Source organism: Uloborus diversus, chromosome 6 (assembly GCF_026930045.1).
Source record: "Uloborus diversus isolate 005 chromosome 6, Udiv.v.3.1, whole genome shotgun sequence".
NCBI lineage: Eukaryota > Metazoa > Arthropoda > Arachnida > Araneae > Uloboridae > Uloborus > Uloborus diversus.
This window is the reverse complement of record NC_072736.1, coordinates 88284545-88392617: the sequence shown is the minus strand read 5'-3', so window position 1 is coordinate 88392617 and position 108073 is coordinate 88284545. Positions and strand designations below refer to the sequence as shown.

Genomic DNA, 108073 nt, shown 5'->3' with positions numbered 1-108073 from the left:
TAACGTCGCCCAGTCCCCTTTAATGACGACGGTGGGTCTTCGACCAGCGGGGATCGAACCCGAGCCCCTCCGGCCCCGAGTCCAATGCCCTACCGATCAGGCTACCACGGCCCTATTTTTCTACTTTACTTCAAAATTTATTTCTGTATGTTTCCATTTATATTTTTTTAATTTTTTATTTTAAAGTTTGTGAGCAAAATAAGACAACGTGTATATAACAGTACACATAAAAGCAATTAAAAGTAGTTAAAAACTCAGCAAACAGCTGAGTTTTGCCGCATTTTATTTGTTTCTTGGTCCGCACTTTTTCCAACTGCTTTTTTACATAGATATCTAAGTGCTTTAAGAGAATTTTGAATTTTTTCAATTCAGCTTTTTTAAATTCGCTTCATTTTTCATTTTACGTAAAAGTTTACTTATTTTACCTAAAAAACAGTTTTATTTCTCATCTTACTGAAATCTAAGTGTGTGCACAAAAACAGCGAGTATTCAAGTCTCACATAGCATAGATTAAAAATAATTTCCTAACTACAGTAGACCCTCGTTTTACGCGGGTTTATTTTACTCGGTTTCGCTTATACGCGGTTTAAGATTTGACACCTTTATTACTGGACTGCGCGTGCGCGACGCAAAGGAGGGTAATGTGTTTATGAGTCTATGTATGTATATTTGTTCCTATGTGGCGTTGTACGGGCTCAACTCCTTGGCTGATTTCGATGAATCTTACGTCAATCGATTTATCTTAACCTTGGGAGTGTCACTAAACACATGACAGTAACCAAAATTCACCATATCAACAACCAGTCACCATATTGTCAGTTCGAAATCGTGTCGCACGCTACCTGCGTGATGCGATAAATTCAGGTAGCGTTTTCACCACCTGAATTTTTTGTTTACTAAATCTAATAATTCGATTTTCATCTCTTACATGTTGCATTTGTTTTTGTCGTGATTCAGGGGACTGAGTTTCGCGACGTGTACTCTCTTGACAGGCTTTTTTAGTTTTGGGAGAAAGATTTGACGACGACTTTTCCGCGCTGTTAATATAGCTGTAATTGACTTAAATTCCCCCATTTTTGCTAAAGGTCAAGCATATGTAGCTTTAAGCCAAGTAAGGTGCCTAGATTGACTAATAATCAGTAGTTTGGACCACCGCAAGTTACTTAATAATTCTCACGATATAAATTTTCTCAATAAAATGACAAGATTGCGAAATTTACCGTCTTATGATCATAATAACTAAGTCAATGAAAATTAACTAAAAAAGGTAAAATAAAAAAAAATTATTAAATAAAAACAAAACCCCCGATTGCGTAAAAACCAAAAAAACTAAAAAGAAAAAAATATAGGTCCAGTAGTTTAGAATTTTAATAAGTATTACTGAATAACTACTCCTTTCTAAATAGTTTTATAATCGATACAAACATAAGACAAATCATAAATTCAAAAGCAGAATAGAAGGATCAACAGTCGGCCTATTCAAATTTTCCAGGTTCCTTGACTGGTCAAAAAGGAATGGGCCCCTATTGTTGAACCTTCTATTCTATATTTGAATTTATGATTTGTCTTAAGTGTGTATCGATTATAAAACTGTTTCAATGAAGTAATAATTCAGTAATCTTACTACTATTATATATGCGAAAGTTTGTCTGTATGGATGTATGGATGTTTGTTACTCTTTTACGCAAAAACTACTGAATGGATTTTGATGAAACTTTACAATAATATAGCTTATGCATCAGAATAACACATAGGGTAGTTTTCGTCCCATTATGGGGGGCAAAACCCCCTTAGGTGGGCAATAAAACACAATTTTCGTATAAATTCTCTAATATGGGTATGAAAAAATACTTGCACATCTTAATATTATATGTCCATCAAAAGCTCTGATTTTTCTGCTGAAGATGGCACCTGTTCGAAATTTCTAAGTAGAATAAAAAACGAGTTATGAGCTTTTTAGTTCCATGTTCGAAGGCTTTCCTTAACTCAATACAATATTTAGTGTATCATCTCAACTCCCTGTCGATAGCGACTATTGTATTGTTGACTATCTTTGCTTTTCGTGACTGTTCAAGGCTTTTCTCAAGTCAAATCTTGAAGTAAGATTTTTGCCCAAGATTGGCAAATAATACAAGGATTTGGCTGATTTTTTTTCCATTTTAATGCAACTTTGAGGCAATTAATGTTTTTTTTTTTTTTTTAATTTTTTATTTGTATTGACTGGGTATTTAATCAATCAGCTGGAATCTAGTCAAACTTTTTTTGTGGAATCATTTCAATAGCTAAGGCGTTTGGCATTTTTTTCAACTGTCGCTGTTTTTGAAGCTAAAGACTACGTAGTACTGTGTTTCTCGGTTTTCACCATGTAACCAACTATCGCCATTTCTTTAGTATTTCTTTTTTTAAATTTGTTAACACGTAAAATAATTCGCCAACTAATTCGCAAATTCATAAACAGCGCAAAAACTTCCATTACTTTGTCTTTGCACACAATTTCAAACAATTGCCAAATTTTTACTGTTTATTGGAAACATTTCGGGTAGCATCATTGTTGACCCTATTTTGGGACGATTTCTACGGTAAGAAGTTATATACATTATACAATAATTTAGATTGCCGGTGTAGCGCTGGATATTATGCATTTGATGTAAAATCGGGATATTATAAGGGAACTGTTTCACTTTATTTAAGAGTAGTTGACCTCACTCGAATTGGATTTTTTGGGAATTGCCCAAACTGACTTCTTTACAACTCCTGAACGTTTTCGTGATTTATTTTTTTTTTATTTTTGGGTGTCTTCTCAGTTTTGCCGACATTTCATTTACTCCCCTTCCCCCCAATTTTCAGTTTTAATCATACCTTTTGATACATTTAAGGGGGTAGACAATTTGAAATGTTGGCGAAACTAGAGACAAACAATTGTTTGGTAACTATTTGACCTCTGCCTGTAATGACCATTAACTTAAATCAATTGAAAAAAAACTACATCAACGTGAGCTAAGCCGCGGGCAAAAGCTAGTACTTAATAAAATTCTAAACTACTGGGCTTATTATTTTTTTCTTTTTAGTTTTTTTTTTTTTTGGTTTTTATGCAGGTTTTTTGTTTTTATTTAATAATTATATTTTATTTTATTTTGCGCGGATTAGTTTCGGTTTTACACCGATGCGACAATGCAAACTTTCCATTCTTTCAAAATCCAAACTCCTAAAGATTGCAGATTACGCGTAATAAACTACATTTTGACGAGCTAATAACCGAACTTGGGCTCCTGGAGACATTTTATGCGATTGGTTCCGGAGCTCTTTCCAGAAGTAAAGTTACTAAACTCACACAATTCAGAATTCAACCAACGAGGATACCGACGTCGGTGACGCACAATCAAAAACGTTCACATTGAAAATTTTGAGTCATTCCTAGGCAATAGAAATGATTTTTCTGATTTGTTAGTGAAGGAAGATTCTATCATGGAAATGACGCAAGTGATCATGGATGCGTTAATGCTCTGCAGAGAAAAATTCTTGATGACTGCCAAAAGACTATCATAGCCAGCTCCTATTTATAAACAGAACAGGAAATTAGTTTTATGTTTTCTTTATGCATGTTGGGCATAACAATCGATACAAGCAGTACACGTTAAACTTATTATGCAATTAGTCATCATTAGAATGAAGTATTTTTTTAACTGCGGAACCAAATCCCTATTTTAGCACTGGTATTGTGTCTCAATTTACGCGACATTTCCGTGGAAATAACACCAGCGTAAAACGAGGGTCTACTGTAGTTCTAATCTTCAGATCTCGATTTTCTGGAAGTCTTCCACATTCTATGAAATCTGTTTAACTTTCTTTCCGTATTTTTTGCAAATTTGACATTGTTGCAATTTGCTGTTTTATTTTTGAACTTTTGTATATTCATTTTTACATTTTAAATATTTTCTTAATTTCAGTTGTTTTTATGTTTTATTTAATTTGGATTTTTGCTCGACTTAAAGATGTTTTCACCAGCTTTCTAGAAATTTCTGGGAAAGTTTTAGTTTTTTTAAATCCTGTTTATTGACTTTCATATTATTTCTGAAATAACCTTCGTTTTATCAGGAATAGTTTTGATGATTATTAGATTATGTTTTGGTTATTCAAATACTTTCATCCTTATCATATTGTCAAAAGGTAAGAAAATCCCCGCCCCCCGACCTGGATGATAAAATTGAAACTCTTCACTGGCTAACCTTACAAGATTTACCTTACAAGTATTTACAAAAAAATTTTACATAATTTTAATTTACATTTTATCTTCCCCTTACACTTTTTTTTTTTTGTAACTTTTCCTGCACAAAGTTGGTTTTATCACGAACTGTTGACACAGTAAAATATGAACATTTACTTCTCAATTTGAATTATAGTACATATTACTGGAAAATCGTCCGTCATGGTATGACGGATGAAAATTTTTTCTACATTTGAACGAAGCAATTGCCTGTTTGGTGATAGCTTGATAGTTCAAACTTTAACCCTAACACCAGTGGCTTAACCCTAAACTCCAGTAGTAGACCGGGATCCCTCACCCTTTTTCGTTATTCTAGGTGCTGCTGTACAGCATGATTTAGAAAACAACCTCAATGAAAGCCTACCTAGGATCTGATCTTTAAACGCGTTTTATTCGAAACTTAAAATAGTCCACTTGCAACCCTTTGCTTCTCACTGCCTATGAGCACGAAAAATCTAAAAAGCTGGTCTATAAAACACAATTTTAGTTTCAGAATTAGACTTTCAAGGCGTTTGAATATTTATCCGAAATACACATTTTGGTGTCTCCTGGTGAGATTTTAATATTTAACTAATATACGCTGATGTTCCCAAATCATATTTTTGAGTTTCTGATTTTGCTTAAATATTACTAAAGCCTTACAAATGCACTTTTCACAAAAAAAAAGTTGAAATACCTTAGCAGCGCAGGATCTAGAATTTTTCTGAAGTGGATAAAAATCTTGAAATTGCCGCCCCATCCATCTTCCTTCAAGATTTTATGTCTAGTTTTAACAGGGAAAAAACACAGAAATAAGGGGAATTTTGCACTCTCCGGAAGTTGCCCCCCCCCCCCAGATCAAGCACTGTATATTAGAGATGAGACGGGCTCAGCTCGGGCCCGAAGCGGACTCGGGGCTCTAGAACCGAAAATAGGTTTCGGGCTCGGACTCAAGCAAAGATATTCAATCGTCAATCTCCAAACTAATTCACAGAAAATAAACATTTTCTTACAGTGAGAAAATTAAAGAAACATTTAAATCAGTTCAATCATTGAAAATTCCCCCCCCCCCAAAAAAAAAATAAATAAATAAAAAAGTAACGCTTATTTATAGTGTTTTTTACTTTCTTCTATATCTAATATATAGAAGAAAGTATTGGATTCGTGCAAATTTTCGAATTTCGAATTTTGACGGATTCGAACGTTTTGAGGTGTGCTGAGTTCATTTCGACTATTTTTGGAAAATGTCTGTCTGTCTGTGTGTATGTGTGTATGTATGTGTGTGTGTATGTGTGTGTGTGTCACGTCTGTGTGTGACCAGTTTTTTGTGGCCGCTCTACAGCAAAAACTACCGCATGAAATCGAACGAAACTTGGTACACATATGTGCCCCTATGTGAACTTGTGCCCATTGGTTTTTGGCGCGAATTCCTCCAAGGGGGGTGGAGCAATGGGACGTTTTTTGAGTTACGCGTGATTGCTATTCCTCAGGAAGTAACTGGCGGAATCAAAAAAAAATTTGGTCATTATGTTGCCATTAACAGGAACAGGTGCTGATTCAATTTTGGTGTCAATAACTCAAACGGGGGTTGAGCTATAGAACGTTTTTTGTCGTCAATTGTGACTGCTGTATCTCAAGAAATAATGAACGGAATGAAAGAAAAATTTATCGGCAAGTAGCCCTTAGTAGGTATAAGAGCTGATTTTGTTTTGGTGTCAACAGCTAAAAAGGGGGTAGCGCAATCGCCCGTTCTTTCTTTCCATTGTGAGTGCCCTATCTCAAGAAGTAATGCTACGTTCTGGTTGAAATTTGGAATATATGTGAATCCATATGTAAACAGGCTTTGGTTCAATTTTGGCGCCAATCGCGCCAAGAGGTGCTGATTTATTTTTATTATCATTATTTTTTAGCGAATAAAAATAGTTTTATTAATGCAACAATAAGAAAGATAAATCGTAATAGATTGTTGTCTGCGTATTTCTCGTGATTTTAATTGTATGGAAATGATCGGAAATATTATCTCAGTGATTTAAAATTTATAACTGTTGCCATCTTATGTTTGTTAACAAATAAAATATTTGTAATTAATTAAAGCGAGGCTTTTAAAATAACTTTCAATTTTCGCTCTTTGCTTTGCTTTTGCAATAATTCAGACATTGGGATGTTGGTCAAGTTTTTGCATGTGTAATTTCGTTTTTGTTGGGAATATTGCTTTCTCGTCAACAGTGGCGGATCCACGGGGGTGGGGGGAGGGGCTATAGCACCCCCCCCCCATGAGGTCTGAACTTACACTAGATAAAATCGAAATTTCAGAGATTTTTAATACTGCGATATTGTAACATGTTTAAGTTTGTATTATATTTAAATAAATATAGAAGCACTATATAGAGCGGTGTATACATGGGGGAGGGGAGAGGGCATAAGGGACTGTAGCTTCTTCTCTCATTTCGTCAAAACTTACGACAGATTAAATTGTGATCTGCAATGGCACGGAACGGCTCAGTGGGAATAATTTCATTCTGCGATCGAGGTATTTTTTAATCTGAAAGTTAGCCGTAATATATTTTACATCATTCCAAGGCTAAGGGAGCTATAGCCCCCCCCCCTCCTCTCCCATAAGGTCAAAATTTACACTAGATAAAACCGAAATTTCGAAGATTTTAAATACGTCAATACTTCTGCGAATTACAAACATGCATTATATTTTATTAAATATGTACACTATATACGGTGGTTTATTAATGGCGAGTTTGGGGTGGGAGGGGGGGTAGTAAGGGGACTGTGACCCCTTCTCCCATTTGGCTAAAACTTACAACAGATTACAATGCGATTTGTAATTTCATGGAAAGTCTTCGAGACAATAACTTTGTTCTGCTATCGAGGTTTTTAATCTGAAGTTATTACTTTCCAATTAACGCCGTCAGTGGCGAATCTATGGGGGGGGGCAAGGGAGTATAGCCCCCCCCCCCTACCTCCATGAGGTCAAAACTTATACTAGATAAAACTGAAATTTTATATTTTTTAATACTGCACTACTTATGGATATTTTATGTTTGTATTATATTAAATTAAATTTATACATTTCACTGGCGGATCTATGCGGGGGGGGGGCTAAGGGGGTCTATAGTATCCCCTTGAGGTCAGAACTTACACTCGATAAAATTTCAGTTTTAGATATTTTTAATACTGCAATATTTTTACTAAGTTTGTAATATTTCATAAAATTTATACAGCTTCAATGGTGGATCTGTAGAGCAGTGGGGAGGAGGGGGAAATGCTAAGGATACTATAGCAACCCTTACCATTTGGTTAAAAATTACATTCATAGAAAATGAAATTTCAGCGATTTTCATTACTGCACCACTTTTGTAAACTTAAGCTAGGATTATGTTTACTAAATTCTCTTCCTGTCAACGGACACCACTGTTCTTTCTTTGAAGCCCGCGACATCCAGAATGAAAACCTGTCGTTCACTAATCCTTTTCAAAACGTTTAGGCAGTAAATTAAGCAAGTGTACTAAGCAAGCCGGAGAGGACGATACATAATGGCTACTGACAGGTATCATCAGGAGCAGGTATGGTGCACCCCTATTTCCGCGGAAACCGATAATAGAATCCCTCCCACTGAATTAGGAATATGCAGTCGGACTAGAAAAAAAGCAATAGTTCCTTTCTGTAATGTTGAATTGCTGACCATGTGTCTCGTTAGGACTTATGTTTATTGTAAATGAACTCTTAATAGGCTGTTTTTGCCCAGAGAGAACATTGAGTACTCCTCTTTTGAACAACCAGCAATAGCACAACGAAGTAGTAATGCTCATAATATGCTAAGGTTACTGATAAGGAAACACCAAGAGCGAAAATTTAGTTAAAATAATAAAAGGTGGAAAATTGTGGAAAAGTTTTTCTGGGACGCGGCATCGGTTGTCGCAGTATTGAACTGTTGTTTTAACGAATTGCTTGTATTAAAATTCATACTTGGATTCTTGGTTTTTTCACACTTGGAAGTTTTGTTAAGAAACAAATGTGGCGATTTTGTTGGACTGGCGCTTTAAAGGGCGGGCGCTAAATTGGAGTTTCACTTGATTTATTTCGCAATTGTTTTGATATTTTAAATATAAGTGAATATGAAGCGTCGACTTACAGATTATTTTAGTAAAAGCAATACGCATATAACTGATGATTTCCAAGGACACGATGGAGTTAGTATCGATAAAATACCATCAGATTCCAAACAGCCGTATTCTAATAATGGACTACTACAACGCATGCCGACTACATCTAACGTTGAGAATGTGAACAACTGTACAGCTGGATGTGAGACTTCTAAAGAACAAGTAAATATATTTTCTTTAAAATTCAGCTATATTTTAAATATGTTATAACATACCAACTGTATATTGATATACAAAAATAAAATTAAAATTATCGTTTAAAGCATAAATAAGTAAAATAGTAATCATGATTGCTGGTACATGGGGGGGGGGGGGGGGGGGGGGGGGTCATGTTAGCAGGAACCCCCTTTTTCAATGTAAAAAAAGGTGTGAGATTATGGAGTCTAAGACGTTTAACGAATTTCTGCATTCATAAGCTTGCACTTTTTTTTTTTTTTTTTTTTTGCATTGAAAAATCTTTTTTTTTTTTACCCCAAAACATGGGCAAAAGATGAGGTGATTTCAAAGCAATCTGATAAAAATCAGGTGCCTTTGTTCAATTTTTAATTCATTTATTTATTTTTCACATGTTAAGTTTCAACATTTTATACTGAGGGTTTTTTTTTTTTTTTTTTTTTTTTTTTTTTTTTTTTTTGCAATACTACTATAGTTTTTTCTCTCTTCTACATTGGTACTCTCATAAGTTGAAAAAATAAAGGTGTGAATTTAGAATGTTTGCTAATGAATTAGACAATTTTTTTGAAATTTACTAAAACTTTGAAAAGGAATCTTATTTGTTCATATATTATTAAATAACTATCTTTTTGCATGAGAAAGATAGTTTCGTTTTCAGAAAATTGGTTTAACCATAAAAAATAATGAAAAATTATAGTGCTTAAATTTAAGATTTTTAAATTTTTTTTCTAGAGAATAATTCTTAAAATCGTGAGTGTTCGTAAATAGAGTTTCGTAAAATTGAGTGTCAACTGCATTTTAAATGCATTTAAACCGTTTTGCACATTCAAGATTTTTTGTATCAGGTAAATTATTTCTATTTGAATGTATTTTTAAGATAGGAATATGTATTATAATTTGTAGGGAATATATTAAATTACTTAACTTATAAAGGTATTTTTTTTTAGAATCCTACTGATATAACATCTTTAACAAATTATCAATTATATGATATTGGATTAGCTGTTGGAAAGATTTTAGATGACGATAAAAAGCTGAAATATTTAAATGAAACATGGAAGCCTCCGGTGAGTTATAGCTTTCCAACAAGAGCTGAAGGAAAGCAGAACCGTAAATTTAGACGAGAATGGTTGGAGCAGTACAATTGGCTTGCTTACAGTGAGCTTTCGTCTGGTGGATTTTGTAAAATGTGCGTTCTGTTTGCACCAACTGGAGCTGGAATTGGAAATCAGGTGAGAAATTCCATCAGTTCAAAAGTGGCATTTTTCAGAATTGAATTGAATTTTTTTTTTTTTTTTAATAGTGTCAATATTCTTTATAGGCAAAATAATTGTTTAAGCGCTCTTCTCGATATTTTTTTTCTGTTTTTTTTTTTTTTGGTTTATTTCTTAGATTCTTCCATAAAGTGGTGGTCAAAAGTTCTTTTCGGCTATTTCATTTATACTGACTGTCGTTATTAAATACATTTGAAAAATAGAAAAATTCAAGATAAAAAAGACCGCGATCTTTTAAAAAACGGGAATCGCTCAACCCCGCGCCTTAGTGCGAACTCAGCTTTAGGTTTTACGCAAATCTCATGACCCACTGAATACATTTCACGATGTCAATATCGATCAAGCTTCCATCATTCACAAGCCAAAGGAAGAAATAGACCAAAACAACCTCGTAGATAGAAAAATTATTATTAAAACAGTTCATTTAAATTAATTTTTAATTATTTTTGAAACATCAATGACAAAATATCTATGTTAACAGTTTTAACGTCGATGGCATCGATACATCATATTTTTTACATATGTTTAAGGCTTGTAAACTAAAAGTTATCATATTAGACAAGTAAATTCATGAGCTGTATTTATTTATAACAATTTTTTTTAATTGTCTAAGCAAAGTCCATAAAAATAGGAAGAATGGTAATTTTAATGAATTATTGAAATTACCTCAATTCGAAATCAAGTAATACAAAGGAATAAGCAACTCATGCATACTGTTAAAAGATAAAACCTCGAATATCAACATAAATTAGTTTGAATAATTTCGAAAGACTTTTGCTTCTAATGTTCCACCCGGTTCTTAACACCTAAATTGGGATATTAATTGTGCGTCAAATTTTTTTTTTATATTGCAGTTTAATAAGATGTTTATTTATTTTCAGGTGCTTAAAACATTCGTTAAGGAGCCGTTGATTAAGTTTAAGAAAGCTACAGAAGAACTAAAATATCACCAAACTACCCAATACCATCAATTTTCTGTGGAAAAAGCCCTGCATTTTAAACAATCCATGGAGCCTATTCCTGGAAGTTCAGTAAGTCATGTTGGCCTCCTGATAGACGCTAGAAAAGCCTCTATAATAGGGCAAAATTTAAAACGCTTGAAGCCTATAGTAAAAACCGTACTGTTTTGTGCCCATAACAATCTGCCTTTGAGAGGTCATAGGGATGATGGCAATTTGAACAGCAGGGAAGAGCAAGAAAATGCATTAAGAGGAAACCAGGGTGTTTTCAAAAGTCTATTGGCTTTTAGAATTGATGCTGGTGATGAAGATTTGAAAACGCACCTTACCACTTGCAGAAAAAACAGTACACATATCAGCAAAACAATCCAAAACGACATAATCGAATGCATTGGCGATTATATCCGTTCGGAGATTACGAGTAGTATACAAAAAGCCAAATACTTCTCAATAATATGTGATGAAACCACAGATGAAAGTAAGAAGGAGCAGCTTACGTTTTGTGTGCGATATGTCGACATAGACAGTTTCACAACCAGGGAAGATTTCCTTGGATTCGTGGAACTCAAAGCGACAACTGGTTTATCGATTAAATCCGCAATAGACGAAGAACTGACAAAACTGAATTTGTCTTACAAATACCTCTGTGGACAAGGCTACGATGGAGCAAGCAACATGTCTGGGCCATTTAAGGGCGTTCAAGCTCTAATTTCCGAGCAGCAACCCCTCGCCATTTATACTCATTGTTTCAGCCATTCCCTGAATTTGTGCATCACAAAAAGCTGCCAAATTCCTGTTATAAGAAATGTAATGGGAACAGTTGAGACTGTCTTTGTGTTTCTCTCGGCTTCTGCGCACAGAACAAATGCATTAATCGATGTTGTAGAAAAGCAAGACTTTTCGGAAACTAAAAAAAAGAGATTGAAAGCACTTTGCCCTACACGGTGGGTAGAAAGGCATAACAGCCTAATAACATTTAAGGAACTACTTGTTCCTGTTGTGACTGTGCTGGAAAGTTTACATACAACTGCCTCTTCCGAAGCGTCAACAAAAGCATATATGTTAAATGCTTCAATAAAAAGGAGTGAATTTATTGTTGGCGTCGAAATATCAGTGTACTGTTTCAGTTTGACACTGAGGCTAAGTCAGCAGTTGCAAAGCCCGAAGCAGGATTTGTCTTCTGCATTAGCTAATGTGTCTCAAGTTTTGGACACTTTTCGGAGTGTAAGACAAAACGCAGAACTCGAATTTCAAACTATTTACAAAAACTGCCTTGAAATTGCTGAAGAATTGGATCTGGAGTTAGAAATACCCAGATCAGGAAAGCGTAAAAGTGCTCGAGACTGTACACCTCCAGAAAATCCAGAAGTTTATTTCAGACGAACAGTCTTTCTTCCTCTGATAGATCACTTCATTTCCGAGATTGATTGCAGATTTAGCAGAGATTTTCTTGGAGTGCTTCCCCTCGAAGGTCTAATTCCATCGAACTTGTCGAGGTATACTGACAAAAATATTATAACTGCTGCAGACAAATACAGGAATTTTACAGATGAACTAGGAAGTTTGAGCTTGCTATTAGCAGAAATCAAGATGTGGAGGAATAAATGGCTGCCGATATGCGGTCCTCCTACAACAGCTATCGGGGCACTGAAAGAGCTAGACCCTTCGTTTTTCCCATCTATTGCTGTTCTTCTCCAAATTTTCGCAACAATCCCAGTAACGACTTCAACAGCTGAACGTAGTTTTTCTACCTTAAAAAGGATAAAAACCTATTTAAGAAGTACACAATGGGAGAAGTACGGTTAAATGGACTTGCTCTAGCAAATGTGGCAAGAGATAGAGATGTATCTGTCGACAAAATAATTGAACTCTTCTGCAAAAGTAAGAAGAGGAGAATGTGCTTGGAAAATTGGGAACATGTCAAATAATGTTTAAAGTATTTTTTTTTTTTTTTAAACTAGAGTAACAAATTAAATCATTTTATTTTCTTACAACTAATGTGCCGACTGTGTTTTTGAAAAATTGTTTCATAATCATTTTAAAAAATAGACTCTTTTGACAATTTTTTAGTGTATTTCATGTTTTACAAGTTAAAAATAAACATATGCTTATTTTAAATAACAAATGTCGTAACATTCTCGTGAAAAGGATGCTGAACGATATTATACTGGATTTTTTTTTTTAACCTAAGTTAGCCCCCCCCCCCTTGTCCAAGTTCTAGATCCGCCACTGCTCGTCAAGCATGGGGAGGGATCAGAAAAAAAAAGAAAAATATAGAAGAAAGTTTCGTGATGGCCACAACATACTAGTTTGTTATTACTATTGCAGTATGTCACAGAGTAATGCATTTGAAGTGAAGTATTTTGAGAACATTTAGAAACTTCTGCTAATGAAGAACATTTGACTTAACATTTTTCATTAACATGTTAAGTCAAATGTTCTTCATGTCAGACTGTAGAAGGCTCGGATTTCGATAAAAGAAAGTTTTTTCGGGCTCGGGCGAGCTCGGATTTTGGTCCGAAACAATCGAATTATTTGGTCGTCGGGCCTTTTAAGGGTCTGGGTCCACAGATCCGGGTCTACGCAAACGGTGATGACAGTAATGGCTAAGTAGACGTTATGTTGTACTGCAGCGTATCGTATATCTGTTACTTTTTACACAATTTGTATGAAGTGGAAACAGATCTATGCAGGGCCGACGAGAGGCCATGTAAGCCTAGTTGGAAACTAGGGGTCCGGGGTTGGGAATCGGAGTTTTCCTAGGAAGAGAACCGCTTTTACCTGCCATAAGTAAAGATTTAGAAAATTCTGTTTTTAGGACCCAAATTTAGGAAAAAAAAAGAGGTTAGACCCCCGAATTTTTTTCTGACGTCAGGAAATTAGTAAGTCAGTGCTCGGTGATATCGATGCCTAGCGCTGAAAATGAAAACGAAATAAATGAATAAAATAAAACAAAAGTCTAGATTTTCAGTAAGTTACCGCCCTGTAGCCAGGGTTAAGGCAGAAATACATAAAATACACTGCCAGTTCAGTCATTCCGTCCGAGGACTGCAGTTTGGAAACAGCAGGCCTCCAATGGAATGACTGAGCTGGCGGAGTGTTTTATGTAAATTCTAGATTGTTTGAAAAAAATCTTGATTTTTCCCGCGAGACTATATGGGGCGCCTAACAGTTATTCTTATAGTTGGTAAGCAAAATGTAATCAGGCCCGGATCTGCGTACCCGCAGACCCTGCAGTGCGCGGGGGGGGGGGGGGGGGGGTCACATCTTTAAGGAGCCCAAAGGCACCAGAAATGGGGGGGGGGTGAAAAAATAGCAATAAGACTTTTTAACGTTGTAAATTTACACTGCTATACCCTTTAGGGGGGGCCCTACAGATTTTTTTTTTTTTTTGCAGGGAGGCCCAAAGTTTATAGAATCGGGCCTGAATGTAATGATTTCTTTTTCTAACCACTGCACACATGATCGAAGTTGCGTTAGTTTAAATTCGCAAATTCCAAGAATCATTTAGAAAATTCAAAGATTTCCAAATACCTTGGAAACGAATTTTTTCCCCCAAGAATTTTCTCAAGATCCCAGGAGTCCATAAGCAACCTTGATTATCGATGATCTCCAATATGCATGACAATATTGTGTTTTACATTATTTCCATCTAAATTAAAAATTTTAAACTGTGTGAAAGCAAAGTACAGAAGCCGTACTTAAAGTACTTAATCGATTGAAAAACTGCGCCATTGTAAAGAATTTAAATTTAAGAGCTTTACAGAGTTCGGAGGTTTTTTTTTTTTTTTTTTTGAGCAATCACAATTGCTAATTGTTTTCACTTGACCGTTCTTGGCATTGTGGTTTCCTTTTCAATCCCACCGTCCTCTGCAGGCGCGACTCTTCCTGGTAGCCACTTCTCCTGGTCGGTGGCGTCAATGTCCTAGACACACACACGCTCATAAACATCTTTACACACTCACACACATGCCAAGGTGCATACACACAGGTGTACGCACACACACCAAGCCTACACTTACACATACACAACTGTACACGCGTAAACCGTCCAAGAGGAGGGGCAGGAGCCGTTTCTGGTAGTAACCAATAAGTAGGTCGTGTCGCAACTCGTGATTGCGAAAATTATAATTTGAATTCAAAATTTCAGAATTCAAATAAACTTATATATATATATATATATATATATATATATATATATATATATATATATATATATATAGATGTGAAGAGTTATAAAAAATTCAAGCAACACCTGGTTTAACTCTGAAAAATGTTTCTAATTTTTCTCACGATGGCTCACATTTTCATTCATGCAGCCAAAAACCTTCTTGAACTTCCCTTTTAAAAGGAATAATTTACCCTTTACAAGTGTTCTTGATATATGTCAGCAAAAAATAATAATGCTGTTACATGCTAGCAGTAACCGCACGGCGATGCCCGTTTTAAGAATTTAAGGTAAGTCCGTTGAATAAAAAAAATCCACGCCCCCCCCCCCGTTTTTATGCCAAGTTCGCCGCTTACGGCGGCTGTTTGAATAAATTTGGCATCGGTGTTAATTAATCTGTATCTATCTTTTTCGTATTTTCTATACCTATAGTGGGGGACATAATTATAAGACACCTAATTGATCTAATTATAAGACACCTAATATCTAATTTGATAAATAGGGAAAGAAAAGAGTCAGAGCCTAAAAATGTTTTATCAAATATGTCAAAAACATGAAGTTATTCTTTCATCACGCGTAATTGTTTCACAGAAATGATACTTTGATACATTTTAATTTAAAAAAAAAATATACCATGGCAAAATTATAAGGCATCCTAATATTTTAATTAAAATACCTGTTTTTTTTTCCTTTTTTTTTTTTTGAATTGTTTGCCTATTTTGACGCTACAGTTTGATAACGAAAAAAGCTTTTTTTTCCCGTGGGCCAATGCTAGAAATACAACGTGTTTTAAAAAATTGTAAAAAAGTTATTGCATATTTTTGGAAAAAAAAAAAAAAAAAACTGAAAAGGTGAAATGTTTTGACTACTACATACTAAATTTTCAGAAAGAAATCTCTCATACTTTTTGTGGGATGAGTTTAGAAAGAATTAAACCCAGGAAAAAGCGAAAAATAGAGTTTTTTTTTCTTTAAAATTTTATTAAAAAATTGTGAAAAAAAAGTTATTGTGTATTTTTGAAAACTTTTTTTTTCTGAAGAGGGAGAAATGTTTTGACTAGTACATACTAAATTTTCAGAAAGAAATCTCTCATATTTTTTGTGGGACGGGTTTAGAAAAAAGTTAACCAGGGAAAAAACGCAAAATAAAGGTTTTTTCAAAAATACATAAATTCAAAAATTGGTCCATACTCAAAATTTTTTTGGTCATCATATTTGAAATTAAATTCCCTACACTATAGTACAAAATTTTTTTCCTGGCGCGATTAGTTGGGGGTCTATGACGAAATAAACACACACAAAAAAAAAAAAAGAGCTAAAAATCACATAAAACATTTAATTAAGAAAAAACTAATTAGAAATTTAGAATTTGGGCTTCGAGGTGCACACCCCCAGGGTATGTTCGAATTTTGCGCCAAGTTTCAGAGCTGTAGGTGCTATGGGGACTTTTGGCTATCGAGTACAATTACTGCTGATTAATTGGTGCATCCCCATTAATTGTGACTAGGAGACTCAGCCCCTTGTTCATTTCCGTCACCAACCCCCCCCCCCCCCCAACCCCTGTTTGAAGCCTACGGCGGCTGGGCGGAAACTACGCATTCGGCGGTGTACCTCGGCAGCTCCCATCTTGCTGTCAGTCACTTGGTGGTATTTCGCCAAATTCGGAAAGTGCTGGTAATTTCTCGCAAAACTTAGTGACTAAATTACAGAAATGTAGCCAAATTCGACACCACTGGCATAATATTTAAGGATTTTAATAGCATAGCTTTCCATTTATATCTCCGGCTTGTTAGGGTTTAGAGGAGTGAGATAGGGCGGAATGGCTACCTCCGGATATCCCGTATCCAACAGTCAGTTACCAGTTTTGCTTGGGCAACATTGACACAGTCTGGATGAGATAGGTTTAAAAGCACACACTCACGCACACACATATTTGAATTATATAAATAACTTCTTTATCACTGGAAATGCTGAAAATTAACTTACTGTTTATACTCATGTGTAAGTCGACTCCTATACTTATAAAAGGAAAAATCGAAACCCAATTAATCAAGTTCCTAAAAAAAAAAATGGGGGACGGGGGGGGGGGGGACGTTTTGCCACGATTTTTGGAAAAAAGAAAAAAAGGTTTTAAAAAGAAGGAAAATTTAATGTATTCAATAACCTTTCTTTAGAAAAGGAGCGATTTTTATACTCTTGGACGAAAATATTTAATTTCCGTGATCACCCAATTTTAGTAAATTGTTCGCTTTTGCAGTTACTATTTTTTTTTACTTATTGCTTTTATTTCAAATCAATATCATTTTATGCTGCAGTAATTTTTTCTCTGTGGGGCATAAAGGCATCCATGATCACTTGCATCATTTCCGTGATGGAGTCTTCCATGACGGGCACACAACCACAACACAGATAAAGTTGTGAATAATCTGACTTGTGATCAAATGTAATACTTGTAACTTGTAAAGTCTTCATCAGTTTTGCATTTGATTTCAATTCATAACAAAATTGGATTGCAAAATGTTTCTGAATTTGTATTACATAAATTCATTAGTATTTTTAGTTTATTTATCATTTCCCTATCAACCAAAAATTTTCCCCAAAACACAAAATTAAAAAATAAATAAATAAAATTTTGTATTTTATTTATTACTAGCAGTACCTGCACAGCGATGCCCGTGCTATAAATTTAATGGAAGTCCGTTGAATTAAAAAAATTGACACCCCCTCCTCTTCTGATGTGACATAATCATTTTTCTTTGTATAAAATGTGTACACACTTTTTCAAAAAAAAAAAAAAAAAAGTTAAAGTTTCTTTGGAATTTAAAACTTTTTGTCAAAGCATTAAGTTAAATTTAAAGTTGCTTTAAAACTCTATTTAGCGAGAGAACAGTTTTTACTGCAATTTAAAATATTTCGCCAAATAAACAAAAAAAAGGAAATCAAATAATATCTTTCAAATGTAAAAATAGTTCCGCTAATCTATTGCTTATCGCCAAACTCACCCATCAACCACACTATCATAATCCCTCCATCTAACGAAAAAAACAAACAAACATTCAGTGGAACATTCAAAAATCATCGTCAGAAAAAAAGAAGAAAATGTCGTATATTTCACTCAGATAAAAACAAATCAAAAGTTTCTTTTCTTTCAAAACAAATCACCAAAAGAATGAATTATGTATTTACGGTTGCTTTGAAACAATAATCCAAGACTGAACTGCTCATCGCCTAACGTGCCAAGCGACCACACTACAGGAACCGAGCCCTTTTACGAGTAAAGCAGATGTTTTTTCTTTGGCAATAATAAATGTTTCGCCAAACAAACAAAAAAGTATAAAATCACATTAACAGTAGCTTTCAAATTTTTATATATTCAGAGCTGCGTTGCCTAGCTTTGGCTGGTCTACCTTGAGAATAAAAATTGTGTCAAGTGACATATATTGAACAATCAGGCTTAAATAAAAGAAAAAAAAAAAAAAAAATGCAAAATTACCCTTCCAAACAATGACGACAAATATTAAAATACATTTAAGAAATTAAGATGCGATAGATTGAATTTTAAAAGCGTAACCATAGAAAAACGAAATGAAATAAGTTTAAGAAATTAAATGCAAAATAAGGAAAGAAACAATGGATTCAAAAAGGGTAACATTGGAAACACAAAAATAAAATGTTTGACAACCTGAATCAAAATGACATTTTTCGAATTTGATTTAAAAACGCTTTTAACTTTTTTTCCTTTGAAGATAGAAGCTAAGTTTTTCGACCGTAGGTCGAGAGAGATCTGGAATAAAAAATGTCGATTTTCCTCAATGGTGTCAAAAAGAAAACTGTGGGACAATTCATTCACTTTTTATTGATAGATTTAATGAAGAAAGTAGTGCCTAAATTTCAGCTTACCCTAAAAATGTTCGAGCTAAAAACGCAAATTACTCTCGCCGTAATTAGTGAGTTAGAGCAATGAAAAATATTTGTTTAGAACGCGGAAAATTCTACCCTTTTCAACAATATATAATATTAATATGTGCAAGTAATCTTTCACTCTCATATTCTGGAATTTATGTGAAATTTGGGTCTGAATTGGAATAAAAAAAAAGAACTATTTATCGGATATTTTCAAATTATAGCCTACATCACTCTCACTCAATAAGATAAGAAAGCACCTTTTATATAGTGAAGGAATTTTTCAAATAGGTGCAGTGGTTACGGAGATTACCTCGAACATATAAACACAAAAATCCGCCCTCTCTTTATAATATTAGTATAGATTTACTAAAACTATGAAATATTCTAACCAAATAAATAAGGTGTCTGAATTAGCCTTTAATATCCTAATTTTTGATGAAAATTGAAGAGAAAAATATCTAACTTTTTTACTGCATTTTTGAGTGAATTTGATTAATTTTTATGAAGTAATACTGTTACAGGGTGGCGACAGATCAGGGAGATCAGGGAAAAGTCAGGGAACTTTATCACTCAGGGGAAAAATCAGGTAAATATCAAGGAATTTTGAAAAAATAACAAAATTTCAGGGAAAATTTATCAAATGAAGGAAAAAAAAAAATCCTTGCAAAATTAAGTACTCTGACTCCCTACGAATTTTCCGCCAATTATTTGTTTTAAAAAAGTAAAATGAATGAGATGTGATTATACAGTGCCACATATTTGTGCACATTTCTTCCTCAAGGTCAAAGTATTCAATCTTAGGTTGAGCTTCTCAAGATTGCTTCTGTGTCTGTAAAGTTGTTTATTTTACATAGCTTGAATTTTCCTTCCACGCATCCCATGCTATGTAAAATAAACAACCCTACAGGCAAAAAGGAAGCCGTCATTAATGACTTTGCTCCCTTGCCTTTACTCATTGTCTTGAAGTAATTAGCATACTGTTATCACGATTTCAAGAAAGAATCTTTGTTTTTTAAATTAATGCTGAAAAAAATCTTACAAGTTTCACTTGGTTTTTTTAATTTAATTGCTAAAATTGAATTTTGACTTAAAATTAATTTTTATTTATTTATTTATTTTTTTTGCTATGGTATTATTTATTGTCACTTCAGATTACATGATGGGGTTTTATTTCAGACTTTAAAACTTTTATTTTAAAACCATATGCATATACATTTGGAATTTAATAATTGTTTTTGCATTTTAATGTTGTTTGTTACTAAAGTAATCTAAGAATTTTTTTTTTTTTTGATAACTAATGACATCATTTGAAATTGAGTTGTGTACATCTTACTACTATTATATATGCGAAAGTTTGTCTGTATGGATGTATAGATGTATGGATGTTTGTTACTCTTTCACGCAAAAACTACTGAACGGATTTTGATGAAACTTTACAATAATATAGCTTATGCATCAGAATAACACATAGGGTAGTTTTCGTCCCGTTATGGGGGGCAAAACCCTCTTAGGGGGGCAATAAAAAAAAATTTCGTATAAATTCTCTAATATAGGGATGAAAAAATAATTGCACATATTTACATTATATGTCCATCGAAAGCTCTGATTTTTCTGCTGAAGATGGCACCTATTCGAAATTTCGAAGTAGAATAAAAAACGAGTTATGAGCTTTTTAGTTCCATGTTCGAAGGCTTTACTCAATTCAATACAGTATTTAGTGTATCCTCTCAACTCCCTGTCAATAGCGACAATTGTTGTATTGTTGACTATATTTGCTTTTCGTGACTGTTCAAGGCTTTTCTCAAGTCAAATCTTGAAGTAAGATTTTTGCACAAGATTGGCAAATAATACATGATTTGGCTGATCATTTTCCATTTAAACGGAACTTTAATGTACTGGTTTTTATTATTATTTATGCTGATTGAACACTTACTCATTATCCAATCATCCAGCAGATCGCCAAACTTTTTGCAGAAAGATTTCCGTAGATGATGCATTTGGCAGTTTTTTTTCAACGTCGCTGTTTTTGAAGCCGAAGACTACGTCATAATGTTTCTCAGCTTTCACCATGTAAACAAAACATCGCCAATCAAAGAATCTTAAAAAAACTTTTTCTTTTGTGTTAAATAATCCAGCAACTAAATTAGGCAAATCCATAAACAGCACAAAAACTTCCATTAATTTTTCTTTTTGCACAATTTCAAACAATCGCCAAATTTTACTGCTTATTTTGGAAACATTTCGGATGAAACTCTTTAGCGCCATTTTATGGTGACCAAAAGTATCTCTGCACCTGGCGATAATATCTCTGTAACCAAAATTAATATCATATCGTTTTACAAAGTAAGGAAAGAAGGGGCGAGCATCATCGAAGGATTCCCAAAACGATTCCCGCAAATTCGGTAAAATCGCACCAAGAGCCCACAATGATTAAAATTTCCCAAAATAACTAAAGCAAGTATAAGGGGATTACGAGCACGGCAATATATTTTTTAAAAACTTCGTACTTCAATAGCCATACAGAGAAGGTTTTAGACTCTAAAAAAAAAGTATCAACAGATTAATCTTTTTAAACATGAGAAGATTAAATTCATGTTTTGGAAATTTGTATATGCTTTAATATAGTACTTTCGTTTCTAAATCAATACTATTTTGTTTTTTATACTTATTGCTATTTTAGTTTTATGGGAAAGGAAGAAACTTGATTTTTAATCACGTCAAAAAGATGTGTTTTAAATTCTTTCACTTAAAACAGAAAACAAAAGCAAGTAACGATTTTTTCTCATAATTATTACTGTCCCAGGCAACGCCGGGTATTTTTGCTAGTAAGTAAATATTTTCATTATTTTTAATAGTTAAAAAGCTGTATTCATTCATTAAAACTTAAGTTCTTGATTAGAGAATAGCTGCATATGACTGGTTGTTGAAAGATTTCAATTTGTTTTACATAAATATGTCTATTCTGCCGTGTGCAGGTAAAAAGCAGTAACTGCATATTTTTTTTTCTTTGCATTTTTGTCACCTATTATACGTTATCTTTATTTTACATACCCGCTTATTTGGTTTCTGCTGAAAAAGACACACGAAAAAAGTCAAACTCCAACATTTTCCTACAAATCCACCACACATTTCTTCAAATATCTCGAAAACTAATTTCAGCAGCTACTGCCGTTTACCTGCAAACGGCAGTATTATTTACGAAAGTAAAACCACATTAAGTCCATACTTTAACTATCATTTGTTTGTTATGCTTGCAGCAACAATTATACTGCTTGAAAATTCAGTTCAAGATTATTTCCATTTAATTTTTTTAGTTTTATCATGATTAGATATGTCTTTAAGAGTGATTTCAATAATTTCTTAGAATTCTTATGCTAACTGGTTCCTGGAAGTAAAGTATTTGTTTTAGATTTCCTACAATATTTCTCTGTCAATAATTTAATATACTATTTTTACCAAAATTTTCAAAATATATTTTTGATTAACAGCGTAAACCGTTTTAAACACTGCATTTAATTTAATATGCAATGCTTTTTAGGTAGGACAAAGAAAGGAAACCATTATCATTGGTAGCGTAAATCAGGGAAATTTGGTAAACTTAATCAGGGAAAAGTCAGGGAACTTTTTTTTCCAGTTTCTGTCACCACCCTGAGTAAGCCATGTCCTCACAAACCAGTCCGTTTTACTCAACCCAGATTAAAGTATGCAAAATATTTAGTTTCATTATTTATGGGTCAAAGCTTTTTTTGCATGACTCAAGCTCTGTTTTGTGTGGTTCCTTTTTTTCATTGTTACATGGTGCTTTCACTTAAATTTTAAATTGAAATCCAATCATTTCAAAGACAAAATGTAGCTTTTAAGCAAAAGAAAAAAGTTTGTTCTTTTCTGCAAAATTATATATATATATATATATATACAAATATGTATGCACAAATATACACTATACATTCACCATTTTGGTCATGAAAAAGACGAAACTTTTGCCACACACCAAGGAAACGTACAGAAATTATTGCGGCAAAACAAGAGAACAATGTCTCTATCTAGATACTACTATGTGGTAAAAACTTGGCCTATATTTGTACCTTAGAGCCAGAACAACTTAAGTTACATAATTGCAACTTTAGAGAGGAGAGAGGAAAAAAACGTCGCTTGGTGCATACAAATAATTGGACTCGCGCTCTTTTAACATTGTTAAATTATTACATATGATTTTTTTTAAATTTTAGGATTACGTTCACATGGCTCAATGCAAAATAGCATTCTGCTCTACATGCAATGCACTAAAAAACAAAAAACCACAATTTTTGGAGTTACGTTAGTCAGACTCTGAGGTACAGATATAGTGAAAAATAATATTTTGTCTTACATAGGAAATGTTTCCCTTATCAAAATCTCATATCAAAATATAGTATAACCTTGATTTAATGATTTTCAAGGGACTGGAAAAAATTATCGTTAAATCGAGGAGCGTAGACACTTAATACAGTCAAATCCGGACCAGTGAACTGTATCATTAAATTGACCAAATCGTTATATCGGGTATTGTTAAATTGAAGTTATACTGTATATCAACAACATTAATATATTAGTTTCATGTGTTTTTCTCAGCAACTTGAAAGCTCAAATGATTTTCATAATTATCTACAGAGCAATGATTGATCGAGATAATGATTAAGAGTTAAAATATTTACATACAATTCAAGCAAAAATTATCAATATATTCATTCTATGAAATATTCTATAACTTTTGCAAGAATATTTCCTACAACGTATTTCACGAACTTTAATATATTAACGGTACAAAAAGTAATACGTAAAAATTAATTTCATCCCAATAACGTACATATAAATTTTATTCAGGCATAATACATTTGCAAACATCTTATTAAAATAGCTTCTGTATATGTAAATACATACTATATTTTAGTTTGTACAGTAGAATAAAAGTACTCATGTTTTTGCTTCAGGAAACAATATTTGGGAAACAAATATTTAAAAAACGTAACACTAAAATAGAAAAGTTCACAAAGCTGAGGAGCTTCCTTGCCTGTTGATGTGACTTTCTGTGGACGATTCATTTGCATTTGCAGAAGACTCAACAGCGCGACGAGGCTTGTGCTTTTGCATAATATATAATCTAATGAGAGATGCTGTTAAAGTTGATAACAAAAATATTGCACATATAATAGGAATAACCAATAATGTTCGGAATCCTTCATGATCTGTGAAAGTAGTGACAATAGATGGATGAATCCTAAAAAAATAAATAGTGGTTGGTATTAAAAAAAAGAAATAAACAAATAAACTAATGTACAATGAAAATATTTTGTAACACTCATGTACAACTATTCAAATATTCCTTATTTCCAACCATGCTCATAAAAAACATTGAAAATTCAGTAAAATGACCAAGTTTTAAATGAAACAATGCAAACACTATTTCTTGTAGAAAAAAGTTAGAAGCACATACATTGGCAAAACCTGTTACCTAATTTGAAATTTGTAACAAAAGTTACATGTTCTCCCCATAAATTTATAAGCAGCAGAACTACTTAATAGACATCAATGTCATGAAGTCTTTCCAAACAGTTAAAAAACCCAGCTGGTTTTGGCAACATGCCCAAGTCTTATGCTTTGCCCTAATTATCAAGAAAGGATCCTTAATCATATCTGCACAGCTGATTTAGGTTTGCCTTATATGTAATGCATGACTTTTTGTATATTACAGAATTAGAAAAGCATATAGAGAAATTTAAAAAATAATTTTTTTCAGTAAATTCATTCACTATAAAAAACTTTTACAAGCCAGCGTTGAATTTTACAAATTTGGAATAACAAAAGTTCAATGAAAACGCAAACTTTCTAAAATGCCCATTTGGGCAATTGGATTGCTTGATAACAACAATAAGATCTGCCTAAAACATATTTGTTTTGTAAACTTCTAATTCTCAATCTTAGCTTTAAAAATACATAGCAATGGATGCCGTAAAGTAAATATCTCCATCACTCCATAACAATAATAAAATAACATCTCAATAGTCTACTTTTCAATGAAAAAATTCTCAGTTGAATTTTTCTGACAGCATGATGTTTCTCTTTTGAGACATATATTTTAAAAGTAGTAATTTTATTTCTTTAGTTGATGATCAAGAGCTGCTAAGTAAATAGTTGTTTGCTTATCTGAATCATGTAAAATGACAAAATATTTACCAACTGCCACCCTTTCCAGATTAGGTCTAACGAGTTGAAGTTGGTCGCAGAGCATGGATCATAGAGAACAGGAAGTTATAATACACACTGCTTGAAAATTACTGAGAAAGAGAGAGACAAATAGGTGCAACCAACATTTCTGGAGTGAACAACTTTCATTTTCCGTGTTTCCGCCGTCATGTAGAAAAATTTCAGTGTGTTTAAATTTTATATGTGTTTTGATCCTTGAAGTTCATTTTGATATCAGGTTGGTTTGGTTTACTTTTTTAATTTTTAATTTAATATTAATAGTACTTGACTTGAGTACTACTAATGTCGACTACTAATGAGGAGACGACTACGAATGAGTACTACTAATGAGAGGTTGAAGCGTCAATTGTTGCACCCACTAGTGGTTGTTAGAATGGGAATTTCAGAAGAGCTAGAGGAAGGTAATTCAAACAGAGCAATATCTGGGTTTGGCGCAAAAGATTTTTACTTTTGTTCTCACTTTCAGAATAGTTTTATTCTTCTGTTGAAATACTGGTACCTAGAGGTGTGCACAGGAGGGGGAGAAGGGACACCTGTTGGCCTGGACCCGAGCCTGAAGGGAACCCGAGATTTTTAAAATGAGGGGTGAAATATATATAGGGACATGGGGTAAACAATACGGAAGGGAGGGGGGTGTAAAAGTAATTTATGAAGGGCCCCAAAATTTCTGCTGGTATCTGATCAGGAACTGTAGTGTAGTTTTAATGTTTGTGTTACATGTATCTTGCCAAATGACAATACAGCTTACATGAACTAAAAATTTATTCATGTAGTCTGGGCTACTTGCATATATTTACACTATTTACAGTCTCTCATTCACCAAAATGAACATACATGATTTTTTAACGACACTTTAAAATGAACAGAGGACTTTGTAAGAAATCACGTACAGTTTGTACAATGTTAATGATGAAACGGCACAACAACAGTTGTGCCTCTGGAACACAGTTCAGAACGTTGTCTACCTTGCTTCGTACCCCAGGTACGTGCGACCGCAGGTATTTTTCCCCCCTACTCCACAACGCAGAGTCCTGACGTCGTCTAAAAGATCAAAAAAAATTCTTTTCACAAGAATCTACTAAGAAGCGTGTCCGTGCCAACATTAATTTTTTAATTGGTTGACTTTCTTAACACTGCAATTGTAGCCAAATCAGGAATAGATTTGATTTGCTTGACCAAAGGCTCTAAAAAGTCTATACCCTCCCACTACACTCGGCACAGGATCAAACACAACCATGGTAATTGGCCTTCAAAAAGGCAAAACATCATCAAAAGGCCTAATGGTGTCCCAGTCGATTCAGTGCTCAGATTGGACGGCGCTAAACGTCAATCTTAGGTGACCTACCAAGGTCAGCCAGCAGTTAGGGACACGTGGAAAGGAGCATGTGACAGAACAGCTAAACAAGAATTCTTTATCATTGTCTGATTTCAACATTGTAAATATAGCAAGGTTTAAATGAAATTGGGAGGTGAAAAATTACAAAAATCCGACGAATGGCACGATACTGCCGAATTTTTTTAGATTTTTTTGTTAGAAAAACAAGAATCCCCATTTATTTACATATTTATGAACGAACAGAGTTCAGGCTTCACTTGGATTTTTCTCTTGCTTTCTAACTCAGGTTGGGTATTCTCAAAGTTAACACATTTGCATTGCCTGAACAGAGTTTGGCATGACAGGCAAGGGGTTTAAAAGCACCTACTTTGCATTTCAGTTCATAGACCGGATTGCAAACTGGGCTATGTGGCTCAAACATGACTGGCCTACCAGGTAAATACCTGTTGACCGCATCCATTACTGGTTGTACCTGTTGTTTAGATGCTATGATTAAACATCCATAAAAAGGACTAATTCTAATACTATAATAATATTTTCATTCATTAAAACTTAAAAAACAAAATGACATATTTTTTTTCCACAATTACAGCGAAAACAAAATTAATAAGAGGAGCTGAAATCTAAAGGTATTTGTTTTAAATCATTAAATTCCTCCTCCCCCTTCCCTAGTTCAAACAGAATTTTATATAATTGTAGAGTAACCAATATAATATTCAAGTAAAAGTTTAAAGATTTCAGAAAAGAAATAAATTAAAAACTATTTAAGTAAATAGGTGCAACTTACGCCATATCAGTTGAAGAAATGATTAAATCTTCAGATCCTTTTAATACTGCAGAAAATTGTAAACTTTTCAGAAACTTCTGAGTTTTCAAAATGATTCTTCCAAGTTCAGTATTACTTAAGTCTTGTGGCGAACAAATACAAAAATCTAAGAATACTTGTCTAAACACAGATAGTGTAGCATTTACAATGTATGAAACTGGTATTTCAATAGCATTAGCTACAGCATGTATCATTTTGACTTTAAAAAACTTCAAATTTCCTTTTTTGATTAGGTCTGCGTATGTAGGTTCCAAAAAGTACATCCTCAAAGAAATAACTGGAAAAGAAAAAACACATTTTTTTCTTTCTAAAATGAATGCAATTTTGATTACAAAAATTATTTGTATGTTATATTAAAATTTATATTGTTTATATTAAAATGAGTACATTTTAATAAATGAAAATGAATTGAATTGTGATATATTTTCAATAAATTTTATGCTTGCTATTTCATTCAAATTCAGAATTGTTATAACCAATAGAATAGCGCCCAACTTTCCATTAGTTGAGAGCAGTACGTCAGAATACAAGTGAAATCCCAATTTATATATATATTTTTTACATAGCATGTGAACATATGAATCTGGAAGAAAATTACAAACCAATAATTTTTATCATTACTACATTTTTGCTCATTTCATCAACACAAAATTTCCACGTCTTTCTTTGAAACCAATTTTTGAGTAATAAGCAGTAAGTTAACGCCCTTAAACCAGAACGGTAAGCTGAGGCAGAACTACATGTAATGTTACCCAGGTTAAGGCAACTAGACACTGCAGTCCTTGTTCTGGACTCATTGGTCTGAAATAATCAATCACCAAGTCAGAGGCAGATGCTCTCTCATTGAAGCTGAGATTACAAACAAAATGATAAATTCAATTTTAGACACCAGCAAGAATATTCTTATCTCACTGATGTGCAACATGCGGCAAGGAATGGTGCAGATCAACTCATGGATTGAAAGTGAACGTATAGGTAATGAGCAGCAAGCAATGGTGCTCCTTGGGAGCATTTAAAGCAGCAATTTGGCTAATGGCTTTTTAAATATCTCTGAAAGCCATACTTTTCGACGACTTAATGTAAAAGGTTAAAACTTCAGGCTTTTCAAAATCCTTTGAGTTTTAAAGAACAACAATAGCATTTAATGATTCAACAAAATATCAAACATTCATTTAGAAACCTCCAATCATTGACCTCCCTGCATTTTACTCAAAACATGGAATTGTTGCTTAAGTAATCAAAAAAAAAAGGGGGGGGGGGAGAAGGTTGCATAGAAAATAGCAATTAACTACAGTACACTCCCGATTATCCGCGGAATTGAGTGGCACAGGTACCGTGGATAACGAAAATCGCGGATAATCCAAAAAAAAAGTTTAAAACCAGAAGTAAAGAAGATAAAATTATCTTTTGCTTGAAAATGATTGTATTCTACATAAAACGTGATACGTTTAAAATAGATGCGACGTTAAAAATTATTTGTATTTCAAGTTCTACAACACATAAAATCTATAAAGAAAAGTGTACTTACGATAACGCCAGGGCAAGACAATTTATTCGATGAATTACATCACACTCTTCTACAGGAAAATATTATACCAAAACAACTGAGTTACATTTTCTGTTTTATAAAAAAATCAGTCAATTGTGTTTGTTTCTTGCTACGACAACACATTTTTCCGATTCGTGACAGCACTCTTCGCAGCATTAGTTTTTCAGTCAATTGCACGTCCTCATCTTGCTCCTCTAAATATTGAAGTAGTCCTTCAGCGTGTTGTAGTACCGTTTCATATGTCATTCTATGCTGTGTGTTGGGCTCGTCTTCTTCACTTTCACTTTCTTCTTCTTTTTCTCCCATTGCTCTTTTTGCGATAGCTTCATCTGTCAGGTGTTCCAAGCCCGGCTCAGTAGCATCACAGCGGAACCATTCTTGAATGTTGTCTCCATTGACATTCTCACCCCCTTCAACTGACTTTGCCAAGTCAACCAGAGAAAGTGCAGACAGATCTTCGATTTCTTCTTTATTTGAAGTGTTTCTGTCAACCCGTGGCAAGAGTTTCCTCCATGACTTTACAAGAGTTGACGGTTTTATTGTGTCCCATGCAGACGCAATATCATAGATGCAGTCAAGAATTTTATAATTTCTCCAAAATTCCTTGAGATCGCAACCTTCTTCGATTTTTGATACTAGCAGCTTTGTTCTGTACGTTCTCTTCATGGATGCAATTACTCCTTGATCCATTGGTTGAAGAAGCGCAGTAACATTTGGGGGCAGAAATTTTGTAAAAATTTGCCCGTTCGAAGACTTAAGCACACTAGTAGCTGGGTGTGAGGGTGCGCTATCAATTAACAAAACAGCCTTTATGGGCAATTCTTTAGACTCCAGGCATTTGATCACTTGCGGCACAAAAACCTTATCAAACCATTCCTTAAATATTTGTTGATTCATCCATCCTTTCTTTTGGTTGAAATAATCAACTGGTAAATTCTCTCCTCGGGTACCCTTAAATGATTGAGGTTTTTTAGACTTTCCAATAACCAGAAGCCGAAGCTTATGGCTCCCAGCTGCGTTACTGCATGACATAATTGTCAGTCTCTCTTTATTGCTTTTGTGACCCGCAGCTTGGCATTCACTTTCAAATGCCAGCGTGCGAGAAGGAAGACATTTCCAAAAAAGTCCTGATTCGTCTGCATTGTAAATCTGTTCATCAGAAATTTCTTCAGACAGCACAAAGTCTTCAAACTCACTTTTAAACTCATCGGCTGCGTTTTGATCGCCACTTAGCTTTTCCCCGTGAAGTCCGATTTCACGAATTCCATGCCGGTGTTTGAAACGTGTTAGCCAACCGGACGACGCATCAAAATCACCTTGCAGGTTCAAAAGATCAAAAAATACTTTTGCTTTTGCTGCAACAATGGGACCAGACACAGGAGTACCCTCACTTCGTATCTGTGCTAACCATTCTGCCAAAGCCAAGTCCAGGGTATCATAAGTAGAATTTTTCATAGTTTTGCGTTTTTTTCTCCTAGAAGCATTTTCCGACATTGAAGCGAATGTCAGCAGTTTGTCTTTTTGTTTTAAAATGTCTCGCACTGTTGTTTCCCCTATTCCATATTCCAAGCACATTTGCTTTCTTGAAGCACCGTTTCCGATTTTAGAAATCATCTCCAGTTTTTGCGTAATCATCAATATAATCTTCTTTCGTTTTTCAGCCATTATTTATGTAGTAATAGAAGCTCTATAAGTTTAAAAATTAGAACTTAAACCATGAGTAGGAAGTTTCTGTCAACCTTTAAACATTCAACAGCTCGGAAGTGAAACCAATGCCCTCACAACAAAAAAGACCACCCCATCAGAGAATTCCCAGAAGACCTGTAGGGGTTTTCCTAACCTTTCCCCAATCGGAACAGATGATAAAAGGAATGATACCAGAGTTCTCCTTTGAAAACCGTTATGTACTAATGTCTTACGCTCCTTAGGGGATAAACGAGGGGTCTTCAGTAAAAACACGTGTTTTATTACCGAAATTAGCTGAATGGTTTCCCTCGAGGTTCGTGCCCAACAGAAGTAGATGACCATGCATAACGACTTTCACGCTTTTTGAGAAGGAGCACTTGTCGTGGAAAAGTGAAAAAAAAAAAAAAATCTTGGGCGAATTGATTTTAGATCCGTGTTTTTGAAGAACAAAAATTTTCTTTACAAGGATTAAGTTAACTATTTTTTTTTCTTTTCCCGAGACGCTCGCGGATAATCCGCCCCGCGTATAATCCGCTCGCGGATAATCGGGAGTGTACTGTATAATGTTTGTCCTAAGTTCTATTTTATCCTAAAAGAAAAAAATAATACCTAATGACAATTAATTATTTAATTTTCCAGCCAAAATACGCATTTGAAAGGAAAAACCTAGACATTTAGAATTTCATACATAATTTTTTATTTTTAGTCCATATTTTTACCATATGTCATTAATTTTGAATAATAAAGCAACTTATGATCACCAATAGCAACATTGATACATGATATGGATTTAAAAGGACTTGTTCTAGCAATATTTTACTTTAAGCCAAGAATTTTGACCTTTGACTTTTTAACTTTAGTTCAGATTTCACTTAATGATAAGATATTCAAGTTGCCCATGTTTCAAATTACATTTATTGTTTTATCAAAGTGATGAATCATTTCGGATTTTAGGACTATTTTGTCAGTTATTTATCTTTACTTTAACAAAACATTAAACTAGATCATTAAAATATTTTGGGTTTATAGCTTTGTCTAACAGTGTTACTTAAATGTTTGTCATTAATTTTGAAAAATAAAGCAACTAACTATCCCTAATGGAAACATTAGTTCATGCTTTGATTTTAAATCAACTTATTCGAACAAAACTTTACTCTAGCACAGGATTTTTCTTCTTCGAGTTCATAATTTTCTCCAGGTTTCACTTAATGATAAAATATCAAAATTACACCTTTTTTAATAAAATTTTTTCTATTAAATTTAATTGATGAGTTATAGGAAATTCAGAACTATTTTTTCAATAATTCATCTTGATTTTAATGGGAAAAAAAAGTTGACCTGAGTTATGATTAAAAAAAAAAAAAAAAAAAAATTGAAATAATTTTGTCCATTGGAGTATTACTTAATAAATTGTGCTTTGTGAAAACAGTTGTTTATTAATTGTTGAATCAAGTAATTTGATTGATTTAGGTTGATCAAAAAATGCTTTTTATTAAAAATAATAATAATTAAATAAAAAACCCGACTACGTAAAAACCAAAAAAAAAAAAAAAACGAAAAAATTATAAGCCCAGTAGTTTAGAATTTATTAAGTACTAGCCGCCTGCGACGACCAGCTGGTTCCCCTTTTTACGCCATTTGCCTTCATGCAAGCAGAAAAACTATGGCGGCTGTTTGGCTAACTTGTCATTCACCTTTTTATGTCAAGTTTTTCGTCTTCGGAAGCTGCTTAAATAAATTTGGCAGCGGTATTAATCAATCCATCTCTATCTTTTTTCGTGCCATTCACCTTTTTACACCAAGATTGCCGCTTTCGGTGGCTATCTACCTTTATGATCTATCTCTAAATTTTCTTCTCCATCTCTATTTATTTTAACCTTTCCGCCCATTCCCTAATAAAAACAAAGATCACTCAAAAAACTGCTTTTTTAAAATTAAAGTACAGCAAAAAAAAGTTATATACAAAATTTCCCGTAGTATGCAAAAAGTAGCGTTTGCAAAAGAAAAAAAAATCTCGATGTTTCTATTGAATTAAATGCAACAACTATGAAACCTAACGCAATATAGATACAGCAAAACGTCCAACGTGGGGGTGGGGGTAGGGGGAATGGAAAAATAAATAAATGTAATCCCTAAATAAAACAAAAAAAGGAAAGAAAAAAAGCAAGTGCTGCCGGAAAAATACTTGGTCATGACATCATAAAATGTAGAAGTAAGCAATATAGTAAAAAAAAAAAGATAAACATTGTAGCGATTAAGATTCGATCCTTCAATACCGAATCGAAATCCAGGGTGTGACGTCAGCAGATAAGAGAAAAAGGTTTTTTGACAGAGTGACCGATGCGTGAAAATATGATAATGTTCTGCATTTAAAAAATTGTAGAAAAAAACCCATTGTGTACTTTCGAAAACTTTTTTTTTCTGAAGAGGGTGAAATGTTTTCACTATTACATACTTAATTTTTAGAAAAGAATCTTGTATACTTTTTTGAGGATGAGTTCAGAAAAAAATTTAAACACAGGAAAAAATGCAAAATAAAGGTTTTTTAAAAATTCATAAAAAATGAAAAAATTGATCTGTTCTCAAAATGTTTTCAGTCATCACTTTTAAAATTAAATTTCCTACACTATAGTACATGAAATATTTGCGTAGCTCCATTGATTCGGGGTTTGTGAGGTAAAAAGTACTAAAAAGTGCTTAAAATCACATAAAACATTAAATAACTTTTTTCTAATTAAAATATCAAAAATCGAAGCCCGAGGTGCACACTGTTGGTAAAAACTGCACCTATATACCAAATTTCATCTTTCTAGGCTTTACCATTTTCCCAGGATGCGTGCAACACACATACACACACACAAACAAACATCTTCTTTTATTATATGTATAGATTACTGAATAACTGCTCCATTGAAATAGTTTTATAATTGGTACACACATCATAAATTCAAAAGCAGAATAGAAGGATCAACAGCTGGGGCCCATTCCTTTTTGACCAGTCAAGGAACCCCGTAAAATTTGAATGGGCCCCGACTGTTGATCCTTCTATTCTACTTTTGAATTTATGATTTGTTTTACGTGCGTATCGATTATAAAACTATTTCAATGGAGTAGCTATTCAGTAATACTAAATAAAATTCTAAACTTCTGGGCTTATAATTTTCTCATTTTAGTTTTTTTGTTTTTCACGCAGTCAGGTTTTTTTTTTTAATTTAAATATTATTTTTTATTTTACCCTTTTTAGTTAATTTTCATTGACTTAGTCATTATGATTATGAGACGGTAAATTTTGCAATCTTGTCAGTTCATTGAGAGAGTTTATGTTATAGAGAGTTATTAAGTAACTTGTAGTAGTCTGAACCAAGGGTGCCCATATGGGGGGGGGGCAAGTGGCGGCTCAAGCCCCCCCCCACACTTAGAAATGAGAACTTTCATGCGATTAGTGCTTTTTTCTTTCCAAAAATGTATAAAAATTTCTTTTCCGGCCATTAACGTATAAGTTATTAAAAATGTCAAATTTTAATATCTCTAATCTGTATTGAAATTGGTTTCCATGGGGAAAATAATTCTGCAAAACCATGGGGAAAATTTTTGAGCCCCCCCCCTTATTTTTTTTTGCATATGGGCACCTTTGGTCTGAACCACTGATTTATTAGTCCCTCCAGGGACCTTACTGGGGCTTAAAGCTACATATGCTTGACCTTTAGCAAAAATGCACGAACTTAAGTCAACCACAGCTACATTAACAGCATGGAAAAGTCCCCCGTCAGTCAAATCTTTCTCCCAAAACTAACCCGTAGCGAAACTCAGTCCCCCGAATCACAGCAAAAACAAATGCAACATGTTAGAGATGAAAATCGAATTAGTAGACTTGGTAAACAAAAAATTCAGGCAGCGAAAACGCTACCTGCATTTGTCGCATGCTGTATAGCACGAAGGTAGTGTGCGACACAATTCCGAATTGACAATATGGTGACTTTTTTTGATATGATGAATTTTGATTACTTTCATGTCTTTAGTGACACTCCCAAGGTTAAGACAAACCGATTGACGTAAGATTTATCGAAATCCGCCAAGGGGACATACATAAATAGACTCATAAACACATTACCCTCCTTTGCGTTGTGCATGCGCAGTCAGTTAAAAACTACAATGTTAATATAGGAGATAAGAAATAAAGATAATTTTTGGATATAAGTACATAGGTTATATACAAAATAAAATTTAAAAAATTCAAACATGAAAATTCTTAGCTTATGACAGAGAAGTAGTTGAAAGTAGCAGTAAAATGCTTTTGACTTACCATAATTGGTATCAGGATCACAGACAGAAGTTGTTACTTTTTCAATTTGTGACTGACAAATAGGAAGATCAGATATGCAATTTACAACAGTTTGACCATCACTAGCCTAAATATTAAACATAATACCATTTGAATTTCAGTGAAATAGAAAATTACTTTAAATTCAAGAGAGTAGCACTAAATTTTTATTCATTGAAATAAATGATTAAAATAAATCATTGGTCATCTAGAAAATGGTCTTATTTTGTTGGGAAAAACACTTCAGAATTCAAATATTTGTTCTTCATTAAGTCTTAAACAGATTTTGGTAACACTCCTCAGAAGGGTGTAATTCTGTAGTGATACGACTACATTTGACGCATTAATTATATTTAAAATATTCAGGAAACATTTTAGAATTCAAGAATTTATTCTTTAAATCTAAAATTCATTTGTGGGTTGCCCCCAGAGGTAACCCCTGGCACAAACACAATTAATGATGCTACTACATTTTTGGGGTTAAATATAATTTGAAATATTGGTGGGGGGGGGGGGCGATCAGGATTGAAGAACTTGTACATTTTATCAATACATAAATCCGTTTTGAGTGTCGCCTTCCACCAGGGTTGCCAGACTTAAGAACAGTAAATACGGGACAGGCTTCGAGAGTGAAAGGAGGTGGGATATTTTTGAGGTTGAGGGCAATCACTGGTTATGTATTTTTAAGGAGTGATAAACAATCCTGTTATAATAGCTTTCCATAGATTTCTCTTAGTATGTTTATGGGTGAGCACATTTCTCAAGGAACTTTAACTCAAAGAATAAAGCAAGCAATAGAACGAAGCTCAGTAAACATATCGACGTTGATAGAAACAGGTGCTAATTAGTTTTTCACTTGCGTTCGCTATACTTAAACGGTGCAATCGAAAAATTTTCTTGTTAAATGTGACTACTTTATCTGAAATAGTAATGCTATTAATCGTACAGCAAAACTTTTTTTCCAATTCCATACCAGCCATTGGAGAAATCTGAATGAGTAAAATAATTTTAATGCATCATATGCCACTTATCGTCCTCATTCATATCTTTTGGTGCAACTAAGCTATTAAGCACTTCCTTTATTGTTGAAATCTCATCGTATAGATCATCTACTGATACTTTATTTTCAATATATAAGGAACTGTTCTACAATAGCTGACAAGTCAGAAAACTACTTTATTCATTAAAGCCATTGGTCTTTAAACAAAAAGGAGATTTTTATCTGTGAAATTAAACCACTTTCTCATGTAATTCAGAGCTGTTTCAAAAAATTTCTGGAATCCCTCAGTCAGACATCGTATTTTTCAACCAACTAGATGTTTTGTAGGTGTGTTGTAGGTTTTAGTGACGAACAATTCATATAAAACTTATCTTCAAATGATTGCAATAATTTTCTGAGGGGCTGAGGGATGGATTCTCCATCGCTTATAAAATAATTCATGAGAGAAGGCCAAGATTAAATGAGTCGATCTACAGGTGGAGCTAAACTTAGCCATCGTGTCGGATTATGTTTTAGTAGCTCTTTAAACTCTAGCTTAGCAAACTAAAAAAACACCTTTAGGCCATTCTGCTTAGTTGTAGATCTAGAAAAATGTGAATACATTTTTAAAACAATAGTTTTGACATCAATTTCTAAAGCAACAACAGCATTGGCGAAATGCAGTGATAACTATATGAGCTAAACATCTTGACTTTAGTAAATTTTTCTTTTGCTCTCTAAGAAGGGTATATACTGACCGCTTTGTTTCAAAATTAGCGTTGGTACTGTCGGTTGAAAATGATGAAACTAATTGTAAATCCAAGTCTGACTCAATCAATGCTTTAGTAAGAGTCAAACAGTTTACTATAGAGTCAGCCGTCTCGGAACTTTTTGCTCTTTGATTTTTTTATTGCTCTTTATTCAACATTTTTTCCCCCTTAAAATAATGTTTCGTTTTGTACAATATTGTTATTGGCTAGAATACGGGACTTTAGCCGTCCCGTATGGAAGTTCCCCGGGACGCGGGACAATTTTTCAAAACACGGGACTGTCCCTTGAAATCCCGGACGTCTGGCAACCCTGCCTTCCACCCAGAAGGGTGTCATTCAGCCAAAATGTGACAGCTGTCAATAGTGGTGATTCTACTGTGTTTGATAAATTAAAAATTAAAATGTTTGGAAATTTATTTGGAATAAAGTTTTTAAACTTTTGTAAACTCACAAATTCTTTTTGGGTATCACCCCCCAGACGGGGACACCCGGTGAGGTCAAATCACTTCAGCTAGCTTTATATCTAGTGCAAATCGACCTAAATCCAGAATTTGGTCCAGATCCGTCACCCTCAAGATCATGCTGTTAGGTAGTTAGTTGTTTCCATTTATCCCAGGGTACGGTATGTATGGGGTAAATTGAAAGATTTAAATTGCTCATCAAAAATGGCTGGAAGGTTGAACTTCATAAATAAATGTTTTTAGTAACCTTCCATGCAACAAATAAAACTAACTGAAAATAATTGCTTCGCATTTGTAGGCCTGCTGGAGTAGAAAATGTAAAATTACTAAACTTTGAAAAAAAAAAAACTTTTTTCAGAGTCATCTTTAAACAATGATGACGCTTACACAATTGTTTGGAAACACGTGGAACTCTTAGAATATCTTCTAAATGTTACCTAGTCTTCACTCACCAACAGTTTAGTTTGAAAAATTAACAGAAGTGTGGGAATAGTTTGTTTCAATATACCCCATATTCCCTTTTACCCATCTGAGCCTACTAGTGGAAAAATTGTGGAAAGAAAATGATAGAAAGGTCCATACTTTCGTCATACTTTGAAAGAGTAAAAGTGTTCTGATTTCAAAAATATACAATTGTTCCTATAAGCTAAATTCAGTAAATAAAAGCTTAAACAATTGTTTTGAGTAGTTCTTTTCTATTTGTAGTAAAATTTTGTTTTGTTGTTTAAGCAATCCAATGTTGATACTTCTTTGAGCAACCACCTTCATTGCAACTGATTTTTTTCAGAGCTGTGGGCTGTCGATTCTGAGAAGTTTTTCTTGGGCCTATTTCTTTCAGCGCCAATATCCTTTAAAAACGGTACTTTTATGTTTACTATACAAGCCTATTTATTAATTATTAACATATATATATTTAATTTTATGATTAAAAATATTATATCATAAATGTAGATTTGATTCTAACCAAAGCCTTTTTCTTTTTCATCATCAGGTTAAAATCATGCTTCAAATTGTTAATTTTATCCATTTGTCTCAAACCATGTAATCACCTAAGTTTACATTAAAGTTTATGCTGAAATATATGGCAAAGAGAATTATGATGTAAGTTGTAGAAGTAAAAATTCACCAATTTGCAAATAAATTTTCAAACTTGCAGACAAAGTTATAGCAGTGGAACAGCTTACCTTTTTTGCATTGTCACAAGGCATCCATGTTGAGTTATACAGAACTTCATAGGAATTTTCAGATGAGCATTTAATAAATAAACATTTTGGCTCAGGCTAAATTTAAAAAAATGGTTCTATAAATTTTCAATGAGTAAATAATAGTGGATACATAAATGCAAAACAATTAATTGGCCCACAATCTAACTAATAACAATAGAATTGAAACTTGGTTTCAACTTTAGCTATGCTAATACACTTAAACACTTAATTTTTTATTTAAGTACTAGCAGTACCAGCACGGCGACACCCGGGCAAAGAATTCAAAGGAAGTCTGTTGAATAAAAAAATCACTCTCTCCCTCTTATGTAAAATGATCATTTTTCAAAACAACCTTTTAAAGTCTCTTTGGAATTTAAAACTATTCGCCGAAACATTTTAAAAGATTTACAGCAGCTTTAAAACTCAAAATAATTATCCAACTGTATAGTTCATTCCTTAACACGCCAAGCAACCATGCTACAGTAACCCTGCCTTTAGAGAATGAAGCGGTTTTTTATCTGTAATTTGAAATGTTTCAACAAATAACCAAAAAAGACATCAAATAGTATCTTTCAAATGTAAAATAATTCTGCAACTCTATTGTTTGTCGCCAAACTTGCCGAGCGACTACGCTACCGTAACCCAGCTCTTAGCAAGTGAAGCGAACTCCGATTGATTAGCTATCCCATCTGTCTAACAAAAAAAGAAAAAAAATCCGTGGGACATTCGAAAATCGTCCTCAGAAAAAAAAAAGAAGTCGTACATTTCATTCGGTTAAAACAAATCAAAACTTTCTTTGGAATTAAAAACAATTCGCCAAAACATTGAGTTACATTTACAGTTGCTTTAACACTTAAAATAATCTTCCAACTATTGGTATCGCCTAACTAGCCAAGCAACCGCGATACCGGAACCCAGCCTTTTTGTGAGTGAAGCGGACTTCTTTTTTTGCAATTAAAAATGTTTCGCTAAATAAACAAAAAAGGTGTCAAATTACATTAACAGTAGCTATCAAAAGTAAAACTTCCGCAAATCTATAGTTTATCGCCAAACTTGTCAAGTGACTCCGCTGCCATAACCCAGCCAATTAGCGAGTGATGACAACTCTGATTGATTAGCAACATCATCAAAGAAAAAAAAGTTCCTTGATTAAAAGGAATCCTCCCTTCACCCCTCTGATGTAAAATAATCAATTTCTTTTACTAAAATGCGTATACACGTTTTAAATATTTTTAAATACCTAAAAACAATTATTTTCAAATAAAATATTTCGCCAAATAAACAAAAAATACATCAAAATTACATTAACAGTAGCTTTTAAGTTGTAAAAAAATCCCGCAACTCCATTGTTTATCACTAAACTCACCAAGAGATGCGCTACAGTAACTCACCCAATTAGCGAGCAAAGCGAACTCCCACTGATTAGCGATCCGATGTTTTTAACCAAAATGTTTAAACGAAAATTACCCAGCAGAAAAACAAGGTAATTAAAAACACAGTACATCTAGGACGAAAAGGAAATCTTGTATCCTGTAACCCATAAAATGTAAGAAAATTTAAAAAATATGCTTACATCGTCGTCATGTCAGCTCCGTCTTTTCTAATTTCTATTTTAATGGAACGTTCGCATTTATTTATGAACCGATATATTCATTTAGCAAATAATTTTACATGTTAATGGATCATAAGTCTATTTGGTGAATTACTGGGGTTTTTCATTTGGCGGACTTTTTTACTTTAAATGGTTTGGTTTAATTTTTTCGAAAATTACTTTTCATTTTATTAGTTTTGTTCCAAGTCTTGTTTTTTGTTCAAAAAAAAAAAAGCACAGTGATAAAATAATGCATGGTTTCGCAAAATAAATAGTTTCTACGTAGGTTTAATCAAACGTGCTAGCAATAATCTAAACAAAAACAATCGCCAAGATTAATAATGTGCCGTAAAGTACCTATAACGAATAAAAAAATGTGTGTCCAATATAATGAAGGTAATAGTTTTCAAAGAGAGTCAACGGCTCTTAAAAATGGAGGAAGAAATGTCTTTTTGAAATAAATTAATTTTTACTTCAAACGCTTATAACTTTTCTTGTAGTCATTTTTCAATGCCCATGGCTCTAGTCCTTGCGAATATTTTCGAAATGCTTACTTTTTACAGGCTTTCCAAGGGTACAAAAACCCAAAAAAATTGGACCATTTCTTGGCATAGACGTATGTTCAAGTGGACATAAAATTGAGTTTTAAATTAATGTCTCCATTAATTAGCATCCTACGTAAATGAGGCTGGAATATTCGTAACCCTCGTAAATTTTCGAAAAAAACTCTTTAAAAACGAAAAGCAACTCTTTGCAATTGGAAATCATTTGCTAAATAAACAAAATATACAATAAATTGCATTAACAGTAGCTTTAAAATGTAAACAAATGATCACACAACTCTATTGTTTACAGCCAAAGTCGCCAAGTCACCACGTTACTGTAATCCAGCCGATCAGTGAGCGAAGCCAACTCCGACCGATTAGCGCTCCGATCTTTTGAACGAAAACTTTTAACACTTCATATGTTGTCTAATTTGTTCTTTCCACCAAAGATAAAGATGTTACATTGCACTGATCTTTTGTGTGCAGAACTACCCTGTTGTAATTTATCTGGACGAAAATAAAATTTGTTTCGTCTTTAAATTCCATCATCTTTTCCTTTAATAATGTACTGATTAGTTAGATAATCCTTAACGTACTCATGACACTGGTGCCAAAACTCAGATGGATTTGAGCCGAGAAACAAATGTTGCTAGGTACGGTACTTTCTGATCATTTGGTTAGGAAAACCTAAAGCACCAATCCAGTCACATGGTTCAACTACTACGACAGAACACATGTTTTGCGTGAACCTTCTAGTATTTTACTTTGAAATATATTACAGGACCTAAAATCGTTGCTATCAAGAGAGATAAATGAAGGAGTTTCACTCTATCTCTCTCTCTACGTTTTATCTATTCTCAATTGACATTTCACAATAGGAAATTTCACTACAAAAAACAGAGCTGGCTTTATTATTGTCCTTTGGCAATGGGTTAAATATTTATTTCAGTTCTCACTGAACAATAGGTTAAAATAAAGATGACTCATTTGGGAGATATAACCATCCAATGCTTAAAGTAATTAATTAAGAAAAACGTTTCCGATTCGATCCATCGAGCTTCAAAACCATGCTTGCAACAACTTAATTACACACAAAAATTTTGAGCAAAATCGGTCCAGCCGTTTAAAAGCCTTATGGTGACAAACGTCCGCACAGAAGATTTTTATGTATTAAGATGAAAGTGAAACCAAAATCTTACATTGCCTCCTCCAGTTTGAGTAATAAAACATTTTTGCGAATAATCCAATTCATGAGCTTCTATACCATGCTCTAATTCATGTTGTTTATCACAACTTTCCTAAATAAATAATTAAAAAAAAAAGTTTATTACACACATTGAGTTAAAGGCAATTTATACACAACATTCATGCAAACAATTTTTTCTTATAGTTTGCAAATTACAAATATGTATTAACACACTGGAACAAATAAATGATTTTCAACAATATTATTGGCATGCGTCTAACAATATGGCAAAAAAAAAAAAAAAGAAGAAGAAAAAAAAAAAAAAAGAAGAAGAAAAAACACAAGTGTTGTAGAAGAAATTTTTAGTTGGCTGATTGGCATCTTTAGAAGGATTAAAACAACAAGATTATACTGAAAAAGACCTCAAGTACCCTTTAATTTTTACAAAATTTAAAACTGTTTGTAGCTATGCTTGAAATATTAATAATAAACCAATGCTTTCTAAAATGGCACATTTCAACCACTCGAACAAGGTAAACTAATTAATAACATAATTAACAGAATGTATTGACTTTTTGTGAGCAGCTTTACGAGTAAAAAATCTTTGTTATTATTTCCGTTGAAATACTTCTTAATTTGATACTGTTCAGGAACACTATCATAAGACTTTTTAAATATTGTTATAGTTAATATTAATCTTTAGAACAATGAATTTCAAAAAATCAAAAATATGCTACATTTATATTACTGCAAATTATCTGGAAGGTTTGCGCCACAACATTTACTTACTTTCATACTGGGTTTAAAAACACCACATGACTGATCTGAAGCAACACTTTGACAATGGGTTATTCCTAAGTTCATAAGATCACAGCCTGATTTATTAGCACTGCAAAAAAATACAGAAAAACAATGTTCTATTTTGTTTGGATGGAAAAAAAAATGAGATACATCTTTATTTGAACATGTTAACTTAAACTTGAAATACAACTACATTATATCATTTACTACAAACCTTACAGTACAAAATTCATTGTAATTCTCATTTTCACAAGCTTTTGGAGAAATAAAATCACATCCTTTTCCTGAAAAAAATAAAATAAAGAAAAAAAGGGAATAAATTCAAAACTTTCAGAAACAGTATTTTATTTTCAAACTGAAAAATATGACTTTATACCATATGTAAGTCAATATAAAAATTCTGGATTAATTTAAAGTTTACCAAGGAGTAAATTTCAAAATTGTACCCGATTTCAGGAATGCCGATTTTGTAGCAGTTAGGAAGAGTTTGGTGGAGGTTTTTGAAAAACGATGATAATCATCAACAGTGGAGTTTAAACGGGATTTAGGGGGGGCGGGGCGGGGGAGGGGGGAGATTATGGACCCTGTTCCTTTTACGAAAGAGTAAGCTCCTGCGAAAACATAGCTCAAGTGGTTATCAAGGGAGGTAAAAAATGCTTTTAAAACTATAAGCAGGTCACTTTCCATTAGTTTACAGATATTAGTAGTTATTTTAACACAATATTATATTATAATGTTGGGTGCAATTTCAAGTATCTGGTAAGGATTACGAAAAAGAGAGTTGCAGTAGATCATCTTAATAGAAATTCTACAAGAGGCTTTTCCTCAGGTTAATTCTAGGAAAGCTAGCAACAGTTAAGTAGGTTCAATGATTGACCAGAATGGGAACTTAGTTCTAAAGGATGGAATATTGCTAATATTCTTGATTTTTTTTTTCTCTGCTGAAAAGGGGGAAAAAATAACTGCATACAGTGACTACCAACTTAAAATGAATTTTTAATCTACCATTGGCCATTTCACAGGCTCAGATCGTGATAACAAATAAACTGAAGTTACGTCATACCACACGGGGTTTTGATCAACGAAGTATTTCTACCATACACAAGTACGCATTAGGGTGGTTCAAAAATACATGTAAAAAAAAAAAAGGTTTCTCCTAGATAACGGGACAGCCCTCAATATTTTTAGACTTCTGGATAGTTTAGTAATATGCAGCAATAATTTTAGCTTCCCATTTCAACAGAAAGACGGTGCTCAACCCCCTCCCCCAAACTTCATACATATGGTGAGGGGTCAAAAAAATACATTGAACTGAAAAAACAATGCTACATATCATAATATACACTAGTAATATTTATATACATTGCAATAAAATACTTATTTACAAAAAAAAGAAAAAAAAAAAACAAACAGCTGAGGAAATTAAATGTTTCTAAATTTGTATCATTTCTATGCTATGGCTAATGTTAAATTAAGGGGTCATTGAGTACCCTCTTAAAATTTGAGTAAGATACTGAAACTTTTACAGCACAATAATATTATTAAGTCTAAAAAAATTAGGGGGTGTCCTGGACTCTACTGAAAAAAGTTTTTTTGAACCACCCTAGTTCACATGTGTTTCAAACGGAATTGGGAGATTTAAGCAATAAGTGAACAAGACTAGTAGAAAAATTCTGAATCAATTTCAGAGGAACTTGTCATTTTTCTGAAAAAATGAGGGGAAACTTAATGAAAATTTTAAAATAGTTGGGACAAATTTAAAAAAATTAGGACACCTCCGACCAGTGGCGCACTTAGAAATTTCTCGAAAGGGGAGTGGGGGGGGGGGGGGGCAGGATCGAAGGTCCACCATTCTCATACTATAGTACTCCAAAATGCATCCAAACATATTCTTTTGATTTTATCAATTTTCGGGAACACAAAATGTTTTTAAAAAAAATATTGAATAATTACTTAGCATTGATTAATAAAATAAATTTATACATACAATAATTACTGAATTAAAATACTAGAAAGCACAAGAACGAATGTATTTTCTTTTCTCATAGTTAAAAATAAAAACAGCGAAACAAAATCATCATTCTAGAACAATTTAAGTTCTCATATCGTCTCTATCGTAGTTCTATTTTGTAGGAAAAGTAAGAGAGAAAATAAATTTTATTTTTTTTCACTTTTTTAAATCTGAAATTATTGTTACCTTTGCTTGGAATTATTTTATGTACTACTTACATAAGATTATAGTCAATTAAAAAAGCTCAAGGGCCATGGTAGGGGTCCGGACCCCCTGGACCCTCCCCTTGTGTGCAGCACTGACTCCGACCACTGCTGTATCTGAACAGTTGACAAGAGCAAAGTACAAGCTAATTTACATCCTTACAATTTTTTAAACATTTTATTTAATTTGAAAACTCCAGGACCAGACAATATTTTATTTGTTTTTTCCCACATAATGGTCAGCTAGAAGCTTGATAGCCTAGCAGTCACTAATAGAAATTCAAATAAAAAAAATCTTTATTTAAAAATGAGGAATTGGAAGAATCTCCTCCTCTACTAATTGATTTGTTTCTTTTAACCAGGGAGGATGTGCAGGGTTCATTTTATGACTCCAAGCCTTCTGCTAATCGTAATTGCCAAAAAACTATTCACCAGTTCATTCTTTTATTTTCAGTAGCTGAGTTTGCCCCCCCCCCCCCCCCATCTAGCTTTTGGTAGCCGTTTTAATAGATTTGGGGCATCTGTGCTCCTCTAAAACACGTTTAAGTCAGTTACTGGGGTCATAAAATGACCCAGCGTGTCCTGCTGTTTTCTTCATAGACCAACTATTTCGAATAGCCAATACGGTTATTTTGTTTATATCCTTTCAATAGTGAAGTTAGTTTATGTAAATAGTATACCAAAACCATACAGGAAAGAAATAGGTCCTTTTCGAACATTTTTTACTGAAATTGAATCAAATAATAGTTTTATCAATGAAAAATATGGATCAAAAGATTTTTTTAGAAGAGAAATTCTTAGATCATGAAAATTTCAGTGAATATGACACAGGGATGGAAATACTTTAAGTAAAGCGAATAACTGTGATTTTATAATTGCAAAACATGATGTAAAGTGGAGTAAAGTGAGACAAGATTGCCTTGAATGTATGGATATTTTCTTTTTTTTAATTTTAATAAATAATGAAACATTTTTAGCATTAAGTATACTAGTTTCTGCATCAAAAATATCAATAACAGCATTATAGTTGTTATGAAGTTTGTAAAATTCACTTAAAGCGTTAATATTCTCTGTGTATCTGAATTTGATTTAAAGAACAAATGTCGAAATGGTTTCATTATAAGTGTGATGTAAAGCCCATTTATAAATCGCACATCCATCCAAAATTCAATTTTAATGTCAAAAATTATAAGATGTTATGGTTTTAACCGTGAACAAGTCAAAAAATGATGTTTTTCTTAGCGTATGACTGGGTTTTGATCTGGAATCATTCAATAACCCCCACACATCCTAACGCTCGCCCAGGAAGGGCATCTTCTTCCAGGTTAAGGACAGACTGAAGTATGTAAGTAGGAAGAAAATAAGCTATAAACTTAAAACAAAAACTTAATTTTATCAATAAACAAGAGATTTTTTTTTCTTTTGTACAACAGAGAGGATAGACACATTTTTCCAAAATCAACATACAAAAAGTGGAGGCACATTTTTATACGAAAATTCTAACTTGCTTTAATAATAAATATTGCTTCAAACATTTTCCACACCAAAAAACCTAATGTTTTCCGGAGAGATGAACATTAAATGTTGATTGAAATATGGTATTAATCTGTATATGTATATAATGTAGCTTGTTTGTTCATGTATGTATGTAGGCTCCACAAAGCCCCAACAGTCTATTTGAAATAAAATTTGGTAAAAAACACCATTCTTTGGATGAGGTAATGCACTAAGTCCATTTGAAAATTTAAATTACTTTTTTTTCATTTCCATTCATAAGATAGTTTTTCAGTAATAAAAAGTAAAAATAATCACTTCATTTTCACAAGTGTTACATCACTATGATCCTGATTTAAAAAAAAAAAAATCTCAGATAGAATTTGTTAGAAAACTTGAATAAGTATAGATCAGAATCAGATTCAAAACTAGAATCTTATTCTTCCAAAAAAAGATTGGGTTAGGCCTTTATTACTCAATGAAGCTTTTTGAAAGAATGTATTCCAATAACTGTTAATTTGGATTACAATTTCAAAATAAGCATGTAAGTTTTAATTAAAAAAAATATTAGTTTTTCTTTCTTTCTTTCTTTTTTTTTAACCATTTTTCTTTTTTAGAGAAACCAGCCAATAATGTTTGCCAAACATAAAAAAAATTCAGCCGAAATGAAACTTATTTACTTTAAGATCATCCGATTTCTTTTTAAGCTAAGAAAAATTTCTTTCATATAGGAACAGAATTAACTGAAATAAAGCTGACTTTTCCTTTTTGGTAAGTTTGCAATAAATTTATTTCTACATAATATAGCTTTGTTCCACCTACAGCAGTCTATATGTAATTGATATCTAAGATTGCTTTTGAATTTATTTTCCTGGCAGAAATTTTTTGGTACCAATTGCATTTTATGAATATATGATCTTATATATAACCTTAAAATATATATAATCTTAATATATAAAAATCAATGTCCTGAGATAACATATATATATATATATATCAACGCACAGTCGAAACCGCTGAAGCTTCAGACTTGAAATTTGGCAGGCATGTCCGCATGATTACAAAAGTAACCACTAAGAAAGGATTTTTCAAAATCTCAATTAGTTCGGGAGAAATTAATTAAAACCCCTTAATTTCTGCGAAATTAAAACCTGTCATTGAAATTCAAATCCCTTATTTTCGAAGGCTTTCCTCCATTCAAATCATTATTCAGTACTTCATCTCAACTTTTGGTCGATAGCGAAATATAAATTTGATATTGTTTTTGTTTCTCACGTGATTCTTCGAGGCCTTTCTCAAGTCAAATCATAATATTTCTGTCTATTGCTTTCATTTTTTCAAAACTAGAAACGAAGTTTTTAAGAACATCATCACAGGTGGACTATCCTTTTGAATTTAGAAGAGTGCAGTTTCCTGTTAAAGTTTGCTTTGCAATAACCATTAATAAGTCACAAGGACTGACATTAAAAGTAGCAGGGATCGATTTAAGAGAAGACTTTTTTTCACACGGCCAATGTTATGTAGCTTGCTCCAAAGTCAGTTCACCAAGCAGCTTAATAATTTTAGCACCAGAAAAAAAAAAAAAAAAACTAAAAAAGTTGTATACAAAGAAGTTCTTGCTTAAACATAGGTATATCAATAAAATGTGGATGGCCTGTGTTTGCAAAGATAATCAATACTTTAAAAGGATCGTTAATAACAGTTAAAGATCGGTTAAGGACAAGGGCATATATGTCCAGGGGCCCCGGGATCCTCCCCAAATTAGAAAAAGTTATAGGTAATAAGTAATTATTATAGGGGATTTTCGAAAATAGGTGCACCAAGCACTGTTAACCCCTGCTAATTCCATTACCCGAGCAATGCCGGGTACGGGAATGCTAGTAACTCATATATATTTTAAGGTTGTGTTTTCAGTGTATTTTCTCAATGGTATCTGATTCTCAATGGTATGGTGATGAAAATGGCATGGCATTCATTAAAATAACTACTGTTCTCAAAAAAAAAAGTAATTGAGTTAAATCTATTTGCCTATCCATTAATACATGTCAGCTTACCAGGAAACATCACGAGTTCAGTAATCATGAAAAAAGTTAAAAATGGTCGCATTCGAAAGAGTATCTTTAGAAAAAAATTTGACCCAAATATTGTGTGCCCTCGTCCTTTTGTTTTTGAGATATGGGGGGTCAAAGTCTGTCGAAATCTTACGAAAATTCGCCAAATTTAAAGACTTGGCAAGAAATAGAAAATACCACGTGATTTCATCGCATGCGTCTAGCAAGATTCTCATTTCCATTCCTGGTCATCTGCAAAGCGCGTAAACGATGTTTTGAATTAACCCTTTACTTGTGTGGGTAAAATTAAAATGTAACTAATTTAACTTTGTAATCGTGATAATAATGCATTTCAGAATTTAAGTGCGTTTCAAGTGTGTTTTACTTAACCAATTTAAGTTTGTACTCTTGTAATGAAATGTGTTGTAAGTAATTAATAATTATGTACGAGAATTAATATGAATAAGTAAAAAATAAAACATGCTTGTTAAAGCTTACATATTGAAAATAAAATGGATAGTTTTTGATGTTGAAAGAACATGATCATGGATTGTAGTATCCCAGCTCTTATTTATTTTTTCAAAAGTTATTATCATTCATGAAGTTTTATTGTCTGACCACTGCTAGCGAAAATGTTTAATTTTTAATTTAAAATCGAAAAAAATAATAATTAAAAAAAAGAAAACAACGAATAGTAACTGTCAAAAACTTGCACAGCAAAACTAACGATGTCAGAAATTACTTCATAACAGATTCTTATTAAAAATTTTATAGTCGACGTTCATTACAACAACCCCTGTAGTTCGAAAAAGTCTGTCACTGCAATTGAAAGTCGCTATAACGTAAATGCACATCATATTGCATGTTATTTAGTCATTTTTAAAAATACTGAAGTCACTTTTACCAATTATGTTTCACGTTAAAAGGGATTTACGATCAAATACGAGCAAAATAAAAATTAATACAGTTTTTTTTTATTTGACTTGTTAGAGGGTTTACACATAACTTGAAAACGATACACATAACGAAAAACACACTGGAAATAACTGACAGAAATCTTTTTTTTTTTTTTTTAATTTGAGCACATGGTTTGAAATCTTTAAAAATGTCTTTTTCTTCGTATTTAGATACTGTTGAAGACTTCAGATTTACGACTTTTCAAAAAAAAAAAAAAAAAAAAAAGACTTTAAAGTGTGTTTACCATTTCTCTACGGTTATCATATTTTTTTTTAAACAGTTTCATCATCGAATAAACTCTTTCAGTGGAAATATTTCACCCGCAGAAGCATAAAAGTTTTAAACATCAGTTTTTTAACAGACAGTCTTAAGAATAACAAAAAATTCCATTGTTTTTACAATAAAATAAAACAAATATTTCGGGCTGTGGCGTTTCCCCTATACAGTTGCACGTTAATATCCCGGAACACAAGCCCCCAAAAATTTCAATGCCGCAATCTGTGCCACGACACCCCGCGCCATGGTAGTCACCCCGAGTAGACAATTAATGCGATACTTCTCACGCGCTTTGGTGGTGACCAACTATGGAAGTGAAATGTCTTGTCAGATGCAGATGTTGAATTCGCGCCGTACCTTCCATTTCTGAACAAAACTCGCTAAATTTGGCGACTTTACTAAAAATTTCGGCAATTTTTAAGACATCATATTTCGATAACGTGGTCACGAGGGCACGTAGTTTCAGTGCCATAAACATGTTTTCCAATGCTCTTTCGAATGCCACCAATTTGGAATTTTTTTGAATTTCCTTGATCGTGATGTTTCCTGGTTAGGAGTAGAAACATATTTAAGCCAGAATTTGAAATTTCATGATTTGGCAAGTTAAATGTAAAAAAAAAGAAAAGAAATGATTTTTGTTTGTGTACCTTCGCTATAGAAATCAACACCAATAAACGAACTTTCTCAGTCACATAGACAAAAGATGATAAATATCACATTGGTACACACAAATGGATCAGCAAAAATGTGGCGTCACCAGTTTTTTCTTTTAAATACAAATCAGTTTTACTTAAGCGTTAAGAAATTATTCATTAGCGTATTTCTTACTTGAAAGTAAAACTGGTATGGCACTGATTTCTTCTCTTTTTCTCAATACAAGTAACATACAAAGCTGGGTAATTTTGCTAATAATGACTAATATTTTATAAATTATAATGCATACCTTTTCCAAATTGAAAATGTTCTGAACCAGAATAATTTATTTCATACCATCCAGTACTTTCAAAAAGCGATAAAGTAATCTTGTCTAGAACTAAAATATCATCCTGTAATATAAAAACTTATAAATCATCTACTACTTTAAGTTGATTGTGAAAAAAAGTTGTAGTTACATGAATAAAACTTTTAAAATCAATAAATTTTGGAACATAAATAATTTTGCTCACAGACTGATTTAGGTTTTGATCAAAACCCAAATCAGATGTTTGCCCCTTTCAGCCGCAGAAGAAAAAGTACCATAACTTGGTACTTGCATTGTTTGAAATACACCAAAATCTCATTTTCAACCTTATTTTGGAGTGGAGAAAAAAAAAGTCATTTGTTAGAATTTATTTTAATTTATTCTTGAACACGAATTTAAAATGAATTTAAAGCATGCAGCCCAGTACAAAAAAGCACAACACCTCTGAAAACGCGATGTAAAATCGATGTCATATAGGAAAAAGAAAGAAGCAGAAAAAGAATGTTAAGTAACTAACTGTTTTTTAAGCTAAAAATGAATTTAATGCAATTGTTTTATTTGTTATAGAAATAAAAATTCAACAATTGCTTCAACCACACTAAAGTCAGAGCATTTGAAAAACATTGTGTCTTGTTCATTCATCAAAAAAAGAAAAAAAGAAGCAATTCCTATGCCTAGCGGAAATTTTTAACATTTGTTAACCTTCTAAACCTTACACCATATTTGGTAAAGTTAGGGGCTCTGCAATTTTTCAAAATTACAACTCAAAAAAAAAAAAAAAAAAAAACTGTTAAACGATTTTTGATGATGTTAGAAGACAAGGTGTTTAGTAGTTCATCGCCTGGATGTGTTGCAAAATTGAACCCCTGGAAACGATATTTGAGACGCTCTTTAATAATGATTTTGGCTGAGCGAGGGGGGCTTCCAAAGCGTAGCGTTTTGAGGATTTTCTAATTTTTGGACCATCCAGGAAAAGGAAAAAAAAAAAAAAAGAGAGGAAGAAAGGAGGGGGGGGGGATAGGAGGTGTGGGACCTGATTAACTGAGCAATAATCTGTAACTAATGAAAATTTTAATTCTAATGTTCTTTTTAAAATAAATTAAATTTTTTTTTCACAACATTCTGTACTTTTTCCTATTAAAATTGCTTCATTTTCCCAAGGAGCATTTGTTTCTTCTCTTTAATAATATGCAATATTTTTGAAAAAATATTATATTCAGTCCTGGGTTGGGGGGGGGGGCACTGTGCACGATCTAAGTTCGGACTGCAGAAGGTCAAAAAACAAACCTCCAAAAATGTATAATTATTTAAAACGTCATTAATAATTTTTACTTTCTATTGCAATATTCTACAGCGCCCCTGTAGATGAATTATGGCTCTCCAAGGTAAATATTTTGGGGAAGATTGCCCGTCGTGTCTCACTAAATCAATATTTTAATTCAGTTTGACATTCAACAAAATTAGTTAGAGCCAAAGGTCAAACTTCAAATTTTCACCTTATGTCCTAGCTGTCAAAATGGGACCTTCTGTTTCAATGAGATCTTCTATCCTTGGAACTAATGTTCACTGGATCTTTTGTCCGCTGGATCGTCTGTCCATCGGAGCTTTTGGACATATGTGGATATTCAATCCGCGAACCTTTTAGTTTTGAACCTTTTGTCCGGGCTTTGGACCCCTACTGAATCTTGTCCCTAATGCATGATGTATCCCAAACGGCAGAGATGTGGGCTGAGGTTTTGCCAGGGAAATTCTTTAACATTCTTTTAAGTACAGTGAATAGTGCCGATTCTTTGATGAGAGATTTTGTCATCTTGGTGAGCAGCAAAATATTGAAGAGTCATTATTAGGAAGTCCCTGATTATTTGAGACATTATTGCAAAATTTCGCGGCGCACCTGCAGAGGTTTCATGACTCCTCTAGGGGGTGCACATTTTATGGAAATTTTACCTGGAGTCTAAGATACATCCCTAATGCATAATGCGCCCAAAACTGCACACAGCTGTTGTTTCGCCTTTAAACATTCTCTTTATACAGTGGTAGATAAACGATTATCTAAAGCACAATTTCACCATCTAAGAGAGCAGCGAAATATTGAAACATTTCATTATTATTAAATCCCTAACTATTTGCGACGTTATTGTAAAATTTCGTGGCGCCCCTGTAGAGGTTTCATGGCTTCTCCAGGAGGTGCACCTTTTGGGAATATCATTACCTGGAGTCTTACTAAAATACGTTCTTAATGCATAAGAAGCCCGAAAGCACCTGCAGCTGTTGTTTTGCCTTGGAACATTCTTTTTATATAGTGATAGCGAGCCGATAATCTAAAGCAAAATTTCGCCATCCAGCAGGGGCGAATACAGAAATAGATAAGGCACGGGAAATTAAATAGCCCCCCCCCCCCCCGGTCTTTGATGTTTTATAGCAAAGTTTAAATTCCTTTATTTTTAAATGTGCATGTTTTATTATTATTATTTTCTTTTAAGGATTCCTTCAGGTCAATGAATCTACTAAGTTCATGAATATTAAGCACTAATATACTTTGAATGTGGACGGAAAACATCTTTAACCTGTTTCAAGACATTTAAATACTAATCCCAATATAATGTTACCAAGATGCTAGACAATGAGGGGCTTTACTTAGGAACATTGTCATAATGATTATAACATGAGGGCAAGATTATTAAATAAACCCATACCTCACTTGAGTGTTTTTAAATTAATTTATAAAGAAAATCATAACTTCATAACATATAAGTTTTATTGAAGAATTCAGAAATTATTTCTGTTTGAATTTCAAAACAGTTGCTGATTTCTTCTTAAAGCCATGATACAGTTAAAATAACAGATTGATACTATATGCCTTTTCCATTAAAAATCATGGTTTTTCCAAGAAACTACCATATGATTTCTTTCAGTTTGCATTTTTTATAAGCTGAAAAAGAAATCTATTATTTTGCAAATAGGTTCCTGGATCAAAATGACTCTTTTAGGTGCGCCTACACATCTTTAAAAAAAATCTTGATTATTGATTCCATCAAAGAAGAATTAGTAAACGTATTGTGATAATACGGTCCCTTGAATTCGAAACCAGTGAGTTAAACGTATTCTGCAACTCTGGGCCTCTGACTCCAGTAATACTTCTTTAAAATGCTTTTATTCAAAATATGCTGTGTGTGTTTTGTGTTCTTTTTAATTAACTATGTAAAAAAGGCAAAAGAAAGGCCAATTAAAAAGTAATTAATAAAATAGTGAAATTAATTCATCCTTTTGGGGGGGCACGGGCCCCCTGCCCCCCCCCTGAAATCTGCTACTGCCATTTAGGGAGGGCGCGAAATATTGAAAAGCTTCACTGTTAAAAAATGCCTAATATTAGTAATTGCGACATTATTGCAAAATTTTGCGATTGCGACATTATTGCAAAATTTTGTGGGGTGCCTGTAGAAGCTTCATGGCTCTCCAAGGAGATGCACATTCTGGGAATCATTACATAGATACACCCCTAATAATTTAATTTACTAAAATATATATACACCTCCAAAAAGCACTCACAGTAGTTTTGCCAGGGAACATTCTTTTAAGTATAAATATAGAGGCGATTCTCTAGTGCAAGATTTTGCCATTCAAGGGCACTGCGAAACATTGAAATGTTTCATTGTATAAGTACTCAATTATTTACGATGTTATTGCAAACTTTTGTCAGCACCCTTGAAGAGGCTTTACGGCTCCCCGAGGAGGCATGTTTCTTCTTTTTTTGAAAATTACTAAAATAAAACTTTCACCCCTTTTCTGGTGGGGGCGCTTTGGTGAAGGGCGCACCGGGACATGTCCTGATGTCCCGGCGGGCCAGGCCACCACTGATAATGTTCATATCATTTCAAATTTTTTACTAGTTTTTAGCAAGAACCGAAACTTTAATTGATGTTTGCTTTCAGTCTGCATGACAAGAAGTGGAATTCTTGGGGCAACTATTTCTAACAAAATGATACAAGAAGTCTTAGCTCACATCCTTCATCTGCTACAGTTAAAAGTTTAACTTGTAAATATGATGTACAAACAATATTAATTAGGAATACATGCAAAGCTGTTTTTTTCATTCTCCTTCAACCAGTCCTGTTTACAAGTAAAAAAGAAAATGAGGAAAACCTTGCAGCAGGATTACAAACAAGTTTCAAAGAAAAGAATATGGAAAAACCTCATCCTTTCTCTTGTCCCAATGGACCTACCAAAAGAAATTTTCCTTGCAAATTTTAGAACTACACGACATGTCATTTTTTATATGTACACCTTTACTGTATCGGTGTAACAAACAATAGTAACTGTCCATTGTGTCCCTCAGACAAGAATATGGACTTTTTACATTGACGAATTGCTTTGCACCAGGGCTCAAAAATTATATTGTCCAACATGCCTGGGGCATGTAAAAATTCAGATTGGGCATGAATCTTTTACCCTTACATGCCTGGCTGGGCATGTAGTTATAATTTTTTAATTGAGTATTGGTAATTTTAATGGCGACTTGTTATGTACTATTTATTTAAACTTCTATTTCTGTTTTATATTGAAATAAATCTTGATTCAGATATAAAGCTGTTAAATTTTGTGTCTGATTAACGCTATATGACAAATTCAAATATTTTTCTTATTATACAACAAAAAAATCAAGCATGTAAAATTTTATTTGGGCATCTATTTTTTACACAAACATGCCCGGCAGGGCATGTCAAATTTTAAAAATTTTTCCTAGCTCTGCTTTGCACTAAGTTGTTTCATGAATTTTACTCCTGACAACTTTGCCAAGGCTAAATTTTATTGGGTTGCTAGAAGGCTAATGGCGGATAACACCACAGCCTAGTTGATGTAGGATTTTTTTTAAAAAAAAGAGGAATACATGCAATTTTTTTTTTGTTTAAAAGCTATTTGAACTCATTAATTTTTTGTTCTTTGTTTTCTACTGAAAGGAAAAACAAAATTATGGGAAACTCTACTAATCAATACATCATTAAAAAAATAAAAATCATTCTACACTTAAAAAATTATGTTATTTGAGAATTTGGAAAAATAAAAACTTACTTCTGAGAAAGAAGGAACCATAATACTGGAGAACATCAAAAGTGGGTGCCAATGAGATGCAGTTTGTTTCTAAAAAAGATTCCAATGTGTAAGAATTTTGTAGACATAAAAGAGGGAGTACATAATTTTATAGCCTGATCGTATAAACCAGCGGTTCCCAACCTTTTCCCCCTTTAGGACCCCTTCCAAAATCCGAAGAAGTTGGCAAACCCCTCGTGTAGTAAGTAATAAGTTAGCAAGCAAACATCCACCCACAAACGCATACAGGCATGCAATAAAATTTTTTTTAAAGATTTTTTTTTTAGTTTGATGTTGCTCAATAGTTCATAAAAAGACAAAAAAAAAAAAAAAAAAAAAAAAAAAAAAAAAAAACCATAAAACGTTGCTACAAACAAAAATAATATCTAGATACGGACTGCAAAACAAATTCCTTGTTGAGCTTCAGTCAACTTTGAAAACACAAACATACCAACGTTTGTCTTAAACATCTGACATTTTAATCATTTATTTGGTTCATTAATATATTTGCTTCAGTCATCTTTGAAAACACAATGATACTGAACTGTTTCCATCAAGTTTAATCGAATTATCCGTTCAAATGAGAAAAACTACTGAGAAAAACAAAGCATCCATATTCTTTTATCAAATACATTGTATTCAAACGTGTAACCTTCTCAACATAATTTCCGTTCTATCAGAATCCACAAATGCGGTAAAACCCGCGGCTTTTATGTCAAACTCATTTCTTTAAATGCAAAATATGTAAGCAACTATGCTAACATTTTCATGCGAGTATCGAATGTGCGAGAGACAAATGAATAAGTAATGAACAAAAAACCACTTCTACTTAAGACATCCTCTCAAACAATTATATTAAAATTACGCCTTTACAATATTATTTTTGCGAACCACCTTTATACCTCTTGCGAACCCCCAGGGGTTCGCTAACCACCAGTTGGGAACCGCTGGTATGAACAAACAAACATTCATGTTCAAAAATTATAGATATTAACAAAATATAATAGATATTAACAAAATAGATATTAACAATATAATAGATATTAACAAAAAATATTTTTACATTTGAAGTGGGTGCACCCAACTGACTGCTGTTGCAGCTAAAGTGTTCTTGTGTAGCTTTAATCACAGGTGAAAATTGTAGTCGTGGGATTCCATTAGCATCATCTTCGGTGGTCTTACTCAATTTATCACAAGTATTTGCTAAAGAGTAAAACAAAGTGAAATTTACTAAGCAAACTTAAAAAATATTTTTCATATCATTTAAATTCAACTGAAAACAAATAAGTAAAATTACATGAAAACCAGTTCAGAAGATGGTTTTTAAAATGTTTCTGCAAACAGTTACAGCCATTTAAATCAGTCTTACATTTACAAGATACTACATAATTTTAGAGATAAAATTCCCAGATTTTCAAAATGGTTGGAAAATTTCTCTGAGTATTAGATAAGACATAACAAACATGCGGGATGCCCACCCCTTTAAGAGCAAGGGCGCACTCCCCACTCCAAATATCGCAAATATCCCCCTCCCCCAAGTGAAAAATATCCATCAAAACACCCCCTAAAAATTTCATTGGCGCAGTTTGCGCCATGACCCCTCCCCCCAGGTGTGCACACCTGCATACATGGAACACACATACATGTATAATTTTCACAAACACATAAACTAAAAATCTGATGTGGATACCACACTGTTTTTTTGTAGACTTATTAAATATTAAAATAATCAATGTGTTTTAATAATGTAAAAGAAGATGTGAGCATGCTCATGTATGTGCTTAAGAAGTACAATTAAACGTGTTCTTTTGTGTGTATGTGTGTTTTTTTCTTTTCTTTTTTGTGTGATACATGAAAACTTAAATCAAATTGGGACATAATTGACCAAGTTATCTATAAAATGAATGTGAGATAGTATCCTTAAGTGAGGAAAGTGATATTGAATCTGTTTGCTGCAAGAAAATTCATTTAATGTCAGACTATGAAGGATAGTGGTTAGATGTTTTGAACAGGTTTGTATGTGTAAAATAAGGGCAAATGGAAATGAAATTTTAAAAGATATTTGCATGTGTATTTGAAAATCAGACTATAAAGGTTTCTAGAGATTCAAAATACACTATAACCCTGATTTAATGATTGTCTAGAAACTGCAAAAAGTTATCCTTAAACCAAGGATATCGTTAAATCGAAGAGCATAGACAAACCTGGATCAGTGAAATGCATCATTAAATTGAAGAAATCGTTAAATCAGGTATAGTTAAATCGAAGTTACACTGTAGCTGCTGAGTCTTGAATTTGTCATAGAAGCAACTCCTAGTTATATCGTTAGGTTTTGGGTTATTTTCAATGTGATCCTTTTTTTATGCGGTTCCTATCTGCTGCATAAAAAACATTTTTAATTGTGTACTCTTGCATTATGAAACGAAAACAAAAGACAATGAGGGATTCCCCACAAAACTTAATCATACCAGAACACAAAATTTTACCATGACGCATTTGAATAGAAAATAAAAATTTAACCTTTTTTTTTTTAAAAAAAAGAGGGATGGAGAGAGGAAAACCTTACCTATTGAGCAGCCTTTAAATTCATTAAACAATCTTTCTGAGAAACCTAACACATGAAGTACCTCATGCAAGATAACCTTTAAAAAAGTAATAAAAATAACTTTAAGTGCCTCACAATACTTTATACTGACAAATTATTTGATATACACAAAGAGTTTTTTTTTTTTCTATTTAACTAACAATTCTCATTTTTCCAAAGCAAGAAATTGAAATAAATCATACAAAGAATCTTCTTAAAATTGATTACAGTACCCGTCACTAATAAAACCACTGGATATTAAAATCAGCTGCTTTATAAAATCAAATCTGGAAGAACATCAGTATCATAACATGTTTCGACCATCCTTTAATAAAAACACTACTGTCGTTTTATAAAATGAAGCTTTTGGATATAAAGCAAAAAAAATTGATAAAGAAGCACCAAGAAGTGAAGGAATCGGTCTAAGAAGATGAGGAAATCTCGATGGCAAGTTTACTTTCTTCTGTAGATGTCAGAAAAGTGCTTGATGTTAAGCAATGCAGAGCAAAGAGGAAAATATAATTTTGAAACTTACAAAACATTTTGAAAACTTTCTAACGATATTGTTCTTTACTCTCCAATTCTGTTAACCTATTGGTGAATTGATAGTTGATTAAAACCTTTGTGCAAATTTTAAAAAATATAATTCATGCTAAAAATGTCAAAGGTATTTGAAAACAAAAATAAATGAAGTAATTCATTTTGTTGTTAGAGTATTTGAATTTCAAAAAGCTGTTTATGTCATTTTATAAAATCAGCTGCTTTATAAAATCAAATGTCTTCAGAACCAATGTGATTTTAATAAGCAGCGGGCACTGTATTACAAAGCTATTTCAAAGAGAAAGGTAATGAGTTCTGATGGTTGTGCCTGTGCATTCTCTGTATAAATAAAAATCATGCTGAATATAATAAAGAAGTTTTGAGTTTTCAAACCGGGCTGATAGATGGAGCAAGGTGTCCACTAACAGGGCAAAATATCAGTTAGAAGATGGCTCATTGTTGGAAACATGGTCAACCGTAAATGCTGCTCATTATTGCGCCAAGCTGATATGATCGTGAGAGGCAATTTGAAGTAAATAACCAGGACTACTAACAACAAGTGTTTTGTTACTACAGGTGTTGAAAGTTATGCATTGATATCTTCCATGCATATGCAGTGAGAAATTAAATACATTCAATGTTCTTATTTTGTCAAAATTTTAAACATTTCTTACATACATTTTAGTTTAACATGGATTGTACACAAAATTGAAAAAAAATTTCAAGGAGTATTTAAGAACTTTTCAAGGATAAGATGAGCCTTTTCAAGAACTAGTTGGAACTATCTGAAAGTGCAAACTTTTCCACAATGCATTAAAAAATAAGAATTGATTTGGTTCCAGGGCGCATAAAAGTTTCAGCATTAAACAAAACCTTCTAAACCACACTATTAAAGCTTTAAAATCTACCTTAAATAGTGCAGGCTGTAAGAATTAGATTGCTACTACTGGCCAAAAGTAACAATTAAAAAAAAAAACTAAATTAAAAAGATTAATGTAGTACAATCAGTAATGTACAATCAGTAATTTAAAAAAACAGAAGTAATTTCACATTTATGCATTGATACTTAACATTTCGCAATTATAGTTAATTTTGCTTTTATAATATAAGCATGTCATTAACAAGTTCTAGTAGACAAAATGAAACCCAGATTTTCAAAAAGAGGATAGTAAATGAATATCTGGAATTAAAGAAAAGGAAGCAGCAACAGGTGACATGAAAAAATTCTGATATTTCTTTTTAAATAGCGGAACAGAAAAAAAAAATCCAAGTTGGAATATTCTGAAGAGAGAAATAATATAGAGTAATGGACCTTGCTCTGAAGGCATGGTAAAATTGCTTCGTATGCACACAAAAATGTGTGAAGAAAGTTTTTTACCAGGAATATTTTACAATTTTTCATGGAAAAGTTGTAGTTGACGATATGAGGAAAAATGTAACGAGACTTGATAGTCAAAATGTCATGAGTAAGAACGAAAAACATTCAGTTCAATGTACCAAAGATTTTGCTAACTTAGCACCTCACACCAAGTACAAAAACATTCAACATAGGGAAGACGAGAATGAAGAAAGATTGTACAGCAAAAATCCCTGGGAAAAAGCAATAACAAATAGAGAAACATCAAGCTGCCACACAATTCAGTGGAAGCCTTTCGGGAAACGTACATACTTCAATCGAAAAATCAACAGAATTAATTCGAAATAAAGAACTAAATGAAGAAAAATGGCTCTTGTTAGTTATGAAGGCAAGCTCTTTCAAGGGAAAACAACTAAAAGGATGGAAAATTGATACCGTATTTTCCTGCGTACTATCCGCGAGCGGCCTATAATCCGCAGGTCCTAAAATCGGCCTGAAGAAAAAAAGCTGCGTATAATCCGTGGGTAATACGATGTAAAAAGATAAAGTTTGAATTTAGCATACCATTTGAGCAACTAAACTAAAAACATGAAAAAGTAATTACTTTGAAGGCATAATCAAAATTAATCTGAAATATAATCTAAAATATAATGATTTCTTCTTGAAATCTTGATTATAGTACGCTAATTACTTGAAAACAAAGAGTCAAGACAAAGGAGCAAACGGTCTAATCTTGTGCAAATGGCTACCTATTTCACTGTAATCTTGCTTATTTTACATGACCTGAATCACCAAGAAGAACATTCAAGCAACGTAAAATAACCAACATACAGGCAGGCAGCAAAGAAGAACATGCATGCTTCGTAAAATATACAACATTCAGTCGGCGTACGATATCGATCGGTGAATCCTAATGTAAAAATATCGAGGTTCAGTACGTTGGTGTTAAGGGAAGAAAAAATCACAGATAATCCACGGCTGTGTATAATCCGCACCTCATAAACTTTGCCTTTTTTAGCAGATAATCCGCGGATTAAATGCAGGAAAATACGGTACTTTCTTTCTGAAAATCGCAAAGTGTCTACAAGTGACAGTTGTTAAAAAAGTTTAATATTTGCTCTTTTTACAAGTTAAAAATATAATAGCAAAAAACCAAATTTTATGTTAAAAAAATTTTAGCTGCATGAGTACAATGGATTTGGAGGTTTTTTTTTGCTACAGTTGAGACGTTTCAAACTGATGTCCAAACACTTGTTCCACACATGACAGCAATACTTAATTAAAACTAAAATTTTAAAAATATATTAAGAAAAGTTTTTGCTTGACAAATTATTTAAATCAAGAATTTTCCCTAGGCGAGCAAATTTCTAACTTTTAGTCTTAAATAATTCGTATGCATATATAAATGTCAGGAAAAAATTAGTACGTGTGAATTGTATTCTACGTTTTTTTCCCTTTTTCTTTCAAAACTTTGAATTTTTTTATTGAATGAAATAAAGCAGAAAAGTAAGAACAGCAAATGCTAGATTCCTAAGAAAAAAAAAAAGAAATTTTAGCAAAAGAATAAAATCAAGAACAATTTCAGGTCGAAATGATTTTAATTATTTGCATTTTGCTTTTTTTCCAATAATTTTCAGAAAAAAAAAAAACTGGCATTTTATCAGTATTTTCAAATAATTTTTAAATGCTCCATATTATGGGATAGGTTATAATGCTCTCCTGCTCTCCACTAAAATACTTTGCAACAAAACAGACAATTATTATAATTAAGATATCTTACACAGCAAACAAATATAAGAGAGCGGTTCGACTTCTTATTATCACAAAAAATGGTCAATTTTATTGTTAATTATTATAGGGAATTTTTAATGTACCTATAATAATTTACGAATATTTTATGATTCATACACATCTTGAAAGGTTTAAATACTTTTTAGGATAGAGTTTAACAAGATCGTTAAAAGTAAAATTTCTATATTTTATTTTTAATGTCTTGAACGTAAGTCTAAAGTAACCGTCACTTGTCCCCATGTTAGTAAAAAATAAACAAAAAATATAAATAAAATAAAATAAAAATATTTCTATGAAAACAAACAATAAGTTCACGTTTTTGTTGTTTTTATTTAAAAATATTTATGGATTTAAGTAAAAAAACATTTAAAGTTAAATTTTCATTAAAAATTCAGTGACATAGTTATTTTTAAGTTTGTTCCCAGCGGTGTCACTCCCCACAACATTAAATTTCCTTCCCAGAATCGCAATGAAAAAAATATTTGTCGGCAAAAAGTGTAGCAATTTACCGCTGGTAAGCCAGAAAACTATTGCAACATAATTGCGTCTTAAATTTGTCGGAAATTATTGCTTGGAATCTATATGAAAGCATAAAATTAGAGAATGGTTTTTGCATCTGTCACTCCCTCACATCTGTTTCTACAGTAAAATAAAATAAAATTATGGATGAAAACTGCATTATCATAAGTTGTTTGAGAACATTTGTATGCCAACAAACTCAAATATCAGTTTGGCGTAACTACTAGAATCCAATTTTAATGAATTAGTTATTCCCCCACTAGTGATGGAATTATTCTTAAGTGAGAGTGTAATGCTATTAAAAATACATATATATATATTCAGGACCAATATTTTCTTCGTAAAGCCCTTACATATATCTATCTTTATGGAAGGTTTCATCAGGTTCCACCCACTTTAATTTTTCTGAACTTCATAAGCTCAAAATGACTGTTTTTGTGAGAATGACCCATATAATATGAAAAAGACAAGCGACTTAACAACTTAAAAAGTAAGAAAAAGAAACAACTTTTACATTATAATAATGCTTTGGATCATAAATTTTTTTGCCAAAATAATCAGGGCACATATTTAGTATACCAGCTACAGGACGTTTAGTGGTATCGGTTCTGCAGAACGATGCATATGCTTGAACATCCTAGAAAAATTAAAAAGCAAGCATTGAAATACAAAACAAACAATTTCTTTAAGAAAATAAATTGAGACAAAGATATATTATAAATGAGGAGTAATTTATCAAAATGGAACATATCAATTTTCCAAAAATGTTCAGGAGGTTGAAAAAACGAATTAAACTAACAGCAAAATAGTTTTATTATATTTTCTGTGCATATAATTGAGCACAAAGGCATTATGTCACAGAGTAAGAAATTGTCAAGCAAAAAAAGCAGGGAGATAATTATTTTAATTTTCGATATGTGCTTTTTTGTTTGAAAAACGTGATGATGTGCCCTTTTGAACGAAAAACAGAGTCTTGATAGCTCCAACTTCACCAAAACTCTAATACCTCATGTCCTCATATTGAAGTACTTGAACTTAAAATTAGTGGATCAAGTGTTCATGGGCTTAACGGAACAACTGAAGTCTTGATTATTATAAATTTATGAACTTTACTCGAGGGATAGGAAAGTAAGAATTTTTTTCTTAGCTTTTTACCTCATTAGTGTTCATGATTATACTTTCATAAAATTTAGGATGTAGTAAAATAGAACAAAGGTAAAAGGTAATAAAAGCAAGAAGACTACTCCTGAAACATTAATTTAAAAATTTTATTCTGAAGACAAAGAAAAATTGTGGAACAACTTGTTTCTGGTAAAATTCTCAAGGCTGATTTTTTTTCTTGTTTAAAATACTGTTAAGTATTAAAGTTAGACTATTTTTGTTCAGAGGAAAAAATTGTCAAATTTATTAAAACTTGGTTTCTGGTTAAACTAAACATGTATAACAATGTCTTCGTCAATACATTTTCCATAGACTTCATGGTCCTCAGAGCTTATTTGACAACAGGTTTGCTGAAGAAGGCTGTGAATGCACTCTAACAGTAGCAAAATTTGTTTACCTCATGAAACATACAAAAAATCCCCTGTCAATGAGCAGATATTTTGTCACTTTTCAAAGAACACCAAGTAGGGATTCAGAAATTTTGGATATGTGCTTCTTTGAAAAAAAAAATTTTTTTTTTTGTTCAACAGATTCAGTTAGGATACCCTTTGTTTGAAATAACCTGAGAAAATTGTAGCGGACAGATTGGTTACCTTTTGATTGAAAAGCCAAACTTTCAAAAAAACTATGGATTTGTCTTGCACTTAATATTAGAGACTAGGGGATTTGATTGAGTTCATTTGAAAGATATAGAAAATACAAAAAAGTGAGTTTTTTTTAAAAAGTGGATATGTTACCTTTTGATAAATTACTCCTCAAATGCCATACACTTGAGACAAATATGGTGACAAACCTCATTATTTGAAAATTTAGTGATAAACCTTATCATTCCAGAAATTGCGTAAGTATAAGTATTATTGAAATACAGATTAAAAATGGTTACATTAATTATCATCTGATAACGTTTCACTTAAGAGGTTTTTTTTTTTGAGCTAGGTATATTTATAAGAAGAGCATTTAAAATCTCTAAATTATACTTGCACAATTTAATTCCTCAATATTCCATAAAGACTCTTTTTATGCCTTAGTACCCTAATTTGGAACCGTGTCCCAAGTTTGGAGCGTATTTGAAATTTTTCAAACTTATGAATAAATTAGTTAAGTAGAAGTGAATTTGCACAAATAAGACACAAGTACATAACCGAGATGAAGTGTGAAATAAATTCAAGCTAATGCTACTCAATTAGCACAGGCAACCAAAATAATTTCCATGCTTAAAAATCACATATTTTTTTCAAATTTTCAAAGTCATTAAATTAACCCATAAAGCTAACATCAATGTTTAGCTCACATAGCTGTTGAAGATAATCAGCACTCGAACCTAAAGTTGGCAAAATGTTCCAAGTTAGGGTACTGTTCCAAGTATGGGCACTTGACTGTACTGGAAATACTGTTTGCGCCTATTTATACTTTTGTTACAGAAAATTACATTGCTCATAAACAGATGAACTGGTCTACGCAGCGAATTACTACAGGGCAACATTGTGATAATGAAGTTGGAATGAGATGGAAGGGGGGGGGGGGGGGGGTCGTGCAATTTTCAACCGCCATTCCCTAAAATAAATACATTTCTTTACTAATAACAAAGCCGGAAGTCTGGATCTCTCTCTCTGGACCTGTGTCCGGATATCTGTTGCGCCCCGACCCTTCGGCCATTTTTAGTGAAATTTGGAACAGAATGAATTAATAGGATAGAGGTGAGCACCTCAAAGCGATTTTTCAAAAATTCGATTTTGTTCTTTTTCCATTCCAATTTAAGAAATTTTATTAAGCAAATTATCATAACATGGACGAGTAAATTATCATAGCGCGTGCGAGCAATTTACCATAACATGGGTGATGAACATAGCAAATTGGCGAAAAATTCATCCAATTTTTGTAAATATACAGGCGAACCAAATTAACTTTTAATTATATACAGTAGAGAACCAATTATCCGGAAGTTCGGGACCATAGTTATCCCGGATATCTGAATTTCCCGGTTTTCTGGATCGCTAAAAAGACTTTTGGACGATTGTTCATAAAACTAAAATTACTATAATAAATATTAATACGTATTAAAATAAGAAGAAAACAGTTCAGAAATGCTTATCAATATCAAAACATTAAAAACTACTAGTGCGAGAATAATTTAAACACCAAAAACCTAAAGTTATTTAATAAGACCTGAGACCCGCACACTCATTTTGAAAAGGAAAGAAAAACATCAATTTTCGATGTTTTAAAATGAAAGAGATTGAAGGGAAGGGCAAGAAAAAAAGTTTCTGAACGTAAATGTGCAATTATTCTACTAGTGTATGAGAGAATTTATTTTCATGAACGCGTTTTTTTTTTTCACTTTTTTGTAAAGGTTTGGCGTTAGCGATTATTGATAACTATTGCTTTTGCATTAAGTTAATACCAATTAAAATTTAATTTATGAGTTCCTGCAGCCTTATTACAGTCTTCCGTTTAACGATTTCTAGATTCCACCATCAACTATCCGGATAATTCGAGAATCGTGTTGTTTCACGCGCTTTTGCGACGTCACTTCCGCTCTAAACGGTTTTAATTAAAGGCCATTCAATAAAATATTGCATTATAATGTGACAATATTCATTTTTTTAGTTTTCAGTTGGAATGAAACACAAAAATTTCAGATTTACATGTGTACTTTTTAGTTCAAGAAAATATTCCGGAAGTTAAGTATTCGGAAAGTCCGGAAGTAAGTATACCCCTGCGTTAAAGACAACCCTTTGAAGTTCATTTTTGTAAACATTTTCCCGAGTTATAGATGAGTAATATGGTATTTATTAAGAAACCGCTAATTTTTTTTTAGGTATTTCAAAAAAAAAAAAAGCTTAGTTTTTCAAAAATTGCCGAAAATGCGTATTTTTAAAAAATCGCGGGAAAAGGAGGCAAAAGGTTGCCGGTTTTCTGGTTTCCCGGTTTTTTGGTTCCCGGATAAAAGGTTCTGCACTGTACTACAGGCAAAGCTGTGCAGGTACCACTAATAAAGATATAAATCTACCCCTGACCACTGTGTATGTATAGGCTGCATTTTACGCTGGTTAAAATTTAGAACATTTATTTTTTCAGCCTTGCTAATATATATATATATATATATATATATATATATATATATATATATATATATATATATATATATGTTTGGCTCTATTTTTATTTTAATTACTTCTACTTTAATTCATAACTTCTACTTTAATTTATAGAGGGCGCAGTTTTTGTCTTGTTTCATGGAACGATAAATAAAAATGGCAGTTTTGGCTGAAAACTCAATGATGTTGTGTGGCTTGTTTTTACGCTTTTAGAATCACGGTTAGTTTTTGTGTACGTGGAAATTGTTCCTCTGGCGCAACGTACAATGTATGTATGTATATTACAAAAAGTTGAACCATATATCTTCTCAGAAATATTATTGATGAAATAAACCTGCTAAGTACATTCATTAAAAAGTATTTACTTGTTGTTGGCACCAAGCATCAGATCTGCTGATCACAAAAAGAATGAAGTTATATCCATCAATACCCCTTCCACTGATAATCTTCTTGTAAGGATTTTTATCAGCTTCATGATAGGCCTCAAGCCCATCTAAAAAAGTGCCTGGTATCTGACAAAAAAAGATTTTTTTAGCCGAAGATCTGAAACATAGAAGGCTGAAGAAAATTTAACAGAAGTATATTTACAATATAATCTGTATTCTTCACTGAACAGTGTTCAACATCTGACTGAATTTGAGCACATCTAAAAAAAAAAGATGATTTTAAAAAATGCACTGAACTAGATATTGTTTGCATCACATATGTAGTCATTTCTTTTTAACACTGAAAATTTTACAGAAACAAACAGCATGTGTGAAAAAAAAAAAAGAAAAAAAAAGAAAGAAAACCCATTGAAACAAAAACAAAATTTTTTTTAAATAACTGTATAACATCTTAACAAAAAACTAGTTTTACTCTTTTAACCACAAGAACATAGATACATTAGTATGTGGTATAAGAATATTTCCTAAAAGATTCTTGAGTGCAAAATATACCAGCATGTTCTATAAAATTATTATTAAACTCTTTTTAAGGAAAGCATATTTTTGGTGGATTACTAATCACCATTAACATCCAACAAACAAGGAGAGAGAGAATGGTTTTTCTGAGACCTTTATTACAGAGTACAACGAAATATTTCTGCTAAAAACATAATTGCGAATTACAATTTAGTATTACGAAATATGACTTCCATTTCCATTATCTGGATTTAATTAAGTTTTTCATTAAATGGAAGAACACTTGTTTTTGAATTTAAACAAAGAGATATGAGAGATTCTTAAATTCAGGAAGCTCATAATTAATACATAAAAAGTTCATTGTGAATAAGTAAAAAATGTTAACAAAAAGAAATTAAAATAGTATTATTCTTGGTTTCAGTACAACAAAAATTGAAATATATGCTCATGGTTCAATTTTTTTGAACATGGAAAAAAAGAAAGGTTGATACTTTCAATAGTAAATTCACAACTATAGTAGAAGACCCTTATAACACACACCTTGGGACCAGAGCTTTTGGGTTACATAGGTTTTGTAAATATATAGGTCCTTTCACAAATTTTGAAAATATTATTGAGAGTATATCTATATATTAGCACTTCAGAATGAGTTTTATCTGCAATGAGTATTAAAGCACTAATTATACAATTAGTCATTCATAATTAAATATATTTCACAGTCAAAAGAGAGTGAATTATCCAACACATCTGCAAGCTTCATGGTTTGCATAACAGCTGCATTTTTAAGAGGCATACGGTATTTTCTTTTACTGTGAATATTAATTTTCATTTAAAAGTTTTGAATTAAGGTGGAAAGAGAAAAAACTGTTCAAAATTCAATTAGCCTAAGGGCAGTTCTCAAAAGGTGGGAGCAAACACAGACCTCAACTTTGAAGCTTCAACACCAAATAACTTTCATTTTAATTAACTCAAAAATTTTTGAGTTAAATTATAATACTGTATAGAGACAAGAATTGACATAAATTATGGAAAAAATGCTCTTTAAATGCCCTTAAAAAAATCTTTTCTTAGCAAGGCGCAATTTTGGACATACCAAAACGTTAACTGAGCAAATGTACCATTAAAGAAAAATTTTTTAAAATTATTTCCATACGTTTCAAAAAAAATTTAAAGGTATGAATCTTACACTGAATAATTTTTTGTTAATATTTTACACAAATAACAAAAGTAAAGACAGATTATTCACTTTGTAAACGATTTTAGAAAATAGTAAGTTTGAAATTTGATGCATGTCCAAAATTTACGATCTTTACAATGCTATTTTTTGAGAACTAAGTATATGATGTTTTCATTTTAAAGGTGTTTATCGAGCCTCGGAATCAATTTTTAATTGTTTAAAAGTGTTTTCATCAGCTTTTATGCAGTATCTTAGAAGAAAAATAATTTTTTTTAAACGTACATGTGAGATGTCCAAATGGCGTTACGATCTTGACGCCGATAATTCTGTCCATTTATTCATAATTTTTGATGATCTACTGTCTTCTAACCTCAATAAAAAACGTTATTATAATGCTATCTTCTTTAATCCATTGGTATTCTGCATAATTAATATGTTACACATTTAACAATACATAAATTACAGTAGAAACATGGCTGCTTATGATCGAACCGAAAGCCATTTTGCGCTAAAATCGCCAAGCAAACCTCCGTTGGCGACAACACAGTATACGATAAGCTAAAGGTTACCAGAGCGGAATTCCAATTTGACAAATGTAGTTTATCGTCAGCTGTACCAGTTTTGGCGACTTTATCACCTGCGCTAGCAATTTTTTTTTTTTTTTTTTCCGCTTTTATTATTTTAGAATTCTTTTTCTCTTCTTTCTTTTGGAAACATAATTTAACGATCTCCAAATAGAATTACGAATTTCTTTCTTCAATAATTTTTTTAGACATCATTTTAATTCTTATGACATTAGAAAAAATATTCATTATTAAAACTGATGTCACTTTTTACAATTGTATTGTTTCTAATTTGAAGCTTTTTTTACTTTCTTCTATATCTAATATATAGAAGAAAGTATTGGATTCGTGCAAATTTTCGAATTTCGAATTTTGACGGATTCGAACGTTTTGAGGTGTGCTGAGTCCATTTCGACCATTTTTGGAAAATGTCTGTCTGTCTGTGTGTGTGTATGTATGTGTGTGTGTGTGTGTATGTATGTGTGTGTGTGTGTGTGTATGTATGTGTGTCACGTCTGTGTGTGACCAGTTTTTTGTGGCCGCTCTACAACAAAAACTACCGCATGAAATCGAACGAAATTTAGTACACATATGTGCCCCTATGTGAACTTGTGCCCATTAGTTTTTGGCGCGAATTCCTCCAAGGGGGGTGGAGCAATGGGACGTTTTTCGAGTTACGCGTGCTTGCTATTCCTCAGGAAGTTACTGGCGGAATCAAACAAAATTTGGTCCATATGTTGGTATTAACAGGAACAGGTGCTGATTCAATTTGGGTGTCAATAACTCAAACGGGGGTTGAGCTGTAGAACGTTTTTTGTCGTCAATTGTGACTGCTGTATCTCAAGAAATAATGAACGGAATGAAAGAAAAATTTATCGGCAAGTAGCCCTTAGTGGGTATAAGAACTGATTTTATTTTTGTGTCAACAGCTAAAAGGGGGGTAGCGCAATCACCCGTTCTTTTTTTCCATTTTGAGTGTCCTATCTCAAGAAGTAATGCTACGTTCTGGTTGAAATTTGGAATATATGTGAATCCATATGTAAACAGGCTTTGGTTCTATTTTGACGCCGATCGCTCCAAGAGGTGTTGATTTTTTTTTTGCGAATAAAAATATTTTTATTAATGCAACAATAAGAAAGATAAATCGTAATAGATTGTCGTCTGCGTATTTCTCGTGATTTTAATTGTATGGAAATGATAGGAAATATGATCTCAATGATTTAAAATTTTTAACTGTTGCCATCTTATGTTTGTTAACAAATAAAATATTTGTAATTAATTCAAGCAAGGCTTTTGAAATAACTTTCAATTTTCGCTCTTTGCTTTGCTTTTGCAATAATTCAGACATTGGGATGGTCGTCAAGTTTTTGCATGTGTAATTTTGTTTTTGTTGGGAATATTGCTTCCTCGTCAAGCATGGGGAGGGATCAGAAAAAAAAAAGAAAAATATAGAAGAAAGTTTCGTGATGGCCACAACATACTAGTTTAACCTTGTATCAATTTCTTCAAAATCATTCCAAAACTTTATTAAATGTAAGGAGCAGCATGTATAGCCATTCAAGTATTTCATTAATATCCTCTTTATTATTAAATTGCAAAATTTAAAAAGTAGTAAATAAAATTTTCATTGGAAAAGTTAAAAATCAGATTAACAATTGTCAAAAATGGTGAAACTTACGTTATGATGATGTCCAAAATCCGTTACCTACAGGAAAACAATGTCCAAAATCTGTTACCTACAGATTGCTGATTTAATTTGCTAATTAACAATTTTTACAAATACCTGCTGTCTTTTCATGTTCGTATATTGTGTTCTAGGTATGCATACTATAGAATAAAATCAAAATTGATGTCAAATTCGAAAATTTTTGAAATTGCTCAAAGTTAACTTTTTTGTTCCCACCTTTTGAGAACTGCCCGTGGGCAGTTCTCAAAAGGTGGGAGCAAACACAGACTTCAACTTTGAAGCTTCAACACCAAATAACTTTCATTTTAATTAACTCTAAAATTTTTGAGGTAAATTATAATGCTGTACAGAGACAAGAATTGACATAAATTATGGAAAAAAAGCTCTTCAAATGCCCTTAAAAAATATTTTCTTTGCTAAATGGCACAATTTTGGACATACCAAAACGTTAACTGAGCAAATGTACCATTAAAAAATTTTTTTTAAAATTATTTCCATACGTTTCAAAAAAAATTAAAGGCATGAATCTTACACTGAATAACTTTTTGTTAATATTTTACACAAATAACAAAAGTAAAGACAGATTATTTACTTTGTAAACGATTTTAGAAAAAAGTAAGTTTGAAATTTGATGCATGTCCAAAAGTTACGATCTTTACAATGCTATTATTTGAGAACTAAGTATATGATGTTTTCGTTTTAAAGGTATTTATCGATCCTCAGAATCAGTTTTTAATTGTTTAAAAGTGTTTTCATAAGCTTTTATGCAGTATCTTAGAAGAAAAATAATTTTTCTTAAACATACATGTGAGATGTCCAAATGGCGTTACGATCTTGACGCCGATAATTCTGTCCGTTTGTTTATAATTTTTTTATAATCCATTGTCTTCTAACATCAATAAAAAAGATTATTATGATGTTATCTTTTTTAATCCATTGGTATTTTGCATAATTAATACGTTACACGTTGAACAATACATAAATTACAGTAGAAACATGGCTTGTTATGATCGAACGAAAGCCATTTTGCTCGAAAATCGCCAAGCAAACCTCCGTTGGCGTCAACACAGTATACGATAAGCTAAAGGTTACCAGATAGGGATTCCAGTTTGACAAATGTAGTTAATCGTCAGCTGCACCAGTTTTGGCGCCCTTATCACCTGTGCTAGCATTTTTTTTTCCACGCCGCTTTTATTATTTTAGAATTTTTTTTTTCTCTTCTTTCTTTTAAACATAATTTAACGATCTCCAAAAAGAAATACGAATTTCTTTTTCCAATATTTTTTTTAGACATCGTTTTAATTCTTATGACATTAGAAAAAATATTCACTATTAAAACTGATGTCACTTTTTACATTCTTTCTTAAAGTATATTTTGTTTATTTTTCCTTTAAAAATATATATGTCGTATTTGTCTATTTTTATTCCTTATTTGTCCCAATAAATCAAACTACAAGTTTGTATAATTATTTCCATGAAGCTTTTTTCTACCTTTCATCAACTTCTTCAAAATCATTCCAAAACTTTATTATATGTAAAGAGCAGTATGTATAGTATAGCCATTCAAGTACTTCATTAATATCCTCTTTATCATTAAATTGCAAAATTCAAAAAGTAGTAAATAAAATTTTCATTGGAAAAGTTAAAAATCAGATTAACAGTTGTCAAAAATGGTGAAACTTACATTATGATGATGTCCAAAATCCGTTACCTACAGGACAACAATGTCCAAAATGTGTTACCTACAGACTGCTAATTTAATTTGCTAATTAACAATTTTTACAAATACCTGCTGTCTTTTCATGTTCATATATTGTGTTCTAGGTATGCATACTATAGAATAAAAGCAAAATTGATATCAAATTCGAAAATTTTTGAAATTGCTCAAAGTTAACTTTTTTGTTCCCACCTTTTGAGAACTGCCCATTTATTAGGAGTTATCATTACGTTTAGCAGTATGTGCAATTTTCATTGCTCTTAAAGTATTTGAGAGGGGCAAACAGGAAATCTGTTGTGAGACTTTCACCTGAAAAAAGTGTGCCTTGCATATGTATATTTGTAAAAAGCAATAAATGTAATGTATGTGTCAAATTACGAATAAAATGTTAAGGGTCTTACTTCCCCCCTCCCCCAGCACATTTTCTCTTGACAGCTTTCAGGTATTCTTCAAGAACTTGCAATCACCCCTGAAACCTGTCTAGGGCTTTTCTATAACGATACAACAGCTAAAAATACTTTAATATAATCTTTTCCAAGAAAAAACCACGAGAAGGTCTTTTTTACAAAAATAAAGAAAATTCACAAAAATATTTTGCTTTTTCACAAAAATAACGAAATTTCACAAAAATATTTTGCCTTTTCACAAAATGGGGACCCAAAAAATAAAACCTGGATCGACCCCTGGTTAGTAATGCTGAACAATATAAGATAGTCCTTATTGCAGCTGCTTCATTTCAAACTTCTTTTCTACTTCAAAGTTGAAATTGTTTTAGAAAAATATCCACTTGGCCATTTTTTTATAATTTCAAGGTAAACAACCAAAATTTAAAGACAAGACACCCACCTCATGCAATTAGTAATAAACAACACACAGCATTAATCACTCTACTACATTACACTCTTGATTCTAACACGAGCACATGATCACGCACAAGCATTAACTTTCATTTTAGCATGCTTCCTTATATCAAATTACGAAATTGGTAACTATTTTTTTCTATAGAAGCATGGTTTCCTCAATCGCTAGTATATTCTTCATTTATCAAAATTAGAATTAACTTCAATTTTTATTGTGTGAAACTGCATCACAATACCTAGGGGTCACATCACATTCAAACCATTTTTTAAAACATTTCAATAAAATATGTAATTCTTTGGAATCTTTATATGCGCTTCCTTATTAACCAATAATAATTTTTCATGCCCTTTAAAAAAAATCAAAACACTGAAGAATATTTTAATTTTTTAAAAGTTTAAATTTTGAGATCTTGAATTCAAATTATGGTTTTCACTATCGCGGATTACGATAGGAGAAGTTTCTTTTTTCTACTAATGGCTTTTATCGCAACCATAGTTTGAATTCATGACGCCAAAATTCAAATGAATGACTGGGGCTGGATGCTGGACACTATGAGCTGGATACTATTTTCACGTAAAAAGGATTGTGTACAGACCTGAAGGTCATTAATAAATAATTCGATTCAAAAGTATATGGATACCTGCATTACTATCAGCCCCGCTTAATCGGGTAAAATCTCTCAGAGCCGAATTTATAGACGTAATGTTAGGATCCCCCCCCCACCCATAGATGTAATGCTTGAGATCCCCGCTTATTCCGAATAATTTCTTCGGATAATCGAATAATAGTGATCAGCTTTCACATAGATTTTTGCTGAAAAAAATTTTTTGAATACGTTAAAAATAAATTAAATAAGAGCAATTATTGTCGTAAAAACTTAAAATAGCATTTTTCGGCAAACAACGGGTGGGAAAAACAACATTCATTTTCCATCAAAGCATTTCCACTATTCTATCTAGTTTCTTTTATAGTTACCAATGCCATTACCAACAGACAGTCGATAAATAACTTAATAAACACAACAATATATTAACATTGCAAAAAATAAGAAATTGATAATTATTGATTACGTAAAACGCAGTAGTTGAAGTTAAAAAAGTATATTCTCAAAATACCCTGAGCAAGGAATCCACTATTATGGACTTTCTCCAAAAAATATGAACTGAAAACAGGTGTCAAAACAAAGATTTAATACCTCAAGTTGTAAGTTGCATATTTGTAATTTTCATACGTACTTGTTTTATATATACTTAGTTATCATACTATTTTGTTGATTACTACTTAGCTTATTTAAAACGCTTTTTAATCAAAAACTTTTTTTTCTATTACTTAGACATTGATTTATTACAGTAGAAGACCGTTATAACGCACACTTTGGGACCAGAGCTTTTGCGTTAAACAGGTTTTGGCCTTATATAGGTCATTTCACAAATTTTTAAATTAATGTTCAGAATATATCTATATATTAGCACTTCAGAATGGGTTTCATCTGCAATGTGTAGTAAAGCACTAATCATAGAACAGGGTTCATACCCTTTAGGCAGAAAAAAATTCAAGCACTTTTCAAGTACTTTTCAAGGTAAAAAATTTTGTTTTCAAGGCAATATCATAAATTTGTACTAAAAATATTGTATGCAGATTTCATTTACTACAAACACATAGAAATAAGGCAATAATACAAAAAAGTATAGGAAAACAAAATTGCTTTTTCTACAACGAGAGACGCTTTGATGAAAGATCTACTGCGTTGAAAGTTTTTCTGAAAATGTTTGAAAAGTTTGGTCATAAAGAGAAGCAGATACCAAGAGGTTTAATTTTGAGGTTTTTCAAAGGTTGCAGCAGTCAGAGGTTTGTATATTTTCTAGAATCAGCAAATTAATACTTTAAAAAAAAACCTTTCATAAGTGCTTTTAACTTTTATGGGAAGAAACTAAAATACCCAAGTTCAATGGCATTGCCATAGAGGAGTTTTTGAAGTCACTCCCCCCCCCCCTCCCCGGTTTCAACATTTATTTCCAATATCTATACAGTGGTTTATTACAATATAAGGGCGGTTAGGACAAAAACACTACCCAGAAAGTTATTTCAGTTTGCACTATTAAGTTCTAAAAATATCAGGTTTGCAAATCATTTATAAGTATGCAAATCAATTATTCGTATGTATTTATTAGCTGTTCAGCCAATAAGGCATTTCAACTGTCCTCCAGTAAATTTAAAAATTGGGAAGTAAGAAAAGTTTATAAAGTCCACAGTCCAGTCTCTACACCTCAAAATATACAAAAGCAGCTTAAGCAGTGATAAATACTCTGAATGCAAACTTGAGCCTATTCAGCTTTCATTGATTAACTTGCAATAGACAATAAATGTGCAAGTTCAGATTTATAGAGCCATATTTCGAAATTGAAAAGATTCACAAGAAGTTGACATATATTATGACGAAAGTAGTTTTATTTTGGGAAAAAATGGGTTATTGTTGAAATGAGAATTTAAATTTAGATATGCAATAATATTCAGGTGTAATTGTGATTTTTGAGTTCATAAAAAATTACCTGAAAGTTTCAAAGAGCAAAATGGGGCGAGGGGGGGGGGGAATAATTTTTAAAACTAAGACCCCTATTACTTGAATATACATATGTACAACAATAACTTTTGCATGCATACAATTCATAAAATAGTTTATTAAGTCAAAATATTCTGCATAGAAATACCATGCCCAGTGCCTGTTGATAACCAGCAACAGGCACTGGGCCTAGCTAGGCTGGTACTGGTCAATTTATTAGATCCAAATGAAGATGAATGACCCTCCTTAAGCTATCTACCCCTTTGCTGATTAAAGCCTCTTTCAGTAAGCTCCAAGTACCCACAACCTTAATAAAGTAGTAATTTTGAACATTAGAGGAAAAGGGGAAAATTGGAGATATAGGGAGGTAAAAGCATAAAAACGAACACTACTGGATTTCAAGTGAATAATCATAACACAACCACCCCTGTTATACACCTTATTTATTTTAGCAGACATAAAAAAATGATGATTTATATAATTTTATTTATAAGTACAACTTTATATTTAAAATACAAACTTTAAGTTAATTTGTTAGATGCCCAACTGCTGAAATTTAAATTTTTTTTTAAAAAATCTGTTATGACCAAAAATTAGGTAAAGATAATCATTCAAAATTGCAAAAATAAATAAGCAAATAATTAAACAAGACCAAGGTAATAAATTCTTTAACTCTTTAGTTATTAAAATAAAAAATAAAATAAGCTAATCTGATGTAGCAGTGTCAAAATAACTACTAATTGCCAAAAATATAAAAATATTTACAAAATGCAAAGGATTGAAATCTCAAACAAGGGAAGCAAATTTTCGCGAATTAAGTTTAATGTTGACATGTTTCCCATAAAATAAACTTATATTTTACTGAAATTAAACATAAAATATGCTAATCTACGGTAGCAAATAAGAAAATAACATCCGATTAGTGAATATATTTAAATATTTGCGAGATGCAAAAAGATTGAAATTTCAAACACGAGAAGCAATTTTTCGCAAAGTCGTTCGACGTGGCATGTTTCCCATGAAATAAATTTATTTCTTTTTTATTAAAAATAAACAAAAAATATACTAATCTAAGGTGGCATATGCGAAACTAACATTTGATTAGCTAAAATATTTAAATATTTGCAGGATGCAAAAAGATTGAAATTTCAAACACAAGAGCAATTTTCCGCGAAACCCGAGTAAGTTCAATGTTGTCATGGTTTCCAAATTAATTTCTTTGTTAATTAATGAAATTAAACAAAAAATAAACTAATCTAAGGTACCATATGTCAAAATATCTTTCGGTTGTAAAAAACATCAAAATATTTACAAGATGCAAAAGGATTGAAATCCCAAACACGGAAGCAATTTTTCGCGATGTTGCATACTGAACACATGTTCAGAAAATTGCATTGGTGAAATACTTTTTTAAAACTTCTAAGCACAATTCGTTGATTTTTGAGAGAATTTAAGCACTAAGAAACTTTTTCAAGGTTTTAAAACTTTTTCAAGGTTTTCAAGCACTTGAAAATGAACTTTTTTTTTTCAAGCACTTTTCAAGGTTTTTCAAGGGCGTACGAACCCTGTAGAATTAGTCATTCACAAATAAATATTTTTCACAATCAAAAGAAAGTGAATTATCTTGCACTTCTGGTAGCTTCATAGTTCGCATAACAGCTAAATTTTCAAGAATCATCTTGGCATTTTCTTTTGATTGTGAGTAATAATTTTCGTTTAAAAGCTTTGAATTATGATGGAAAGATGAAAAACTGTTTTAAAATTTAATTTGCCTAACAATTTTTATGTTTGCAAAGCAAGACAGAGGGATTTTTTAAACTTCAAAACCTATTGTTTACTTCTGAAAAGTTGTGCGGTTTATGGAGAATTTGCGTTATATAGGTCGGCGTTATAAAGGTATTCTGTTGTATTACGTTTTAAGCAAAAGTTGTCAACCAGGAAAGATAAATAAAATTTTCCCGCTTAATCGAATATTTCTTGGAGCCGACGGTATTCGTTTAAGCGGGGCCGACAGTATATGAATAGAAAAATATAATTATAGGCATTAGTCATTCAACAGTCAAGTAAAAACAATAAGCAATTCATGATTGCTCAAAAACAGTTTGAAATCGAGAAAAAGCGCACCTAGTGTGAGTGACCCAAAGCCATTAACTTTTTAAATAATTAAACTAGAGCGTTGAAACTCTCGTCATAAAGTTTGAAACAATCTGAAGTTTTAAAATAAACACTAAAAAAAATCGAATAGTTTGGTCATTTTTGGGGTTATGTGGCCCTACGCCTTTAAAGACTTAAAGCGATGTACCGGATCAAATTGAAATATTTTGGGTTTGTTCCGCCTTAGAGTACTACAGAATAAAAAACACATATCGATAAGACCTATTATAGGATTAATACTTATTACTTTAGCCAAATATCAGAACAAAAAAGAAAATTGAATAGATCTCGCCCAATTGAAGTTTTTTGTAAAAGTTTCGGACCAATTCAGAACTTTTCACACTCAAAACCAACTATATGAAAACAAACTCTTCATTCAGAAATTACAATCATATTAGTTCCAAACAGAAAAGCAAATAACTAAAAATATGCATGCGATGCAATGCGGTAGAATCGGTCGGAACCCATAAAATGGTAAATGCCAGTTCCAGATATTAACAGCCGTTTAAGATTAAAGACAAATGCAAAAGAAGGACGGTGGAAAACGATAAGAGCACTTTCTTTCATTCAGTGGGCTAGCTGTTTTTTTGCCCTTTTCCGAGCTGTTGTTTCGTACAAGCGACGTGTGTCAAATCCCTCCACACCTGTTATTGCTCTTCTACTGCTATTGGGTAAAGCTATTTTTCGGAGGGCTAGGGAGCTGGAGCCCATGCAGATGGAATCGGGGTGGCGCGGTCTTGCCGTTTTGGTATCTGGTTGAATCGTCGTGATTGGTTAGGAGCAGAGGCATGGCAGGGGTAGTCCTGGGGCAAATCAGTTGAAGCCCCAAGAATCATTCTCAGAGCTTGCAAGATGCAACGCTTACGCCAACAGATAGAAATCTTTTCACATTTTAGAAGCGTTATGCAGAGTGTTAGAGATTTAAAATGTATTTCATGTCCCCAATTCGTTGTTTGTTTGTTGTTTTTTTAAAATTTTTTGGCGAAATACTAAACGTTATTTTCACATGATCTATTTAGTTGTGTACAATTTTTCTGGGTGGGCCAGGCCCACCCGGCCCATAGTGACAAGCCGCCCCTGAAATTAACATCATTAGTGTATGGAAAAACTGGAACCTGAAGGAAAAAATAGTAAGATGTGGGGAAAACGTAGATTTGGGGGATGTAAAATTGGGGGTTTCACTGTCTATTGGTTTTTAAACTATATAATGATACATTTTTTAAAAAGAGAAATCATTTCTCGACCCCACAAGAAAATGGGGTCGTGACTCACAGGTTGGGTTATTAGATGTTATCAAGTAAATTGTTCTTTGTAACTTTTTTGCTAAGCATTTTTAATTCTAATTTGGCATCATTCTCTTCAAAATGTTTTTTATATGGTTGTAATTGTTGGGGTTCTCAATATTTTAAGTCACTGCATAGGTAACTTTACAACCGAAATTTAAAATATGTTTAGAGTATCATCAATAGAAGACACAACAGAATTCCTGCATTTATTTGATGACTAATTTCAATTAATTTCAAATACTTTTCACTGTTTTTCTTGAATTGGGTATTCATTTGTTTGAAATAATTTCAATAATCCTAGAATATGAAGCAGGTGGAGAGTGTAATCTGTGTTAACTATAATATAGAAATATTTCTGCGGTTCTGATAAAAGACTTAGCTGTAAAAGAGAAAAGAAAGACAAACTCGTAAAATATCAAAAGTGTTAACAACAAAAATATTAGTGAACTCCCAAAGTTCAGAGCACTGGTACAGAGTTTTATACATCATAGCTAAAATTTAAACTTTTTGTGCAAATATGTTTTTTGCCACCCCTGATATGTTTTGGAAGTTGAAATTTTACAGACATTTCTTTTAAAGGAATTGGTACATTTATATTAAATGTGATCAGTAGTAAGTACAGTAGAACACCCCTTTATAACACTGACCTATATAACGCAATCCTCTATAAACCGCACGACTGTTCAGAAGTAAACAAAAGGTTTTGAAATTTAAAAAATCCCTCTGTTTGGCCTTGCAAATTGTTGTATACAATATGAGCAGACTCAAAGATATCACATATTTCTTAACACAGAAGTGAAATACTCATTAAAGATTCCATGTATGTGTTTGAAAAACTAAAAAGTAATTAAAACCCAAAATAATACTGCACCAGCATTCAGCGTTTAATTTTTTGACTTTTGACGTTCTTACAGAGTAGGTATTTCGTTTAAAACTTTGCAATTTAGTGATGTTAATAAATATATAAGAAATTTTATTTGTTTGCCTCTTAACAAGGTACAGTAAACATCAAAAATGCGAAAAATTCGTTTACCATGGCCGATGTAAGGAAATCAAGATCTTCAAAACAAATAAAAATATAAAAACAGCATGTAAAAAAATTTTATTTTAAGTAAAGTTATTTTAGAATTGGATTTTGAAACTCAACACAAATTAATACTAAATATATATTGCATAATCAAAGTAAAATTTAAGATTTTCCTGAAAACAAGCTACCAATCACAAGTGTCCCTCTCCCGTCCCCCCTCTGACGCTCTCAAGCAAAAACACCTCACGCAGCAAGCAAAAAGATAAGATGGGGGAAGGTGGAAGAGGCTCCCGCGTAGATGCGTACACATTTGCGGTTAAAAAATATTGTGAAAAGGCTGCCTTTTTATAAATTTTTGTGAAGGGGCTGCTTTTACGACGCGGAATTTGTGAATGGGGCCGCTTTTGCGATGGGGAATTTTGTGAATGGGGCCGCAAAGCGGCCCCAATTTGGCGCTGGATCGACCCCTGCTAACTGCAGTCCTCTCCATTGTATCTGTATAAATATTATTGAGAAAACTTTATACAGTGAGCCCACCCGCTAAAATAAGATACGAGCCGCCACTGGTAAATTTGCGTTGTGTGTTTGTTATTTAATGAATTTCCTACAGTTTAGATTTGCAGAGGAAAGTTCAAAAATGGAATGTTTGTTTTTAAAATGATGTATTTTTTTCTTCTGTGTGTTTTTAAAGATAATCAACGTTGCTGAAAGTTAATCTATGAAAAAGAAATGCACTCCACAGACTCCTGGGGTTTTATTTGATTTTTGCTTTTCATGTATATCCAGGATGTTACATTTTTATAACCTTTGAGAAATGTAAAATCAGTGTTTCACTGTATATAGGAAAAAATAGCATCACTACTTGAGCACAGTGGCAAATCCAGAAGAGGGGCAATAAGACTGCACCCCCCCCCCCCCCCCCCCGACCAGAGTCCTCAATGTCTTCTATCTTAAACTTTGGCTTAGGGACGTCAATCTCAACAAATTCAAGCAAAAGAGTCCTAGAAATCCCTTCTCCCAATATTCATCTAAAAAAATAGTCAAAAATTTAGCTTTTGGAACTTCAAATTTTAATAATTTCTGGGAGAGTCTCTGCACCCCAACTCTTACCCATACCTCATATCCTACAAATGTAAATTCAGGTCTTAATTTTGAAAATATTCCAGAATATCCTGTTGTCTAAAGGATGGGTCATTAATTCGGACTTCAATTTTGAAAAAAAAATTAAAGTGGAGTGGCTACTCTCTTCCATCAAATAATAAAGGATTGTCTAAAATTTCTTTTTAGGACATAAGTTTCAAACAATTCTGAACATTTCCCCTCATCATCAAAGACAACCAGGGTTGCCACCCTTGGAGAAACAATTTGCAAAGCATCTGTAGTGATTTTGAGGAGCATTTTGAAATTTTGCGAAGCAGCTCGTAATTTTTTATAAAAAACAATAAAATAACTAAAACCACTTTTCTAAAATTGTTTTTCACTTTAAGCACTAGCAATACAAATAATTATTTTTAAATTAATAAAACAGCTTTGAATACGATGTCATGCCTTGAGTACAAGCATCGTTAATTTCTGAAATTGGCAGAAGGGAGGTGGAAGAGGCATTTGCATGATCGCTTGAAAACATGCTTGACCAAAGAATGCAGAGCAAAAAAACTTTTTGCAGAGCTTCGTTATTTTTGCGGAGCAACGCCGCATTATGCGGAGCAATTTGCAACCTGGGATACCCATTGTGCTTTCCAGACTTAAACTTTTAAAAATTTTATGGGGAATACATAAAAATAACTCCAAAAAATTCATTGGCTAAATAACTCACTCACTTTCCTTCGTTTACTCCAGAAGTCCATCGTCTTTTGCAATTTTGACGTTTCAAAAGAAATTTTCTAGGAACTTGCATCACTAAAAGTACATGTTTTTTGTCGAAATTTAATACATAGAAAAACATCAAAGACATTTAACAAACAGTAACTGAAAGTACTCTTGACATTTATTCAGTAAGTTACGCCCTATAGCCAGGGCTAAGGCAGAAATACATGAAATACACCGCCAGTTCAGTCAATTCCAGCCGAGGACTGCAATTTCGTGCTTATTAGCACTCTTCAGCCCGGCATAGGACCAACTGAGCTGGAGGTGGAAAACCTCTTAAGGAAGCCAAGAGAGCCAAACAAACTGGTAGCTAACATAGAGTCAGCACTGACCAGACGAGTGACCGAAACAATGGTTCAGTTCAACTCGAATATTGCAGGCAAGGCAGGTATATTCAGTAAGTTACGCCCTATAGCCAGGGCTAAGGCAGAAATACATGAAATACACCGCCAGCTCATTCAATTCCAGCCGAGGACTGCAGTTTCGTGCTTATTAGCACTCTTCAGTTGGTCCTATGCTGGGCTGAAGAGTGCTAATAAGCACGAAACTGCAGTCCTCGGCTGGAATTGACTGAGCTGGCGGTGTATTTCATGTATTTCTGCCTTAGCCCTGGCTATAGGGCGTAACTTACTGAATATACCTGCCTTGCCTGCAATATTCGAGTTGAACCGAACCATTGTTTCGGTCACTCGTCTGGTCAGTGCTGACTCTATGTTAGCTACCAGTTTGTTTGGCTCTCTTGGCTTCCTTAAGAGGTTTTCCACCTCCAGCTCAGTTGGTCCTATGCCGGGCTGAAGAGTGCTAATAAGCACGAAACTGCAGTCCTCGGCTGGAATTGACTGAGCTGGCGGTGTATTTCATGTACTCTTGACATTTGTTAATGTTTCAGGATGACTAAGAAAAAAAGTTTAATCACACAAAATCAGCAACAGAAGGTGGGTTCTTCTTTAGCCTGTTAAAAAACACAGTACAAAATAGTTTTCACAGGTCAAAAAAATTTTGTTCCACAGAAAATCACAAATTCGACTACCAGTCGATTAGCCTCTTTTATGTCAATAGTGTCATTTCTTGCAAAAAAAATGCAAAAGAAAACAAAAACATGTTTGCTTGTAAAGTGTGGCTTAATACTGTTGGCAGTGGAAATGTCAAAGACATTGAATTTGTAGGATATGTGGAGGGCAGCAAACGAGATAAGCAAATCAAGATTTCTACAATGTGGACCTCATCTGGAAGTTAAGCACCAGTTTTCAATTGAAATTTATTTATTGTTACAAACCAAAAATGCCACTTCAGAAAAAAAAAAGTTTTATGAATGCTTGATTACAGTTATTCCATACTTCCCTTGCTTACAACTGGTTTTGTTTTGGACCCATTCAAGGATGAATGCCAACAATCATGAATTACACTGTATTCATATACACTTGTCACTGAATTTTGGGTTGTCACTTAAAAATTAGTGAAGTATCACTAAGTTTTTATCAAATGCTATTTGATTTATGGTATCCCTTCTGTTCCATTACTTCTGTGGTTTCGCTAGCACTGTAAGCAGGCCTGGATTTACCTGCAAGCTAAGCAAGCTATAGCTTAGGGCCCCTGCTTTGTTAGGGTCCTCAACTCCCGGAAATTAGCATGATTCGTTTCAAACAAAAAAAGAAAAGTACTTGAAAAAATAAATTTATTTTTCTAGTGCTTGAAAACCATGAAAATTTTGAAAAGTGTGGCTACAAACCACACATGAGAGAGGGTAGGGAGAAGGAATGCCAATATATGAGGCCGTGAGAAGCAAAGGGATGCAAGCGGACATTTTCAAGTTTTGAGTAAAACGCGTTTAAAGATTAGCTCCTAGGTAGGCCTTCACTGAATTTTTTTTATAAATCATGCTGTATAGCAGAAACTTCAAGGGCTACTAGTACCATCTCTTGCCCCAAGACAGAGGGGAGGTTCACCTACTATGTGTACTGGTTATCTCCAAATTTTTAATTTTGCCACTTACATCCCTTTGCTTTCCACTCCCTCATATGTCAAATTCAGCTCCTTGCTATATCTTGCACTAAAAATGTAAAAACCATGGTTCTCACGTTTCTGAAACACATTACAAATTTTTGTGACACTTATGTTCATACCTTGCTATTTATATAATTCCGGATGCTGTATTTTGGAAATTCTGTTATTGCTTGCTTTTAGCTTACTTCTTCTGCTTATTGTCAATCTTTTTAGTACGTAAAAAAATACACTACCTCTATTCTTTTTCGTTTTTTTCCCCACTTGCAACTGAAGCAAAGTTGTTGTCATGAGAAATCTATAGTTTCTTTTTTCTTTTAAAATTAAAATAGCTTTTCTTACAAAGTTAGAACTGGACTGTAAAAATTTACAATCAAATACTAAAATATCAGAGACTCAAAAGTACAAATGAAGTGCGTTAAATAATTTTAATTGTTCTAGAGTCCCTGAAAATAATTGGATAAGTCTTAGTAACTCCTAAGCAAAGAGGGCTCCAATGTTATTTCTTATCAAGCATACATATTTGAACAGTTCATTATGAACTGTTCAAATGGACAGTATGTTACTCTCTTGCAAGGGCGGATCTAGCCGATCATTTTGGGAGGGGCCATCCGAAGTTTAACAAACTCCCCAAAAATTTTATTTTTGACAATGTTTGCTAAAATTAAAAGGAGAGTGCTTAGAACACGATATTAGCCGAAAGGGGGGGGGGGATCCTATAGGAAATCGTTTGTAATTGAAGCCATCAAAAAGGCCATTTAGGATGCTTTTTGGTAAATTAAGGGATAAAAGTGAGTAAGCTTATCTCTGTTGAAAAATTTTTCAAATTAAAGTCCTGAAATGCAATTTTCGGTTTATCTTTTGTGGCATTTGTAGAGGAGAATGGGAAAATGGAGTTTCTCCCAGAAAAGTTTCGAAATTATATCCATAAAAACACAAATTTAGGCTCTCTTTAGCCTCGTAAGCAATAAGGATAGATTTACTCTGACACATCATTAAGGACAGCAGCATTTAGAGATTGTCTTAAGTTGGCATCAATAAATGATGTTAACCATGGAGTAAAATTTTGGAAATAATACATAGTTCCATTTTAAGGAGAGGGGTATAATTTCTTTTGAAATATAACATATGTGTCGAATTTTTTCATTTTCTTGTAATATTTTCTCTTCTTTTTTTTTCTTAAAAAATTCCTACAACCACAAGGCTTTGGGAGGGGCCATGGCCCCCCTCTAGATCCGCCCCTGCTCTCTTGTTACATATTTTCTAAAACTGTACATAACTTATTTAAAAGAATTTTTTACTAATGATCATTTCATATTTAATTCATTTTTGTATTTGTCGGTGGGTGATTAAAAACTAATTGCACCGAAAGCCAATGTGAGAAAGTAACAATGCATTGTCTTTTCTCTTCCTGCACTCTTTCTCTTTGTCAACTGCTGTCATTTTTACTGTATGTTATCTTAATTTTTGAAAGAGGATACAGTGAAACCTGTGTATAACAATACTGTCTATAAAGATAACCTGTCTATAACAATATCTTTTTTTTTGGCCCTTGCAAAATGTCAGCATGAATAATCAAACTACCTATAATGATAACCTGCCTATCACGATTTTTTTTAGGTCCCAACAGTATCGGTGTAGATAGGTTTTACTGTATAACTTTTAAAAAGTTTTTTTTTTTCCTATTTCTGTCTTTTTTTTCTTTTGTTCCAACTTACATTTTATACAGCTTCAAAATGCAGAATTTTATATCTATTTTTTAAAATTTCCTCTGAGGGTGAAACTCCCGGACTCCCCCTATAGTGACGAATATTCCACGCTCCACTTAAAGGGGAATCCTTCGTCACTTTCTTTATACCATTCCCCCTCTTACGGTCAATCCAAACAGGACATCGGGGAAAACAAGTTAAAACATGATTAACAAAAGTAAAAGTATTGCTGTATGTATTGGAGGAAAGAGAAAAACATAGTAAAGGGGGAAAAAATTAAAAATTGCCTCTTACACCACCAAGAGAAACTACAAAAGGGGCCCCATATTTGAAATAGCTAAGGGCCCTGTTAAGTCTAAATCCGGCCCTGACTGTAAGCTTCTTTAAGTTTAAGATTTTTGAATTTAAGAAACTTAAAAAAAAATTTTTTATTGATTTAACGTAATATAAATGTATTCAATTAATAATGAATCTAACACTATCTAATTTTCAATTTTAGTTATGATTCAGACAAAAGAAAAAAAAAGTAAAATTTTGTGCCTAACAGAAACCAACAGAAGTTTTACAAAAGTTTATTAAAGAGGAAGGAAGTATTCTTTACTTAAAAAGCAAAGTAATGCATTTTATCCAAAAATCAACATTTAAGAAAAATTGTTACAACAGCCGGCGTAGGAATGAGTAGCATCAAATCACAGTTTGCAGTTCAAGACGATACAAAATCGTGAATTGCATCAAAAATTTTGCAATGTAGAAAAAAATCACTGAATAGATTTTTAAATGCCAAAATATAACATTATTTTGCAATTCAAACTTGAAATTTGTGTATTAAACTAATTCCCAATGACAATCATAACTCTTTCATCTTTTACTTTCTTTTTTTTTTACCATGCCTGTCTAACAAGCATCCATTCATTCTTCCCTTCCCTCTTTTCTGATGATTATTTTTCTTTATAAACTGGGTACAAATTGTTTTAATTTTTTTAATGGTAAAATTTAATTTTCTTCAAATTTTCATCCTCAAATATTCTTGTGTTTTCAGAATCACCATTTGCACCAGTTCTTTAATTTGTAAAAGATAAGTGATAAAAGTTTGTAACTGAAATCATTGTTCAAAACTTTTTAAATGCACACATTAAATATTACATCTTTTAAAACTTGTTTTTTTTCTTGTTGAAAACGTAAATTAGCAAATGTCGTAAAGCTGCTCCTCAATATTAGAACTTAAGGAGCAGCATTGCTCCTCAAAATGAAATACTAATATCCCACACTGACAACAGCACATATTACAATATGGAACATATTGGCGATTTTCATTTTACAGTTAAAATATTTCAATTTAATTCATTTTAATAAGACAAAAGGATGTGCATTGCTAGAAAATCAAGTACATTTTAAAAAATGCTAAGGAAAAAAGAAACAAAACAAAGGAACTAAAAGACATAACCATGGCAACAAAACAAAAGCTAATTTCCGTAACAAAAATGAATTCCATTCATCTTCAAGTTTTGATTTTATTCCCAAGCTTAATCATTAAAAACCACCTGGCTTGCTTAAGATAAGCTTTGGATTCAAATTTTGTAAAAATGATTTTCCACAATAAATTGAGCAAAAATGGCAAAGGTTCAAATTTCCGATTAAAAATTGATTTTCCCTTTCTTAGAATGCTTTTAACTTTTGCCTTGTTAATTAAGTGCCTCAGCTCCTTTTCCCCATAGTTCATCTCCCAAAACAGAAAAAAAAGCAACTGACCTTTATATTTTAACCTTTAAGTCTGTAAAAGAGGCTGAATCTGAAAATTACCAAGTGAAAAAGTACTTAAAATTGTTGATATTATATACAAAACAAAATTGAGGTAAGGGATGAAACCATCAGATCGTTTTCGTGATTTTTTTCTACTGAAAAAAGTTAAAAATTTACTTTTAAAAAAAGTATAATAAGAAGCATCTTGATTTGTTGATTTTTTTAAAAATAAGATAGTTTTCTAAACCAACATTTTAAAAGAAAACATGCATTATATATATACTTCATATAAAATTGAAAACTACTAAGCAGAGAAAAACTTACCTTTAAAAATTCCTGCAAGAGTTTCAGTAACTTTCCTCAATGCATTTTCTATATTAGCAATTGCATTGAAAGATAAAGTTTTATCTATTTCATCAACATGAGTGAATATTTTGAGAGAATCAAAAGTATTCTCATTGTCACGCTTTGCTCTAATTGGTCCATAATCCATTGCTACATTATCAATAACGACTTGATCATGAATGCAGGCACCAAGAGCTTTAGGTCTGATCAAAACTAAAATAGTAGTTAATGTCCACAATGTTGTAATAATAAAGAACGTAATTTTGAGCATCATTCTAAAAGGAAAAAAAGTGAAACTTTAGAAAACCAAATTAAAATGAACTTTTTTATTGTTCAAAAATGTTAACTTTATTGTATATACTATGGGGCTACAAATCTGGAAAATGAGGGCTGATGTTGATTTTGTTATTGGGCATTTTAGGGTGTGCCAAGAGGTAGAAATATTAAAAAAGAAGTTACTGGTCTGTGTCTATAAACATTTCTAGCGGTCTGTTCTTACATCCTAATTTTTAAATAATGAAAGAATAAAGAAAAAAGGCACTAATATGTAAAACGAAATGAACTGATGTGACAAATAGAGTCAATGAGCAATTTTCAATAGACATGCTTGAGTGATTGAGGAAATAACAGGTAGGTTTTTATAACACCAATACTGGCTAGGGAATTAAGACAACAGAATTGTCTTTTCTATCTTGTTGCTTTGGGAGAGAGGAATTATGCTGCAATTAAAAAATATGCTACAATGCTGCAGAAATTTCTTAACATTCTTTTCTTGCCAAGAAGTCTTAAACATAGTAAATAAAAATGCAAACTTTCTTTTGATAGTCGAAAAAAAAGTATTGTGCTTAAAATGTTTTAAAGGAAAACATAAATAAAACTTCACTGCTCTCATGGACCACTAAAATTTATAGTCAACTAGTTCAATGGATGTGTTTTTGTAGTCTTGGACCAGCGGAGTACTGTTAATTTTGAGCCCTGTATGTTGATCGATTCAATAAATAAATTATATTTAAACTGGAAAATTCATTTATATTTGTGCAACTCAAATATATTTGTGCCCAATATGCTTAGTGTTGCATGCTATTGAGAAAACAAAAGGAAGTAGGGGGCTATTAATATTTTTTATTTTAATTTATTACTGACAAATAGTCCCTATAGTCTTACAAATTCTATACAAAAAGCACATGGTACAGTGATATTAAAAAAAAAATTATTTCAAAAACAAATTTTGTTATTTTTTCAGTGCTGAGTAATAAGTCTGAAACTTTTTTTTTAAAGTGGTTTTTATGAAGAGAAAGGAGTAATAAATTGAACTCCTCTCCTCAAGTAAGTTCTTTTAGTTCATAATTATTTGTAATTTGCTTTATTTTTTATTACAAAGAAAATGAGCTGATGTGTGCATTACATGACTTCAATGGTTTTCTCTCTAAATATTGCCAATAACACCAAATCAAAACTGGATTAAAAAATTTAAAAAATGCCAAATTTGTCGCCAAGTTGGCGACTAAAACCTGGCGATATATCGCCAAGTGTCCGCCAAATTATAACACCACTTGAGTTTACATTGAAATTAACAACGATTCCCCCCCCCCCCCCAAAAAAAGTGCAAAATACACTTTTTTGGACATCCAATTCAACCAAAACAGGAGGTGCACAACTAGACCACACTAGGAGTCTACTTACCAAATTTCAACTTTCTACAGCATACCGTTTTTGAGGGATGGGAGACACATATGTACTAGGGTTTTTACTCCCGAAATTCCATAATATTCAGCAGGATTAATACAGTGGGGTTGAGAGCAAAATCCCATGGGATTTAATGTCCCGCAAATTTTTTCCCATTCATGCGTTTTCAGTTTTTGCAGCTCACAAAACGACTATTTTCACAAGCATCGTCTGAAGTTTGAATCATCTTTCTCCTATATCTGCAAAAAGAGTAGGAAAAACTGTTTCTCATACGATGGGGTGAATTCACCATTAAGAACACAATAAAAACTAGTATGTTGTGGCCATCACGAAACTTTCTTCTATATCTTTCTTATAATTCTGATCCCTCCCCATGCTTAAAGAGGAAGCAATATTCCCAACAAAAACAAAATTACACATGCAAAAACTTGACGACCATCCCAATGTCTGAATTATTACAAAAGCAAAGCAAAGAGCCAAAATTGAAAGTTATTTTAAAAGCCTTGCTTGAATTAATTACAAATATTTTATTTGTTAACAAACATAAGATGGCAACAATTAAAAATTTTAAATCATTCATATAATATTTCCGGTCATTTCCATACAATTAAAATCACGAGAAATACGCAGACGACAATCTATTACGATTTATCTTTCTTATTGTTGCATTAATAAAGCTATTTTTATTCGCAAAAAAAAAAACAAAAAATCAACACCTCTTGGAGCGATTAGCGTCAAAATTGAACCAAAGTCTGTTTACATATGGATTCACATATATTCCAAATTTCAACCAGAACGTAGCATTACTTCTTGAGATAGGGCACTCACAATGGAAAAAAAGAACGGGCTATTGCGCTACCCCCTTTTTAGCTGTTGACACCAAAATAAAATCAGCTCTTATACCCACTAAGGGCTACTAGCCGATAAATTTTTCTTTCATTCCGTTCATTATTTCTTGAGATACAGCAGTCACAATTGACGACAAAAAACTTTCTATAGCTCAACCCCCGTTTGAGTTATTGACACCAAAATTGAATCAGCACCTGTTCCTATTAATGGCAACATATGGACCAAATTTTATTTGATTCCGCCAGTTACTTCCTGAGGAATAGCAAGCCCGCGTAACTCAAAAAACGTCCCAATGCTCCACCCCCCTTGGAGGAATTCGCGCCAAAAACCAATGGGCACAAGTTCACATAAGGGCACATATGTGTACCAAATTTCGTTCGATTTCCTGCGGTAGTTTTTGTTGTAGAGCGACCACAAAAAACTGGTCACACACAGACGTGACACACACACATACACACACAGACCGACAGACATTTTCCAAAAATAGTCGAAATGGACTCAGCACACCTCAAAACGTTCGAATCCGTCAAAATTCGAAATTCGAAAATTTGCACGAATCCAATACTTTCTTTTATATATTAGATATAGAAGAAAGTAATAGAGTATTTTCCTGAAAATATATTGGTATTCTTACACAAGGTTTCAGTTTTCATGCATTCAACAACGAGAAAATACGTAAAATTATAAGCATTTACGAAAACTATCACTTTAATTTATAATGCAGAAAATTGTGCTTTAGAAAAAATAGAGAAAGTGTATTACAAATTGCAAAACCTGTAATGTTTCCTATTTTATAAAATTTTGGATTTTTTTCATAATTGCGTAATAATTTATGCATTGAATTAAATTTAAAGGAAATGTGTGTACTTTTCATCCGACAAATATTGGTCAAATATAGCGACTATGTGATTTGTTTAATTTTGTTGAGAGGTGGGGCGGGGGGGGGGGGGGGCTTCCTTAAAGCATATGCGAACAAACTTGGAAGCGTGCCAATGTACACCTAAACTAATTTTACCAAAACGACAAAGCAAGCATGAATTTTTATGATTTATTGCACAAACTCATAAGCATTTTATAAACAAATATTACAGTCCATTTAATCTCGTTACATGCAAATTTGACTACTTCCATGGCAAGTAAAAGGAAGGTTAAAGAACTTAGTAGGTAAAAGTCTTACTTGTTCTTCAGTGTTACAAAAGTCATATCAGTAGATAAAAGTCTTGCTTCCATGGCATTTGATAAGGTACAAGAATATTTCAGTTTTACGATTAACAACATTGTGCTTTAAAAATTTGTACATGATGCTTTTAATAAGCTCATTCTGTTTGCTAAATAAAATGCATGAGAGAACATTCTGTTTGGAAGAGTGATAAGTTTGGCAGTAAAAAATAAGATAAAAAATAATGATATGTTAAAATATAACAAGTTTTCAAAAAACTATTTTACTTCATTAATATACAACAAACTGCAATTAAAAATTTAAGCAACAAATATGATCCAGTGTATGAAATAGAATTATTGATATCATACCGTAGCTTGCATTATCCAGCAATTCGAACAGAAAGTATAAAATGTTGGCACACATATTTTACAACATAATGTTATTTACACACTTCAAAATCATCTTTCTGCTTTTCAGTCTCTACAAAAGAAAATGAAACTATAAGAAATATAAATGACACTTTCAATTTACAAATTAAAGAATTTCATTATTATTCAACTATTTCAAACGATTTTCTACCCGACTCTTTTATAATAAGCGTATGCAGGGTTCATACTCATTTCTATAAAAAAAAATGACTTTTTAAGGACTCTCTAAAAAATTTTAAGGACTCATCGGAGAAATGATTAGACAACTTTAGGTACACCATTTAAAAGTTTTCTGGGGGGGGGGGGGAGGGGGCGAAAAACATGATACATATTATATATACACATGCACAAATAAATCATTGTTTCCAAAATGCAGGTAGAGGCGCAATTGACTGGGATGTCCCATTATCAGTGAATAAAATTTTAAAATTTCACACATCACAGTGATGAGAGTGATCAAAGAGTAAAAAGGAGGAAATTCCCCCCACCCCCCACCCCAGAAAAAAAGAATTCTTAAAATCAAGCAGAAAAGGGATGAGATCAAACTAGCCCTTTGAGTCCATGACATTCCAAAATTCAACACAAAATGGCGAATTAACCAGTTTCAAAGATAATATGAAAGTTTTTCCCTATTAATTATGCTTGAAATGATTGAGTAGTAATTAATACAATACATGGCACATATTGCTCTTAAAACATAGCATTTATTTCTCAAATTTCAGTCATAAAAAAAGATTAGGAAAATGGGGGTAGTTGTAGAAAATTAGTTGTATATTAAAGCATTATTTTTTAGCATACATGATTGGAGTTCATTATTTAAGTATAAGTTTATGGAATTAGTTTTTTAAAACAATGAACTTGTTTCGCATATAGCTCTCAATAATATATTTAAGATGTTATTTTGCTTCTTCGAGAATGTGTGTCTCTATTTTTTGGATGTAAAGTAACATTTTAAGTTACATATTGAAGTAAAATTTTATTAATTTGTTTTTTTTAGAAAAAAAACGTGCTTAGTATAAATCTTAATAATAAATTTAAGATGTTAATTTGCACCTTTAAAGAATGTGTAATTTTATTTTCTGGGAGTAAAATAAAATTTTAAGTTGATTATTAATTCGTTTCTAAAAAAGTGAACATAGTCTGTTTTCGTATTTTTTTTCTACTTGTATGTTAGAAAATTTTTACATGTGTATTATTCTTAACAAAAAGATCTTCAAAGCAAAATATTGTTTTGGCATTACAAAACCGGAAACAAGAAAATGTATTTTACTTTATTACAAAGTTATTTTGTTTCTACTGCTTTTTTCTGTCATGCAAGTCTAATTACAATTATGACTTATTGTTAAGATAAATGTGAATAATAAAACTATTCAATAACAATATATTCTTAAAGAAATGATGTGTGAAAGAAGTTTGATTTATTATTTTGAAGCAACTTGTAAAAATATGCGACCATGAAATGTGTAACCAAAAGCAACTATAAAGCCGGATAACAGCAGAATATCCGAATCCAGCAAATGAAGATGCGCAGGATATCCAGAATCCAGTAAAAACACTATCTGGTGCATCCCTAGTAATGTTTTGTTATTTAAGATAAGGTAGAATATGCAATATTTTAAAAAACCTTTACCCTAATCAAAACAAAGAAAGTACAGTCAGACCCCGATTTAAGGAACCTCTATTTAATGAATTTCACAATTTAGCAAATTTTTATTTTTCTCCCGACTAAAATAAAAGCAAAAACCCCTATTTAACAAATAATAAACCCCGAATTAACAAATCATTTGAACAGCCAAAAAAAAAAATTTTTTTTTGTCAATATGAGTTAGGAAATATTGAGATTGTTTTCCGAATGGCATATCCATTTTGTTGGAAGCAAAAAATCACTTTATTGAAATCAGCAATTTTTGACGGGCAAGTGGGGCAACCAATGAATAGCGATTCTGAAATAGAAAGCAATAATGAAACTCCCGTTAAAACTGTTACTTTTTCTAATACCTTAAATGGACTGGAAACTTAAAACGTATCTCATGCTTCATGCAGCAGGTTGTAAACGGCACAGTATTTTCTTCATTCCATAAAGTCGAACGAGAACTATTTCGAGTCAAGTATCAAGGAAATTGTCAAATATCTATTACTCAGTAAACTTTATAATTTCAAATTAACTAGTGTGTAATAATTTGTGGAATGCTGAACAAAAAGTGCACAGTTTCTTCTTTTGGATATTTATCAGAGTTGGGTTTTTGACGTCAAAAACCTGACGAAAACTCAAAAACATCAAAATCTCAAATACAGCCATTATTGACATTTTTTATAAACATATGAGATCCCTCATCCTCAAACATGATTTCATCATATTTTTTTTTATCATTTAAGTAAACTAAAAATTAAATTAAAAAATTTCATGAAAATAAAATTAATTCCTTAAAATTAGTTTGTATACCACAAAAATAGTTACAAAAATTAAAACTGAAGTAGTTTTTAAAGTGGTTCTGTTTAAATTTTTTAATAACTAACAATTAGTTACAAGTAATTTTATCTAAAAATCTTTCTATGTAATTATGTAACATCCTTTTTCTTTTGAGTAAAAGCAAAACTAAATACATTAGCAGGCAATGATTAATTATAAGTCAGCTAAATATTTTTAATTATTTTTTTTCTTTTGTAAATCTAAAAGTGAAAAAATATCTCTTTTGTTGAAAAAAAATAATGTCTTCCATCAAAAGGTGCGGGTCTTAAGAAAGTTTGTCTCCAGATAACTATGTAAAAAAAACTACTCTAAACACAAAATCTGCATCATATGTAGGATATTAGTTCTCGGTTCGGAATGTCTCTGCAATAATAAGGTTGGAAAGGTCTAAGAAAACCCAATGCAGTAAAATCTCGCTATAACGCAATCCGATACAACGATAAATCCCTCTACTGTGGTAATATTTCATGGTCCCGGTGAACTCGTATCCTCCTCTCAATATTACGATATTCTCTACAGCAATAAACCCCTGTAAAACGATTTTTTAAAATTTTCAAATACCCCCCCCCTTTTGTACAATAATTGAAAAATATCCCATTTTATCAACTTTCGTCATGTTTCCCCGTTTTCTCCAACAAGAGAAGACTTACTGCTTATTGTGTCCTTTTCACCACTGCAAGAATTATTAAAATACAAATACAAAAGTGACGACCAGCAACAGGCTCTGGGCCCAGCTAGACTGGTTCCTAGTCAATTTATAATCCCCAGTGAAGATCAATGGCCCTCTTAAAACTGTCTACTCCATTAGTCATTACCACCTCTTCCGGTTAGCTGTTCCAAGGTTCCACTACCCTGCTAAAATAATAATTTTTCCTAATATCCATGTTAGCCTGAGATTTAAATAGCTTAAAACAATGACCCCTTGTCCTGTTTTCAGTGCTAAACTTTAGCCCCGTAACATCTTTCGTTTTAATAAATTTAAAGAGCTGAATCATGTCCCCTCGGTCTCTTCTTTGCTCAAGACTGTACATTTTTAGCCTTCTAAGCCTGGAATCATAATCTAAGTGGGAAAGTTCACTTATTAGCCTTGTAGCCCGCCTTTGAACCCTTTCCAATACATTAATGTCTTTCTTAAGATAAGGAGACCAAAACTGAACAGCATACTCCAAATGGGGTCTTACCAAACTTCTATATAAGGACAGAAGAACTTCTTCAGATTTATTTGAAATAGATCTATTGATAAACCCAAGTATCTTATTGGCCTTGTTACTAGCAATGCTGCACTGTTGGCTAAACTTTAAATCCTGACTTATTAAGACCCCCAAATCAGTAACTTTGTCTGCCTGACTAATGACTGAACCTTGCAAATAATAGCTTGTACACTTATTTCCATGCCCTAAATGTAGCACTTGACATTTCCCAACATTAACAGCCATACCCCATTTATCAGCCCACTCCGTAATATGATCTAGATCCTCTTGCAGCTGATTTGCTTGTTCTTCATTTTTTACAGTCCCCATAACTTTGACATCATCAGCAAAACAATTCATGTTCCCAGAAATATTTTTGTGAATATCGTTCATAAAGACAATGAACAAAACAGGCCCTAACACTGATCCTTGAGGAACCCCGCTTAAGACCTCACTCCAATTAAAATAATTTCCCCTTACAACTACTCTTTGTTTCCTTCCGGTCAGCCAGTTTTTTACCCAAATGAAAGTTTTCCCTCCTATTCCTATATCAGCTAATTTGCTAAGTAGAGCAACATGCGGTACCTTATCGAAAGCTTTTTGAAAATCAATGTAAACAACATCTACAGGCTTCTTATTGTCCAAAGCCATGGTAACTTTGTCATAGAAATGTAATAAATTAGTTGCACAAGATTTACCTTTCCTGAAACCGTACTGAAAACTAGTCAATAGATTATTAGTCTCTAGAAAATTTACTATCTTAATTTTCATCAATGTTTCAAAAATTTTGCAAACCACCGAAGTTAGACTCACAGGTCTATAATTTCCCGCACTCCCTTTAGACCCTTTCTTGAAGAGCGGTGTAATGTTAGCCAGCTTCCAGTCCTCTGGCACTGTCCCCGAATTATAAGAAGCATTGAAAATGTTTGCGATTACATCTGCTAATTCCTCTGCACATTCAACTAAAATTTTCGGATAAATATTATCTGGCCCCGGAGCCTTAGTCTCTTTAATTCAAATGAAGTAAAACGTCATCCCTGGAAAATACAAAATCCTCAAGCTGTACTATAGCTTGTGTCTTGCTGGTGTCAACTGTTGAGATACAGTTATCGTTAAACACACTGGAAAAAAAGTTATTTAGAACATTTGCAATATCCCTATCGTTTTGGATTAAATTTCCATACTCATCAACCAGTGGCCCAATATGACTATTTCGAACTTTCCCCAAATTAGCGTATGCAAAAAACCTCTTGGGATTCCTGTTTATGTTATCTGCCAGTCTTTGCTCCAACTCTCTCTTCTGAATCCGTACCAAATACTTAAATTTACGCCATGCCTTACAATATTGGAGCCTATCTGCACTGTGACCTGTTTCTCTAAACCTATGAAAAGCAGCTTGCTTGTAATTTAGAGCGTCTTTAGTTTCCCTGGAGAACCACATTGGCCAAATTTTAGTGTTGACACCCTTTCTCCTAAAAGGAACATAATCCCTAACCGTATTCGCTAGATTTTCCTTAAACTCTGCCCACTGAAGATTCACATCGCTATTGTCCAATCCAGAAGAAAAAACTGCTTTCAAAAACTGCCGAAGTGCCACAAAGTCAGTATTTCTGAAATTGGGCACAAACCTAAAATTCTCTACTTTGTGCATATCAAATTTAATCCCAAACCTAATACTGTTGTGGTCACTATCTCCGATGTGTTCCCCTACACATAACCCCTGAACAGAGCCTTCCATGTCGCAGAAAACTAGATCCAAAATCGCGTCCTGTCAAGTACCCTGAGTTACAATTTGATCTAAGAAACAGTCACCAATTACTTTCAAAAATTCCTCTTCTCTGCTATTACTATGGTAAAAATTATTCCAATCAATTCCTGGAAAATTTAAATCTCCCATTATGATGACTGACCCCTTGCTAGAAATGTCACTAATAATATTAAACATCTGTTCGTCTTGACCCTGGCTTAAGTTGGGTGGCCTATAAATATTCTCTAAACGTAGTTTTTTGCCCTTATTACTAATCAACTCCAGCCAAATCATATCAATCTCATTAGGTTTATGTTATATGCCCATTTTTGAACTTCAAAATTTTTAGTAAGAACGGTAGGCAAATCATATAACAAAATGCTCAAGAAATCAAACTAAATGGTGATAATAAACATGGTTATAGTACAACAAATAAAAAATTCCTTTTTTAAATCTATAATAATTCAACTCATTCCTAGGGAGGACAGGAGAATGACATGAAACCTGGGGGCAAACCTAAAAATGACATTCCTTGATTATTCAAATAATTAAATTTAGTTCAAGGATGTTATTTTACACCTTTAAGTAGGCTTAATTTAGTACTACAAATTAAATTTGTGGAATGTTGATCAGGGTTGTTTGGTTTAAGCCATGGTTTAAACCACGGTTTAAGTCAAGGTCAAACCACATGGTTTTCTTCAAATTTTTTTTTGACAAACTTTATCATTTTCCCCCAGATGTTTTCATGAATTTTACACATTATTGTAAAGAGTAAAACCTAATTAATTCAAAGTAACTAGCGAAGCTTTAGAATCAAATTAAAGATAAGAAATTTAGAAACTTATTATTTTTTTTAAAGGCAATGCAAGTTTGCTTAATAGTTTGTCTTTTTTCAAATCAATGCAGCTTTTTCTATTAGGTACCGAAAGATACAAGGCACACCAACTAATTTTTTCTAAAATTACATGGAGAAAAAATCCAAGTAGTTAATTTTTAATTATTCAGTTATTTTTCAATCTTTTGCATTTTAAAGTAGTTCAAAAGGCATATTTCAACTAAAACTTCATTTATTACCTAATTAGCTTGTTTACTTAAAATTTATTGAGATAGATTATGTATCATTGAAGCAATGCATAGTGTATATAAATCTTAATGCTAGAATATTTAAATGACAAGAAAACAATAACTAAAGTAGTCTAAGAGCACTTGGAGTCTGCATAAAATTGCGCTAATCCCTGCACACATTTGAATCCTTGATAGACGAAGCAGTCGGAGCAAGGGGGAAAAGGTATAAAATAATGAAAACAGAAAATATTCATGTAACTCTGTGCTTTTATGATAAAATTTAATGCCAAATTTTCACCTTTCAAAGAATTTTTTGGATCCCAATATAATAAAAGAGGTCCCCTATATGAAGGGGAGAAGAATCAATTAAACATTAATTTTTATGATAGTCTACATTATTAAAATGTGTTAAAAATATTTTCTTTTGAGTTTGTGCTGAGAATTTTACTTAAAGTATATATATTTTTAAATGAAGAAATTGTATTCCTAAATGAAGTAAATCAGGAGAAATAATGTCTACAATGGAAAACGTAATGATTTTCTTAAAATCTATTTGTCTTTTTATTTAAATTTTCTCTGATCGGGTAAAATATTACATGATCTGTAACTTTTTTTTTTTGAATCTAAAAACAAAATATGTCTTGATCTTTTGATTTTTAAAGTTTTGTAATGTATATTAGACATGTTTAAGAGCACATGATTTTAATTTTTACTTTTATTTATTTATTGTAGCTAGCTATAATTATGAGGAAATTAATTTACAAGAATTTATTCTTGATTATTTGTAATTGATAATGTCTGCACTATCACAGTAAATCATTTCTTTGATTATTTATACCAAGGCCCATTTAGGTAAAATTTTTTAATAGTTAAAGATTTTCAAACAATATTCCCCTATAGAAAGCTCTACGTATGTGGAAACGAAATTACAAGATTTAACTCCTAATTATTTAATTAATTATGAAGAAATTAGGTATAAATATAAATATTAAACATTATTTAATAAATAATTTATGAAATCTTCATGAATTTCTTAAAATAAAATTGTTTTTCTCACAAATAATGTTTAAACCCAAAAAAACCTGCTTTAAACCAAAAAAACCTGGTTTAAACCAAAAGAATCGGTTGATTTGGTTTAAAAAAACGTTTTTTTTTTACCAACCATTGATGTTGATATAACATTTTTGAGTAATTTAAGTATATTTGAGAAATGAATGGGGGTACGCCAAAAGAGTGACTTTCTGGTTATTCAAAAATTTTTGTTTGGAAAAAAAAATAATTTATTGTTTTAATAGGAAGGCAAAAACATTGGAAAAGTTATTTCTACCTATTAAAAAAAAGGAAATAAAATTGCAGGTCAAACAATTCTTGTGTTCAACTCCCAGGACATAATATTGTTATGATTTTTATTATCACTCAAATACATTTCTACCTAGATAGTGTAAACTATAACATTAAAATGGAATACTCTATTGAATTTCCAATATATGTAGGCCCGCAATGTAACAATATCTCTCTCTACAAATATGTATTTCTTTGGTTCCCCAAAATATCGTTGTAGAGAGGTTTTACGGTATTCCTGTCAAATTTGTACAACTCATGGTGCGTTTACATTCAAGCTCATGTTGTTCAGCATTTATTGAGAGGATCTTCTCTAGTTTTAGATTGATCCATTCTAAACTTGAAAAATTTACTTGGTATGCAAAAGGCTACAAAACTGGTATTTTTCTACCGCATGCTCCAAGGGGAAAAATTTTTAGAATGAAACTAAATAAAATAAGTGACAGTTAAACGATATCTATTTTATTAAGTCTGTTAGTTTGAAAGTATACTAGATAAATGAGTGATCTTTTTACAGAGTTGGAAAATTAAAAGAATTAATTATCAATAAGTTTAGTTTTAGCTATTTATAATTATTTTCTACTCTATAATTATAATAACTGTTTCATTTATTTTTCTTTTTTTCTACAGACGAGTAGCCTGTTGAATTAAAATTATGCTTGGGATTGTTTACTGCACATTATTTTAGAATTCTAAGACTCCAAAAATGTATTCTAGTGTCTGAAATCAAAAGCTATAAAACTTTGAGGAATTTTTAAATGTATTTTTGTAATCAAATTCAAACATAGGCAGGTTTTGGACAGAAAGTTAGGTTTTTGACAATTTTGTCAAAAATAATGTCAAAAATGGGTTTTAATGACGGTAAAAACGGTGGTTAAAACCGGATAAAACCTCCGACTGTCAAAAACTTGCCAACCCTGATATTTATGCGCAATTGCTTATTAGGTCTTACAAAGGAAGTGCAATTTTTTTCATACTCTGATATTACGAATAACCCCGATTTAACGTATAAAAGTTTCAGTCCCAATGAATTCGTTAAATCGGGGTCCGAAAGCTGCTAGTCAGACATTAACACTGAATTCAAAATTGTTGAAATTTATAATTTAATTTTACAAGAAATAAAGAAAGAAAAAAATTCTTGGAAAAAATCACTGGACAGGGTGGCGACAAGAACTGTGAAAAAAAGTTCCCCGACTTTTCCCTGATTTCCCCGATTAAGTTCACCAAATTTCCCTGACCAATGATAATGGTTTCCTTTCTTTGCTCTACTTGAAATCCATTGTATATTTGTATAGAATGCAGTATTTTAAACGTTTTAAGTTGTGTAAAGTTGATGAACTAAAGATATATTTTAAAAGATGCTACTTTTTTAACAAAATGGTAAAAAAAAAAAAACGTATCAAGTCAATTTTTTGGGGGGAAAAATCTACAAAACAGTATATTAAATTTTTCTAGATTGAAAGATTATAGAAATTTTTTTTTAAATACTTTACTTCCAGAAACCACTTAGCGTAAGAATTTTAAGAAACTATTAAAATCACTCTTAAAAACTTATGTGAATTTATGGTAGAACTAAAAAGTTATTGAAATTATTTTTAACTAAATTTTCAAACAGTATAATAATTGTTGCAAGAATAACAAGTAATAGTGAAAGAATAGAAGCAATGTAGTTATTCTTATATAACTAATTGACATATTTATGCAAAACAGATGAAACCTTTCTACATCCGTTCATAGAGATCTTTTTCCTAATCAAGAACATAGGTTTTAATGAATGAATACAGCATTTTAATAATAAAAAAATAAAGATATTTACTCAAGTACACAAGCTAACTCTATTTCAAATGATTTAAGCATGAAACAAAAAAAATCTTAGCTTACTTTAGTAACAAACTTTGAAATGCAAGGAAAAAAAATTCTTTGAACAGATAATTGGCAGAAAATGTGTAGGGAATTAGAATATACTTAATTTTGTAAAGCAAAAAAAAAAAAAATTCTTCATAAAATCAATTTTCACTGATTTTTTGTTATTTTTTTCGAAGTTCCCTGATCTGTCGCCACCCTGCTGGATTAAACTACTAAAATTTCAAACAGTTCAATTAAAGAAAGAAAGAAAAAAAACAAGCCATCAACTAAAACAAGGAGTTCCATTCCATTTTAAAGGAGATTGATTCCTTTAAAATGAAAATATGAGGAGCAGAAACTGCAACAGCTATTTCAGCAATGGGAAAAATTTTCGCCAGTTTGACATGTTCCACGTAAGGGTCAACTTCCAAATAATGAATATCCCAAGAATCTTTCTGAAATTCTACATACATTTAGTTGCGAACAATATAAAAAACAAACGCCTCTCTCTAAAGAATCTCATAACGAAGATTACTGCAACAAAAGTTCCTAATAAAAGCAATATATGCTCCCAATTTGACAGCAATTCATTATACAGTATTTGCAACCAATTAGGTTGACAATTCATGATGTGTATATTTCGTGTGCAGCATATGAGTTTTAGAACTCTTTACTTAGGATATTTGCATTTCGAAACAAAAAACGTTACGTTTTATAAAATAACTGATTTAATGATAAAAAGAACAAACTTTAAAACCATTCGTTGCTACTATTTCCATACATAGTTCTCTTGATTGATTGATTGATTGATTGAAAGAGTTGAGTGGTTTTTGCCTGTCCTACGAGAGGAGGCTTGTACCACGGCAGGAAAAAAAGGGAGGAAGAGCTCGGGAGATGCACGGGCGGGGGGGAGAGAGAAAAAAAAAAAAAAAAAACTCAAAAGCGATTGGAACAAGCGAGGAAAGTGCAAAAAGCACGGATGGAAGAACAATTGGCACAAATACGAGAGATCACGTGGGCGAGAGGAACATTGGGATCCGAGATATTGAGGCGAGTAAAAAGGGAAAGCCGCAGGCTAGAGAGACAGGGACATTGAAGCAGGAAATGGTCAATTGTCTCGATTTGATTGCACAGGGGACAAAGTGGGGAGACGCTGCACTTGAAACGATGGAGAGTCTTGTTGACAGGGAGAGTCCCAGTTCGAAGTCTAGTTAGGAGAACTCCAAGTTTTCTGTTAGGGGTCCAGTTGATGTAGTCTTTGATGGATCCAAGGTAGGGTTTATGGTTGAAATACTTGCAATTAATCCAGTCGCTGTTGATTTTTGACTTGAGTTCTTTTTTGTTCATGGTAATGATGTCTTCAGAGGCGATATCGTACGTGGGGCGGCTTAAAAAGGGCCCATTTCTGGCAAGGAGATCAGCTTTTTCGTTTACCGGAATTCCGAGGTGGCTTGGAACCCAAATAATGGTAATAGATTTGACTTTGTGCAGGGCTTCAACAATTGCTTCGATGGCATAAAAAATAGCTGAATGGGATTTCAGATTGAACGAAGAGAGGGCACTTAGGTTGGATTTGCTGTCAGAAAAGAGAACATAATCTTCATAGCTATTGGCGAATTCAATGATAGCAAGGGATATAGCTAGGGCTTCAGCTGTAAATATGGAGGCATTATTATTAATGATGGCCGCAGTATTGATATTATGGGAAACGTTGATAGCAGCGATACTGGTGAAATTATTATTCTTTGATCCATCTGTGCCGAGGATGATTTTACCTTGAAGAAAATTGGTTTGATATTCAGAAAAGTATGAGCGTGCTATAGTCGAGTTGATATTCTTGTCTTGGAAAGGGAGGCCATCTGAGATAATGTAAAAATTATTAATGTTGATCAGGTCTTCTTTAAATCTTTTCTTTATAATTTTGTTATAGTGAATATTGTTGTCTCTGAGATAGTCGAAGAGGCGGGGAAAGATGTGGTGATTGTCTCTTTTGAAGCGGTTATCGATACTATGTTCTTTAGTTTTATTTGAAATAGGAGACATCCAATCAAGGGAGAAATGATGGAGGGTATACTTAATAATCATTGAAGAACGTCTGTCGCTGATACGGTTTTCATTAGCTTCCTGGTAGAGGATAGGGAGAGGAGTCCAACGAGGGAGGCCGAGAGCCCATCGAAGAGCGCTATTGTAGATCACTTCAATCTTATTGAGGCTGGAAAGGCTAGCCGCGTCGTAGACGATAGAACTGTAGTCAATTAATCCCCTAATGAGGCTATTTGCGATGATAACAAGGTTCTTAGCATTGGTGCCGCTGTTATTATTAGCTACGATTTTGAGGTAGTTAAGGCGTTGGAAAGCTTTTTTCTGAAGATTAATTATGTGGCTGTTGAATAAAAAATTGTTAGTGAAAATAACTCCAAGGAATTTCATGCTGGTGTCCCAGGGAATGGCTTTCCCATTATAATGAAATTGGAAGTTGGGAGAATATCTTTTTCTAGAAAAATTCATGGCTACGCTTTTCTCCGGAGCAATTGTAAGTCTCCAATTTTGGGTCCACTGGGTAATATGGGAGAGGGTTTTTTCAATTTTAAGTTTAGCATTCTCTGAAGTGTCAGCTTGGGAAAAAATGATGATGTCGTCAGCGTAAATGAGTATTTTTGCTCCAAAAGGGATATCTTCGAAAATATCATGCATGTAGATCATGAAAAGCAGGGGTGCCAGAACGGATCCTTGGGCAACCCCAGAAGAGAGGGTGTGGGAGGAAGAGGTGGCTCCTCTCCACCGAACTTTGATTACCCTGGCTGAAAGGAATTTATTGATCCAACACGCTGTTTTACCGCTGATGCCGCATTTCAAAAGTTTCCATGATAGGCCGTCAATCCAGACGCTATCGTAAGCAGACTTAATGTCGAGTTTGATGCAAAAGATAAACTTTTTGTTTCTGCGGGCTGTTTGGATGTCTTCTGAGAATTTAGTTAAAGCAGTGTTACAGTCACGAAAAGGGAGAAAACCAAGGTGATTACTGTGAAAAAGATTTTTGGAGATGGACCACGAAACAATGCGGCGGAGAATGAGACGTTCAAATAACTTGGCGGACACAGAACCTAAGGCGATAGGTCTGTAAGAGGAGATGTCAGCAGCGGGTTTATTAGGCTTCTTTATAGGAATAATGATAGAAGTTTTCCAATTTTCGGGGATGGTGACGTTGCCCCACATGGAGTTTAGGTTCTTTAGGAGGTTGTTTTTGATTTTATCAGGCATAAGTTTGAAGATTTTTGCGGGGATCCCGTCTTCGCCAGGGGAGGTGTTCTTCATATGGTTGATAGCAATGTTCAGTTCTTGAATGGTGAAGTTTTTATCTAAATGGTGGCTATGATTAAAGTTAAAGTCGAGTGGGATGCCAGGAAGAGACGAGCGGGAACAATAATGGAAGCAGAAAGCATTGGCTTGAGCCAGGGCGGAGGAGACAGAGGTGGTTCCAATATTGATGATGTTGTTTGACTCGGTGATCCCCTTGGATTTATTAGAGACGATGGCTTTAATCATGCGATAGGCATTTTTGCTGGAACCAAGACTATTGCATATATTGTCCCAGTAGTTGCGAGAAGCTTTTTTGATTTCTTTACGAAGATTAGCGGAGAAATTTTTATATTTGAGCCAGTCGTCACGTGAGACGTTTTTTTTTGCTTTTCGGAGGAACTTTCGTTTTTGTCTAAGAAGGAAGCTACATTTTTGGGTCCACCATGGAGGGAATTTAGATTTCTGATCTGTGTGAGTCTTCTTGTTGGTGTTGAGTGCAGTAATAAAAAGATTATGGAGCTCTTGAAAGTCAGAATTGTCCTGGAAGTTGCTATTGATGTGGTTTACTACGCGATTCCAAATATGGCTATTCTTCAGATGAATTGTAGAGATATTGGAGGTAAAAATTTGGGAGAGGTCAATGATGATGGGGTAATGGTCAGAGTCAAAGAGGTCCGGGTGGACGTAAAAATTTAAGAGGGGGAAGAGGTCTATTGAACAAAGTGAAATATCGATAAGGGAGTGAGCGCCGGAGGGGGCCCTATGAGTAGGGGAGCAGTTGTTGATAATACATATATTGTTATTGATAATGAAGTTGGCGAGAGAGTCAGCGTTGGGGGAGTTGAACGAGCTGCCCCAGTAATTATGATGAAGGTTGAAGTCTCCAAGAATAAAGAAGGACGTGGAGAGGGAATTTTTTAAGTTCTCAAGCCAATCTGTTTGAATTTTGCCTTTGGGAGAATAAATATTGATGATGTCAATTTGCTTGTTATTGTTCCAGATGCTGACGCCAAGAATTTCGGTATGAGGGGAATGAAACCGGTTGAGGTTAATTTCAGCAGAAGGAAAGGTTCTGGGAATGATGGTCATAAGGCCGCCACCCGCGCCCACTCCACGATCTTTGCGATATATGGTGGAATTGGAAAAAGAAAAATGGTCATTTTTGAGAAAAGTCTCTTGAAAAGCGTAAATGTTGTGATCAAAAAAAGGGGACTGATTAAAGTACGGGCGCTTATTCGAGATACTACGGCAGTTCCATTGGACTAAAGACACACCCTCAGCGACAACAAAGAACAAACAGAAAAAAAAGGCCCACCGGACCGAGGGAAGAAAAAGCGCCAAAAAGAGGGAGGGACCAAAAAGGGAGGCCCACTGTCACCGAGGACCAAGAGAGGAGGGAGGAAGGGCGGGGGTCTGGTTGGGCAGGGAGGAGCTGGGAGGACTGACTTGAGGAGAGTTGCCAGAGGTATCCATAGCATTAGAGGACGTGGGGTTAGAAGCGTTAGGAACTTTCCTGGGACGCTCAGGGCTAAGAGGCAATTTGGAAAAAATATTGGTGACCATATTTTGAATGCTAGAGAGGGTACTGTTCATTGCTTGTTCAAAGATTTTTGACTGAATTTCGACAATTTGGTTGAACTTATCCTCCATCCTCTTTAGAGCCTCGGTGAGGATACTTTCGACTTTAAGGTTTAGTTGTTCCTGGGAGTTAGGGACACCTTCTATCCTGACAACTTGGGCGAATGACTGATTTTTTTCTTTGCGGTATCTGCGCCTGGCCTCCGGAAAAGATAAACAATTGATACATTTAAATTTTAAAAAATTTGCTTCTTCGATGTACTTAGGGCAAAGTTTATCTGAGGCCAAGTGATCCCCCTGACAGAGTGCGCACCTAATGGTGTTGCTCCCGCAAGAGGCTGTAGTGTGCTGTTCAGCACAGCGGCCGCATACTGCTTCTGAATTACAATTTTTGGAGCTGTGATTATACTGAAGACATTTAGTGCAAGCCCTTGGTCTATCTATGAACAGTTCCACATTATAGTTCGTGTACCACAATTTGATTGAGGAGGGAAGGTTGGTGCCGTAAATGGTTACTAAAACCGACTCGCTTTGGTGTTTGACTCCTTCTTTGATATAAGAAAATCTGCGAAGTTCCTTGCTGTATACTCCTTGTTCGTATAATTCAGTGGCTAATTCATTGAGGCTAACTTCGATAGGGATGTTACGAAGAAGGAACCGAGTCGTGGTTCCGTCGTTCAACAGTGAACTTTCTGTAGGAATATTTAATATTGATTTTTTTGCCAAAATTTCTTTGGCACATGCTGCGTTGTATGTTTTCACTATCATGTGATTGGTACGAGTAAAATCAATAGATTCAATTAGATTATGGTTAATGAGCGACTCCTCAAAATCTTTTTTAATAAGCAAAGGTTTATTACGGGGGAGACCGGCTGAGGGCTGGTCTTTAACTTTGAAAAGAATACAAAAATTAGAGCCACCGTTGCCCGCAATGGCATCAATGGTGGTCGGGTAATCCGAAATACTTTGAAAGACGTTGGGGTCGTCAATACCTGCCATGAGAATGAAGGCAGGAAAATGGTGCTGACGCAAAAGGAAAAAAGAAAAATTTGCCTTACCTGAGCATGGAAGCGCCCGCCAAACCCAAAGACGGCAACAACCAGGGCTCCGCCGCTTGCGGGAGCAACAACCGAAAAAAAAAAAAAGAAACGCACGCACAAAAAAGTAAAACTAGACGAGGAGGGAGTCCCAGGAACAAGAGGGAGACGCCATAAGCAGCCTAAAAAAGGAAAAAAACTACAAAAAGAAAAAGGGCCAAACACCCGGCCCGTGCATCTCCCGGCTGCAACGCAGCAACCACAACACGCGAGAGCTACTACTAAACTGCCG

General features: G+C 32.9%; 1 protein-coding gene across 2 annotated transcripts; it reads right to left on the bottom strand.

Moving 5' to 3' along the window:
- Nucleotides 1-23745: 23745 nt before the first annotated feature.
- Nucleotides 23746-102658, bottom strand: LOC129224005 (ciliated left-right organizer metallopeptidase-like). 2 transcript variants are annotated; one of them, XM_054858398.1, is made up of 18 exons: nt 102616-102658; nt 92149-92260; nt 88063-88358; nt 82243-82321; nt 67077-67134; nt 66854-67000; nt 62744-62866; nt 58005-58080; nt 56502-56641; nt 55421-55489; nt 50333-50435; nt 42612-42681; nt 42386-42485; nt 41610-41708; nt 38254-38349; nt 34842-34947; nt 27265-27580; nt 23746-24155 (listed from the first exon to the last, which is right to left on the bottom strand). In XM_054858398.1, exons 3-18 carry the CDS (start codon nt 88355-88357, stop codon nt 23924-23926), a joined length of 2109 nt encoding a protein of 702 aa, XP_054714373.1. In that variant the 5' UTR covers nt 88358; nt 92149-92260; nt 102616-102658; the 3' UTR covers nt 23746-23923. The 2 variants fall into 2 exon arrangements, with proteins under 2 accessions (XP_054714373.1, XP_054714374.1); XM_054858399.1 differs by lacking the exon at nt 62744-62866.
- Nucleotides 102659-108073: the final 5415 nt, after the last annotated feature.

Coding starts and splice junctions, on each gene's coding strand:
- LOC129224005 (XM_054858398.1), bottom strand. CDS start 88,357: ATGATGCTCAAAATTACGTTCTTTATTATTACAACATTGTGGACATTA. Junction 82,322..88,062: donor TCTTGCAGGAATTTTTAAAG/GTAAGTTTTTCT, acceptor ATGTACTTTTAG/TGATGCAAGTTCCTAGAAAA. Junction 67,135..82,242: donor TCTGGAGTAAACGAAGGAAA/GTGAGTGAGTTA, acceptor TTTTTTTTTTAG/ATGTGCTCAAATTCAGTCAG.